The sequence below is a fragment of the Coregonus lavaretus genome, assembly GCF_964263955.1.
Source record: "Coregonus lavaretus genome assembly, chromosome: 36".
Classification (NCBI taxonomy): domain Eukaryota; kingdom Metazoa; phylum Chordata; class Actinopteri; order Salmoniformes; family Salmonidae; genus Coregonus; species Coregonus lavaretus.
The window spans coordinates 23,119,521-23,263,699 of NC_140023.1; the positions used below are offsets into that span (position 1 = coordinate 23,119,521).

Below are 144,179 nucleotides of genomic sequence, written 5' to 3' on the forward strand. Positions count from 1 at the left end.
GTTCCAGACATTCGAGGTGAAGCTGGTTGAGAGAATGCCAAGAGTGTGTAAAGCTGTCATCAAGGCAAAGGGTGGCTATTTGAAGAATCTCAAATATAATATATATGTTTATTTGTTTAACACTTTTTTGGTTCCTACATGATTCCATATGTGTTATTTCATGGTTTTGATGTCTTCACTATTATTCTACAATGTAGAAAATAGTAAAAATAAAGAAAAACCCTTGAATGAGTAGTGTATATATTTTATAATATAACATATGAACTATTTTTATTAAATCACAGTATTGTCAATATAGTTATTAGCAGCCCTATTTAGCGGATTCTTCAACAAGGAAATGAGCAAAATTGAATTATTGACAATGAAAAAGGTGGGACTGTTGTTCCCTTTGTCATATAATTGGTACATAATAACCAATATAGCATTAAAAAAAGTTTTCCAGATTGCATTTTGTCAAGAACAAAAGATTGCGACATGAATATTGGATCAATTTGGGTCCCGAGGCAAAGCCAGTTGAGAACCACAGGTTTATTCTACAGTATTCACACACCCATTTACACTAAAGTATGTGGACACCTGCTCGTTGAACATCTCATTCCAAAATCATGGGCATTATATAACAGCGTCCACTCTTCTGGGAAGGCTTTCCACTAGATTTTGAAACAGTGCTTCAGGGACTTGCTTCCATTCAGCCACAAAAGCATTAGTGAGGTCGGGCACTGATGTTGGGCAATTAGGCCTGGCTCGTAGTCGGCGTTCCAATTCATCCCAAAGGTGTTCGATGGGGTTGAGGTCATGGCTCTTTGCAGGCCAGTCAAGTTCTTCCACACCGATCTCGACAAATCATTTCTCTATGGACCTCGCTTTGTGCATGGGGGCATTGTCATGCTGAAACAGGAAAGGGCCTTCCTCAAACTGTTGACACAAAGTTGGAAGCACAGAATTATCTAGAATGTCATTGTATGCTGTAATGTTAAGATTTCCCTTCACTGGAACTAAGGGGCCTAGCTCGAACCATGAAAAACAGCCCCAGACCATTATTCCTCCTCCACCAAACTTTACAGTTAGCACTACGCATTGGGGCAGGTAGTGTTCTCCTGGCATCCGCCAAACCCAGATTTGTCCGTTGGACTGCCTGATGGTGAAGTGTGATTCATCACTCCAGAGAACGTGTTTCCACTGCTCCAGAGTTTAATGGCGGCGAGCTTTACACCACTCCAGCCAACGCTTGGCATAACGCGTGGTGATCTTAGGCTTGTATGCGGCTGCTCGGCCATGGAAACCCATTTCACGAAGCTCCCGACAAACAGTTATTGTGCTGATGTTGCTTCCAGATGCAGTTTGGAACTCGGTAGTGAGTGTTGCAACCGAGGACAAACGATTTTTAGGCGCTATGCGTTCCAGCACTCGGCAGTCCCGTTCTGGGAGCTTGTGTGGCCTAACTCTAGCAGGGCAGAAATCTGACGAACTGACTTGTTGGAAAGGTGGAATCCTATGACCGTGCCACGTTGAAAGTCACTGAGCTCTTCAGTACATACTACGGTCAATGTTTGTCCATGGAGATTTGATGGCTATGTCCTCGATTTTATATACCTGTCAGCAACGGGTGTGGCTGAAATAGCTGAATCCACTCATTTGAAGGGGTGTCTACATACATTTGTACATATAGTGTATGTCAGTCAGCTACCATTTGACTACTTTGTTAGTCAGTCAGCTACAGTCCATATGTAAAGATCCCTTATAAAATGCCTGGTCATCCATGACTCAGTTTCCATCTGTCTTATTATAAACAGATCATGTCTGGAAGTCCCATTATGGGTTTATTACAGTGTAAACTATCACAACCTCATAAGCTGACTGTTCATAGAATGTGCCATGACCCGGGCAGGAAGGGAAACGCTAGATGGGATTCTCCCACAGGACAGATCAAAAGGACATCTAAACCTCTCCCATGTGGTTTGGATTTGTCCCGGGCTGGGGGTTGGGGTGTGGTGCTATGGGTGCTGGTCTAGTCCCCTAAACCTGTCCTGTCCCAGGCCCAGGAGTAAATCAGTGGGGCAGACACATCCGACCTGCTCCATCTGGGCCTGGTTATCTGGAACTCTGGAGCCAAGAGATGCTGTCAGTCAACACCGTCACCACTGACACAAAGAAAGGGATCTCAGGAAATGCATTTCATACAGAGAGTTTCATTTCAAGACTGTGAGAATGTGTGTGTGTGTGTTAAGGGGGGTGAGACTTTTAAATCAAATCATAATCAAATCTCAATTGGCACATGCTTTGTAAACAACAGGTGTAGACTAACAGTGAAACGCTTACTTAAAGGCCCTTCCCAACAATGAAGAGAGAAAAATAGAAAAATAATAGAAAAATAAATACATAATGAACAACGATAACTTGGCTATATACACAGGGTACCAGTGACTGTGGGTGTGTGTATGTATGTGTATGTGTGTTTAAAAGTGTGTACATGCTGTAGATGCATGCCTGTATATCTTGTGTGCCTATGTATGTGCGCCATTGGAAGTCTGGAGTTTATCTGAGTGAAGCAAAAAAATTCACTCCACTGTTCTCTCCGTTCTTTTCAGAACCTTACAACACATTTAACTCACTCAGGAATGCTTAAGTGTTATAAAATGTTCACTCAGCTCGACTTCAAACAATACTGCTCTATGCAAAGTTCAAGCACTTTGAAATCTTCTCTCTTTGCCTGATTGTGAATTGATATGTTCCATTTGGTTTTATTCAATGAGCCACTTCCATGTTTAAACAAAAGGAATGCTTTACATTTCTTTGAAATGATGTGGCTCTCTGCTCTGTTCTTCCTGAAGGCTTATTAGTCAGAGAAATAGGCTTAAATCCCTTGGTGATTGTGTTATCAGGAACATTAAGGTCCATGAAATGTCTTTGTCATATTGTTAATCATGTTGCCATTTATGGATGAACACTGAGAAATGTTCATATGGTATTCGTCTTCCCTCAGGTAATGAACGCTACATCTACCCTGCTGCCCATTTCCCCCCCTATACCCACAAGTCACAAAGACACAATACTTATAATTCACCATGATCCTGTCATTACATTTTCTTTGTGTTCTCTCCTCCCCAGTTCTTTATCTGTGTGGAGCAAGTGCAGCTGGACTTGGAGAGAGAGGAAGAGACAGAAATAGTGGAGGGTGTGTAGGCAGGGCCCTGACCACTGGCATGCATGAGGAAGCAGCAGCCTCCATTCCGCTGGCCAGAGTATGGTTGAGAAACACTAAAGAGAACCCAGTCAGTGGCCCACATGCAAGTATACAGCCCTTCCCCACCCTCTGCTATTCCGGGCCTCGCTGCCTCTGTGGTAGTTCTACTCAGAAACCACAGAAAGAGAGAGAGTGAGAGGAAAACATTGAGAGGGAAGAGGGTTGTAGAACTGTACTGTATTTATTGCTTGTGTATTTATTGCTCATTCTTCTCAGTGAAATAACTAGTTGTAACAGTATTACTATAAATAATTTCAAGAAAGAACATTATTTTCACAATTTACATGGGCACACTAAATACACAATAAACTTAAATTCTGTGTGAAGGCATTGGGACAATTTTAGCTGTTGATACTGAAAAAACTGCTATTTGGAGGATGTTTTGCTTAGTGTCAAAGACAATTAGCTAAAGACATTTCAACATTTTGATATGTCTTCACAATGCTACGTGGAGTAGTTTGGGTTGCGGGTAGACATGACTTCACCTCGGACTGCAGGTGTTCCACAGCAGTTAACGAGTTATGCTGACAAAAAGCTGCCCCAAAGCTGCCATAGTGTTTATGACAGCCCCTTCTCCTTTAGTCAGGCAAGGCTTTGTCTGGGTCGTATTCATTAGGGCACACCATAGCAAAATGTTTCAAAGTGTTGTGCAACGGAAAACGGAAAAGGAGCATTTGTAATTGGACAGGTTTAGGTAGTCCCTCCCTGTTTCAATTAGTTTTCTTCTATTTGTTGCCAAATGAATATGACCCTGGTGTTTTGTAATGTCTAATTAAGTCCTAGATACCTGATGAGTGGAGACATAACAACCCTGTGAGATCAGATGACTCAGGCCTTCTTAACCCACACAGACAGACAGATATTGCTCATTTTGGACCAAAATGAGACACAATACTGAGATGCCAAGAAAGATGGGCAACTTGTTAGGTTGCTGCATATCTGCTTTGTGTGTAATATCAGATTACCATAATTGTTGTCTTACCTTGCACCCAGACATAGTGTAACGGTGTCAAATTAGGGGCTGATCTGAGAAATGGTGATAACAAAATGATGATATTTTGAAAGACATGCACATTACAAAAGGGGGGAAAAAAAGACAGAAACCCCCAAAATTGTAACATCCCTCTTTAAATTGTTTATTCCTCTAAGGTGTGCTCTGCACTAGAAGTCAGTTCTGTAGGCGCCACCTGGTGGTAAAGTGTGGACTACAACGAAAAGCACCCCTTGTCAACTTGACTTCTCTCTTATGTTTCATGAGTGTACAAAGTAGCTAAAAAAAAGTTGGCTAAAACAATGTAGACTATTCATATTTCTGACAAATTGTGAGTAGATTATTCCAACAGAAATTATTTTAGAAATCAGAAAGACCAACATATTTGGTAGTCATGGTTTATAAGATTATGCAATTTAAAGATGTATTGTTTAGCAAAATGCTGAAATTAATGACAGAGCCTTCTCTGGCTGGTCCAAAAGCCACACACACATTTCAGTTATATGGCTAGGAATGTGTATGGCTAGCAATGTGTTAGCATGGAAGATTATGTTAGAGAAAATCTCTACTTGTGTTTAAAATCTCTTAAAAAACAATGCAAACATACACAAATTACCACAAACAAATGCTGCTGCTTATCTCTCTTTGTCTCTTTGTGTGTGTATATGCATGTTTGTGTGATTTACACACAGACAGACAGACAGACAGAGCGAGAGAGAGAATCATGGGGAGCTCACAAAATGAGCAAAAGCGTGGCATTCGTAATTGATGTTTACTGCCGCAGGAGAAATGGAGGCCACTGCCTTGAGTCATGTACCGTCCCAGACCCATTGGAGCAAAGGGAAATAAAATACTCCTCATTCCCCTAAAGCCCTGCTGCCAACAGGATTCAGTCCCTTGTCTATGTCTAGTGATGTCAGCATAAGACCACTAGCAGGTAAAAGTCACGGTGAGGACTCTGATGCAATCTGGCTGCCCTACTATTACCACCATTCATTCTAAACTTAAATTAAAAGTATTGCTACTAATACCAAAAGATGACAAACGTGTGCCCAGTGGAGTTAAAATAACTAACTAAGCAACTGCCGCTGAAATAGTCACCTCAGTGAATCATAATGACATTGTCTGAGGTTACCTACAGTGCCTTGCAAAGGTATTCATCCCCCTTGGTGTTTTTCCTATTTTGTTGCATTACAACATGTTATTTAAATGGATTTTTATTTGGATTTCATGTAATGGACATACACAAAATAGTCCAAATTGGTGAAGTGAAATGAAAAAAATAACTTTCTATTCTAATTCTAAAAAATAAACAACTGAAAAGTGGTGCGTGCATATGTATTCACCCCCTTTGCTACGCAGTCCCTAAATAAGATCTGGTGCAACCAATTACCTTCAGAAGTCACATAATTAGTTAAATAAAGTCCACCTGTGTGCAATCTAAGTATCACATGAGCTCAGTATATATACAGTGGGGAGAACAAGTATTTGATACACTGCCGATTTTGCAGGTGTTCCTACTTACAAAGCATGTAGAGGTCTGTAATTTTTATTACAAAAATCCAGAAAATCACATTGTATGATTTTTAAGTAATTATTTTGCATTTTATTGCATGACATAAGTATTTGATACATCAGAAAAGCAGAACTTAATATTTGGTACAGAAACCTTTGTTTGCAATTACAGAGATCATACGTTTCCTGTAGGTCTTGACCAGGTTTGCACACACTGCAGCAGGGATTTTGGCCCACTCCTCCATACAGACCTTCTCCAGATCCTTCAGGATTACTTTATCCTATCCCAGGTATTCCTTAAAGAGGTGGGGTTTCAAATGTCTCCGGAAGGTGGTGAGTGACTCCGCTGTCCTGGCGTCGTGAGGGAGCTTGTTCCACCATTGGGGTGCCAGAGCAGCGAACAGTTTTGACTGGGCTGAGCGGGAACTATGCTTCCGCAGAGGAAGGGGAGCCAGCAGGCCAGAGGTGGATGAACGCAATGCCCTCGTTTGGGTGTAGGGACTGATCAGAGCCCGAAGGTACAGAGGTGCCGTTCCCCTCACTGCTCCATAGGCAAGCACCATGGTCTTGTAGCGGATGCGAGCTTCAACTGGAAGCCAGTGGAGTGTGCGGAGGAGGGGGGTGACGTGAGAGAACTTGGGAAGGTTGAACACCAGACGGGCTGCGGCATTCTGGATGAGTTGTAGGGGTTTAATGGCACAGGCAGGGAGGCCAGCCAACAGCGAGTTGCAGTAGTCCAGACGGGAGATGACAAGTGCCTGGATTAGGACCTGTGCCGCTTCCTGTGTAAGGCAGGGTCGTACTCTCCGAATGTTGTAGAGCATGAACCTGCAGGAGCGGGTCACCGCCTTGATGTTGGCGGAGAACGACAGGGTGTTGTCCAGGGTCACGCCTAGGCTCTTCGCACTCTGGGAGGAGGACACAGTGGAGTTGTCAACCGTGATGGCGAGATCATGGAACGGGCAGTCCTTCCCCGGGAGGAAGAGCAGCTCCGTCTTGCCAGGGTTCAGCTTGAGGTGGTGATCCGTCATCCATACTGATATGTCTGCCAGACATGCAGAGATGCGATTCGCCACCTGGTTATCAGAAGGGGGAAAGGAGAAGATTAGTTGTGTATCGTCAGCGTAGCAATGATAGGAGAGGCCATGTGAGGATATGACAGAGCCAAGTGACTTGGTGTATAGGGAGAAAAGGAGAGGGCCTAGAACTGAGCCCTGGGGGACACCAGTGTTGAGAGCACGTGGTGCGGAGACAGCTTCTCGCCACGCCACTTGGTAGGAGCGACCGGTCAGGTAGGACGCAATCCAGGAGTGAGCCGCGCCGGAGATGCCCAGCTCGGAGAGGGTGGAGAGGAGGATCTGATGGTTCACAGTATCAAAGGCAGCAGACAGGTCTAGAAGGACAAGAGCAGAGGAGAGAGAGTTAGCTTTAGCAGTGCGGAGAGCCTCCGTGACACAGAGAAGAGCAGTCTCAGTTGAATGACCAGTCCTGAAACCTGACTGGTTTGGATCAAGAAGGTCATTCTGAGAGAGATAGCAAGAGAGTTGGCTAAAGACGGCACGCTCAATAGTTTTGGAAAGAAAAGAAAGAAGGGATACTGGTCTGTAGTTGTTGACATCAGTGGGATCGAGTGTTGGTTTCTTGAGAAGGGGAGCAACTCTCGCTCTCTTGAAGACGGAAGGGACATGGCCAGCGGTCAAGGATGAGTTGATCAGCGAGGTGAGGTAGGGGAGAAGGTCACCGGAGATGGTCTGGAGAAGAGGGGAGGGGATGGGGTCAAGCGGGCAGGTTGTTGGGCGGCCTGCAGTCACAAGTCGCAGGATTTTATCTGGAGAGAGAGGGGAGAAAGAAGTCAAAGCATAGGGTAGGGCAGTGTGAGTAGGACCAGCAGTGTCATTAGACTTAACAAACGAGGATCGAATGTCGTCAACCTTCTTTTCAAAGTGGTTGACGAAGTCATCCACAGAGAGAGAGGAGGGGGGGGCGGGGGGGGGGAGGATTCAGGAGGGAGGAAAATGTGGCAAAGAGCTTCCTAGGGTTAGAGGCAGATGCTTGGAATTTAGAGTGGTAGAAAGTGGCCTTAGCAGCAGAAACAGATGAAGAAAATGTAGAGAGGAGGGAGTGAAAAGATGCCACTTTCAGCTCCCTCCAAAGATTTTCTATTGGGTTCAGGTCTGGAGACTGGCTAGGCCACTCCAGGACCTTGAGATGCTTCTTACGGAGCCACTCCTTAGTTGCCCTGGCTGTGTGTTTCAGGTCGTTGTCATGCTGGAAGACCCAGCCACGACCCATCTTCAATGCTCTTACTGAGGGAAGGAGGTTGTTGGCCAAGATCTCGCGATACATGGCCCCATCCATCCTCCCCTCAATACGGTGCAGTCGTCCTGTCCCCTTTGCAGAAAAGCATCCCCAAAGAATGATGTTTCCACCTCCATGCTTCACGGTTGGGATGGTGTTCTTGGGGTTGTACTCATCTTTCTTCTTCCTCCAAACACGGCGAGTGGAGTTTAGACCAAAAAGCTCTATTTTTGTCTCATCAGACCACATGACCTTCTCCCATTCCTCCTCTGGATCATCCAGATGGTCATTGGCAAACTTCAGACGGGCCTGGACATGCGCTGGCTTGAGCAGGGGCATGCGTGCGCTGCAGGATTTTAATCCATGACGGCATAGTGTGTTACTAATGGTGTTCTTTGAGACTGTGGTCCCAGCTCTTTTCAGGTCATTGACCTGGTTGGTAGGTGATCATATACTTATGTCATGCAATAAAATGCAAATGAATTACTTAAAAATCATACAATGTGATTTTCTGGATTTTTGTTTTAGATTCTGTCTCTCACAGTTGAAGTGTACCTATGATAAAAATTACAGACATCTACATGCTTTGTAAGTAGGAAAACCTGCAAAATCGGCAGTGTATTAAATACTTGTTCTCCCCACTGTATACACACCTGTTCTGAAAGGCCCCAGAGTCTGCAACACCACTAAGCGGCACCATGAAGACCAAGGAGCACTCCAAACAGGTCAGGGACAAAGTTGTGGAGAAGTACAGATCAGGGTTGGGTTATAAAAAAATATCAGAGACTTTGAACATCCCACGGTGCACCATTAAATCCATTATTAAAACATTTAAAGAATATGGCACCACAACAAACCTGCCAAGAGAGGGCCGCCCACCAAAACTCACAGACCAGGTAAGGAGGGCATTATTCAGAGAGGCAACAAAGAGACCAAAGATAACCCTGAAGGAGCTGCAAAGCTCCACAGTGGAGATTGGAGTATCTGTATCCAATTGAGAATATGTGGTATGACTTAAAGATTGCTGTACACCAGTGGAACCCATCCAACTTGAAGGAGCTGGAGCAGTTTTTCCTTGAAGAATGGGCAAAAATCCCAGTGGCTAGATGTGCCAAGCTTATAGAGACATACCCCAAGAGACTTGCAGCTGTAATTGCTGCAAAAGGTGGCTCTACAAAGTATTGACTTTGGGGGGGGTGAATAGTTATGCATGCTCAAGTTTTTAGTTTTTTTGTGTTATTTCTTGTTTCACAATAAAACATAGTTTGCATCTTCAAAGTGGTAGGCATGTTGTGTAAATCAAATGATACAAACCCACCAAAAAATCAAATTTAATTCCAGGTTGTAAGGCAAAAAAATAGGAAAAGTGCCAAGGGGGTGAATACTTTCGCAAGCCACTGTCTATGAACACTTGTTTGCATGTAGTGTGATAAGAGTAGATAGTGTATAACTCTACTTCTCAGGCAGCCTCTCCATCTGCATGATAACAAATTAGTTTTCCTTTCCGTTGCATTGCCGCATGTCACGTGTTAACAGTAACTGTCTGGCAAGAGAAAGCAGGAGATTGGAACTGGCAGGAGTTTAAGGTAGTGTAAAAATAAAGCTTTGTGTGTACATGTATCTGTGTGTTTGTGAGACAAATAAATAATTGCAATGCCACCTGCAGCCATAAACACTGAGGGGCAGTGTTGTCTTTAGGCACAGCATTGAATTTGCTTTCTCAGGACACTCCAGAGATACAGTATCAGTCAAACACTTGTCAGGAGCTGCCAGAAGAATTTACTGCCAAACATACTATTTTAACATGCTATTTCTGCTTGATCATGTTGGACCTATGCTTTTGACACAGCTTGATGGTCTATAGTTTGATTGACATGTAGTTGTGACATACACACTAATATGTAATAATATTTTCATATAGAATCTAACAGTGTTCCATAGGTTGATGCTTGAGTAATACAGCATGCAGCCCTGTGACACTCGGGGGCTGAAAAAGCCTGACGAAGCACATGTCATAACATAGGCAGGCGTGGCATGGGGCGACCTGCCATGCCAAGCTGTGCAGTGGGCGAGAGGGTCGGGATTACACGCATGATGTGCCCCAGTAATGGAGAGATGGCTAATAAACACACTATTAATTTGGTCATGTGACACACAGAGTCAGGGCCCCTAATTTATACAGTCATTGGTCAGGGGCAATGTATTTTGCCATAGGTAAGATCTAACAATCAAAGAAACGACAGTAATTTCATGTGTATCTTGGTCATGATTAACAATTATAACAAATATACAAAAGGACACATCAACATCTGGAGAAAGTTGGGATAACTGATTGAGGGGCCCTGGCTGGACTGGCATTTGGCATAGGGCAGGATTGGAAGATACAGAGACAGTAGCATAGTAACCCACTGTGCCCATTGATATTTGTTTGACATCACAGAGTGGTTGGTAACTTTTTACGTTCATAATTATGTTCAACTACACTACATGACCAGAAGTACATGGACACGTGCTCATCGAACATCTCATTCCAAAATCAGGGGCATTAATATGGAGTTGGTCCCTCCTTTGCTACTACAACAGCCTCCACTCTTCTGGGAAGGTTTCCACTAGATGTTGAAACATTGCTGCGGGGACTTGCTTCCATTCAGTCACAAGATCATTAATGAGGTCGGCACTGATGTTGGTCGATTTGGCCTGGCTAGCAGTCGGTGTTCCAATTCATCCCAAAGGAAAAGGCCTTCCTCAAACTGTTGCCACAAAGAAGCACAGAATCGTCTAGAATGTCATCGTATGCTGTAGCGTTAAGATTTCCCTTCACTGGAACTAAGGTGCCTAGCCCAAACCATGAGAAACAGCCCCAGATCATTATTCCTCATCCACCAAACTTTACAGTTGGCACTATGCATTGGGGCTGGTAGCATTCTCCTGGCAGCCGCCAAACCCAGATTAGTTTCATGAAGCTCCTGACAAACAGTTATTGTGTTGACTTTGCTTCCAGAGGCAGTTTGGAACTTGGTAGTGAGTGTTGCAACAGAGGACAGACAATTTTTATGTGCTACGCGCTTCAGCACTTGGCGGCCCCGTTCTGTGAGCTTGTGTAGCCTACCACTTCGCGGCTGAGCCGTTGTTGCTCCTAGACGTTTCCACTTCACAATAACAGCACTTACAGTTGACCGGGGCAGCTCTAGCAGGGTGTAAATTTGATGAACTGACTTGTTGGAAAGGTGGCATCCTATGACTGTGCCACGTTGAAAGTCACTGAGATCTTCAGGAAGGCCATTCTATAGCCAATTATTGTATATGGACATTGAATGGCTGTGTGCTCGATTTTATACACCTGTCAGCAATGGGTGTGGCTGAAATAGCCGAATTCACTAATTTGAAGGCGTGTCCACATACTTTTGCACTTATAGTGTATGTTCTCGGTGCACTTACAAATGTACAGTAGGATCTTAATTTGAGCCAGTTTGCTACAGCAGGAAAATAATCCTGCAGCAACCGGAAATTTGAATTATTATGTGGATTATAATTAATGGACATCTTTTGTAGGGGTTGATACATTTTTCATTAGGGCAAATCAAGTCTGTCATTTTAAAGTGGAAATTACAAACTTTAGAAGCCTTTTAAAACCTTGAATACGCTACAAGTTTGCATTTCCTGCTGTGCAGGACAATTCTCAGCAACAAAAGAGTGATCAAATGAATATCCTACATCTGTAAAAGGAAATCACAGATCCATCAATCAAGAGACCATCAAATGTCAAAGTAATGCTAAAACGATCACCTCCTCTGCCTTGGCGCTAAAGTTAATGTTTCTGCTGCTTAGATACATATTGTATATGAAATTTACAATCAAGTTTTTTTTTTGCTGACTTTTGTTTTGGTAATGGTTGATCTAGCAACTGTTCCCAACAAGCAGCTTGAAAGTAAGGCTAAGATCATCGAGTTTGTTGCGGAACCTACAAGGTAAGGTTAAGATACATATCAATGGAATGACTGTGAGCATGCTTTCTCCCAAACACAGAGAGGGGGGAAATATAGATAATAAAATGCCTGTAGTTATACAACACCGGCCTGGCACATCCTTATGGCTAAATGAATACCTCCATTACATGGCAGGCAAGTGATGCTGAAGCGATTGGTCAACTGAGGAAACCCCATTCAACCTAAAAGTTTGTGGTCTCTCACCAGTCGACTGATGGTAATGGCTGAATTCATCCTCTCACTTGTATATCGTTTGACAACAGTTATGAGCCTATTTCTGTGCATGAGGCGAATCAGACTGCTTTCTCTCCCCCTCAGTGACATGAGGCCTTGGGCAGCTGCCTGCCGTGGGTGGATACTAGATGTCTGTTGACGATGGCCCCTTATCTGCAGACTTTGACCCGATGGGAGCGAGGCCAAGGCTGGATGCACCTCTTCTTATCGGTCCATCTGCGTCTGTGGGGCAAGTCCAAGACCTTTTTCTTTTTACGCCATGCCTCTGAGTTTCAGGTGGGGGTTTTGTTCCCTAGTGCTGGGAGAATGCAGGCTGTGGGCCTGGAACAATACTCTAGTGCATCAAAGAAATTGCACGTAGCAATCATCAAGAAAGCCATCCCCTGTCGGAACCCCTGGCCTGAACCCCACCCATAGAAATAGAATGACTGGAATGGGAATGTCCGTTCCAGTCATTTTATTTATTAACATTTACCACTCCCATCCATGACTGGGCCAAGTCTACCAGTGTAAAAGGTTAGACTTTTCACCCACTGCCTGGTCAAATAAACCCCCATATGGATCATTCTACAGAAGTGGTGCAAATTGGGGGTAAAAAAGTTTTCCAAAACTTTTATGTGTGTATTGTTTTGTAATGCTACGTATTACTGCACTGTTGGAACTACAAACAAAAGCATTTAGCTGTACCTGCGATAACATATGCCAATCTGTGTACGTGACCAATAAACTTGGATTTGATTCCTATGGGTTGGGAGTGATCAGCCAATGATCAGAGAGCATTATCTTCTTCAAATTGGGTTGCTTATGGTTTGTAAACAAAATATTAAGGTAATATCCAGGAGCCAAGACCAAGATTTATACCAGGAAATTGGTCTCAAGATCCAGACCCAGTGAGTTGAGACCATGACAAGTTAAAGACCGAATTTATGTGGTCTTGAGTGGTCTCAAGACCAAGACCACTAGATCAAGAGACCATTAACCTTTCTTCAATTGTAAGAGTCCAGTAGCATAGGGTACAGTACAGTATAGTACTGTACAGTACAGTATAGTTCAGTAGCGCACAGTACAGTACATTACAGTATAGCACATTATACACTTCTATGTTATGGCCAAATAGATTGGGCTCTTGGAGGGTTATTGCCCCCCTACTGGCTATGCATCTCAATATCTACACTTTTTCCTGAAGTGTGCACTTGTCCACTACCCACATGATAAGCTCAGTTGGTAGAGCAAGGCGCATGCAACTTTAAAATGGAGATGGCCTCAATGGCCCTGCCTGTGCTGTCACAAACGCCATAATGGCACAGATACAAAGATGAGACCTCTATATACAGTTGAAGTCGGACGTTTACATACACTTAGGTTGGAGTCATTAAAACTTGTTTTTAAACCACCCCACAAATCTCCTGTTAACAAACTATAGTTTTGGCAAGTCGGTTAGGACATCTACTTTGTGCATGACACAAGTAATTTTTCCAACGATTGTTTACAGACAGATTATTTCACTTATAATTCACTGTATCACAATTCCAGTGGGTCAGAAGTTTACATACACTAAGATGACTGTGCCTTTAAACAGCTTGGAAAATTCCAGAAAATGATGTCATGGCTTTACAATCTTCTGATAGGCTAATTGACATCATTTGAGTCAATTGGAGGTGTACCTGTGGATGTATTTCAAGACCTACCTTCAAACTCAGTTCCTTTTTGCTTGACATCATGGGAAAATCAAAAGAAATCAGCCAAGACCTCAGAAAATAATGGTAGACCTCCACAAGTCTGGTACATCCTTGGGAGCAATTTCCAAACGCCTGAAGGTACCACATTAATCTGTACAAACAATAGTACGCAAGTATAAACACTATGGGACCACGCAGCCATCATACCGCTCAGGAAGGAGACGCGTTCTGTCTCCTAGAGATGAATGTACTTTGGTGCGAAAAGTGCAAATCAATCCCAGAACAACAGCAAAGGACCTTGTGAAGATGCTGGAGGAAACAGGTACAAAAGTATCTATATCCACAGTAAACGAGTCCTATATCGACATAACCTGAAAGGCCGCTCAGCAAGGAAGAAGCCACTGCTCCAAAACCGCCATAAAAAAGCCAGACTACGGTTTGCAACTGCACATGAGGATAAAGATCGTACTTTTTGGAGAAATGTCCTCTGGTCTGATGAAACAAAAATAGAACTGTTTGGCCATAATGACCATTGTTATGTTTGGAGAAAAAAGGGGGTTGCTTGCAAGCCGACGAACACCACCCCAACCGTGAAGCACGGGGGTGGCAGCATCATGCTGTGGGGGTGCTTTGCTGCAGGAGGGACTGGTGCACTTCACAAAATAGATGCCATCATGAGGAAGGAAAATTATGTGGATATATTGAAGCAACATCTCAAGACATCAGTCAGGAAGTTAAAGCTTGGTCGCAAATGGGTCTTCCAAATGGACAATGACCCCAAGCATACTTCCAAAGTTGTGGCAAAATGGCTTAAGGTCAACAAAGTCAAGATATTGGAGTGGCCATCACAAAGCCCTGACCTCAATCCTATAGAAGATTTGTGGTCAGAACTGAAAAAGTGTGTGCGAGCAAGGAGGCCTGCAAACCTGACTCAGTTACACCAGCTCTGTCAGGAGGAATGGGCCAAAATTCACCCAACTTATTGTGGGAAGCTTGTGGAAGGCTAGCTGAAACGTTTGACCGAAGTGAAACAATTTAAAGGCAATGCTACCAAATCCTAATTGAGTGTATGTAAACTTCTGACCCACTGGGAATGTGATGAAATAAATAAAAGCTGAAATAAATAATTCTCTCTACTATTATTCTGACATTTCACATTTTTAAAATAAAGTGGTGATCCTAACTGACCTAAGACAGGGAATTGTTACTACGATTAAATGTCACAGGAATTGTGAAAATCTGAGTTTAAATGTATTTGGCTAAGGTGTACGTAAACTTCCGACTTCAACTGTATCTCTATGCTGTCAATTGTTTCGGTTGTGACCGTTTTGGTTTGGACAATTGTGACTCTTTTTACTTTAAAGAATCCTCATAGCTAACACATGGCTGGATATATTTCATTTTGACAAATGTACATCCCAGCAAACATCTATTTTAGTCCTGACAACGTACTTTACATATTTCTTGATATATTAAATGTTCTGTAGTGACACTTCTTCAAAATACATGAAGATTTACCAACTTGCTCACTCATTTTCTACAAAATGTTTGCAGACAGACTACTAACCATGTGGCCATGCTGGAGAGGGGTGCAATCATATTACCTGGTGACATTTGTAGGGGTGTGGCTTAAGGCACATTCATTCTAAAGTCTTTTAATGTGTATGTTTCGGTAGTGACATCAAAAGGTGGGACAGCATTTTTTTAAAGAAAGATGTTTGAAAGACAAACAAAACTACTAAATAGATCAGAATCTTTGAATGTAATAATAGAACAACTCAAGATGTTCTATTGAAATAATATTGTAAAAAAAATAAAAAAATAAAAAAAATTGCTTTAATTTCAAAAAAGGAAGTTTAGTAGTCAGGGTTTGGGACAGCCAACTCTCAATAGAAATAGATGTATAAACAATGGCTTTGTAGTATATTAATTTAACAATATATTTGTTATTGCCTTGGATTGAATTAGAACCTAGCATGTAAATACATGACCTAAGTTTGGAGACTTAACTGTTTTTTAAAAATGGGCATATATCTGGGGAAGGGTATAACAAAGTTTTTGTTGGGGTGGGACTGCAATTTGCACCACTTCTGTAGAATCACACATAACCTCCAAAATAATTTTTGTTTGGTTAAATAAAGCACATTATTCTTCAAGGTTATGTTTATGAAATCCATGTTATTCAAATTATTTAAAAATGTTACATCATCACATTGAGACACAGGACATTGTGAGACACTGAGTGTATCTGTATGTATTTTGCAAATATAATTTTAAAGGGGCTTGATTGAAATCTTCCAATGAGGACTTTGAGGCCCCTGTAGGAGCATTAAAGTAGTGCAGGTGAGCTGTAAATATGGTGGGCAGATTGTCCAGGAGATAATTAAACAGAAGTGATGTTGTGACAGACGAAGCATAATCGTGTGGGCTATTTTGCAGACAAATAAAACAAACAAAAAAACGTATACACTTTTAAAAATCTGATCCTACCACTCTGTTGTTTCTGAGGTTTGATAGACTATGGTAGCCTACTGTACAGAATCTGTTTGAAATATCAACATTTCAATTTTGCCGCCATACCACTGCATTCCCTTTTATAACCCTGAAATGAAAAGCTAACGAGGACAGTTCCCCTTGAACTGACTGCAGGTTCAAAGTTGATCAGATTAAGTGTATTTGTGATCCTCCCTCGTACACACTCTGCCTGGGCACAGTGTGAGAACAGCTCCCACAGAGAGACAAAAATACCTTTTGGAGGTGAGTTGCCATTATTTTTTGCAATTTATTAATCTTCTTATTCAGTTTAAATGAATAAGGGGTGTTTTCCAAGTTGATCAATAACATAAAAAAAGCATGGCCTAAGTTCTTCGTGATTATGGAAATTCAGCTGTAGGCTTCCTTGAACCTATATTCTGAATGAACTTTATCCTGTAAAAATCCTATTCTCATTAAGATAATATTAAACTGATTTGTCAATGGATTCAGAGACTGATCTCATTGACTGTTCTCAGGGTTCAGTATGGTATTAAACCTAGTTAACACAGAGGTACATGGGGGTTGTTGTTGTTGGAGTGTACTTTGGCCGTTCAGTTGAGCCGCTGTATTAGTCTATTGCTCAAATCTATTATATGACAGTCTCTGTTTTCCAGCAGATCTTTAAGTTGACAAAATGTGGTCCTCTGTAGCTCAGCTGGTAGAGCACGGCGCTTGTAACGCCAAGATAGTGGGTTCGATCCCCGGGACCACCCATACAGAAAAATGTATGCACGCATGACTGTAAGTCGCTTTGGATAAAAGCGTCTGCTAAATGGCATATTATTATTATTATTATTATTATAAAATACAAGCTCTCCGAAGGACACATTCAACCTCTGAAATCTTTTGGAAACGCAGTAGTCCACCATTGTAGGATCAAAGACCACAATATTATTGTTAGTTTAAACAACACATGGACCCTTCCCACTGAGCAAAAACAGGTTGAATCAACGTTGTTTCCACGTCATTTCAACAAAAATAATGAAACGTGATGATGTTCTCAACGTGGAAAACTGATTGGATTTTCAAAAAGACATCAATGTTCTAACCAAATTCCAATCAGATGGGGAAATGTTTGGTTGATTTTAAGTTGAATTCACGTTAGTTGGTAACTCAACCAAATGTCAATTAAAACTAGACCTTGAACTGGTGTCTGTGCCCACTGCCCAGTGGGTTGAATGACATGATACAATAATTATTTGAAATATCTGGGGTTAATAATATCCAGCAAATGCATATAGCAGACAGCTAAATATAAACACATTCAATATCAGAGAGATAGCTTACTCCCAATGACTACCCAATCAAAGTTTTTTTTTTACAGAATTGGCGCATGCTGTGGCTCCTCGCTTCTATCTGAGTTGTAGAGGTACACATGTAGTAGGGTTTTCAGGTAGTTACTCTGTTCCAATGCAAATGCCATAATCATCCAAAGGAATCACCTACATGACAGGTTTGATGCGTTAAAAAGTAGCACCATATCACCCTACCTGGATCGGTAACGTTTACACATAGTCACTGCGGTTGAGGACGGAACGTTTCGATGGTGTCTCAACCTCTCTTGATAAGACGGAATATTTGGTTGTTGCACATAAATAATCCTCAAACGACAGGTGTACTGAGACTGCTCGCTTCTCCGCAGTAAGGTCACTGACAGCCACAATTTCTACCTTTTTTGGGGGAGATAAGGGTTTAATTTATTTTATTGAACGTTAATTAAAGTATTTCACATTTAACTGTAGTCAAGTCCACAACTATGCGATAGCATAAGGGAGCCACACCCAAAATACACTGCTTTATGTTTAGCTAAAGCTACTTTAGCTAGCTATCTAGTTTCTCTGTGTGGTTATAGTAAACAACACAGTGAACACCAATGCCTGGCATTAGTTAGCAAGCTAGGTCCATGTCATTGCATGCCCTTTCTTTGACATTATTCTGTCTCGCGAACTGACTAGCTAGATTGTTAGCTGAACCAGTAGGCTTGAGGAGACGAGATCCAGGATCCTTAAATTCAGCTCTGCAAACGTTGTAACGTGAAAATACGATTGGTACTGACCAAAATATAGACTTTTGCAGAGCATCTATCGTCATTAATGCATTTACGGACGGTATGTACTTCCAAAAACGGTCTAAATTAAAATAATCTATTGTTTCTTTTCAAGTGCGCATGCGGCAAATCCAATATAATCGCTCATTACTGACAATCACAGGTCGGTTGATACAGCAGCATTACAGTATCACGAAAGGTACATTTATTTAGACCTTTGTTGGAAGTACATGGCGTGCAGAACGGCAGTAATGACGATAGTTGCTCTGCAAAACTCCATATTTTGGTGAGCACCGAATGTATTTTGACATAACGTTTGCAGAGCTGGTTAATGGGACTTTGAAGTGAAGGATCCCTAGGCATCAGAGGAGATATTGTCTCCTCAAGCCCAGGTACTGGTTCAAGTGCTAGCTAGCTAGCTAATCTTGTTAACGTTAGTCCTTCGTGCAAACGTAACTAGCTAGTCTAACATTGAGGTGAATGGGAGGACCCTACAAAAAGTGACTAATCCCTCCCCAGGAGGTTGCCAGCTTTAGCCTAGCAACTAGGTTCACTTTCTCAAACTGTCACTGGCTGGTGGGTTGCAGAAGTTAAGTGGCTTTTTACTTTGCTACATTTCTATACCCCAAACTAGTTTTCTTGATTTTTCATGTGAGGCTCTCCACATTTGACAGCTAACCCAATCAATCATCTTACTATACTGTCCCAAACAATGACCTGATTTGTCTGTTGATTAAGTGTCCTTAATTGGCTTGAGGGCCTCTTATCTGTAGGTCTTATCCGCAGGTCTTTGCCCAGTGTTTGTGGAAACAGTTAAGAGCTTAGTCAAATGGCCTAAATGGTATTAGTTAACAGGCACAGAGAATTTACCTGCTCGTGTGATAGGAACTATCAAATCAGTTGGCTTATGGACTGTAAGGAAATGGACATTGGACGTGTTAATTATTAGAATGGAGGTGCGGATTGGGTTAAGATCAGAGGTCAAGCACTAGAAGTAACAAGAGCTAAGGTCTGGCCAACTTTTCTCAGTCAACTCGGATTAACTTTTTGCTACGATACTTTGCTGATGTACAGTACCAGTCAAAAGTTTGGACACACTTACTCATTCCAGGGTTTGTCTTTATTTGTACTATTTCTACATTGTAGAATAATAGTGAAGACATCAAAACTATTAAATAACACATACAGAATCATGTAGTAACCAGAAAAGTGTAAAACAAATCAAAATATATTTTATATTTGAGATTCTTCAAAGTAGCCACCCTTTGCCCTGATGACAGCTTTGCACACTCTTGGCATTCTCTCAACCAGCTTCATGGCAGTCACCTGGAATACATTTCAATTAACAGCTGTGCCTTGTTAAAATGTCATTTGTGGATTTGTTTTTCTTCTTAATGCGTTTGAGCCAATCAGTTGTGTTGTGACAAGGTAGGGTTGGCATACAGAGGACCAAGTCCATATTATGGCAAGAACAGCTCAAATAATCAAAGAGAAATGACAGTCCATCATTACTTTAAGACATGAAGGTCAGTCAATCCGGAAGATTGAAAGAACTTTGAAAGTTTCTTCAAGTGTAGTCGCAAAAACCATCAAGCGCTATGATGAAACTGTCTCTCATGAGGACCGCCACAGGAAAGGAAGACCCAGAGTTACCTCTGCTGCAGAGGATAAGTTCATTAGAGTTACCAGCCTCAGAAATTGCAGCCCAAACAAATGCTTCACAGAGTTCAAGTAACAGAGACATCTCAACATCCACTGTTCAGAGGAGACTTCGTGAATTAGATCTTCATGGTCAAATTTCTGCAAAGAAACCACTACTAAAGGACACCAATAATAAGAAGAGACTTGCTTGGGCCAAGAAACACGATCAATGGACATTAGACTGGTGGAAATCTGTCCTTTAGTCTGATGAGTCTAAATTTGAAATTTTTGGTTCCAACCACCGTGTCTTTGTGAGATGCAGAGTAGGTGAGCGGATGATCTCCGCATATGTGGTTCCCACCGCGAAGCGTGGAGGAGGAGGAGGTGTGGGGGTGCTTTGCTGGTGACACTGTCAGTGATTTATTTAGAATTCAAGGCACACTTAACCGGCATGGCTACCACAGCATTCTGCAGTGATACGCCATCCCATCTGGTTTGGGCTTAGTGGGACTATTATTTGTTTTTCAACAGGTCAATGACCCAACACACCTCCAGGCTGTGTAAGGGCTATTTGACCAAGAAGGAGAGTGATGGAGTGCTGCATCAGATGACCTGGCCTCCACAATCACCCGACCTCAACCAAATTGAGATGGTTTGGGATGAGTTTGACCGCAGTGAAGAAAAAGAAGCCAACAAGTGCTCATTATATGTGGGAACTCCTTCAAGACTGTTGGAAAAGCATTCCAGGTGAAGCTGGTTGAGAGAATGCCAAGAGTGTGCAAAGCTGTCATCAAGGCAAAGGGTGGCTACTTTGAAGAACTCAAATATAAAATATATTTTGATTTGTTTAACACTTTTTTGGTTACTACATGATTCCATATGTGTTATTTCATAGTTAGATGTCTTCACTATTATTCTACAATGTAGAAAATAGTAAAAATAAAGACAAACCCTAGAATGAGTAGGTGTGTTTAAACTTTTGACTGGTAATGTATGTTTATGATTCTTTCTCTGCTGTGGGATACTCCAGTAAACAATTCCTAAGATCAGAAGTTGTCCCTGCACAACAGAAGAAATTCATTATTCATATACGTAATTCTCATTCCTGCTCTTTCTCTCCAGGTCGGCATGATGGCCCAGTCAGCAGACAAGGCTCTGGTCCTGGGTGTGTTGGCTGGAGCGGCTGGCCTCAGCCTGGGCGCCGTGGTGTTATACAACAGCCAGAGGGCCATGCCACAGAGTGGACACAGTGAGCAGTACCTCAGCAGTAATGACCAGCGGGCGGCCGGAGCCAGTATGGTGGTGGGTGGAATGCTGGGTCAGGCTGAGGTTCTAGATCGTCTTGGAGCCCTGATCCAGTGTGTGTCAGAACTGAAAGATGAGGTGCGGGCGCTAAAGAGTGCCATCCCAAAGCTGCAGGACCACGTGAGGGATGAGCTGAGAGGACGCAGCGGTGGGGCTCAGGGTGGCGTGGCTCGCATCAGGGCAGGCCCGCCAAACCGAACTACACCCACACGCAGGAGGAGAGTAGCAGGGGGAGTAGCCAGAGCTGAAGGCCAAAGCTCAGAGGAGGGGGCTGAGAGCGAAGGAGGGTGAGTCCCATCTTTCTCTCTGGCATAGTCAGATGTTGGTTGTTTCAGATACAGGGGGGAAATCCTCACATCATAATGATTTCATAGAAAAAAATAAGGAAATGTTCATAGTATTTGAAATGCCTTTATTTCTATGTTCAATGGAACAGCTCAAAAACTCTGACTTGTTTTGGCATGTGATTTCATTTAAAATGTCCTATAACGATACACTAATATTCACTCATAGTGATTGTAGTAGGCTACATAATCTCCTCTGTCCAAGCATCCATCACACCCTTTGGCATTTTATACTCAAATTCTGGTTTCCTCTTTGCCAGCTGCACCACCTTAACTATCCCACCTGTACTTGATCAATATCTTAATAAGCCAAAGTCACAAGCTCACCCTGCATCACCATACTTTTTGACTTTCTCAATCATTATGTGGTAAAAGAAGAAGTACTGTATGTGAATGTGCCTGGGGTGTCAGAGAGTGGAATCTAGTGCCACACGCCCAGTCATCCTCCATCTGCAGCCAAATACCTTGATCACACGTCAGGCTTGAATAACATAAACAACAGATGTCTGCTTTTAAATGCACACTTAAAATGATTCTTTATGAAAACAATATATTAACAGGTAAGTAGTGACTATTAAAATAAGGCACTTGTGTTGTTAAGTCAGGCCTAACTTGCAAAGCTTTTCATGGACATGAATGCGTTCAGAATGTCTTCTTGTCTCAAAGCTTTGTGGGAAATGTCCGGCCTATTGCTTGATATTCATATTATCTGAAAGACGGCACCTTACACAGAGCAATGACCCCAATCACTGCCCTGGGGTATTGGGATATATTTTTTTAGACCAGAGGAAAGAGTGCCTCCTTCTGGCCCTCCAAGACCACATCCAGCAGCATCTAGTCTCCCATCCGTTGGGTATGAGGATTACTCTGACGGTGTGACAAGAATGTCCTAACGGACGTCCAAGTTATGGCTTTCCCTTTTTCATGTTCAATAAACATACATGATTTTGGAACCACAAGCCACCACCAGATGGTTTTTATTACCATAATTGCAGCCTTCCACTATGTCCCATTTCATACACAAAAGAGAAGTGAAAATATGAGACTTTGAGGCTGTTCTGTTACGCCTGTACACAGAATGGTCTTGATCTCTGAAAAAAACATATTAAAGCGTGTTTGATGTTTTCTAGTGGTGAATATAAATGGAGTAAAGAGAATGATGTTCTGAGACTTCCTTGAAACAAGAATGCTGTGGATGAATAACTTGTTATAGCGTTACGGGACATCACCTGGATTGACCTTTCCAGTACTTTCACTAAGCATGCATAAAATAGAGTGCCAAGAAAAAGAAGCATCCTACCTGGTCTGGCTTGGCATCCAAACCCAGCAATGTGGGTGGGGCAGAGGAGTGTAATGGGCTGCAGATCAGAGCTGGATCATGGCACCTCCCCCCAGTTAGGTTAGCTCCAGATTTATATCCTGGCAGAAATCTGGCAGCAGTCGCCTTGGAGCAATTCTGGTTGTAACAACATAACAAGCAGGCCAACAGCCAGCCAGAGCACTTTGGGTAGTTAATTACTGTTTTGTGTTTTGGTGTCTTACTTCAGTGTATCTGTCTCTTTGGCTCTTCTATCTTTGTAGTGAAAAAGCTCATAGACTGGAAGTTATGTTTCATAAGGTATACATTACTGTATCACATGATGAGGACTAGGTCATATCAGTCAGCTAACAGTCAGCATCTGGATAACATGTGTGAAATGCTTGATAACAAATGTGATATCAATAGAGAGGTATACTTTCTGGGTGATTTTAAATATTGACTGGCTTTCATCAAGCTGCCCACTCAAGAGAAAGCTTCAAACTGTAACTAGTGCCTGCAACCTGGTTCAGGTTATCAATCAACCTATCAGGGTAGTTACAAACAGTACAGGAATGAAATCATCAACATGTATTGATTATATCTTTACTAATGCTGCAGAAATTTGTTTGAAAGCAGTATCCAAAGCCATCGGATGTAGTGTTCACAATATAGTAGCCATATCTAGGAACACCAAAGTTCCAACGGCTGGGCCTAATATTATGTATGAGGTCATACAAGAAGTTCTGTAGTGATTCCTATGTTGCTGATGTGAATAATATTTGTTGGTCTATAGTGTGTAATGACGAGCAACCAGACGCTGCATTGACACATTTATGAAATTGCTTATCCCAGTTACTAATAAGCATGCACCCACTAAGAAAATGCCTGTAAAAACGGTTAAATCCACGTGGATTGATGAGGAATTGAAAATGTTTATGGTTGAGAGGGATGAGGCAAAAGAGATGGCAAATGGGTCTGTCTGTACAACCGATTGGCACTGCAAATTGAGAAATCATTTGACTAAACTGAATAAAAAGAAGAAGAAACTACACTATGAAACAAAGATAAATGACATAAAGAATGATAGTAAAAAGCTTTTGATCACCTTAAATGAAATTTTGGGCAAAAAGGCAAACTCTGCTCCATCATTCATTGAATCAGATGGCTCATTCATCACAAAACCCACTGATATTGCCAACTACTTTAATTTTTTTTTTTCATTGGCAAGATTAACTTTGGCATGACATGCCAGCAACAAACGTCGACACTACACATCCAAGTATGTCTGACCAAATTATGAAAGACAAGCGTTGGAATTTTTAATTCCGTAAAGTAAGTGTGGAAGAGGTGAAAAAAGTATTATTGTCGATCAACAATGACAAGCCACCGGGGTCTGACAACCTTGACTGATGATTGGCAGAGAGATATTGATGATAAGATGATTGGGGTGGCTGTTTTGTTTGACTTCAGTGCGGCTTTTGACATTATCGATTTTGATATTATTGATCATAGTCTGTTGCTGGAAAAACATATGTGTTATGGCTTTACACCCCCTGCTATATTGTGGATAAAGAGTTGCCTGTCTAACTGAACACAGAGGGTGTTCTTTAATGGAAGCCTCTCCAACAATCGTGCAGTCAGGTGCCACAAAGAGGGACTTAGGAAAATTGCAATTGACTCAGAAAAGGGCAGCACTGCTGGCACTTGGATGTACACAGAGAGCTAACATTAATAATAGGCATGTCAATATCTCCTGGCTCAAAGTGGAGGAGAGATTGACTTCATCACTACTTGTATTTGTGAGAGGTATTGACATGTTGAATGAACCGAGCTGTCTGTTTGGACTACTGGCACACAGCTCGGACACCCATGCATACCCCACGAGACATGCCACAAGTTGTCTCTTCACAGTCCCCAAGTTAGGAACAGACTATGGGAGGCGCACAGTACTACATAGAGCCATGACTACATGGACCTCTATTCCACATCAAATAACTCATGCCAGCTGTAAAATTAGATTTTAAAAAACGGATACAAATACACCTTATGGAACAGAGGGGACTATGAAGCAACACAAACATAGACACATACATAGAAACACATGATAAAATACGCACTATACACACATGGATTTAGTGTTATAGATATGTGGTAGTAGAGTAGAGGCCTGAGGGCACACACTTAATATATTGTGAAATCTGTTATGAATGTATTGTAATGTTTTTAAAATGTATAACTGCCTTAATTTTGCTGGACCCCAGGAAGAGTGGCTGCTGCCTTGGCAGCAGCTAATGGGGATCCATAATAAATACAAATATCAGGTCATCGGTTCTCCCACCTCTGTAATCAATGTAGTTTTGTTTATCCTCCTCCCTGTTGGAGAAAGAGTTGCATACCGAAGTATGGTGCCTCAGCCTGCCCTCCAGCAGATCCAGCAACTTGCTTTGAGTGGCAGCTGTCGGCCCCATCAAATGTTCAAAATTACATCCCGGGTTGTTATGGTTTGAAAGAAATCAAATCACGCACACACACCTACCATAATTAAAGCGCCTTTCCCTCTCCCCTGTGATTTGTTAGAGCGGGAAGGGGGAGAAGGTGCAATGGAGAAATTCCAGCCCTTAGGGAATGCTTGGCACTCACCCAGAGGTGCCTGCTACACCCCTAATCCTGACATCACATACATTTTAAAGGGCTTTGGTTGTCTGTTGCACCGTGGCTTGGAACTGTAGGAAATAACAGCACTAGATTATATCCTTCACTGCTGAGATATCTTTATTAGAAAACCATGCTATGGTGGGTGGGGCAGGCTTCATGCTTTTTAGTTTAGAATGCAATTATTTATGTAGTTTAGAGGCATGTCCTACAGCAGGAGGCCCAAAAGTTTCTATATATAAAATAAATAAAAACATTTTTAATTTTTGGTCAACAAAGTCTCTAAAATCACCAGGAATTCAGCTAGAAATGTGTTTTAATTTAGGAACTCTGTTCCGAAGTCTTCCCACAATAAGAAAAGAGACATCAGGGTTTGACATTCAGGTTTTCCAGTGGCACACCGGGCCAGTACCAAGTGCAAACTACTGGCCCGGCCCAAGATCACAGTAAAAAGGACGTTATGCACGCAGATTTCAATCATGAGTGATTTCATGTTTCATTTGCAGTCTGGGCAAGTACCTTATAGCCTATAGAGGGCTTGCAGTTGCGTCACAAATCACCTAGCAACCACACACCAGGCGCCATGATGGAAGACCACAGTCTATATAAAATTAATATAGGCCTACCATTTATGCACTCCAATGGCCATGATGCGCTTCCCGGCGGCAGGTAGCCTAGCAGTTAAGAGCGTTGGGCCAGTAACCGAAAGGTTGCTGGTTCAAATCCCAGGGCCGTGTCGTGGAAATTCGAATCAAAAGGAAGAGAGACTGCAGATTCTTCAAACAATCATACTTTAAGATGGATAATTAATATAGATAATTAATTATTGCAATAATGGAGCTGGTCAACGAACCACCCGTAGGTGATTCATTGAGAGACCAACATTACAAAAAATGCAGAGATCTTATATAGTAGACCTAAAAATGCTTGTCCTGGCTGGTTCCACCCCTCCCCAGCAGATCGGGCCATCATGAGCTACAGTTGAAGTCGGAAGTTTACATACACTTAGGTTGGAGTCATTAAAACTCATTTTTCAACCACTCCACAAATTTCTTGTTAACAAACTATAGTTTTGGCAAGTCGGTTAGGACATCTACTTTGTGCATGACACAAGTAATTTTTCCAACAATTGTTTACAGACAGATTATTTCACTTATAATTCACTATCACAATTCCAGTGGGTCAGAAGTTTACATACACAAAGTTGACTGTGCCTTTAAACAACTTGGAAAATTCCAGAAAATGATGTCATGGCTTTAGAAGCTTCTGATAGACTAATTGACATCATTTGAGTCAATTGGAGGTGTACCTGTGGATGTATTTCAAGGCCTACCTTCAAACTCAGTGGATCTTTGCTTGACATCAAGGGAAAATCTAATGAAATCAGCCAAGACCTCAGAAAAACTATTGTAGACCTCTATAAGTCTGGTTCATCCTTGGGAGCAATTATCAAACACCTGAAGGTACCGCGTCCATCTGTGCAAACAATAGTACGCAAGTATAAACACCATGGGACCACGCAGCCGTCATACCGCTCAGGAAGGATACGTGTTCTGTCTCCTAGAGATTAACGTACTTTGGTGCGAAAAATGGAAATAAATCCCAGAACAACAGCAAAGGACCTTGTGAAGATGCTGGAGGAAACCGGTACAAAAGTATCTATATCCACAGTAAAACGAGTCCTATATCGACATAACCTGAAGGACCGCTCAGCAAGGAAGAAGCCACTGCTCCAAAACCGTCATAAAAAAGCCAGACTACGGTTTGCAACTGCACATGGGGACAAAGATCTTACTTTTTGGAGAAATGTCCTCTGGTCTGAGAACTGTTTGGCCATAATCACCATCGTTATGTTTGGAGGAAAAAGGGGGTTGCTTGCAAGCTGAAGAACACCATCCCAACCGTGAAGCACGGTAGTGGCAGCATCATGCTGTGGGGGTGCTTTGCTGCAGGAGGGACTTGTGCATTTCACAAAATAGATGGCATCATGAGGAAGGACAATTATGTGGATATATTGAAGCAACATCTCAAGACATCATTCAGGAAGTTAAAGCTTGGTCGCAAATGGGTCTTCGAAATGGACATTGACCCCAAGCATACTTCCAAAGTTGTGGCAAAATGGCTTAAGGACAACAAAGTCAAGATATTGGAGTGGCCATCACAAAGCCCTGACCTCAATCCTATAGAAAATCTGTGGGCAGAACTGAAAAAGCGTGTGCGAGCAAGGAGGCCTACCAACCTGACTCAGTTACACCAGCTCTGTCAGGAGGAATGGGCCAAAATTAACCCAATTTATTGTGGGAAGCTTGTGGAAGGCTACCCTAAACGTTTGACCCAAGTTAAACAATTTAAAGGCAATTCTACCAAATACTAATTGAGTGTATGTAAACTTCTGACCCACTGGGAATGTGATGAAAGAAATACAAGCTTAAATAAATAATTCTCTACTATTATTCTGACATTTCACATTCTTAAAATAAAGGGGTGATCCTAACTGACCTAAGACAGGGAATTTTTACTAGGATTAAATGTCAGGAATTGTGAAAAACTGAGTTTAAATGTATTTGGCTAAGGTGTATGTAAACTTCCGACTTCAACTGTATACTTATTACGGACACAGTATGCTTTACATTAGTTCTCTTGTTGTTATTAGTTGTTGTTAGTTGTTATTAGTCCCGTCCTTCAGCTCCATTCAACACCTCCCATCTATCTCTTAACACTTCTATTTGCCATATATTTTTCAACTGTGATGTTTCACAAATGTTCTGAACCCTTCTATTCTAATTTTTTGTACAGATTGTAAATTGAAAATAAACATTTTTGCTAAAAGTATTGTTATATTATTTATCGATTGACTATGACTTTTCAGATCACCCAGTAGTGCTATCTGCAGGGTTAGCTTCAGGTAAATATTGCAATCCTTCAGCCATTCCTGGACCTGTGACCAAAAACAAGCTACAAATGGACAGTACCAAAACAAATGATATAATGATTCTGTCTCTTCGCAGCAAAATCTGCAGAGCTGGGAAGATTTGTATTCCCCATATAAATAACATTATATTGGTAGCAAGAATTATGTATAATAATTTAAACTGAAAAATTCTACGTTTTGAATCCGGCGTCGTTTTGCGTATCAGTCCATAAACCATTTGCCATGGATCGGTACGTCATAAATCTCTTCCCAACTATTTTCCAATCTATATGGACAGCTGTCAATCCTTTGGTCCTTAAATGAAACTGGTATACTTTTTTATTTATCACAATTTTCTTTAACCAATTATGGTCTTTAATGCAGGGCCAACAGACAAGTTCCTTACTTTTTCCCCCTTCCACTTTCCTCTTCCATTTTTGCGGTAAGGCTGCAATTATTTGGTTGTAATTTTGGGTAGAGCAGACATTTCCATATATTTGTGTTAGCTGCATGTGCGACAACTCCACCAGTCCTACCTATATCATTTACAAAGATAATACCTTTTTATTTTTATTTTTTATTATGGTTTTTTATCTTTCCCCTTTCTTTCTCTCTATCTCAGATTACATATTAAGGACATTTCAAACATTTCGTGTACCAGGATTACAGTTTAGTTTTTTCAGTACATTTCTTATCAAAATAATTCATGTGTTCAATCCAAAACTCAGAAAATAAAAACTTCAGAAAATGTAATTTGTGTGCCCTTTTATGGTACATTCTCTCTAACCTGTGAAAACCCACTAAAACCACATTAAAAGACCCCACCCAATAGATCAAACATGGTATTAACCCACTAACAAATATTCATAACAGGTGTGTTGTGTGTGGGTGCTTGCAAACCATAGAGTAAACCTAAAACCCATCAGATGATACAGTGTCCCTTTGAGCAGATCAAACACATTCTAAAGTAAACAATCCCAGAGCCCCTTTCCGGTAATCTTATCATTTTAACCTGTTGCATTGATTTAGTCAAATATAAAACCTGTTGTTTAACAAATCTAGGACCTTCAAAAAATTGGTGCTGTCTTATCAGCTTAATATTCGGTACTAAAACTTTTACTTGGATCTACTTTAAATTTAAACACTGTTCCACGTAATGGAAACAGATTACCGTTATAGATTACATTACCTCCTTGCTTAAATCACTGGTCTTACCCAAACTATAGAATTGAGTAATAATAGGAAATTGTCAACTAACGTCTCTTACAGCCAGCTCTAGCCCAGCGGGCATCACACGCTTTCACCCGCGGCTTATCTATTTGTCAGTCTCAAGGCTCAATCCCTCTATTCATTATTTAACCTTGTATTGAAACCTCAGCTTCTTCAATTTACTAAAATATGGCATTATTAGAGTGCTATCCAAAAAACACTAATAACATATTACCATTCACGTACTGTCAACACTCGTTACAGTTTACGTCAACCCTCCTTTTCAATGTCTTTGTCACTGTCACTTATCATAAGGTTTAGAAAACAAAACAAACCAAACATGATAATTCTGTCCTTATTAGAAGGCATTGTTTTCATTGTAGTCTATCCTAACAATGTTACTCTATATTTTATTATCAACCTATGTTGGAGATTCACTTTCTGCTTATAACTTCAATTTAATGTTGTTGTAGTCTTGTTTTATTATGCAATTATTAATGGCCATGTTTAGTTAATTCAATTGAAAGTTGTCAAATGTGATCATGGTCACAGCTCTATCGCAATTTCCGATCAGCTGTTATTAGAATGCATTAGATTTAGGTAACAGTCCATCCGATTAGACTACAGGTAATTAAACAAACACCGGCTGTTGTTGACAAGCATATATTCAGTTCATATCCATATTATCAATTATTTGATTCAGTGATTGAAATTACCACCCCATTCTCAGTAGCCTGTTCCAGCAGGCTATGGGGCAGATGTTGCTGGGCCAGTGGGCAGCCCTGAATGTCAAGCCCTGGACATATGTGATCATTGCTCAGTGTAATCAATGTATGAAGTTATTGTTATTTTCAAATACAATCTCTTTTTGGGCTTAGTTGTGGTCAATTTGCAGTGTAAATGATTATGTTCCGACCATCCACTCCGACAAAAATCATCCCACGTCTGAATCTAGTTGCCTACCCCTGTCCTAAGGCATGGGTGCACAACGTGTCTTTTTATGCTTGTACAGTAGCAGAAGGCTAGTAGTGTACAAGGGTTCTAGTAAAAACAATGTCCTTGGTTGTCATCCTTGATCTTAAAGAAATGCATTGCCGGAGTATCACCCAAGTAAAGCACATGAGTGCAGTGTAACCTGTATTTTCTCTTTTGAACTTCCTCAACATGTGCAGTAATTAGAAATACATTGCTACTGGGAAAATGGCCATCCCTCTATTTGAGGCTGTTGGCCTTCTTGAAGTTCCTCGTTTTTTAAGCCCTTTTTCAGGCCTGTGTGTCAAAACTCAATAGGGATTGAGTAGCATCTGCAGATAATTACATGTTGATTCATAAAATGGCAAAAAAAAAGTCAGTCATAATTTTTCATCTGGTGTGTTTTCAAAGATATTCAGACCATGACCAGCGGTGACATATTTGCAGATTGTGCTGGGTCTTGCTGAAACACGAAGCGGCTATAGCAGGGTACAGACAGTACTCCGTACCGCACTGACGTGTGACAATATATACAGCACTGGAAAAAATTAAGAGACCACTGCACATTTTTCTTAAATCAGCATCTCTACATGTATGCCAGCCATTCCATTCCAGTGTCTGTTGAATTCCAACACAGGCACACCTCATTCTACTGAATTAGGTACTGATTAGGTGATCACATGAACCAAATCTTATTTAAAGAGAAAGTATAAAAACCACTGCTGTGGTCATCACTATCCTCTTGCAATAGGACCAGCTGGATGGCAAAAACAGTGCTAATAGTACCTCAAAAGAAATATTAATCAAAACATAACTATTGACCATGCCAAAAGAGTTGAAAAGGAAAGTTTTGAGTGAGTAAAAGAAGGGTTCAATTCTGACTTTACTGGCAAAGGGATACAGTGAGCGTCAGGTTGCTTCCATCCTTAAAATTTCAAAGACGGCGGTTCATAAGAACAAGGTCAAGCAGCAGACATTGGGGACAACAAAGCGACAGACCGGCAGAGGGCGAAAACGACTCTCTACTGACCGGGATGACCGCCAACTCATTCAAATGTCACTCAACAACTGTAGGATGACATCAAATTTGTCTTTTTGTGAAGGACGCATGAATCAAGCCACGTACAAGGTTGTCCTGGAAGAAAACTTGTTTCCTTTTGCTCTGACATTGTTCCCCAACTCTGAGGATTGGTTTTTCCAGCAGGACAATGCGCCATGCCACACAGCCAGGTCAATCAAGTTGTGATCAAGACCCTGTCATGGCTAGCCCAATCTCCAGACCTGAACCCCATTGAAAACTTCTGGAATGTGATCAAGAGGAAGATGGATGGTCACACGCCATCAAACAAAGCTGAGCTGCTTGAATTTTTGCGACCATAGTGGCATAAAGTCACCCAACATCAATGTGAAAGACTGGTGGAGCGCATGCCAAGACACATGAAAGCTGTGATTGAAAATCAGGGTTATTCCACCAAATATTTATTTCTAAACTCTTCCTAAGTATTGTGTTGTTTAAAAATGAACATGAACTTATTTTCATTGCATTATTTGAGGTCTGACAATATTGCAACTTTTTTGTTATTTTGACCAGTTGTCATTTTCTGCAAATAAATGCTCTAAATGACAATATTTTTATTTGGAATTTGGGAGAAATGTTGTCAGTAGTTTATAGAATAAAACAAAAATGTTATTTTTACCCAAACACATACCTATAAATAGTAAAACCAGAGAAACTGATAATTTTGCAGTGGTCTCCTTAATTTTTTCCAGAGCTGTATATGCCATTTAGCAGACACTTTTATCCAAAGCGTCTTACAGTCATGCGTGTATAAATTTTACGTATGGATGGTCCTGGGAATCGAACCCACTACCCTGGCATTACAAGCACCATGCTCTACCAACTGAGCTACAATTATGGAGCAGGTCAAAGTTGATAAGGAGTGTGTTTGCTCAGTTTAGCAACACAAACTCGCAAGGTGGAAAGCTCAAACAGTTTGCACCGATCACTTTTCATTTGTCAAAACAGCTTCCTCAAACTTACTTCCTCAACCGAGCAGGCCCATCAATCTCCCAGTCTGTAAGCCAAGCTTTCAAAGGTCTCATTGTCGGAACTTGTAATTCCTCAAACAGTTCCGACTGCCGTTTATCCACGTCACACTGCTCGCCCGTGGCTAGAGGACATTATAACTTTTGTGTTTAAAATAATAGTGTTTGATGATTTAAGGAGAATACTTTGGTTTATTTAGTAACGGGCATGTCTGATCACACCCGGTGAGAGGTTTATAAACTGAAAAATGACCTTGTCTGTCTTTGTAATTAAAAGCTTAGAATGTAAAAAATGATGTCATGATTAGTGATGAAGTGTCCAGGCCAGTCACATTTTGTCTCTCTCCGTCTCTCGCATTCTGAACTTCATGGAAGGCACTGATATACCGGAGATACAGTATTTCTCCCTAGAAAGTAGGCCTACATGTTAAACACATCTTGCACCCAAATCACTGTTGACTTTGATACATTTCCCCCATTCTCTACCATTCCTATGAATTTCCGCCAGTTGACCTTTTACCTACAGTACAGCAGGGCATGGTAGACCCCTCCTCTACTCTCCACCTTCGTATTGTATCACTGGGACTGTGACCACCCACTACTCCCCCTCCCCTATTGTCACAGTTTCCTTTCAGTTCTCTTTTAGCGTAACACTTACGTGCTTGGCTCCAGGCTTCCGTATTATGCTCCATTAGTATCACATTTTATTCGTCACATGCTTCGTGAACAACCGGTGTGGACTAACTGTGAAGCGCTTACTTACGGGCCCTTCCCAACAATGCAGATAGAAAGAAAATAGAGAGATATTAGAAAAGTAAAATACGTAATAATAGATACACAATGAGTAACGATAACTTGGCTATATACAAGGGGGGGGGGGGGGCAGTACCGAGTCGATGTGCAGGGGTTCAAGGTAATTGAGGCAGATACAGTGCATTCAGAAAGTATTCAGACCCCTTCTCTTTTTCCACATTTTGTTACGTTACAGCCTTATTCTAAAAATGGATTTTAAAAAAAGAGTCCTCATCAATGTCTTGCTGACATTAAGGGAGAGGTTGTTGTCCTGGCACCACAGTGCCAGGTCTCTGACCTCCTCCCTATAGGCTGTCTCATCGTTGTCGGTGATCAGGCCTACCACCGTCATGTCGTCGGCAAACTAAATGATGGTGTTGGAGTCGTGCGTGGCCACGCTGTTGTGGGTGAACAGGGAGTACAGGAGGAGACTAAGCACGCACCCCTGAGGGGCCCCCGTGTTGAAGGTCAGCGTGGCGGATGTGTTGTTGCCTACCCTCGACACCTGGGGGCATCCCGTCAGGAAGTCCAGGATCCAGTTACAGAGGGAGGTGTTCAATCACAGGGTCCTTAACTTAGTGATGAGCTTGGAGGGCACTATGGTGTTGAACGCTGAGCTGTAGTCAATGAACAGAATTCTGTGAAAGGGCAGTGTGGAGTGCAATAGAGATTGCGTAATCTGTGGATCTGTTGGGGCGGTATGCGAATTGGAGTGGGTCCAAGGTGTCCGGGATGATGGTGTGGATGTCAGCCATGACCAGCCTTTCAAAGCATTTCATGGCTACAGATGTATTTTGGTATTTGGTATTTTATTAGGATCCCCATTAGCTGTTGCAAAAGCAGCAGCTACTCTTCCTTGAGTCCACACAAAACATGAAACATTACATAATACAGAACATTAATAGACAAGAACAGCTCAAGAACTGAACTACATACTTTTTTTAAATCAATACATACACACATGCAAAACAGCCCCCCAAAAAATGAAAAATGAAAATATTTTCTGCCCCACCTGCCCTGAATGGCAGGTCGCCACTGGCCAGACAGCATTTACTTCGACGCAGCCTCCACAGAAGTCAGGCATTTGGAAATTATTGTCTTCGGTGTCATGGCGTTTTGTTTGTGCATGCTGCCACCTACTCTGCAGTGGAGGGTGTTTTCAATCACGTTACATGTGACACACAAAAAAATTGAACATTTCACCACCAACCCTACACCTATATCTCATAAAATATATGAGATCCCCCGCCGATCCTGCACGCCCGCCCACCGACAAAGAAATGACCAGTCCACAACTTCAATGGTGGGCCTACCTGAACAGCGAGAGACATAACAACAAAAAAATCCAGAAAAACACACTCCAAAAATGCCACAAATTGATCCGCACTTCAATGTTACTATTTTCTACATTGTAGAATAATAGTGAAGACATCACAACTATGAAAAGACACATTTGGAATCATGTAGTAACCAAAAAAGTGTTAAACAAATCAAAATGTATTTCATATTTGAGGTTCTTCAAAGGAGCCACCCTTTGCCTTGATGACAGCTTTGCACACACTTGGCATTCTCTTAACCAGCTTCATGATACCTGGCGCCGACGAGGATGGCGGCCTCGCGACTAGTTCTTAGAAAACTTTGCAGTATTTTATTTTTTTATGTATTATTTTTGACATTATTAGCTCTAAGTGTTTTGTATCATTACATACAGCCGGGAAAAACTATTGGATATCAGAGCGGCGGTAACTCACCAGCATTACGACCAGGAATATGACTTTACCGAAGCAGATCCTTTGTTGCTCTCCCCAGGGCAATTGAACTGATTCCAGCGGCTGACCCAAAACATCGCCGGCGGAGGAGAGGCACTCGAAGCGGCCTGCTGGTTCGACTTAGGAGGCACGCACACCACCCACCACTTCCAAGTATACTACTCGCTAATGTTCAGTCTCTGGTTAACAAGCTCGACGAGCTCCGGGCAAGGATTCCTTTCCAGAGAGACATCAAGGCTTGTAACATACTTTGTTTCACGGAAACATGGCTCTCTGGGGATATTCTGTTGAAATCGGTCCAGCCAGATGGGTTCTCAGTTCATTGCGCAGACAGGAATAAATATCTCTCTGGGAAGCAGAAGGGCGGAGGTGTGTGTTTCATGATTAACGACTCATGGTGTAATTGTAGTAGCATACAGGAACTCAAGTCCTTCTGTTCACCCAACCTAGAATACCTCACAATCAAATACCGACCGTATTATCTCCCAAGATAATGTTCTTCGGTTATAGTCACGGCCGTGTATATCCCCCCTGAAGCCGATACCACGACGGCCCTCAAAGAACTTCACTGGACTTTATGCAAACTCGAAACCACATATCCTGAGGCTGCATTTATTGTAGCCGGGGATTTTAACAAAGCAAATTTGAGGATTAGGCTGCTGAAGTTCTATCAACATATCGACTGTTGTACTCGCGCTGCTAAAATCCTCAACCATTGCTATTCGAACTTCCGGGATGGTTATAAGGCCCTCCCCTGCCCTCCTTTCGGCAAATCTGACCACGTCTCCATTTTGCTCCTCCCTTCCTATAGGCAGAACCTCAAACAGGAAGTACCCGTGCTAAGGACTATTCACTGCTGGTCTGACAAATCGGAATCCACACTTCAAGATTGTTTTGATCACGCGGACCGGGATATGTTCCGGGTAGCATGCGAAAATAATTTAGACGAATACACTGAAACTGTGACTGAGTTTATCAGGAAGTGTATAGGTGATGTTGTGCCAACTGTGACTATTAAAACCTACCCTAACCAGAAACCATGGATAGATGGCAGCATTCGCGCAAAACACAAGACTTATGTGGCAGGGTCTACAAACAATCACGGACTACAAAAGGAAAACCAGCCATGTCATTGACACCGACGTCTCGCTTCCAGACAAGCTAAACACCTTTGCCTGCTTTGAGGATAACACAGTGCCACCGACGAGGCCCAATACCAAGGACTGTAGCCTCTCATTCTCCGTGGCCGACGTGAGTAAGACATTTAAGCATGTTAACCCCCGCAAGGCTACCGGCCCAGACGGCATCCCTAGCCGTGTCCTCAGAGCATGCGCAGACCAGCTGGCTGGTGTGTTTATGGACATATTTCATCTCTCCCTTTCCCAGTCTGCTGTTCCCACATAGTTCAAGATGGCCACCATTGTTCCTGTACCCAAGAAAGCAAAGGTAACTGAACTAAATGACTATCGCCCCGTAGCACTCACCTCTGTCATCATGAAGTGCTTTGAGAGACTAGTCAAGGATCATATCACCTCTACCTTACCAGTCACCCTAGACCAACTTCAATTTGCTTACCGCCCCAATAGATCCACAGACGATGCAATCGCCATCACACTGGCCTATCCCATCTGGACAAGAGGAATACCTATGTAAGAATGCCTTTCATTGACTATAGCTCAGCATTCAACACCATAGTACCCTCCAAGCTCATCATTAAGCTCGAGGCCCTGGGTCTGAACCCCACCCTGTGCAACTGTGTCCTGGACTTCCTGGCGGGCCGCCCCCCAGGTGGTGAAGGTAGGAAACAACATCTGCACTTCGCTGATCCTCAACACTGGGGCCCCACAAGGGTGCGTGCTTAGCCCCCTCCTGTACTCCCTGTTCACCCATGACTGCGTGGCCAAGCACGCCTACAACTCAATCATCAAGTTTGCAAACGACACAACAGTAGTAGGCTTGATTACCAACAATGACGAGACCGCCTACAGGGAGGAGGTGAGTGCTCTGGGAGTGTGGTGCCAGGAAAATAACCTCTCACTCAATGTCAACAAAACAAAGGAGATGATTGTGGACTTCAGGATACAGCAGAGGATGCACCCCCCTATCCACATCGACAGGACCGCAGTGGAGAAAGTGGAAAGCTTCAAGTTCCTTGGCGTACACATCACTGACAAACTGAAATGGTCTACCCACACAGACATTGTGGCGAAGAAGGCGCAACAGAGCCTCTTCAACCTCAGGAGGCTGAAGAAATTTGGCTTGGCACCTAAAACCCTAACAAACTTTTACAGATGCACAATTGAGAGCATCCTGTCGGGCTGTATCACCGCCTGGTACAGCAACTGCACCGCCCAAAAAGATCATCAAGGACATCAACCACCTGAGCCGCTGCCTGTTCACCCCGCTATCATCCAGAAGGCGAGGTCAGTACAGGTGCATCAAAGCTGGGACCGAGAGAAGGAAAAACAGCCTCTATCTCAAGGCCATCAGACTATTAAATAGCCATCACTAGCACATTAGAGGCTGCTGCTGCCTATTGAAATCGCTGGCCACTTTAAGAAATGGAACACTAGTCACTTTAATAATGTTTACATATCTTGCACTACTCATCTTATATGTATATACTGTATTCTATTCTATAATATTCTACTGTATCTTAGTCCATGCCACTCTGTCATTGCTTGTCCATATATGTACAGTGGGGAAAAAAAGTATTTAGCCAGCCACCAATTGTGCAAGTTCTCCCACTTAAAAAGATGAGAGAGGCCTGTAATTTTCATCATAGGTACACGTCAACTATGACAGACAAATTGAGAAAAAATTATCCAGAAAATCACATTGTAGGATTTTTAATGAATTTATTTGCAAATTATGGTGGAAAATAAGTATTTGGTCACCTACAAACAAGCAAGATTTCTGGCTCTCACAGACCTGTAACGTCTTCTTTAAGAGGCTCCTCTGTCCTCCACTCGTTACCTGTATTAATGGCACCTGTTTGAAGTTGTTATCAGTATAAAAGACACCTGTCCACAACCTCAAACAGTCACACTCCAAATTCCACTATGGCCAAGACCAAAGAGCTGTCAAAGGACACCAGAAACAAAATTGTAGACCTGCACCAGGCTGGGAAGACTGAATCTGCAACAGGTAAGCAGCTTGGTTTAAAGAAATCAACTGTGGGAGCAATTATTAGGAAATGGAAGACATACAAGACCACTGATAATCTCCCTCGATCTGGGGCTCCACGCAAAATCTCACCCCGTGGGGTCAAAATGATCACAAGAACAGTGAGCAAAAATCCCAGAACCACACAGGGGGACCTAGTGAATGACCTGCAGAGAGCTGGGACCAAAGTAACAAAGCCTACCATCAGTAACACACTACGCCGCCAGGGACTCAAATCCTGCAGTGCAAGACGTGTCCCCCTGCTTAAGCCAGAACATGTCCAGGCCCGTCTGAAGTTGCTAGAGTGCATTTGGATGATCCAGAAGAGGATTGGGAGAATGTCATATGGTCAGATGAAACCAAAATAGAACTTTTTGGTAAAAACTCAACTCGTCGTGTTTGGAGGACAAAGAATGCTGAGTTGCATCCAAAGAACACCATACCTACTGTGAAGCATGGGGGTGGAAACATCATGCTTTGGGGCTGTTTTTCTGCAAAGGGACCAGGACGACTGATCCGTGTAAAGGAAAGAATGAATGGGGCCATGTATCGTGAGATTTTGAGTGAAAACCTCCTTCCATCAGCAAGGGCATTGAAGATGAAACGTGACTGGGTCTTTCAGCATGACAATGATCCCAAACACACCGCCCGGGCAACGAAGGAGTGGCTTCGTAAGAAGCATTTCAAGGTCCTGGAGTGGCCTAGCCAGTCTCCAGATCTCAACCCCATAGAAAATATTTGGAGGGAGTTGAAAGTCCGTGTTGCCCAGCGACAGCCCCAAAACATCACTGCTCTAGAGGAGATCTGCATGGAGGAATGGGCCAAAATACCAGCAACAGTGTGTGAAAACCTTGTGAAGACTTACAGAAAACGTTTGACCTGTGTCATTGCCAACAAAGGGTACATAACAAAGTATTGAGAAACTTTTGTTATTGACCAAATACTTATTTTCCACCATAATTTGCAAATAAATTCATAAAAAATCCTACAATGTGATTTTCTGGATATTTTTTTTCTAATTTTGTCTGTCATAGTTGACGTGTACCTATGATGAAAATTACAGGCCTCTCTCATATTTTTAAGTGGGAGAACTTGCACAATTGGTGGCTGACTAAATACTTTTTTCCCCCACTGTATATATTCTTAAATTCCATTCCTTACTAGATTTGTGTGTATTGGGTAAATGTTGTGAAATTGTTAGATATTACTTGTTAGATATTACTGCACTGTCGGAGCTAGAAGCACAAGCATTTCGCTACACCCGCAATAACATCTGCTAAACACATGTATGTGAAAAATATATTTTGATTTGATGAGGTAATGCATTTCAATTAACAGGTATGCCTTGTTAATTTGTGGAATGTATTTATTTATAACTCAAATAAGCAACGAGAAACGACAGTCCATCATTACTTTAAGACATGAAGGTCAGTCAATACGGAAAACTGAAAGAACTTTGAAAGTTTCTTCAAGTGCAGTCGCAAAAACCATCAAGCGCTATGATGATACTGGCACTCATGAGGACCGCCACAGGAATGGAAGACCCAGAGTTACCTCTGCTGCAGAGGATTAGTTCATTAGAGTTACCAGCCTCAGAAATTGCAGCCCAAATAAATGCTTCACAGAGTTCAATTAACAGACACATCTCAACATCAACTTTTCAGAGGGGACTGTGTGAATCAGGCCTTCATGGTCGAATTGCTGCAAAGAAACCACTACTAAAGTACACCAATAAGAAGAAGAGACCTGCTTGGGCCAAGAAACACGATCAATGGACATTAGACTGGTGGAAATCTGTCCTCTGGTCTGGAGTCCAAATTGGAGATTTCTGGTTCCAACCGCTGTGTAGGTGAACGGATGCTCGCCGTGTGTGTAGTTCCCACCGTGAAGCATGGAGGAGGAGGTGTGGGGGTGCTTTGCTGGTGACATTGTCTGTTATTTATTTAGAATTCAAGGCAGACTTAACCAGCATGGCTACCACAGCATTCTGCAGCGATATGCCATCCCATCTGAATGGGGTTAGTGGGACTATCATTTGTTTTTCAACAGGACAATGACCCAACACACCTCCAGGCTGTGTAAGGACTATTTTACCAAGAAGGGGAGTGATGGAGTGCTGCATCAGATGACCTGGCCTCCACGATCACCCAACCTCTAACCAATTGAGATGGTTTGGGATGAGTTGGACCGCAGAATGAAGGAAAAGCAGCCAACAAGTGCTCAGCATATGTGGGAACTCCTTCAAGACTGTTGGAAAAGCATTCCAGGTGAAGCTGGTTGAGAGAATGCCAAGAGTGTGCAAAGCTGTCATCAAGGCAAAGGGTGGCTACTTTGAAGAATCTAAAATCTATTTTGATTTGTTTAACACTTTTTTGGTTTCTACACGATTCCATATGTGTTATTTCATAGTTTTGATATCTTCACTATTATTATACAATGTAGAAAATAGTAAAAACAAAGAAAAACCCTTGAATGAGAAGGTGTGTCCGGATACAACAGCCTTCTTTGTGTTCTCTTTTCGATTCCCTCTGCATAAAAAAAGCTGCGTTAGAAAGGATTACCTACACATACTGACCAGCTCATATTATAGACAGAAGCAAGCGCGCTACATGGCAGATCAATTCGAACTCATCTCTCGGCATGTCCAGCACATTCATTATCTCAGCCAATCATGGCTAGCGGGAAGGTTGCTCTCTTTTTCCTTGGCTAAACCAACTAGGCTCGTAATTTAACAATTGTATTCATATTTACAGATGGCGTACAAGTTTGTTATTAAGGCACATGAAAGTTAACATGTTCCAGAAGGCATTTCTTCCAAAAAAAGCATAATAAAAAAAATCATCAAATGGCGCTCCTGTGAAGTAGTGACGCGCGACATACGCCTAGTTTCCTGAAATGAGTCATACAGTGAGGGAAAAAAGTATTTGATCCCCTGCTGATTTTGTAAGTTTGCCCACTGACAAAGACATGATCAGTCTATAATTTTAATGGTAGGTTTATTTGAACAGTGAGGGACAGAATAACAACAACAAAATCCAGAAAAACGCATGTCAGAAATGTTATAAATTGATTTGCATTTTAATGAGGGAAATAAGTATTTGACCCCTCTGCAAAACATGACTTAGTACTTTGGGCAAAACCCTTGTTGGCAATCACAGAGGTCAGACGTTTCTTGTAGTTGGCCACCAGGTTTGCACACATCTCAGGAGGGATTTTGTCCCACTCCTCTTTGCAGATCTTCTCCAAGTCATTATAGTTTTGAGGCTGACGTTTGGCAACTCGAACCTTCAGCTCCTTCCACAGATTTTCTATGGGATTAAAATGTCTTTGTCAGTGGGAAAACGTACAAAATCAGCAGGGGATCAAATATTTTTTTCCCTCACTGTATATCCATAGTAAAACGAGTCCTATATCGACATAACCTGAAAGGCCACTCAGCAAGGAAGAAGCCACTGCTCCAAAACCGCCATAAAAAAGCCAGCCTACGGTTTGCAACTGCACATGGGGACAAAGATCGTACTTTCTGGAGAAACAACTGAGGAAACGAAAATAGAACTGCTTGGCCATAATGACCATCGTTATGTTTGGAGGAAAAAGGGGGTGCCTTGCAAGCCGAAGCATCATGCTGTGGGGGTGCTTTGCTGTAGGAGGGACTGGTGCACTTCACAAAATAGATAGCATCATGAGGAAGGAAAATGATGTGGATATATTGAAGCAACATCTCAAGACATCAGTCAGGAAGTTAAAGCTTGGTCGCAAATGGGTCTTCCAAATGGACAATGACCCCAAGCATACTTCCAAAGTTGTGGCAAAATGGCTTAAGGTCAACAAAGTCAAGGTGTTGGAGTGGCCATCACAAAGCCCTGACCTCAATCCTATAGAAAATCTGTGGGCAGAACTGAAAAAGCGTGTGTGAGCAAGGATGCCTACAAACCTGACTCAGTTTCACCAGCTCTGTCAGGAGGAATGGGCCAAAATTCACCCAACTTATTGTGGGAAGCTTGTGGAAGGCTACCCTAAACGTTTGACCCAAGTTAAACAATTTAAAGGCAATGCTACCAAATACTACTTGAGTGTATGTAAACTTCTGACCCACTAGGAATGTGATGAAAGAAATAAAAGCTGAAATAAATCATTCTCTCTACTATTATTCTGACATTTCACATTCTTAAAATAAAGTGGTGATCCTAACTGACCTAAAACAGGAAATGTTTACTAGGATTAAATGTCAGGGATTGTGAAAAACTGAGTTTAAATGTATTTTGCTAAGGTGTATGTAAACTTCCGACATCTTCAACTGTATGTACACTACCAGTTAAAAGTTTGGACACACCTACTCATTCAAGGGTTTTTCTTTATTTTTACTATTTTTTACATTGTAGAATAATAGTGAAGACATCAAAACTATGAAATAACACATATGGAATCATGTAGTAACCAAAAAAGTGTTAAACAAATCAAAATATATTTCATATTAGAGGTTTTTCAAATAGCCACCCTTTGCCTTGATGACAGCTTTGCACACTCTTGGCAACTTTTGACTGGTACTGTATGTATGTATGTATGTGTATGGAGCATAATGTATCTACAGTTTTATTCACATGTTTTCAAGTACTGGTGACAAATAATGCATTCTGATTATTGCATAGATTGTAATGGACACCTATGATGTGTGCAAAATACTTTTTTGGTATTTTGTTGTACATATTATGATGAGCTAATGCTACGCTATTTGCCAGTTATGTGTGGCACCATGTTTGTTGACATTATACAATGCATTCTGGGTGTCAAGTAAACGTCTGTCAGACCAAAGATAATAATAATAATAATAATATGCCATTTAGCAGACGCTTTTATCCAAAGCGACTTACAGTCATGCGTGCATACATTTTTGTGTATGGGTGGTCCTGGGGATCGAACCCACTACCTTGGCGTTACAAGCGCCGTGCTCTACCAGCTGAGCTACATAGGACCACGATGTTATAATGAGGTGAAGGAATGGTTCACTTATCTTTCGAGTAAACTTCCGGAAGTGAATGATCGTAGACGACACACCCCCTTCAACAGACCAAACTCATCTTGTCTCTATTATCTTTGGTTGATGCAAAAAAAATAACATGGTGGCGCGATCAAACTACCCGTCGTCGGATTACTTTTGATTTCTAGAAAGTGTTTTACTCAATTATTTCTTTCAATGTTGAGCTCAACCGTGAAATAGTAATTGCTATTAGCTAATTCATATTGTGGTTTATGTCAACCGAGAGTTCTCTATATATGACCGCTTGTGTTACGTCAATCTTTCCTCAGTTAGCTCTAGGACTAATGTAGCCTACATTTCCGATTTGGATGATTTTGTATGATGTTGCTACTTCTGTGCATGTCTGAGCATTGCATCCGAAAATAAATAAACTGGTCACATTCAGGACATAACTTTGTAAGGACTGTGTTTGTGCAAAATGTTTCTGTGAAAGAAAAACAATGTGGCTAGCTCAAATGTTGACTGTTGCGTCAATCGAAACTGGATGTTCTAAGTAAGCGTTCTAATCAAACCGGTTTGATCATATGTTGCAGGGACCACTGTAGAATGATCATACCCGGTTTGTTGGTACGTGTGAAAAGGTTAAGATCAGCGGAAAATTGCACACAATAGTTATACTTACCTGCACCATTCTTCCTAGTAGGCCCGCTGTTGCCCGTCACTGAGAGTACACCTGTACAAGGAAACTGTAGATAATAAATCAGATTAAATTGTATTTGTCACATGTGCTGAATACAACAGGTGTAGATCTTACCGTGAAATGCTTACTTACAAGCTCTTAACCAACAATGCAGTTCAATAAATAGTTTATTTAGTAAATATTTTCTTAACTGTAAGGTATTTATTTTTTAAAGTAACACAATAAAATAACATTAACGAGGCTATATACCGGGGGTACCGGTACCGAGTCAATGTGCAGGGGTACAGGTTAGTTGAGGTAATTTGTACATGTAGGTAGGGGTAAAGTGACTATGCATAGATAATAAACAGCGAGAAGCAGCAGTGTAAAAACAAAGGGGAGGTGGGTCAATGTAAATAGTCCGGTTGGCCATTTGATTCATTGTTCAGCAGTCTTATGGCTTGGGGGTAGAAGCTCTTTAGGAGCCTTTTGGACCTAGACTTGGCGCGCTGGTACCGCTTGCCACGCGGCAGCAGAAAGAACAGTCTATGACTTTGGTGACTGGAGTCTTTGACCATTTTTTTGGGCCTTCCTCTGACACTGCCTAGTGTATAGGTCCTGGATGGCAGGAAGCTTGGCCCCAGTGGTGTACTACCCTCTGTAGCGCCTTACGGTCGGATGCCGAGCAGTTGCCATACTAGGCGACCAGCCCCTGTTCGGCCCTCCTTTTCCTGTAGTCCACGATAAGCTCCTTTGTCTTGTCTAGATTAGTAAAGCTCAGCAAAGTCAAAGGTTCCACTTGTAACATCTACTGTACTGAGTACTGATCGTGTTTGCACCTTCACAAAACAATGTCTGACAATCATTTTGTGCGTAGCCTATGTCCTATGGCTTCCATTCCTGTTTGTGAATGGAAGAAAAGCAAGTTGCTGCTATCGCTTTAATTGGCATAGTTCGATTGTACTCTCACGTAGCCCGGCAAAGCAATGGCATTGCTTAGAGGGAAAAGCCTTTGTTAGTTGTTTCACTTTGTCATTTCAATTTTTTGCAATCATTGCAGGTGCAATTATGAAGTTTTATTTTACTCCACCCTCTTTGTTTGTGTATTGTTGGAAAGACGCACTTGCCTAGTGGCCTTTTGGGAAGCTTCTTTATGAGAGTGATGCTTCCTTTTAATACAAATAAGTTATTTTTGTAGAGGTGATCTAAGGTTAAGAGCCTCAACCTGTGAAGTCATTGACTTGCCTCCCTCTGCTATTTTAGTCTAAAGGGTGACAAATCATTTATCAATTCAACAATCCTAGAATAATAATTATTTGGTGGGTGCTTATATTTGGCCTATTTCACACTTGTATATCCCCACAGTTGGGGTCAGAGCCAGGGGCAGCCACTATTAACGTCGTCCTTGGAGCAAAATCGGCTAAGTGCCTTGCTCAAGGGCACAGTGGCCGATTTTTCACCTTGTCGGCTCTGGGAATCGAACCAGCAACCTTTTGGTTACTGGCCAAACGTTCTAACCTTGAGGAATACCTGGCAACCGTATGCGAAAACTACCTGTAGTTGCAATTGAAAGCCTGAAGGGACAAATTACTTATCAATTCACAAGCCTGCTGGAGCTCCATTAAAGAAAACAGCCTTTAGTTGTGATTCTCAATATAGCCTAGTATTAACATAAAAGAGAAAGAAAAGGCACAGCATTATTTATGGCTTACATAGCCTGCACATAACGTCACAGTCCACCGGTAACAATTTCACTTAGTTGTTACTGTTATGCTGTCATGCGTTTGTTATATTGGGCAGGTTCTGCGCCACAGCAAACAGCAAGAGGGCATGAGTTGGCATCTCTTGGCCTGATCACAGGAAAGTGGCATCACTTGAGAGAGAGTTGAGAGTAGTAGAGGCGTGGGAAGCATGGGAATAGAGATGTCTTTGAGAGGCCTGTACCCCAGCAAGGCTCTGTCTGGAGGCCACGAGAATCTATACTCTCTTTATTCAGTCTTAAGTATATGGCATTTACAAGTACATTAATTTGGTGCCAAGGTTAAAGTAGCATTACATCAAAGTACAGGTCAACTTTTGCATCATGTTTAGGCCTGTATTACACTAATTAGTGTGTGCTCTACACATACAGTGTGATTAAAAACATTGGACGCAGAGGATCGGTGATGATTGGTGGCCATATTTTTATTGATTTATTTTATTTAACCTTTATTTAACTAGACAAGTCAGTTAAGAACAAATTCTTATTTACAATGACGGCCTACACCGGCCAAACCCGGACGACGCTGGGCCAATTGTGCGCCGCCCTATGTGACTCCCAATCACGGCCGGTTGTGATACAGCCTGGAATCGAACCGGGGGTCTGTAGTGACACCTCAAGCACTGAGATGGAGTGCCTTAGACCGCTGCGCCACTCGGGAGCACTAAAAGTATTAAGTACTGTCACTGTGTCATCAAAGCAGTTAGAGCAAATGTCTTTCATCCTTCATCTCATTTAAGCTTTTGCAAATATGCTCCACAACCACTGTGATAGCATGACAACATTACTGGAATGTTGTATGTATTCAGGGAGGGTATCAATCAACGGAGCCAGTGCTGAAAATGTCCCATTGGCCCCTTGAAGATTTAAGCGGTCACATGTTTTTTGTATTACACTATGCTTACCCAAATCTGAGCCTTGAAGACGAGTAGAATGGTCTATCTCAAAATGTTCATCCATCATCCTTCTCAACTTTTTAAGTTACCAGCCGCCACTGTAGTAGGCCTCCTCTTGTCTTACCCTTTCCCCTCGTCCCCTAACTAGACCTGGATCAAACTGGCACGGCACACAGTCAAGTTGGAGACGGCCCTGTGTGTGTGTGTGTGTGTGTGTGTGTGTGTGTGTTTTTCTTTACACAGTGTTGAAATAGCACCACAGGCCCTGTGATGTTTTTTTTTCTATCTGTAAATGGAGGGAGGATAATGATGGTATCTAAACACACACACACATAAATGCATCCTGTTTTTTTTCTGTCTCAACTCCAGTGATTCATGGGCCATGGAATGGCGTGACAGTAATGCGCTGATCACTCAGTACTACGTGTTGCTGCCTCTCTCACCACTTTTCATTGAGTAAACAAGCGCAGGGAGGGAAAGCGAGGGAGAGGGCTGAATGAATCAAAGGGCAAACGGATGAATGACAGGACAAGTGAATGAATCGGTATACGAACAAATGAATGAATGAACGCATCAGGGGGTTCTCTCCCCTAAGGATCTAGATAAATGTTGAGAATCACTCAATGTCCTACAGGGTTCTACACTAACTTTTTAAGTTGGTGGCACCAGCACATGATTTTGGTTGCACCAATTATTTTTATAAAATAATTTATAATGACGTGGCCTGTGTCCCATAATGTGCCTGTGGGGAAAAAAAGTATTTAGTCAGCCACCAATTGTGCAAGTTCTCCCACTTAAAAAGATGAGAGAGGCCTGTAATTTTTATCATAGGTACACGTCAACTATGACAGACAAATTGAGAAATTTCTTTCCAGAAAATCACATTGTAGGATTTTTAATGAATTTATTTGCAAATTATGGTGGAAAATAAGTATTTGGTCACCTACAAACAAGCAAGATTTCTGGCTCTCACAGACCTGTAACTTCTTCTTTAAGAGGCTCCTCTGTCCTCCACTCGTTACCTGTATTAATGGCACCTGTTTGAAGTTGTTATCAGTATAAAAGACACCTGTCCACAACCTCAAACAGTCACACTCCAAACTCCACTATGGCCAAGACCAAAGAGCTGTCAAAGGACACCAGAAACAAAATTGTAGACCTGCACCAGGCTGGGAAGACTGAATCTGCAATAGGTAAGCAGCTTGGTTTGAAGAAATCAACTGTGGGAGCAATTATTAGGAAATGGAAGACATACACTGATAATCTCCCTCGATCTGGGGCTCCACGCAAGATCTCACCCCGTGGGGTCAAAATGATCACAAGAACGGTGAGCAAAAATCCCAGAACCACACGGGGGGACCTAGTGAATGACCTGCAGAGAGCTGGGACCAAAGTAACAAAGCCTACCATCAGTAACACACTACGCCGCCAGGGACTCAAATCCTGCAGTGCCAGACGTGTCCCCCTGCTTAAGCCAGTACATGTCCAGGCCCGTCTGAAGTTTGCTAGAGTGCATTTGGATGATCCAGAAGAGGATTGGGAGAATGTCATATGGTCAGATGAAACCAAAATAGAACTTTTTGGTAAAAACTCAACTCGTCGTGTTTGGAGGACAAAGAATGCTGAGTTGCATCCAAAGAACACCATACCTACTGTGAAGCATGGGGGTGGAAACATCATGCTTTGGGGCTGTTTTTCTGCAAAGGGACCAGGACGACTGATCCGTGTAAAGGAAAGAATGAATGGGGCCATATATCGTGAGATTTTGAGTGAAAACCTCCTTCCATCAGCAAGGGCATTGAAGATGAAACGTGGCTGGGTCTTTCAGCATGACAATGATCCCAAACACACCGCCCGGGCAACGAAGGAGTGGCTTCGTAAGAAGCATTTCAAGGTCCTGGAGTGGCCTAGCCAGTCTCCATATCTCAACCCCATAGAACATTTTTGGAGGGAGTTGAAAGTCCGTGTTGCCCAGCGACAGCCCCAAAACATCACTGCTCTAGAGGGGATCTGCATGGAGGAATGGGCCAAAATACCAGCAACAGTGTGTGAAAACCTTGTGAAGACTTACAGAAAACGTTTGACTGTGTCATTGCCAACAAAGGGTATATAACAAAATATTGAGAAACTTTTGTTATTGACCAAATACTTATTTTCCACCATAATTTGCAAATAAATTCATAAAAAATCCTACAATGTGATTTTCAGGATTTTTTTCCCTCATTTTGTCTGTCATAGTTGACGTGTATTGGTGGCTGACTAAATACTTTTTCCCCCCACTGTATATAGAACTAAGCTAATAATGGCTAGCCATATTTTAAATTAGCATGCTCTTGTCTTCTTACATTGATTTGGATACTGTAACAGCAAAGAAAATAGACTTAAATAAAGTGCTAAATGTATTTATAGCAGATTTCAAAGTGCCATGTGTTCTTTTCTGCAGAATTGGAAAAAACAATACTTTATACCAAAATGATACACGGCAAAAAAATTGTTACACGCCGTGAAACTCTGAAATCCTGCAGCGCCCGCAAGGTCCCCCTGCTCAAAAAAGCACATATACAGGGCCGTCTGAAGTTTGCCAATGAACATCTGAATGATTCAGAGGAGAACTGGGTGAAAGTGTTGTGGTCAGATGAGACCAAAATCGAGCTCTTTGGCATCAACTCAATTCGCTCTGTTTGGAGGAGGAGGAATGCTGCATATGACACCAAGAACACCATCCCCACCGTCAAACATGGAGGTGGAAACATTATGCTTTGGGGGTGTTTTTCTGCTAAGGGGACAGGACAACTTCACCGCATCAAAGGGACGATGGACGGGGCCATGTACATGTACAGATCTTGGGTGAGAACCTCCTTTCCTCAGCCAGGGCATTGAAAATGTGTCGTGGATGGGTATTCCAGCATGACAATGACCCAAAACACATGGCCAAGGCAGCAAAGGAGTGGCTCAAGAAGAAGCACATTAAGGTCCTGGAGTGGCCTAGCCAGTCTCCAGACCTTAACCTCATAGATAATTTGTGGAGGGAGCTGAAGGTGTGAGTTGCCAAACGTCAGCCTCGAAACCTTAATGACTTGGAGAAGATTGAGTGGGACAAAATCCCTACTGAGATGTGTGCAAACCTGGTGGCCAACTACAAGAAACGTCTGACCTCTGTGATTGCCAACAAGGGTTTTGCCACCAAGTACTAAGTCATGTTTTGCAAAGGGGTCAAATACTTATTTCCCTCATTAAAATGCAAATCAATTTATAACATTTTTGACATGCGTTTTTCTGGATTTTGTTGTTGTTATTCTGTCTCTCACTGTTCAAATAAACCTACAATTAAAATTATAGACTGATCATTTCTTTGTCAGTGGGCAAACGTACAAAATCAGCAGAGGATCAAATACTTTTTTCCCTCACTGTATGCATTAACACTTTACATTTAAAAAAATCAGAATTGCCTCCTGAGTGGCGCAGCGGTCTAAGGCACTGCATCGATGCAGTTCTTGAGGCGTCACTACAGGCCCGGGTTCGATCCCAGGCTGTCTTTCAACTGGCCGTGACCGGAAGTCCCATAGGGCGGCGCACAATTGGTTCAGCATAGTCCGGGTTAGGAGAGGGTTTGGCCGGGGGGGGGCTTTACTTGGCTCATCGTGCTCTAGCCTCTCCTTGTGGCGGGCCGGGCGCCTGCAGGCTGACTTCGGTCGTCAGTTGAACAGTGTTTCCTCCGACACATTGGTGCGGCTGGCTTCCGGGTTATGCGGGCGGGTGTTTGTCGGGTCATGTTTCGGAGGACGCATGACTCGACCTTCGCCTCTCCCGAGCCCGTTTGGGAGTTGCAGCGATGAGACAAGATCGTAATTGAAATTGGGAGAAAAAGGGGGTAAAATACCCAAAAAATGAATGACAGAATAATGGCATTACCTGACTAAATAGACAACATGCTCCCAACACAAACACACTAATGAAGTTTGTCCATGTGGTAGCTAGTCAGTCTTGCCATTTTAGATGTTGAAGAGTTATTGAGGGGTTACTGTATCATGTTTTAAAATGAGAAAGTGACCAAAAACCGGGTTCAATATGTAATGGAATGCTTTAAATGCAAAACCAAGTTGAAGCCAACATTCGATGTTGTCTTGTTCATAATATCCGCACATAGTTTTACACAACAAGCGCAATAGACTACCGCAACAGATGCAACGGAAAACAAACCAAAGCGAATATGTCTCATAAAAACTGATTAGAAATGAAATCACAGAGAAGTATATTGGAGTAGTAGAACTTATAAATAAGCTACAATGCCTTTTTAAGGACCAACGAGCCTAGAGGAAATGTATGATTATCAAGGTAGGCTATTCCATGATGACTGAATTGTGCATCGCAAATATTCAACTAAGACTTTGAACTTTTTAAATACCTGGTTTGCGTACCCATTCTTAACTTAGCATTTACTGGTAGATATAACTTTGAACATATTTCTTACTGCTTTCCTACCTCTACCGCTGTCGGTCTTTGCTCCACGCAACAACCAGCTGTTTGATAGCTGCACGCTCTCTCTGCCAGACTCTCTGTCTGTAGGCTATATACGTGCATCGCGCATGTAATAATAAATAATCAACATAAAGAACAGACACCTGTATTTGAGGAGTTTCTCCCATTCTTCTCTGCAGGTCCTCTCAAGCTCTGTCAGGTTGAATGGGGAGTGTGGCTGCACAGCTATTTTCAGGTCTCTCCAGAGATGTTCGATCGGGTTCAAGTCCGGGCTCTGGCTGGGCCACTCAAGAACATTCAGAGACTTGTCCCGAAGCCACTCCTGCGTTGTCTTGGCTGTGTGCTTAGGGTCGTTGTCCTGTTGGTGCGTCCAGACGTGACTCTTGGCATTCAGGCCAAAGAGTTCAATCTTGGTTTCATCAGACCAGAGAATCTTGTTTCTCATGGTCTGAGAGTCCTTTAGGTGCCTTTTGGCAAACTCCAAGCGGGTTATCGTGCCTTTTACTGAGGAGTTGTTTCCATCTGGCCACTCTACCATAAAGGCCTGATTGGTGGTGCTGCAGAGATGGTTGTCCTTCTGGAAGGTTCTCCCATCTCCACACAGAGGAACTCTGGAGCTCTGTCAGAGTGACCATCGGGTTCTTGGTCACCTCCCTGACCAAGGCGCTTCTCCCCTGATTGCTCAGTTTGGCCGGGCAGCCAGCTCTAGGAAGAGTCTTGGTGGTTCCAAACTTCTTCCATTTAAGAATGATGGAGGCCACTTTGTTCTTGGGTACCCTTCCCCAGATCTGTGCATCGACACAATCCTGTCTCGATGCTCTATGGACAATTCCTTCGACCTCATGGCATGTTTTTTTCTCTGACATGCACTGGCAACTGTGGGACCTTATATAGACAGGTGTGTGCCTTTCCAAATCATGTCCAATCAATTGAATTTACCACAGGTGGACTCCAATCAAGTTGTAGAAACATCTCAAGGATGATCAATGGAAACAGAATGAACCTGAGCTCAATTTCGAGTCTCATAGCAAAGGGTCTGAATACTTATGTAAATAACATTTTTTATTTTTTATTAATTTGCTAAAATTTCTAAAAACCTGTTCACTTCGTCATTATGGGGTATTGTGTGTAGATTGAGACATCTTAATCCATTTTAGAATAAGGCTGTAACGTAACAAAATGTGGAAAAAGTCAAGGGGTCTGAATACTTTCCGAATGCACTGTAAATGGGTTCAGCAGCAGCCTTTAGGTTTGGAGCTTACTCTGAGGTCACTGTGCAGAGACGGGATTAGGAACCTGGGTTTGTAAACAAGGCAACAGCTCCAGATCTCAGGAACACCAATGGCCAGTGACCTGTACCCTCTTTGTTTGTTGCCCCCCCATTTTTGTTTGACATTTTTTAATTAAATGATTAACATGTTGTGTTACCCAAATTGGGTAAGACTTGTTAAATACAAGATTATTTCTTTTAGAATTAATGTCATGTAGTGAAACACTGTCGGGCTTTTCACTGTGTGTTGTATGAGTAAGTGAATGGGCCAGATTCTTGGCTAGGGCCGCAGTTTGTTTGCTTTCTTATGCTGAGTGGTGTGTGTGGACAGATTAAGAGCTGTGTTCTCGAGCAAATGGAGGCATTAAAGCAACAAGCAGGGGGAGTCTGAGCTAACATGCTGGGCTCGTTGGCCACACAAATGGCAGAGGAGAGATTGACAGCAGCATAATCCCTACATAAAGCATGACTGGGTGCGTTTCCATTTTTACTGAGTGGTCCAATTAGATTGGAAAATGGGGAAAATAGGCCAATAGGCCTACAGCCATGATATTCTTGCTTTGCATAGACTTTTGGTTGTCTATTTCAAGACAACTAGTGACACACTATCCCTGAAGTTTTAGATGTTGGATTTTCTTCTGAACTTTTCTTAGGCATTGGGTAGGCGGTCTCTGACAAGGTTGGTATAGGCAGCCTAAGTAGGAGACCGAAGCATTCCATCATTGCTTAGTTATGATGTTACAATGTCATTGGATTTTACTGCCTGCCCTTTGGAGAAGCAGTGTTGCTGTTTTCCTGCAAACACATACTGTACTTTTGGCTCATCTGGCACAGACTTAAAGCTGCAATATGTACCAAATTCACATAGAAATGTGAGTTAAAGATCTGTCATTCTCAATGAAAGCAATTCTAAGAAGCCGTAGATATGCTCTATGTGCACTTTCTATGCTTCCCGTTATTAAGTTTTGTTTTTTACTTTCGGTTTATACACCAGCTTCAAACAGCTGAAATTACAATATTTTTGGGTAAGGGAAATATTTTTCACACCGGTTTAGACGGTACAATGATTCTCTACACTATGCTTGCTTGTTTTGTCACATAAACTGAAATTAGGCAAACTAACTAAAAATTGCAACCAGGAAATGTCGGAGTGATTTCTGTATAGTGCATCTTAAAGAATCAGCTATTCGGGCCTGAGGTAAGTTGTGTGGGGTGGGAGGGATCTAAGATGGGGCCTCCAGCACCTGTTGTGAGCCCACGATGTGCCGGTCAGCGGCCTGCTCCAACACACCTCCCCCAAGCCCAGAACCATTGCTCGCAGATTCAAACGTTTCCTTAACCACAGATGACGCAGATGTAGCTGTTGCCTGCACTTAATGGAGGCCTTTAATGTTGTAACATTTTCACTTTCAGTCCTCCATTTCTTTTCATTTCTACCTGACTATGTCATTAATACACAGCTTTTTCATCTCCTCTACTCAAGTGTTAGCTGAGGGTGTTAGTATGTACTTACAGTAATTGAAAGGGAACTTTTTTGAAAGCGGTAAACCGGGGATTATTCAGGCACATTATGTGCCACGTCATGACCGAGACAAACAAGTCTCTCTGTGTTTGGTACCGGAAACCCTTCAGGTATCCGTGGTATGACGTCAAGACTTCTTAACTGCTAGCCAGCGTTTATACACAATTAAGTAACCCACTTGTGTAAACAAACGTGTTGCTGTTTGCGTGTAAACCAGCAGTTAATGTTAATCTGTTATTGACAGCATCTGGCAGAGAGGGGGTAATTAAAGGCACTTATTAACTAAGACTCACACTCTGAGTCATTACCAGAGGGATTCCTCTCCGTTTTAACCATCCACACTTTCAGTTTATCTTCCTCCCACTTAAGTTAACTATGAAAACACATGCCTAGGAAACTGAGAATATAGGCTGTGGTGCTAATGAATGCTTCCCCATGTGTTTCAGGTACATTACGGCTCTGACAGACTCTGAGGAAGAAGAGAAGAGTGAGGTTGATGAGAGTCAGGAGGAAGTGACAGTGATCGAGCCTCTGGACGAGTTCTCAGCCCTCCTGGAGAGGGTGGACGCTCTACACAATGGCACGGATGGAGACAAGAGGGAGTGCCTCCGCACCATGCTGGATAAGAGAACAGAGGTGGGCCACTTCAACCAACAGTCATAGTCTTTGGTTTGGATGTCCTAGGCCTAGAAGCAATGTCCAGGACTGCCGCGCAGAAGAAATGCCAGCCCGCGCAGCCAGAGACGCACAATATTTAAACTTTACTGAATATTTAAATGTAACAACCAAAACAAATCTTACTTTGCAAGATTGAGTTGGGTGACTTTGCTGTAGGCAACAGAGTAAAATTATATTGATAGGTAGCCTACGAGCCATCTTTCCATCACCCGAGGTTGCGAGTGGATGCGCTTTTCAGGTCAAAATGCAGAGCCACATGCACATTTGTTGTTATTCTTTGCTAGTTAGCAAGTTATTTGCCCAGGTAGGCTATAGCAAATTATTGGTCAGCAATGGGGGAGTGACTGCTTCCTACAAGAGCACACCACTTGTACATTTCTAGCTGTCTTTGAAAAGCAAGTCAGGTAAATAGCTTTTATATGTCTTAAAGGGGCTGTGTTGTGTTGTGGTACAGGCTTGAAAATGCAAAGAAGCAAATAGGCAGAGGGTAGCCTACATTCTTCTCTGATTCTCTGTATGGTAATAATATTGACTTTTATTTTGTAAAGTGGTTTCTTGCATCATACAACACAACACAATACAATACAATACATTCTCCAGTCACCTATTTGGCCCATGTTGTTACAGACCAAGTAGAAAATCTCTCCTACTTGTCAAAGGACAAGTGGCTAAAAAGGTTAAGATCAAGGCTATATCATAGAAATCAAAAGCTATTTCCATGTGGAAATGTTATTGGATTCATTTGCTCCATTGATTTTGTTGGAAGGCCACTCTGATAGATCTAAATTATGCTCAAATAGCCACCTTAGCTTATTGGCCACTGCCTGAAACTGTAACTTAAAGGGGTACAGCCTCAGTGTTCACAGTAAACGCGTGGTGGACGTTGCACAGAATTCTCACAACGTTCAACTTTCCGCTCACAAGACCTGAAATTTGCTCAATGCAGACAATAGTTAGAGGGAATATTGCATAGAAGAAATCTATATTTTTTTGCAATGCAACCAATGGAATAGTTCCAAAAGAGACAAAACGAATACTATTTGAATCCAAGTCTGAGCACTAGAGCTCCTCGGTGAAGCTTGCCTCCAAATGAAGGTCAATATGTGAAGTTTATTGACACAGACACTTCTCTTTTCTTCACAGTTTGGACAGAACACTACGTTCTTATGGCGACTAGTTCGGGCCTACGTGGATGTCCACGACATCACTACCAACCTAGAGCAGAAGAAGACCCATGCAGAGACTGGTAATAAACCACATACTGACCCCTTGATCCCCAGTATTCACACCATGTACCAAAGATTAGGGTTATACAATTCCAAACATTTCCCAAAATGCCAACGTTTCTATTTCCCAAAATTGCCTGTTTTTTCAGTGTCTGGAAATGTACAACCATAACAGTGATCCTAGCAGTTTCTGGTATTGGAGACATGTAAGTTCATTTCTGGTTCTGCAGGCCACCCACTTGTTGGCAGTGTCCATGTCTATGAGTGACCTGGAAGTAGTCCTGGTGTAAGTCAGCAGCTGAATGACACCTGGAAACCAACCAGTTGGCATGAACCTCTTGTTTTGATAATATGACCTCAGTCAGCCAATTTGAGATCTGGCCACAAAGAGAACTGGCAGGATCTGTGGTGAGCTTTGGCAAAGTTTGTGAGCACAGCTGTCTTCTGTCATCTGTGGGCTTACAATGAAGTACTCTACTTACAGCTATATGTGCATCAGCGATAATGCACAATGAACCATTGACTGGGTATATTGCTACATATTACGTTTTCAAAAGGAATAAGACACGGTTGTGCATGGACTTATTTCCCACATGCAATCTAGCACTTTGGCCAATTTGGCCAAAAGAACACTACGTATAGCCATTAACTTTTCACGCTCTTCACGTGTAGTATGACGTAATGCTGTTGGCAAGAAAAAACAAAAGGCGACCGACCTGCATGACTACAGACCTGTAGCGCCCACCTCGTCATCATGAAAAGCTTTGAACACCTGGTTCTGTCCCATCTCAAAACCTTCCCATGGTAGTAGGACTTTTCGTCGTCGTTGGCCTACAGAGCCAATAGATCTGTGGACGATGGCATCAACATGGGCCTTCACTACATCCTTCAATCACTCTGTCTTTCAAAGACTACACTCTGGCAGACGGTTTAGGTCCGCCACCTGAACATTTTCTTCCCCCATGCTGTGGCCCTCGTCAACCGGCCATCAAGCTCATAGGGCTTAAGTGACTTTGCATTGGACTGATTACTGCACCTTGTCATCAATGACCTGAAATACTAATCTGCACTATACTGCATTTGCCCATAATGTTTGTACTATACAGCTGTGGTGGCACATAGGGCTGTGGCGGTCATGAAATTTTGTCAGCCGGTGATTGTCAATCAAATAACTGCCGGTCTCACGATAATTGACCGGTAAACACATTTAGCATCTCCTGGCTTCCATGCATAGCCTACAAGGCACTGACGCAGACCTTTGGAGCATCTACATTATAGTAGTATATAATAAATCCATGTAATATAGCCTACACCATCACAATAAATCCATTACTTATTTTAGACAGGTCTAAAGAAACATGATATGAAGAAAATGTAGTTTATTTCAGAAGAACCGAATAGCATACTCTGAGTTGTCCTTATGTTAGGTCCTGATCTGGCTATGCCATATGGCCATATGGCTGTGGGCTACACTAGTATGCACTCACTTAACTGTAAGTCGCTCTGGATAAGAGCGTCTGCTAAATGACTAAAATGTAAATGTAATTTAGCAGACAAGATTTGCTTAGAATTCATGAGTCATGAGCTCTGCTTTGTTTTTTGCGCAGGCTGTACACACTTCATCAGTCTCTCATTCACAATTTGACAAGAACTTGATAATGCCCTCTAAAAACCTCCATGACTTTTGTGGCCATTGTGCCCTTAGGCTGAATATAATAATTATAATTCCTTTCTCCCGGCTGCATGCTCCAAAGCACATCTCACTCAAATGGCTCTCCGTCACGTGATCGGGTCTTTCGCACAGGCTACAAGTGAAGACGGACACATCCGGGACGCAACTGTGCACGGCCGTATCCAATTCCAAGACTCAAATTGAAGATATTGGAAGAACTGTGCACATTTACTTTTCGTCAGCCAACAAGATGAGTAGGTCTAACGAACAGAAAAAGCACTAGCCTATGTCAATCTACTATCCTCCATAGTACAAAAGTTGACCTATTCTGTGCGAGAAAGAAATATTCCAAACATAGTCTGGGACAGTTGTGGGATGGGATGGATCCCAAATTAATCCAACAACTAGCATGAAAAAAGCTATTTTATGCAATGTGGCTGACACAACAGATCAGAACATTTAGCTTAAAATGTTGATAAATGATTAGGCTATTTCTCCACAATATATAAGCGCAGCAAATACGCATATGGCAGTAGGCTATAAGCGCAAATATTACATTAGCAGGAAAACACCATTCTCAAATGTGACCGCAAATGCAATTATGCAGGTAATGCTTTTTTACGGTGAAAATGATATTCTGCAAACTTGAAACTCACGTGCTGCGTATGTATGCCATTTAGGCTCTATACCCGTTGTAAAGCATATTAATGTGCTTAAGTTCTTTTTAAAATTATTTGGCCACTTTAGTTGTGATACAAACCGTATCAAAACATATAGGTCTATAGGCTAGGCTACATGAGGTGTGCGACCAATATGATTTAAAAAAATCCCAAGCTAACTTGGCTAGCTTGCTAGCTACTTCCAGACACAAATGAGAGAACAGCTCACTCTGACCATTTTACTCGCCCTAGAAGGGCTTGTTAGGCTGTTTTTATGTTATCCAGAGCATTGGTGACAGAACCTGTGCTGCTGGCAACAATTTAATTACGCTTTTTTGCCAACGTTTACTGACACCGGCCATATTCAACGGGTGTTGAACGTTTGTGAATTTGGCAGTTATTCTGCACTCTGGCACACTCAGACGAGAGTGCTCTGAAATCGGAGTAGATAGCCAGAGCGTATTTACCAGCTACGTCTATCGACAGTTGTCGCAGTGACATCATAAACATTCTATTGAAATAGTTACTTGCATAGTGGAGTCTTTTGTTTAGACATGTAGCTAGCTAGCTAAACAATGAACCATAATCCCAACTCATAACGTTACTATCCTGCATGAATCTGCAGGTAGCTAACCATCCAGGTTCAATGTTAGCTAGCTAACATTAGGCTATAACTAGCAATGCAAATGGCTCTGAGATACGAATAATATTACTACACAGATCATACACGTAACGTTAGCTAGTTCTTTGTTTCTGGCCATTTTGAGCCTGTAATCGAACCCAAAATTGCTGATGCTCCAGATACTCAACTAGTCTCAAGAAGGCCAGTTTTATTGCTTCTTTAATCAGCACAACAGTTTTCAGCTGTGCTAACATAATTGCAAAAGGGTTTTCTAATGATCAATTAGCCTTTTAAAATGATAAACTTGGATTAGCAAACACAATGTGCCATTGGAACACAGGACTGATGGTTGCTGATAATGGGCCTCTGTCAGCCTATGTAGATATTCCGTAAGAAATCAGCCGTTTCCATCTACAATAGCCATTTACAACATTAACAATGTCTAACAATGACTCATGGGCGGCGCACAATTGGCCTAGCGTTGTCCAGGGTAGGGGAGGGAATGGCCGGCAGGGATGTAGCTCAGTTGATAGAGCATGGCGTTTGCAACGCCAGGGTTGTGGGTTCGATTCCCACGGGGGACCAGTTTGAAAAAAAAAATACAAAATACAAAAAAATATATATGTATTCACTTAACTGTAAGTCGCTCTGGATAAGAGCGTCTGCTGAATGACTAAAATGTAAATGTAAATGTCTACACTGTATTTCTGATCAATTTGATGTTATTTTAATGGAGAAAAACATTGCTTTTCTTTCGAAAACAAGGACATTTCTAAGTGACACAAACTTTTGAACGGTAGTGTATATATATATATATATATATATAAATACATACATATGCACAGACATACATACATATAAATAAAGTTGAAGTCGGAAGTTTACATACACTTAGGTTGGAGTCATTAAAACTCATTTTTCAACCACTCCACACATTTCTTATTAACAAATCTACTTTGTGCATGACAAAAGTAATTTTCCGAACAATTGTTTACAGACAGATTATGTCACTTATAATTCACTGTATCACATACATTAAGATGACTGTGCTTTTAAACAGCTTGGAAAATTCCGGAAAATGATGTCAGGGATTTAGAAGCTTCTGGTAGGCTAATTGACATCATTTGAGTCAATTGGAGGTGTACCTGTGGATGTATTTCAAGGCCTACCTTCAAACTCAGTGCCTCTTTGCTTGACATCATGGGAAAATCTAAGAAATCAGCCAAGACCTCAGGAAAAAAAACTGTAGACCTCCACAAGTCTGGTTCATCCTTGGGAGCAATTTCCAAACACCTGAAGGTACCACGTTCATCTGTACAAACAATAGTACGCAAGTATAAACACCTTGGGACCATGCAGCCGTCATACTGCTCAGGAAGGAGACGTGTTCTGTCTCCTAGAGATGAACGTACTTTGGTGCGAAAAGTGCAAATCAATCCCAGAACAACAGCAAAGGACCTTGTGAAGATGCTGGAGGAAACAGGTACAAAAGTATCTATATCCACAGTAAAACGAGTCCTATATCAACATAACCTGAAAGGCCACTCAGCAAGGAAGAAGCCACTGCTCCAAAACCGCCATTAAAAAGCCTGACTACGGTTTGCAACTGCACATGGGGACAAAGATCGTACTTTTTGGAGAAATGTCCTCTGGTCTGATGAAACAAAAATAGAACTGTTTGGCCATAATGACCATCGTTATGTTTGGAGGAAAAAGGGGGGGGGCGCTTGCAAGCTGAAGAACACCATCCCAACCGTGAAGCACGGGGGTGGCAGCATCATGCTGTGGGGGTGCTTTGCTGCACGAGAGACTGGTGCACTTCAAAAAATAGATGGCATCTTGAGGAAGGAAAATTATGTGGATATATTGAAGCAACATCTCAAGACATCAGTCAGGAAGTTAACGCTTCGTCGCAAATGGGTCTTCCAAATGGACAATGATCCCAAGCATACTTCCAAAGTTGTGGCAAAATGGCTTAAGGACAGCAAAGTCAAGGTATTGGAGTGGCCATCACAAAGCCCTGACCTCAATTGTGAAAAACTGAGTTTAAATGTATTTGGCTAAGGTGTCAATGAACTTCCAACTTCAACTGTACATAAACAGTTGAAGTCGGAAGTTTACATACACCTTAGCCAAATACATTTAAACTCAGTTTTTCAGAATTCCTGACATTTAATCCTAGTAAAAATTCCCTGTCTTAGGTCAGTTAGGATCACCACTTTATTTTAAGAATGTGAAATGTCAGAATAATAGTAGAGAGATTTATTTCAGCTTTTATTGCTTTCATCACATTCCCAGCGGGTCAGAAGTTTACATACACTCAATTAGTATTTGGTAGCATTGCCTTTAAATTGTTTAACTTGGGTCAAACGTTTCGGGTAGCCTTCCACAAGCTTCCCACAATAAGTTGGGTGAATTTTGGTCCATTCCTCCTGACAGAGCTGGTGTAACTGAGTCAGGTTTGTAGGCCTCCTTGCTCGCACACGCTTTTTGAGTTCTGCCCACAAATGCAGGATTCAAATGTTCTATAGGATTGAGGTCCTCTGCAAAGAGGAGTGGGAAAAAATCCCTCCTGAGATGTGTGCAAACCTGGTGGCCAACTACAAGAAACGTTTGACCTCTGTGATTGCCAACATGGGTTTTGCCACCAAGTACTAAGTCATGTTTTGCAGAGGGGTCAAATACTTATTTCCCTCATTAAAATGCAAATCAATTTATAATATTTTTGACATGCGTTTTTCTGGATTTTTTTGTTGTTATTCTGTCTCCTACTGTTCAAATAAACCTACCATTAAAATTATAGACTGATCATTTCTTTGTCAGTGGGCAAACGTACACAATCAGCAGGGGATCAAATACTTTTTTCCCTCACTGTAGGTGTTCACTCAAATCAATCGTTTTTTTTAAACATTCAGCTTGCATGTTTTTATTTTCTCCCAGCCTTTTTCAAATACTCCATCCCCTGCAGTGCTTGTAAGCAGAGTTACAATAACTCACAACGCTCTTTGCATGTCTTGTGTAACTGTAACAATATGTTGGCCATGAGCCTCTGCATATTAAGTGCAACGCTATAACATCTCCAGTCTTTATTTTTTCTCAACAGAGACTGTTGTGTGATTGTGCTGTACAGTACAGACTGGCTTGACCTGTTTCTTTCATACAGTAATCCTTCCTCATTAATGGGCCTCTAATCAAGGCTGGCCAGGTGCTTTCCGCAAAAGGCACCATTGTCAAGTGGTTTGGAAACAGAAGAAAACAGAGTGATGCAGTGTTTGCTATTTAAAGCAACAAAGACATCACATTTATGGCCCTGCTATCTTTCTGGATTATCTTTCATATTACTGTTGATTTTATTGGTTTATTATCTCATGCCCAGTCTCTTCTCTCATTTTGTGTGGTGTCTTTGTTTTTGTGTGATGCGTGATGCGTGTTATTGAATGATGTCCCTGTCATCTGTGTGGTTCTGTTGAATCTCCACATCTATCAAATGTAGCTACATATTCCTATATGTTTGTATATACTGTATGACGTGAACAAACGTGCTGCCGGTATTGTGTATACTGAGCTTGTTGCATTGCAGTAGCTCTATTCATGTCCTCCCTCTTTTCTCCCCTCAGGGAAGAAAGTTGGAGAGGAAGCCGTGAAGCTGAACCCTATGTGTGCTGAAAGTCATCAGTGGTGAGTCTTTTTTGCTAATAGCCATGCATTACACATACATCCTCTTAAACCTATGTTCCAGTCCTAGCTGGGAAACTCAATTAGTTTGTATCCATTAGGTTAAGTAATTTATGGCTAGGTACCATGTCCGTCTATCCACTTAAATGCCAGAATGAACGTTATTACCTCTCCTTGGATGTCCACTCCACTGACTTCATGCATATATTGTTGCCTTAATGTTGTGTCAGCATGAGTACATAGACTGCCAGGCACACATTGGCTGTGTAGAGTGTACGGTGCACACACCCACACTTTCAGCCATGTGAAAGCACAAGGACATTGAAATGAGATGGGTAAACAGAGGCTAGTGTTACAATCTACTTGAAGCATGGCCCATGAAGTAGCCTAAGTGTGTGTCTTCCTTCTCCCTTTAAGAACTGTGTGTCCCTGGAACTTTATCCAAATAAAATAAAATGTTAATTGTCACAGGCTTCTTAAACAACAGGTGTAGACATTCTTCCCAGCCGAAACAGTTCGGTAGAGTTCGTGCATATATTATGACGACGTTTTGTGACGTTTTTATTCGTTTTGGACTTCGGTGAGGATTTTTTCAGCTGTTCAGGCACACAAAAAAAAAATTCTGGAGGCAAGCCGAAGTTCAGAGCCAAAGTCTACGTCACTTCGTCGGTGATTGGCCAACAGTAGGGATTCTTCAATAAAGTCTTTGTTGTTTATTCAACGAGAGACGACTCGTTTTCATGCACATTTTCCCATTGACAAATACTGGACCAAATATCTTATAGTAGTTAGAGATGGTGGTTGACTACAGGAAATGCCCCCCAGTGATGTACTAGGCCATACGCAGTACCCTCTTTAGGGGCTTAGCGGTCGGATGCCAAGCAGTTGCCATACCAAGCGGTGATGCAGCCAGTCTGAAAAACAGCTTCTATCTCAAGACAATCAGACTGTTAAATAGGCATCACTAGCCGGCTACCACCCGGTTACTCAACCCTGCACCTTAGAGGCTGCTGCCCTATGTACATAGACATGGAATCACTGGTCACTTTAATAATGGAACACCAGTCACTTTAATAATGTTTACATACTGTTTTACTCATTTCATATGTACAGTGCCTTTGGAAAGTATTCAGAACCTTTGACGTTTTCCACATTTTGTTACGTTACAGCCTTATTCTAAAATGGATTAAATAAATAAAAAATCCTCAGCAATCTACACATAATACCCCATAATGACAAAGCAAAAACTGGTTTCTAGAAATTGTTGCAAATGTATAAAATAAAATAAAAGATATACCTTATTTATATAAGTATTCAGACCCTTTGCTATGAGACTCGAAATTGAGCTCTGGAGCATCCTGTTTCCATTGATCATTCTTGAGATGTTTCTACAACTTGGTTGGAGTCCACCTGTGGTGAATTCAATTGATTGGACATGATTTGGAAAGGCACACACCTGTCTATATAAAGTCCCACAGTTGACAGTGCATGTCAGAGCAAAAACCATGAGGTCGAAGGAATTATCCGTAGAGCTCCGAGACAGGATTGTGTCGAGACACAGATCTGGGGAAGGCTACCAAAAAATGTCTGCAGCATTGAAGGTCCCCAAGAACACAGTGGCCTCCATCATTCTTAAATGGAAGTTGTTTGGAACCAACAAGACTCTTCCTAGAGCTGGCCGCCCGGCCTAACTGAGCAATCAGAGGAGAAGGGCCTTTGCCAGGGAGGTGACCAAGAACCTTATGGTCACTATGACAGAGCTCCAAAGTTCCTCTGTGGAGATGGGAGAACCTTCCAGAAGGACAACCATCTCTGCAGCACTCCACTAATCAGGCCTTTATGGTAGAGTGGCCAGACGGAAGCCACTCCTCAGTAAAAGGCACATGACAGCCCGCTTGGAGTTTGCCAAAAGGCACCTAAAGACTCTCAGACCATGAGAAACAAGATTCTCTGGTCTGATGAAACCAAGATTGAACTCTTTAGCCTGAATACCAAGCGTCACGTCTGGAGGAAACCTGGAACCATCCCTACGGTGAAGCATGGTGGTGGCAGCATCATGCTGTGGGGATGTTTTTCAGCGGCAGGAACTGGGAGACTAGTCAAGATCGAGGCAAAGATGAACGGAGCAAAGTACAGAGAGATCCTTAAAGAAAACCTGCTCCAGAGCGCTCAGGACCTCAGACTGGGGCAAAGGTTCACCTTCAAACAGGACAACGACCCTAAGCACACAGCCTAGACAATGCAGGAGTGTCTTCGGGACAAGTCTCTGAATGTCCTTGAGTGGCCCAGCCAGAGCTTGGACTTGAACCTAATCGAACATTTCTGAAGAGACCTGAAAATAGCTGTGCAGCGACGCTCCCCATCCAACCTGACAGAGCTTGAGAGGATCTGCAGAGAAGAATGGGAGAAACTCCCCAAATACAGGTGTGCTAAGCTTGTAGCGTCATACCGATGAAGAATCAATGCTGTAATCACAGCAAATGGTGCTTCAACAAAGTACTGAGTAAAGGGTCTGAATACTTATGTAAATGCTATATATATATATATATGTTTTTTAAATATAAATTAGCAAACATTTCTATAAACCTGTTTTTTCTTTGTCATTATGGGGTATTGAGTGTAGCTTGATTAGGGGGACAAAAAAACAATTTAAACAATTTTAGAGTAAGGCTGTAATGTAACAAAATGTGGATAAAGTCAAGGGGTCTGAATACTTTCCGAAGGCACTGTATATACTGTATTCTACTGTATTTTAGTAAATGCCACTCCGACATTGCTCGTCCTAATATTTCTTAATTCCATTCTTTTACTTTTGGATTTGTGTGTTGTGCATTTTTAGATACTACTGCACTGTTGGAGCTAGGAACACATGCATTTCGCTACACCTGCAATAACATCTGCTAAATATGTGTATGTGACCTATAAAATGTGATTTGATTTATAACACATGTTTTCCTTGTAACTGTGAATCAAACATAGTGATCATCAACGTTGATACTGTAAATGACATGAGTTTTCAAATATGGAAATATGAAATGCACATTTGGACTCATGGGTGTGGGGTTTGCTTGTATGACATCAAAGCGGTATTTTTTTATAATTCTCAACAGCTCATCTTTCAAAACCCATTGACTCCTCTAAATTTACAGCATTTCCCACTCAGACAACAACAAATGTGCAAAAGTAAGTAGCCCAATTAGTGGGAGTGATGGGGGGGCATTTTGTCATGTGCGGTGCTCAAGTTTATAACGTCTGTCAATCAAAAACCATATTGCGCTGTGAAGCGGAGAACCTGAGCTCTGTAATCTTGTATAGCATGTTACTGTACAGCCACTGCGTTCCAATTCAGGTGCTTATCAATGACAAAATATGCAATTTTCAACCCGTATACGGGATGACGGGCTGTGAGTGTAAAACCCTATGTTAATAAAGGGCCTGGGACAGAGTGAAAACATGCAGCAGGAGTTGCCTAAGGACAGAAGTTCAGAAACCTATGGTTTTGGGTGAGTGACGGAGTAGTCCTGCAGTCCCTAGAATAGTGACTCAGGGCTTTTTGGGCTGCAATGTGTGTCAGGAATCTTGTCCTTACAAGCATCTGGTGTTATAGTGCATTGCAATCCCTGCCAGGTAAAATAGGACAAGGCCAAATCACTCCACAGATTCAAAAGGAACCGCTCAGGAAAACATTCCCCAGACAGATTGATTTAAGACTTTGTGTGTGCGTGCGTGAGGGTTCTCGTTATGCTGCCAAGGCCATGGCAGGAGATTGTCTGACTTGTATGAGCTAATCTTGATGATAACCTAATTGATGTTGAGTTAACCCCATGCTAGTGAAACTGGAGCGCTCTGTGTAGTGTTTAATAAAGACTTTAAAATGATATCTTGCAAATGACGGCCAATTTTGATACAGCTGACTGTTACAAGAATACATTTTCATATGTCATGTTTTGCCACGATGATGATATAGTCATGTGTTTATCTCAAGATAACATGCAGTCCATTGGGAAAGTATTCAGACCACTTCCCTTTTCCACATTTTGTTACATTTTTTTCCTCATGAATCTACAGACAATACCCCACAATGACAAAGCGAAAAACAGAAATACCTTATTTACATAAGTATTCAGGCCATTTGCTATGAGACTGGAAATTGAGCTCAGGTGCATCCTGTTTCCAGTGATCATCCTTGAGATGTTTCTACAACTTTATTGGAGTCCACCTGTGGTAAATTCAATTGATTGGACATGATTTGGAAAGGCACACACTGGTCTATATAAGGTCCCACAGTTGACAGTGCATGTCAGAGCAAAAACCAAGGCATGAGGAAAGGAATTGTCCGTAGAGCTCAGAGACAAGATTGTGTTGAGGCACAGATCTGGGGAAGGGTACAAAAACATTTCTGCAGCATTGAAGGCCCCAAGAACACAGTGGCCTCCATCATTCTTAAATGGAAGAAGTTTAGAACCACCAAGACTCTTCCAAGAGCTGGCTGCTCGGTCAAACTGAGCAATCGGGGGGGAAGGGCCTTGGTCAGGGAGGTGACCAAGAATCCGATGGTCACTATGACAGAGCTCCACAGTTCATCTGTGGAGATGGGAGAACCTTCCCTGCAGCACTCCACCAATCAGGACTTTATGGTAGAGTGGCCAGACGGAAGCCACTCCTCAGTAAAAGGCACATGACAGCCCGCTTGGAGTTTGCCAAAAGGCACCTAAAGGACTCTCAGACCATGAGAAACAAGATTATCTGGTCTGATGAAACCAAGATTGAACTATTTTACCTGAATGCTAAGCGTCACGTCTGGAGGAAACCAAGCTCCGCTCATCACCTGGCCAATACCATCCCTACGGTGAAGCATATGATGGTGGCAGCATCATGCTGTGGGATGTTTTTCAGCGGCAGGGACTGGGAGACTAGTCAGGATCGAGGGATAGATGAACGGAGCAAAGTACAGAGAGATCCTTGATGAAAACCTGCTCCAGAGTGCTCAGGACCTCAGACTGGGGCGAAGGTTCACCTACCAACAGGACAACGATCCTAAGCACACAGCCAAGACAACGCAGGAGTGACTTCGGGACAAGTCTCTGAATGTCCTTGAGTGGCCCAGCCAGAGCCCGGACTTGAACCTGATCGAACATCTCTGGAGAGAATTGAAACTAGCTGTGCAGCGACACTCCCCATCCAACCTGACAGAGCTTGAGAGGATCTGCAGAGAAGAATGGGAGAAACTCCCCAAATACAGGTGTGCCAAGCTTGTAGCGTCATACCCAAGAAGACTCGAGGCTGTAATCGCTGACAAAGGTGCTTCAACAAAGTACTGAGTAAAGGGTCTGAATACTTATGTAAATGTGGTATTTCAGTTTTTTATTAAATTTGCAAACATTTATAAAAACCTGTTTTTTCTTCATCATTATGGGGTATTGTGTGTAGATTGAGGGGGGGGGGGGGACAATTTAATCCATTTTAGAATAAGGCTGTAACGTAACAAAATGTGAAAAAAGTCAAGGGGTCTGAATACTTTCCGAATATATTGTAAAAGTCAACATTTTATAACATCTAACATGTTGCATATCGTTTTCGGTCTCTGATGGTTAATGTTGCGGTCTCCTTTTGCACCAGTTTCTTCTCTATATCCTGAAAACATAGGACATCATATATCAGCACTTAAGTATTGTGATTATATTGTATCATGAGGTGCCTGGGAATTCAAAGCCCTAATAGGTATGCATCTTCCAGTGGTGCGCGGATCAGCTGTTTGTTCACCCGCCCGCAATTGCTAATAACCCAATCGCAACCGCCTGACTATATGTGACCAACCGCCTCGATTCGGTCTTATGTAGCAAAATTTGAAATTGTGTTTTTTACATCGGATAAAAGTAGAGACTCGGAGCTATAAAATGGTATATCATACACTGCAGTTGGGGAACAATGGGAAAGTAGTTCTGCTTTGAAAGTTGATAAACTTGTAACCCCACTTTTGGGAAAATGGCCCTTGAATGTTTTGGTACATCTACTGGAGAGCTCTTCTTTGTCTACACCCATTCAGCATCGTTCACACCCTCTTAAGCCTTAGCCACACTCATCTCTTTAAGGATTCACATGTGAGGCCATGTGGTAAACACACACTATATCAAATAAAATCTATGTTTTTATTTGTCACATGCAAAGGATACAGAAGGTGTAAACGGTAAAGTGAAGTGTTTAGTTGCATAGTAGCAATATCAAAAAGAGAAAGTTTGCAGATATCAATATTTTATCATTGTCTGTGATGGGTCATGTGAAGGAAATGCTATAACCACCCTCAAGTCATATCTAGCTAAGTGGATGGGTCACTATTATATAGACATGTACACATGTTCATGAAATACAATAGATGGCCGTAATCACCCCCAGACACACCTGGCTAATTTGATGGGTCATGTAATAATCCGGCCGAAGTGGAGTTAACAATGAACCGGCATAATCCCAACTCATACTACTACCAATACAAACATTGTCATAGCTGTAGTATGAATCTGCAGGTAGCTAATGCTAACACACTAGGTTCAATGTTATTTAGTTAACATTAGGCTATAACTAGCAATGCAAATGGATTTCGGTTTTGAATAATATTACTACACAGGTCATACACGTAACGTTAGCTAGCGAGCCAACAAGCTAACGTTTGCTAGCTAACTAACAGTACGCTTTAGCTTGCAATAAAAACGACTTTCTGACCAAATTTGAAACTTATATCTGAAAATCTAGCTAGACTCCTACCTGTATACACGGATGAATGCTTCACGGCAGACTGGAACCATTTAACTCCGTTTTGTTTGTAGCTTCATCTTGTTTGGCCAGCGTTGTCAAGTCACTCCAGTTCACACTGACCGTGGCGTGTACAGAAAGTAGCCCATCACAACTTTTCCCAACTGATCTGTCGATAGCGCCTGCAAAATTCAGGGCATCAATGTTGTTGAGAAAAGTAGCAAAACTTTTGTAGTTCTCGATGGCTAACGTTATCTTTCAAAAACGGCGCGGTAGAAAGGACTGTCAACACATACTGAACAGCTCACGTTATAGACAGAAGCATGCTACATGGCAGACCAATCCAAACTCATCTCCTGGCATGTCCAGCCTAACCATTATCTCAGCCAATCATGGCTAGCGGGAAGGTTCCTGTCTTTTTCCGTGGCTAAACCAACTAGGCTCGTAATTTAACAATTTTATTCGTATTTATGGATGGAATAGAAGTTTGTTATTAAGGCACTTGAAAGTTCACATGTTCCAGGAGGCATTTCTGCCCAAAAACGCATTTTAATAAAAAAATTAAATGTTTACGTTCAAATGCTGCGCCTGTGAAGTAGTGACGTGTGACATATGCCTAGTTTCCTGAAACTAGTCACGTGATAAATTGAAAATCTGCGGCCCGCACCCGACCCTAACCCGCAAATATAATAAATGTGCTGTAGGCTACAATCAGAGACGGCGGAACAATCTTTTGACGGCGGTTGCAGGATTTTTTGTTATTGTCAAATTTAGATATGTTTCTGCTTATAATTATCAACATTTTAGTAGGCTATTTGTAAGTCAACTTGCCTATATATAGATGCATGCAGCTTCTCTTCTGTCATTTTATGTTGCCCTAGAAGACTAAATAAACTATTGCTCACCAGAATAATGTCATAGATTATGGAATGAATGCTCAATCTAGTTGACGTCGGTAAAGTTTTCTGTCATCTCTGCTTCTTTAGCGGAGCAAAGACGTTTAGGGACCGGAGAGAAAATGCATTAACTCAACAAACAAAATTTTAAGGATTTTCTGTGCAAAATTTCAAAATGACATTAGTTAGACCGGTTGTAAGGAAATAGAAAGCTGTGGAAACGACCCAACATGTTTCTGCTAAGATTTCAGTTCGTCTTGGATGCATATATTATATGGTTGAAATACTATCAGCTTTTATGATGCTGATAAAGATAGCACCTCTACAGATGGTATCTAACGGCGCAGTCGCATTATCTCAAGATGCTGAAGAAAAAAAATCTTATTTCTCCACTCCTGTTTCCGAAGTCAAAATGTACATTTGGTGTATCATTTTACTGCAAGAAATGCTTTGTTCTGCAGGAGTTAATATTAAGACTATGTGAGCGGTTATAGACCTAAAGTCAGTTTCAAGATTTCAGTTTCCATTTAACCCATCTGAATAGTAGTGTACAGTTCCCTTGACGTGCCATAGGCTTGTTTGAAGTCCCCGTCTTGTGACTGTCGAATTTGTATAGCGCCTTACAATCATCACACGTAACATAGCCGGCACTGCTATCATCCTCTTTTACCACTTCGCCAAATCTTTCCCAAACATTACTTTTCTGGCCTACCTTCTCTTTTTAATTCAACTCTCCATTTCACAGCTTTACTCTTATTGAATTAAACTCTGGCTCTAACTGCTTGGAATGGCAATAGCACCACCCTCGATCGCATGGCGCTACAGAGGGTTGTGCGGACAGCCCAGTACATCACTGGGGCCGAGCTCCCTGCCATCCAGGACCTCTATATCAGGCGGTCTGAAGAGAAGGCCCCAACCACCCAAGCCATAGACTATTTTCTCTGCTGCCGTACAGAAAGAGGTACCGGTGCATCAGGTCTGACACCAACAGGCTCTTGAACAGCTTCTATCCCCAAGCAATACGACTGATAAATAGCTAACAAAATAGCTACACGGACTGAGTTTACCTTGTATATTTATTAACCTTTTATTTCAATATTTTTACTGTCTCTATGCACACTCACAGGGCCCAACACACACACACAAACACTCTCACATAAATGCACATACATTTATACTGACTCTACACACCCACCTACCCACTCACATGCAAGCTGCTGCTACTCTGTTTTCTTATATCCTTATATTGCCTAGTCCCCTTACCCTTATACATATCTACCTCCATCACTCCAGTATCCCTGCACATGTAAATATGGTATTGGAACTGACTTTTTAAATATTTTTCGTATATAGTATGCTTGCTTGCTTACTTACTTTATTGTGTATTTCATATTTCTTATTTCTCGTGTGTTCTTTTTCTAGTAATACATTGTTATTGATTATTGCATTGTTGGGTTTTGAGTTTGCAAGAAAGGCATTTCACTGTACTTGTGCATGTGACATTAAAACTTGACATTGTCCTTTTTGCCTCAGTGGATGATAACTCTTTCTTCTCTTTCCCAAAAAGCATTTGGCGATTAGCGTGTTGGCTATTTGGCGGACCTAAAGCTTAGGATTACTCACTAGCCAGATAGCCTAAAAATAATGAAAGGAAAACCTCAATGTCCTCCCGAGTGGCGCAAGGCACTGCATCGCAGTGCTAGCTGTGCCACTAGAGATCCTGGTTCGAATCCAGGCTCTGTCGTAGCCAGCCGCGACCGGGAGACCCATGGGGCGGCGCATAATTGGCCCAGCGTCGTCCAGGGTAGGGGAGGGAATGGCCGGCGGGGATGTAGCTTAGTTGGTAGAGCATGGCGTTTGCAACGCCAGGGTTGTGGGTTCGCTTCCCACGGGGGGTATGAAAAAAATAAAATAATGTATGCACTAACTGTAAGTTGCTCTGGATAAGAGCGTCTGCTAAATGACTAAAATGTAAAATGTAAATGTAGCCTATAGATATAAATTGCACAATAATTATACATTTATGGATTTTTTTATGTATTGTTTTCTCTTTGTTCAACCCGACCATTACTAGCATGTACACGTTAAAAAACAATAAGCTTAGGTATTGAAGCTTATAATATGAACACAGACATAAAAAAATGCCCACTGAAATGCAGACACATAAATGATGCCCACCCAAAAGAAGACATACTTTTACACTTGCCTTATAGCATCACATCCACTACACAGGGATGTAAACAGGACCTGGTGTCATACGGACAGCCTGGCATTGTACGGTGCCTTCAGAAAGTATTCACACCCCTTTACTTTTTACACATTTTGTGTAACTGCCTGAATTTAAAATTGATTAAATATATTATTTTTTTGTCACTGGCCTACACACTGTACCCCGTAATGTCAAAGTGGAATTGTTTATTTTAACAAATTAATTAAAAATGGAAAGCTGAAATGTCTTAAGTCAATATGTATTCAACCCCTTTGTTATGGCAAGTCTAAATAAGTTCAGGAGTAAAACATTTGCTTAACGAGTCACATAATACAGTGCATTCAGAAAGTATTCAGACCCCTTGCTTTGAGAATCGAAATTGAGCTCAGGTGCATCCTGTTTCCATTGATCATCCTTGAGATGGTTCTACAACTTGATTGGAGTCCACCTGAAGTAAATTCAATTGTAAATTTGTAAAGTAAATTTTTCAATTTAAATTATTATACAACATTCTTGCTACAAATAGAATGTTATTTATATAGGGGATACAATCTTCCCAGCTCTGTAGATTTTGCTGCGAAGAGACAGAATCATTAGATCATTTGTTTTGGTACTGTCCATTTGTAGCTTGTTTCTGGACACAGGTCCAGGAATGGCTGAAGGATTGCAATATTTACCTGGAGCTAACCCTGCAGATAGCACTACTGGATGATCTGAAAAGTCATAGTCAATCGATCAATAATATAATAATACTTTTAGCAAAAATGTTTATTTTCATTTTACAATCTGTAGAAACAATGAGAATAGAAGGGTTCAGAACTTTTGTGAAACATCACAGTACAGTTGAAAAATATATGGCAAATAGAAATCCAATATGGATGGTGTTAAGAGATAGATGGGTGGTGTTGAATGGAGCTGAAGGATGGGACTAATAACAACGAACAACAACTAATAACAACAAGATAACTAATGTAAAGCATACTGTGTCCATAATAAGTATACAGGTTACAGGTTACAGGTTATAGGTTGAGAGCTTTTGTGAAAGAGCACAGTTAGAAAGATATGGCAGTAGTAAAAACAAACAAAATAGAATTATTGTAAAATTGACTGTGTCCATAAAATGTATATAGTTTGTAAAAGCTGGAAGTAGAGGCCCAAGCGTTGTTGTTCACTAGTTTACTCCAATTAGGGAAGGGGTGGTGGGGTTGGAAAGTAATAAAGGGAAATATATTTTTTAAAAGGTTATGTATGTACAGTGAGGGAAAAAAGTATTTGATCCCCTGCTGATTTTGAACGTTTGCCCACTGACAAAGACATGATCAGTCTAATTTTAATGGTAGGTTTATTTGAACAGTGAGAGACAGAATAACAACAAAAATATACAGAAAAACGCATGTCAAAAATGTTATATATTGATTTGCATTTTAATGAGGGAAATAAGTATTTGACCCCCTCTCAAGCAGAAAGATTTCTGGCTCCCAGGTGTCTTTTATACAGGTAACGAGCTGAGATTAGGAGCACACTGTTAAACGGAGTGCTCCTAATCTCAGTTTGTTACCTGTATAAAAGACACCTGTCCATAGAAGCAATCAATCAATCAGATTCCAAACTCTCCACCATGGCCAAGACCAAAGAGCTCTCCAAGGATGTCAGGGACAAGATTGTAGACCTACACAAGGCTGGAATGGGCTACAAGACCATCGCCAAGCAGCTTGGTGAGAAGGTGACAACAGTTGGTGCGATTATTCGCAAATGGAAGAAACACAAAAGAACTGTCAATCTCCCTCGGCCTGGCGCTCCATGCAAGATCTCACCTCGTGGAGTTGCAATGATCATGAGAACGGTAAGGAATCAGCCCAGAACTACACGGGAGGATCTTGTCAATGATCTCAAGGCAGCTGGGACCATAGTCACCAAGAAAACAATTGGTAACACACTATGCCGTGAAGGACTGAAATCCTGCAGCGCCCGCAAGGTCCCCCTGCTCAAGAATGCACATATACAGGGCCATCTGAAGTTTGCCAATGAACATCTGAATGATTCAGAGGAGAACTGGGTGAAAGTGTTGTGGTCAGGTGAGACCAAAATCGAGCTCTTTTGGCATCAACTCAACTCGCCAAGTTTGGAGGAGGAGGAATGCTGCCTATGACCCCAAGAACACCATCCCCACCTTTAAACATGGAGGTGGAAACATTATGCTTTGGGGGTGTTTTTCTGCTAAGGGGACAGGACAACTTCACCGCATCAAAGGGACGATGGACGGGGCCATGTACCATCAAATCTTGGGTGAGAACCTCCTTCCCTCAGCCAGGGCATTGAAAATTGGTCGTGGATGGGTATTCCAGTATGACAATGACCCAAAACCCACGGCCAAGGCAACAAAGGAGTGGCTCAAGAAGAAGCACATTAAGGTCCTGGAGTGGCCTAGCCAGTCTCCAGACCTTAATCCCATAGAAAATCTGTGGAGGGAGCTAAAGGTTCGAGTTGCCAAACGTAAGCCTTGAAACCTTAATGACTTGGAGAAGATCTGCAAATAGGAGTGGAACAAAATCCCTACTGAGATGTATGCAAACCTGGTGGCCAACTACAAGAAACGTCTGACCTCTGTGATTGCCAACAAGGGTTTTGCCACCAAGTACTAAGTAATGTTTTGCAGAGGGGTCAAATACCTTTTTCCCTCATTAAAATGCAAATCAATTTATAACATTTTTGACATGTGTTTTTCTGGATTTCTTTGTTGTTATTCTGTCTCTCACTGTTCAAATAAACCTACCATTTAAAATTATAGACTGATCATGTCTTTGTCAGTGGGCAAACGTACAAAATCAGCAAGGGATCAAATACTTTTTTCCCTCACTGTATTTGCGAGAGAAAAAAACGAGGGGGATTGGAAGTGATGCAGACAATTACATTGGAAGTTACAATCTATCTGCAATATTAAAGCTGATCTACCCCAAAAAATATATAAAATATATTAATATATCAAAAAACTATTAAAAAAACAAACAAAAAAACACAAGGGGGTTTTACAATGCCTCGCAAAGAAGGGGACCTATTGGTAGATGACATTGAATATCCCTTTGAGCATGGCAAAGTTATTAGTTACACTTTGGATGGTGTATCAATACACCCAGTCATGACCAAGATACAGGTGTCCTTCCTAATTCAGTTGCTGGAGAGGAAGGACACCGCTCAGGGATTTCACCATGAAACCAATGGTGACTTTAAATCAGTTACAGAGTTTAATGGCTGTGATAGGAGAAAACTGATGTTGAATCAACAACATTGTAGTTTCTCCACAGTACTAACCTAATTGACAGAGTGAAAAGAAGGAAGCCTGTACAGAATAAAAAATATTCCAAAACATGCATCCTATTTGCAATAAAGTAATGCTGCAACAAGTATGGCAAAGCAATTCACTTTTTGTCCTGAATACAAAGTGTTATGTTTGGGGCAAATCCAATACAACACATTACTGAGTACCACACTCCATATTTTCAAACATAGTGGTGGCTGCATCATGTTATGGCAGGGTTCGTACGGTCATGAAAATCCTGGAAATGTTACGGAATTTGAAGATCTTGTTTTGCCAGGCCTTGATACTTTTTGGAAAAAAAATAATAAAATCCCAAAAGTTTTGGAAAAGTGATGGACATTTGTTTAATAATTTATGTTCATGTAGTTCATTTAAGGCACACTTTAAATATTTTATCAATAAAGTAAAAATGTAACCGACAGGCTCGATTCGGTCTTATGTAGCAAAATTAGAAATGGTGTTTTTTACATTGGGTAAAGGTAGAGACTCAGAGCTAGAAAATGGTAGATCATACACTACAGTTGAGGAACAATGGGAAAGTAACCTCACTTTTGAGAAAACGGCCCCTTAATGTTTTCGTTTACCTACTGGAGATCTCTTCTTTGTTTACACCCATTCAGCATAGTTCACACCATCTTAAGCTTTAGCTCCACCCATCTCTTTAAGGATTCATATGTGAGACCATGTACTAAACAACCAAAGATTTCAGTACTAAAGGCTGGTTTATACTATGGGTGTGTTCGTAAATTTAATCTGGAGTGCGAGAGTGTACTCTGGGCGTTCGTAAACTCAGAGCGCTGTCAGATTGTCCGTTAGTAAATTCGGAGTGTTTCGCTCTTGGAGCGTTCAGAACGCACACTGGATGCTCTGGCCGAGGATTAGGGGTGATCCGAGCGTTCTGAACTAACAACCGCAGTCAATCACCCAAGCTAACTGGCTAACGTTGGCTAGCTTGCTAGCTACTTCCAGACACAAATGAGGGAACAGCTCACTCTGACCATTTTACTCGCCCTAGCAGAGCTGTTTTTATGTTATCCAGAGCGTTGGTGACTGCAACTGTGCTGCTGGCAACAATTGAATTGCGCTTTTTTGCTAACGTTTACTGACACCGGCCATATTCAACGGGTGTTGAGCATTCGTAAATTCATAAATTATTCTGCGCTCTGGCACACTCAGACGAGAGTGCTCTGAAATCGGAGTAGATAGCCAGAGCGAATTTACCAGCTACATCTATCAACAGTTGTCGCAGTGACATCATGAACATTCTATTGAAATGGTTACTTGCATAGTGGAGTCTTCTGTTTAGACATGTAGCTAGCTAGCTAAACAATGAACCATTGAACCATAATCCCAACACATAATGTTACTACCCTGCATGAATCTGCAGGTAGCTAACCAACTAGATTCAATGTTAGCTAGCTGACATTAGGCTATAACTAGCAATGCAAATGAGTCTGAGATACAAATAATATTACTACACCGATCGTACACGTAACGTTAGCTAACGAGCCAGCCAGCTAACGTTAGCAAGCTAGCTCGCTAACAGTACACTTTAACTTGAAATTAACATGACTTTCTGACAAAATTAGAAACGTGATATCTGAAAATGTAGCTAGCTAGACTATCTTACCCTTATACATGGATGGATGCATTTCCCCCCTCTCACGCTCGTGTATGTTGGGCTAGCTGGCCTCTGTAGTTAGCTGGCTATCTTCTAGCTTGCTAACAAACCAACTAGCTAGCCATGCCAGGTAAATGTTCCTTCAACAATGCTTGGCTACACATGCCAAAATATGAGTTGTGGCTGGCGAAAGTTCAAAACCCAGGACGTGCAAAATGCAACATACAGTAAAGCTTTTCACGTTTCGAACATGGGGGAGGCAGCGCTAACTAGCCACATGAAAGGGAAAAAAACACCTCAGTGCTGTTGTGCGCGAGACCTCGACACTGACCCCCATCACTAGCTTCTTCAACCCGGGGTTAGCAGCAGCATCAGCCGCCGTACCCTCCACCACCTCTGCTACCATGCAAATATCCATCGTGGTAAACAAGAATGAAGTGCTAGCAGCCAAAATATTGTGGGCTCTGAAAGTGGCGAATTCCCACTATTCTTATAAGTCATGTGAAGACACAATCCTCATTTTCCCAACCATGTTCCATATGGGATGGCGGAGAGGTGAAAACTAAATACATTGGCTCTGAGTTTATGGGATGTTCCTCTGCTGTTGATATACTTAGCAAAATGAATGACATCCTATCCTAGATCGGAACTAAGAACCTACTGCAACTTTCAATGGACGTTCCCAATGTCAACTCCAGAAGGACCTGTTGAGAGATGTCAACAAATCGCGGATCAACTTTGGGTCCTGTGGATTGCACATCCTGCATAACGCATTCCGGGATGGATGCAAAGCCGCTGACTGGGATGTAGAACACACACTCAAGTCTTTACTGGCTTTTTCATGATTTCCCTGCACGTAAAGAAGACTTTGTAGAAGCCACATGTTGTAGCACTAGCATTCTTCGGTTCTGCAAGCACTGGATAGAAATGTAAATGTTTCGGACTGCTGCTCTGGCCGCACATGAAACAGTGGAGATGGTGAGTAAAGGAGAACTACCCAATCCAAAGTGCAAGTCTTTTGACGTAGTGAATGACAGCTGTGTGGACCCCCTCGTCCCTGTGAAAGTGGGAATCTTCAATGGCGTAGCCAGACAAATCACCCCCTTCCTGACCATGTACCAAACGGACAAACCCATGATACCCTTCCTGAGTGAGGACATGTTAAAAATGATGAAAGGTAAAGAAGATAATTATTGATAATTTTACCACATTTTGTATTTGTATGATGATATGATTGATATAGTATTTACAGTGCTTTCAGTCTTCAAAATACATGGAACAGGAAGCATCATTCCTAGTGCTGTTTAAATATGTTATTTTAATCAAACAATCATCATATTGTTATTATTTGGACTGTTTTATGTGTACATTAACATTAATGGAATGAATATTAACAATTTAGAATCAAAGTTTCCTCTCAGAGCTTAAACTAAAGAACATGATTAATTAGTTTACAGCTCATGGAACGGTTTGTGAAGGAAAACACCCTGAAAGAAGCCACCTCAACACTGAAGCTCCTCTAAGTTCCATTTAAGGACAGCAGTTAGCGCAAGGACAGTTCAATGATTGACATTGGATTTGCACCAGAAGCAACCCTCAATCAACTCAAATCTTCCGGAAAGATTTCAGAGAGGCATGTGCTGGAGATCAAGATGGACTGCAAGAGACTGGTGATCACACTGCTGGAGAAGGTAATGAAGAAGGCTCCAGTGCACCACCATATGGTGCATACAGTGCTTTGAGCCAAGACGGATGGCAATATCCAAACAGCTGTGCGTACCACAGATTAAGAGAATACTGCTTACACTCGTTACTGCCAACCATGTGGAGGAGTCCGTGTGTGACGATGTTCTGAGAGAGTTCAAAGAGTTTTGTGATGCTGCTGCGTGCTCCAAGACAACTTCAGAGAGTTTGACCCGAAGACAGACCGGGTGGACACACTGCTGCAGGAGACCATGGGGTCAAAACCTGCCTTCTCCAGGGTGTTGGACATTCAGATGCTGCTTGTCCTGTCTCATGGACAGGCTAGTGTGGTGAGGGGATCCTCAATCAATAAGGCGGTTGTGGTAGAGAATCAGAAGGAGAACACACTGGTGGCTCTGAGGCTCATTGTTGATCACGTCAGAGACGTTGGGCGTAACCAAGGTACAGGGAAGCTGTCGTTTTCATGAATTGTTTGTATGTCTGTTTCAAATGTTTGTGCCATGTCTCTCTTTTGATGTGGACATTTTTTTATCTATAGTATTTTCCGTACACAGAGTACATTTCTGTAAACAGACAAAGTAATCTACAGATCACCAAAGAGCTGTTGATGTCAGCTGCAGGAGCAAAGCTGAGGTACCATGGGTACTTGGACGAGCAGAAAAGACTGAAGGAGAGACAAGTCATCGACCTGAAGAGAAAGGGTCTCATGGATGAGCTGGACGACTTGAAGAAGAAGAGTGCCAGGTTGGGAGCTGATATCAATGCACTTGAAAAATCAGCTGAGGAATATGCAGAGAAAGCAGATGCTACAAGCAAACTAACTTGCATCGCAAAATCCAACAGTTTCTGACGCACTGCAAAAGAGAAGAAGGTATCTCCGGCGGAGATTGAAAAACAGATTGAAGAGAAACTTGTAGCAATGAAAAACTAAGCTGGCAAAATACTGTTCAGTTTAGCTCTTGTGGACAGTCAAGAAGAAAAAAGCACTTATGGAAAGTGTGTTCAGTTTATCAGACTGATAAAGTTGTGTATGTGTGTTCCAGGGGCATGAGGGTTGTCCTAACCCTACTCCTGCTGTGTCCTCAGCATCGTGTGTGTGTGTTCAATCTTAGCTCCTGCACTGTCCAGGACCAGTCAGAAATGTGAATAGGGAGTTACGTTTCAATGTCAAACAAAAACAACTTGTTCAGGGTTGTGTTCAGGGTTTTATGTGTTTTCCAGGACTGAGGGTTGTCCTAACCCTACCCCCTGCTGTGTCCTCAGCATCATCAGTGTGTGTGAGAGAGAGAGAGAGAGCAAGAGGTTGAGTGAGTGTCCACTAATTTGAAGGGGTGTCCATGTATTTTTGTATATACTGCATATTTTTCTTAAATCAGCATCTCTACATGTATGACAGCCATTCCATTCCAGTGTCTGTTGAATTCCAACGCAGGCACACTTCATTCTACTGAATTAGGTACTGATTAGGTGATCACCTGAACCAAATCTTATTTAATGAGGAAAAGTATAAAAACCACTGCTGTGGTCATCACTATCCTCTTGCAATAGGACCAGCTGGATGGCAAAAACAGTGTTAATAGTACCTCAAAAGTAATATTAATCCAAAAATAACTATGGACCATGCCAAAAGAGTTGAAAAGGAAAGTTTTGAGTGAGGAAAAGAAGGGTTCAATTCTGGCTTTACTGGCAGAGGGATACAGTGAGCGTCAGGTTGCTTCCGTCCTTAAAATGTCAAAGACGGTGGTTCATAAGAACAAAGTCAAGCAGCAGACATTGGGGACAACAAAGCTACAGACCGGCAGAGGGCAAAAACAACTCTCTACTGACCGGGATGACCGCCAACTCATTCGAATGTCACTCAACAACAGTAATGATGACATCAAGTGACCTACAAAAATGATGGCAAACGGCAGCTTGGGTGAAGTGCACGGCGAGGACGGTTCGAAACAGGCTCCTAGGGGCAGGGCTGAAGTCGTGCAAAGCTAGAAAAAAGCCCTTCATCAATGAGAAGCAAAGAAGAGCCAGGCTGAGGTTTGCAAAAGACCATAAGGATTGGACCGTAGAGGACTGGAGTAAGGTCATCTTCTCTGATGAGTCCAATTTTCAGCTTTGCCCAACACCTGGTCGTCTAATGGTTAGACGGAGACCTGGAGAGGCCTACAAGCCACAGTGTCTCGCACTCATTGTGAAATTTGGTGGAGGATTGGTGATGATCTGGGGGTGCTTCAGCAAGGCTGGAATCGGGGAGATTTGTCTTTTGTGAAGAACGCATGAATCAAGCCACTTACAAGGTTGTCCTGGAAGAAAACTTGCTTCCTTTTGGTCTGACATTGTTCCCCAACTCTGAGGATTGGTTTTTCCAGCAGGACAATGCGCCATGCCACACAGCCAGGTCAACCAAGGTGTGGATGGAGGACCACCAGATCAAGACCCTGTCATGGCCAGCCCAATCTCCAGACCTGAACCCCATTGAAAACTTCTGGAATGTGATCAAGAGGAAGATTGATGGTCACAAGCCATCAAACAAAGCTGAGCTGCTTGAATTTTTGCACCAGGAGTGGCATAAAGTCACCCAACATCAATGTGAAAGACTGGTGGAGCGCATGAAAGCTGTGATTGAAAATCAGGGTTATTCCACCAAATATTGATTTCTGAAGTCAAATATCTCAGTCAAATAGTCAAATATCTCTTCCTAAGTCAAAACATTTAGTATTGTGTTGTTTAAAAATGAACATGAACTTATTTTACCCAAACACATACCTATAAATAGTAAAACCAGAGAAACTGATAATTTTGCAGTGGTCTCTTAATTTCTTCCAGAGCTGTATAGTGTACTTCTGTATTTCAATTTCAATTTCAATACATTTCTAAAAACATGTTTTCATTTTGTCATTATGGGGTATTGTGTATAGATGGGTGAGTAAAAACATATATTTAATCCATTTTGAATTCAGGCTGTATTGTGGAATAAGTCAAGAGGTATGAGCAGTTTCTGAAGGCATTGGCTAAATAACACGCGTGATTAATTGTGTGTGGTTATACTTGTTGTTTTGGTGATAGTATTGGTTCATGTTAATAAGCCTTATAGTGACTCCCATGTCATCTACCTTATTCTCAACGAGACTCCTCCTCAAGCAAAGTTTGTTTAAAAAGTGTACCACCTTGGTTGCTTGGTGACGAGAAAAATCCCCTTGCTTTTAATTAGTTCTCTGGAGTATAAAGTAACCGCATGGATCCTGTTTGTATTTGTGGAGGCCCCAATGCTGCATTCTTCATCTGAAACACTGGATCCTGTCTGGACTTGATTGCTCATCATACACCAATGAATGGAATACAGCTGAAGTAGATTGTACTAGATTAAGCCCTCTGATTCGCCTGATATTGTAAAGTTTTTTTTCCCATAATGCAATACTGAAATATACAAATTGGCACCAATATAAATGGTGTGTGTTAAGAAATGTTTGTTATACAATAATATAGATTTTGTTGACCAAAATATTGCTTGTTATTAATCTCCCTCACAGATGGCATAAGGAACCGATCAAATCTGCTATACAGTCCTCATCATAAGTTTTAATGTCATGACCCAAAACAAATGGCAAATGCACTCAAGGAGTTTGTAGAGTTGCAAGCTTGATGTAGTCATTGTGTGCATGGGATATGAGACCAAATACTCACATTTTGACTACTTTAATACACTACTAGGGAATTTTTCCAAATACTTATGATTTCGTCAAACAGGGGGAGTAGATACTGTGGTATCCCGGGAGGTCTACCCCGGGGGTTGGTGATAGATGAGAGGTACGTGCCGCAATGTTGGCTCCCTCTGCTGGGAGTACCCGGGCTGGGCATACTGACGCTAATGGCACCTATTAGGGGCTATTAGGGGAGCGTGCCAACCAGCCGTGCAGGCCACATAAATGGAGCACCGTGGTACACCGCGGTAGAGAAAAGGCACAGAACCGAATACGAGGAGGCAACCCAGAAGAATGACCGAACCAACCCTACGTTTATTTTGTTGTTACGTTTATTTTATGTTGCCCAGTAAAGGTGTGTTTTTTGACTATAACCTCCTTGTCTCTGTGTCCATCTCTGTGTGCTCAAACCCAACACCCCACGGTTTACCACATATGGTGGAGAATGCAGGCAACTCAGTAACTTTGGGTGCCGTGGGGTCGAGCGTGCAGACATTGCCATGGAGGAGCTGGTGGCTCAGTTTATCCTCAGCCAGCAACAGACTCTCCAGGAGCAAGCACTAGAGGGGCAGCACCAACAAAACCTCCGATTGGTAGCGGAGGTAGCCCAGCTGAAAGGTGGTATGGCCCAGGAGTCTAGCCCGAATCAGTTCCTGGTCAAGTTAACAGAGGAAGATGACGTGGAGATGTATTTGTGCACCTTCGAGAGGACGGCGCAGTGGGAAGGGTGGCCCAAGCACAAGTTGGCCAGCCTTTTGGTACCCTACCTCTCCGGGAAGGCCCAGAAGGCCTACTTCGACTTGAACGCCGACCAGGCAGCGAATTATGAGGGACTCAAACGCTAGATCCTGTGCCGTTTTGGATTCAGCCTCGCACGCCGTGAACAACTGGTCCACGACTGGGTCTTTGACTCCACCATCTCTCCCTGCGCCCAGATGAGCGACCTAAACAAGGGCTGGCTACTGACTGACATGCCGTCCCTCCCAATAATTGATAAGGTCGTCCTGGATCGGTACATTCGGGCCCTCCCCTACAAGTATGCAGAACTCCCAAAGCCTGGAGGATTTGCTGACCGCGGTGGAAACCCACCAGAACACCCAGGACCTGCTGAAAGGGGCCCGGGCGGAGAGAGCAGACGCGGGGAGGGGAAAGAAAAGTACAGAGAGAGACGAGGGGCTGAATGGGGCCAGAACGGAACCAGCCGTGGAGCGTGAGGGCGACCCAAACCGACGACGACGACATTGTTGCTAGAACCAGATCTGCTGGACTCCGGCAGCATAATGACCCTGGACCAACCGCAGTGGCTCACACGAGAGGGGAAAGACGAACCGGGGAACAAGGAGATGACGGTGTCCTGCGTACACGGGGATACGAAGAGGTACCCAACCATGCCGGTGCGGATAACCACCCCAAGGGGGGAATGCCAGATGCACGTGGGAGCCATTCCTAACCTGCCCGTTCTCGTCGGTAGAGATTTCCCTCTCTTCCAGGCGCTGTGGAGGAGGGACCTGGGGGAGGCGATCACGTGATGTAGGAAGGAGAGGAAAAAGGACGGTCGCCTGCGCAACCCCCGCCACAAGAGGTGTCCAGTGGGCCCGAGTCGAACCAGCAGGAGTGAAACGAGCCATCATCCGAGGAGGACCTCAGGCTCCCCTTTATGGAGATGGGCCAGGTGATCGCTGTGGATGGCGCTTTTCCCGGGGTAAGTGAGTGGCGCTACCCACACTTCGCCATAAAGTGTAATTTATTATATTAGGTAGTAAAGCGCTCCCTGGTTACTCCTACCCACCCAGTATGTTAGTACTGTCTTGCAGCTCGCCCACACCCACCTGCTCTGGGCACACCTGGGGATGGAGAAAACCAGGGAGCAGATTGGGAAATGGTTCCACTGGCCCAGTGTGAAGTGCGCCATGGAGGACTACTGCCGTACCTGCCCTGAGTGCCAGATCACAGCCCCAAGGGCACATTATAGAAACCCTTTGGTTCCCCGTTTGAGCGGGTGGCAATGGATCTAGTGCGTCCATTGGTGAAGACCACGAGGGGACACCAATGCATCCTGATAATCATAGATTATGCCACCCGGTATCCGGAGGCGATCCCGTTACGCACTGGCAGCGAAAGGTATCGCACAGGAGGGTGGGTATCCCGCTGAAAATCCTGACGGACCAGGGCACTGCATTCATGTCTTGTGTAATGAAAGATGTCTGCAATCTTTTACGAATCAAACAGGTGAGGAACAGTGTGTACCATCCACAAACGGGACGGGCTAGTCAAACGCTTCAATAAGACCCTAAAGCAGATACTGAAGAAGGTCATCAAGAGAAATGGGAGGGACTGGGACCAGCTGCTGCCCCACCTTATGTTCTTGGTGCGCGAGTTGCCCCAAGCGTCCACTGGGTTCTCCCCCTTCGAGCGCCTGTATGGTCGTAGGCCCCACGGACTGCTGGACCTAGCCAAGGAGGTCTATGAGGACCAACCAACCCCCTGCGCAGTGTGGTGGAACACGTGGAGGAGATGATGAAGGCGTGTATACAACCGGGGGGCCCAACCACGAGAGTTCCACCCAGGTGAGAAAGTTTTGGTGCTGATCCCCACAACTGAGAGCAAATTCCTGGCATCGTCGAGCGGGTAGGCGACGTCAATTATAAGACGACAATGCTAAAGATGAGGGTACTGGAGGAGTCCCACAGTGAGTGGTCTAGCCCTATAGTGCTGGTACCGAAACCGTCCGCTTCTGCAACAACTTCCTGGGCCTCAACGAGGTCAGTAAATTCGACACCTACCCCATGCCCTGGGAGGACAAACTGATGCGCTAAGGGATGCGGGGCTGACCGCGAACCGCCACAAGTGCAAGCTGGAGTACCTGGGTTATAGAATCGGGCGGGGAAACGTGAAGCCCCAAGAAAAAAAATGTCTGCCATTTAGGGAATGGTCAGCCCCTCGAACCAAGAGGCAGGTGAAGTCGTTCCTGGGGTTAGCAGGGTACTACAGTTGATTTGTACCTAACTTTGCCGCAATAGCTTCTCCCCTCACAGACCTAACAAAGGCACGCCTACCCCAGACGGTGCGATGGACAGAGGACACCGACGTGGCGTTCAAGGCCCTCAAGGACGTGCTATGTGCGCACCCGGTACTCGTCACCCCGGACTTCTCAAAAAACCTCCTGGTTAAAACAGACGCGTATGACACAGGGTGGGGGCCGTCTTGTCCCAAGAGCAGGAAGGCGAGGAGCACCCCATCATGTGCTCGATTGTCGAGAAGGAGTGCCTCGCGGTGAAGTGGGCGCTGGACACCCTCCTTGGGAGGAAGTTCACCCTGATCTCCGACCATGCCCCCCTTGTGTGGATGGCAAGAGGTAAGGACACGAATGACCGCGTTACCCGCTGGTTCCCGTCCTTACAGCGGTTCTGTAAGGACAATAAGTTATTTTGTTGTTACGTTTATTTGATGTTGCCCAGTAAAGGAGTGTTTTCTGACTAGAACCTCCCAGTCTCTGTGTCCATCTCTGTGCGCTCAAACCCAACACCCCACGGTTTACCACAATACATAAAGTGCTTTGTCTAAAGAAGATATGTATGAAAATACTTTATTATTCCCTTGTTAATCGTTCGATCTCAAATCAAAAATGCTTGAGCAGAGACAAAATAAAAATGTTAGCTTCACTGTCCAAATACATTTGGTGAGGACTGTAACTTGCAGTAGGTTATGTGTACTTGCACACACATTGTTTTACAAAGCCTAATCTTTTCCCCAGTGCATGCATTTGCTAGCATTTACCAGTGAAATTGTCATTTGTAAACCATACCTATCTGCGGTGAATGTTATTGGCCTCTTTAAATTGATGTGTGTATTTTCCCATGGAAAAGTGTCGCAGGGTGCTTCGTGCCTGCTCTGTGAGCCAACAGTCCTGTTTGCCTTGCTCGTTAGGAAATAATTAGCATTAGCTTATTCACACATACCGCAGCACACTGGTGTCAAGTAAAAGAGAGACATTTCCATGTTTGTTTAGTTAATTAAGAATAACAGCTTAATGCTTAATCCTATATCCACTATGGGAGTTTGTAAGAAACTTAAAGCTGTTTGAGTCTGTGCCTCGGTTTAATAGACAGATGGGAAATTAGATAAAGCTCCCAGTTTGAGGTTGGTAGTGGAGTGTGTGTGTGTGTGCGAACACGTGGGGGCGGGGGGACACTTAGGGCCAAACCGTTCCGGTGTTGCAAAATAAATCTGGGTTAACACTGTTTATTCTACTTACCATTTCCGTAGACTTCTCAAACTTTCCCCTTTGCAGGTGTTGGTTTATGCTTGTAAATTATGATTTACAGTTCGTCACACTGTGTAAAACGACTGTCAGGGTGTCCCCAAAAAAACTTGACACTAACACTATCCAGTTGTTCCATTGCTGTTTTCTAAGAACATTAGCTCATAACTCCCACACACTCAAACAGGTTGCCCAGGATTCAGAGTTCCTCCACCTCTGTGCTGTTTAGGTTTAGCCTGGGGTGCTGTCTGCCTGCTGATCCTCTCTCTTTCAATGAGTTCTCTATGTTTGGATCTGAGGGCTGAAATTAATATGCTGCTTCCACCAAGCAGTTGACACTTGCCCCCCTTTGTCTTTGGCCAGTGGAGTGGGGGATTTCAAGGAAGAAGTGGATTGTAATAACCTTGCGCAATGTCCTGGCGATGACAGTGCTCCTCGCTGTTTCCTGTGACTCTCTCTCTTGATCTCTCCCTCCCTCACTTCTTTTCTGTAGAAAGTTATGGGAGATATTGTTTCAACGCAGGGGGAAAAAACAAAAAACAACGAGGCACACCCCTTCTCACCCTCTATCTCCTTTCCCCCCTCTGCCTCTGGAGACAAGGTGCTGTTTCACACATCACAAATGTAAACTTTAAGCATAAGCATTGGTTTATATTCCTACTTGAGAAATTGGCTTAAGCTAGAGCCACTGTCAGACTTACATAAAAATCAAAATAAATCTCAAATGGCAGGTGCAAATACCTTTCTTTGATGCATTCTAACCTACATCCTAGAGACCTTTATCAGTAATATCCAGAAAGACTCACTGTAAAGTGTCTTGATGAAGTGTAGGTAGGGGTATGTAGGGATCGGACCTTCAATTTAGTTGGCGTAACAGTCTTTCCCTAGTGGTGGCAATTGACCCGTGTTGCATATAGCCCCGGTCTCCCTTATGCACTCACTGTGAATTGTGGAGTGCTAAATGCATTTAAAACAACGCAAATCGCTCATTATTAGGACTTGAGAAATAAATGGAGTAGTAATGGAAAGCTGGGACACCCTCTATTTAACAAAGACCATAACTGCTTTCAGAAGTGTTTTTCCCACGATTGCATTAGGAAATGATCTGCCTTTGCTGCTTATCAGAATGCATGTTTCTGTCCCTGTGACACTCGCAACTTGAATGTGCCTTGAGGAATATTAATTGATCTAGGTGAACTATTTTACTATGGGGTTTTCAGATGTTGCTGTTCATTGCTCGACTTGCTGGCAGAGGAAAAATAAATGTGGGCTGTTCCATATTCTTTGGGTTTTGCGGCAACAATTTGGCAGATGCGGTGCACCGCTGCTAAATGAATACAGGGAAAAACACTGCGTAAGTAGCAACATGCTCTGAGTTTAACAAACATGTTCAATATGAGCTGTTCATTAGCAGGTAGTGTACAGTGAGGGGAAAAAAAGTATTTAATCCCCTGCTGATTTTGTACGTTTGCCCGCTGACAAAGAAATGATCAGTCTATCATTTTAATGGCAGGTTTATTTGAACAGTGAGAGACAGAATAACAACAAAAAAATCCAGAAAAACGCATGTCAAAAATGTTATATATTGATTTGCATTTTAATGAGGGAAATAAGTATTTGACCCCCTCTCAATCAGAAAGATTTCTGCCTCCCAGGTGTCTTTTATACAGGTAACGAGCTGAGATTAGGAGCACACTCTTAAAGGGAGTGCTCCTAATCTCAGCTTGTTACCTGTATAAAAAACACCTGTCCACAGAAGCAATCAATCAATCAGATTCCAAACTCTCCACCATGGCCAAGACCAAAGAGCTCTCCAAGGATGTCAGAGACAAGATTGTAGACCTACACAAGGCTGAAATGGGCTACAAGACCATCGCCAAGCAGCTTGGTGAGAAGGTGACAACAGTTGGTGCGATTATTCACAAATGGAAGAAACACAAAATAACTGTCAATCTCCCTCAGCCTGGGGCTCCATGCGAGATCTCACCTCGTGGAGTTGCAATGATCATGAGAACGGTGAGGAATCAGCCCAGAACTACACGGGATGATCTTGTCAATGATCTCAAGGCAGCTGGGACCACAGTCACCAAAAAAACAATTGGTAACACTACGCCGTGAAGGACTGAAATCCTGCAGCGCCCGCAAGGTCCCCCTGCTCAAGAAAGCACATATACAGGCCCGTCTGAAGTTTGCCAATGAACATCTGAATGATTCAGAGGAGAACTGGGTGAAAGTGTTGTGGTCAGATGAGACCAAAATCGAGCTCTTTGGCATCAACTCAACTCGCCGTGTTTGGAGGAGGAGGAATGCTGCCTATGACCCCAGGAACACCATCCCCACCGTCAAACATGGAGGTGGAAACATTATGCTTTGGGGGTGTTTTTCTGCTAAGGGGGCAAGACAACTTCACCGCATCAAAGGGAGGATGGACGGGGCCATGTACCGTCAAATCTTGGGTGAGAACCTCCTTCCCTCTGCCAGGGAGGATGGGTATTCCAGCATGACAATGACCCAAAACACACGGCCAAGGCAACAAAGGAGTGGCTCAAGAAGAAGCACATTAAGGTCCTGGAGTGGCCTAGCCAGTCTCCAGACCTTAATCCCATAGAAAATCTGTGGAGGGAGCTGAAGGTTCGAGTTGCCAAACGTCAGCCTCGAAACCTTAATGACTTGGAGAAGATCTGCAAAGAGGAGTGGGATGTGTGCAAAGCTGGTGGCCAACTACAAGAAACTTCTGACCTCTGTGATTGCCAACAAGGGTTTTGCCACCAAGCACTAAGTCATGTTTTGCAGAGGGGTCAAATACTTATTTCCCACATTAAAATGCAAATCAATTAATAACATTTTTGACATGCGTTTTTCTGGATTTTTTTGTTGTTATTCTGTCTCTCACTGTTCAAATAAACCTACCATTAAAATTATAGACTGATCATGTCTTTGTCAGTGGGCAAACGTACAAAATCAGCAGGGGATCAAATACTTTTTTCCCTCACTGTAGGTGAAGTATATTGTGGTCAGATATTGAGATCTGAGATATAAAAGTAGGATTAGAAGTGTTTAGGTTACTGCTCTAGACAAGGATGGACCTTTAGCCTGTGCTACATGGATGAATTGATTTGCAAAAATAAACAGACCATGATATTTTGCAATTGCTGTGTCGCCCCACCATTCCGGATCACTCCCATCCTAAATGAAAATTCCCCATAGATTTCCTCCACAGGGGGAACTCCACAGTAAGGAGGTGAGCCAACACCATTATGTGCTCGGTCGATCACCGTTTGCACTGGCACCTCCAGATCCACGTATTTCTCGATTTACGATGGTGCTGAAATCAGTAGTTTTTGATAACTTCATTTTATGTGACGTCAGAGCTCCAGTCTTCCCACACTAGTCGCAGCTCAACTCCATCGTAAATCATGGAGTTGAGTTTAGTCGGCTATGCCAGAACATACTGAATAATAATAATACTTAACTAGACCTAACCACTGAGAGACAGGAAAAATGTCCTGCGGTTAATATTGAGAAATCCATCCTGCTCCTTTGCAGCCATCACCTGTGAGATATTCGATATGAACTGTGATTAGTACGCACCTCTGTTATGCTACTCCTGTTTTTCTCCTCTCCACTCCACTTACTTCACTTTAGATTTATAGCTGTTAATCATATTATATTGAATAGGACTACATGAAAACAAATTGAAGAGTTGTTGTTTTTCCCTACAATGTTTGCACTCCTGACAATCGCTTATGTTCCTCGACTAAAGCTATAATTTTCTCTGTACAGTTTATTCTAGGCAGTTAGACACTGCTCCTTACAGGCTTGTTATTCACTGTCACTACATCAAATTGTGGTTATCTACATAAACAGTTATGAAATGCTAAATGTATTGCTTATGAATGTTTTATTAATGGGTTAAATAGGGTTATAGGGTTTTGGGTCATGTTGGCTCTGAAAGGTGTTACGCAGGTGGCTCCCTAGATACTAACTATTGGGACAACTGTGGGAAGCATTGGAGTCAACATGGGCCATGTAGAGTGTAGAGTCCATGCCCTGACAAATTGAGTCTGTTCTGAGGGCAAAAGAGGAGGGTGCAACTCAATATTAGGAAGGTGTTCCTAATGTTTGGTATACTCAGTGTACAGTGCCTTGCAAAAGTATTCAACCCCTTGGCGTTTTTTCCTGTTTTGTTGCATTACAACCTGTAATTTAAATTGATTTTTATTTGGATTTCATGTAATGGACATACACAAAATAGTCTAAATTGGTGAAGTGAAATGAAAAAAATAACTTGTTTCAAAAAATTATACAAAATAAATAACGGAAAAGTGGTGCGTGCATATGTATTCACCCCCTTTGCTATAAATCCCTAAATAAGATCTGGTGCAACCAATTACAGTGAGGGAAAAAAGTTTTTGATCCCCTGCTGATTTTGTACGTTTGCCCACTGACAAAGACATGATCAGTCTATAATTTTAATGGTAAGTTTATTTGAACAGTGAGAGACAGAATAACAACAAAAAAATCCAGAAAAACTCATGTCAAAAACGTTATAAATTGATTTGCATTTTAATGAGGGAAATAAGTATTTGACCCCTCTGCAAAACATGACTTAGTACTTGGTGGCAAAACCCATGTTGGCAATCACAGAGGTCACAAGTTTTCTTGTAGTTGGCCACCAGGTTTGCACACATCTCAGGAGGGATTTTGTCCCACTCCTCTTTGCAGATCTTCTCCAAGTCATTAAGGTTTCGAGGCTGACGTTTGGCAACTCGAACCTTCAGCTCCCTCCACAGATTTTCTATGGGATTAAGGTCTGGAGACTGGCTAGGCCACTCCAGGACCTTAATGTGCTTCTTCTTGAGCCACTCCTTTGTGGCCTTGGCCATGTGTTTTGGGTCATTGTCATGCTGGAATACCCATCCACGACCCATTTTCAATGCCCTGGCAGAGGGAAGGAGGTTCTCACCCAACATTTGACGGTACATGGCCCCGTCCATTGTCCCTTTGATGCGGTGAAGTTGTCTTGTCCCCTTAGCAGAAAACCCCCCCCAAAGCATAATGTTTCCACCTCCATGTTTGACGGTGGGGATGGTCTTCTTGGGGTCATAGGCAGCATTTTGGTCTCATCTGAACACAACACTTTCACCCAGTTCTCCTTATTTCCCTCATTAAAATGCAAATCAATGTACCTTCAGAAGTCACATAATTAGTTAAATAAAGTTCACGTGTGTGCAATCTAAGTGTCACTTTAACTCTACCCACATGTACATACAGTGGGGAGAACAAGTATTTGATACACTGCCGATTTTGCAGGTTTTCCTACTTACAAAGCATGTAGAGGTCTGTAATTTTTATCATAGGTACACTTCAACTGTGAGAAAAATCCAGAAAATCACATTGTATGATTTTTAAGTAATTAATTTGCATTTTATTGCATTACATAAGTATTTGATACATCAGAAAAGCAGAACTTAATATTTGGTACAGAAACCTTTGTTTGCAATTACAGAGATCATACGTTTCCTGTAGGTCTTGACCAGGTTTGCACACACTGCAGCAGGGATTTTGGCCCACTCCTCCATACAGACCTTCTCCAGATCCTTCAGGTTTCGGGGCTGTCGCTGGGCAATACGGACTTTCAGCTCCCTCCAAAGATGTTCTATTGGGTTCAGGTCTGGAGACTGGTTAGGCCACTCCAGGACCTTGAGATGCTTCTTACGGAGCCACTCCTTAGTTGCCCTGGCTGTGTGTTTCGGGTCGTTGTCATGCTGGAAGACCCAGCCACAACCCATCTTCAATGCTCTTACTGAGGGAAGGAGGTTGTTGGCCAAGATCTTGCGATACATGGCCCCATCCATCCTCCCCTCAGTACGGTGCAGTCGTCCTGTCCCCTTTGCAGAAGAGCATCCCCAAAGAATGATGTTTCCACCTCCATGCTTCACGGTTGGGGTAGTGTTCTTGGGATTGTACTCATCCTTCTTCTTCCTCCAAACACAGCGAGTGGAGTTTAGACCAAAAAGCTCTATTTTTGTCTCATCAGACCACATGACCTTCTCCCATTCCTACTCTGGATCATCCAGATGGTCATTGGCAAACTTCAGACGGGCCTGGACATGTGCTGGCTTGAGCAGGGGGACCTTGCGTGCGTTGCAGGAAATTAATCCATGACGGCGTAGTGTGTTACTAATGGTTTTCTTTGAGACTGTGGTCCCAGCTCTATTCAGGTCATTGACCAGGTCCTGCCGTGTAGTTCTGGGCTGATCCCTCACCTTCCTCATGATCATTGATGCCCCATGAGGTGAGATCTTGCATGGAGCCCCAGACCGAGGGTGATTGACAGTCTTCTTGAACTTCTTCCATTTTCTAATAATTGCGCCAACAGTTGTTGCCTTCTCACCAAGCTGCTTGCCTATTGTCCTGTAGCCCATCCCAGCCTTGTGCAGGTCTACAATTTTATCCCTGATGTCCTTACACAGCTTTCTGGTCTTGGCTATTGTGGAGAGGTTGGAGTCTGTTTGATTGAGAGTGTGGACAGGTGTCTTGTATACAGGTAACGAGTTCAAACAGGTGCAGTTAATACAGGTAATGAGTGGAGAATAGGAGGGCTTCTTAGAGAAAAACGAACAGGTCTGTGAGAGCCGGAATTCTTACTGGTTGGTAGGTGATCAAATACTTATGTCATGCAATAAAATGCAAATTAATTACTTAAAAATCATACAATGTGATTTTCTGGATTTTTGTTTTAGATTCAGTCTCTCACAGTTGAAGTGTACCTATGATAAAAACTACAGACCTCTACATGCTTTGTAAGTAGGAAAACCTGCAAAATCGGCAGTGTATCAAATACTTGTTCTCCCCACTGTATGACCTCAATTACCTCGACTAGCCGGTTCCCCCGCACATTGACTCTGTACCGGTACCCCCCTGTATATAGCCTCCCTACTGTTATTTTATTTTACTGCTGCTCTTTAGCTATTTGCTTTTATTTTCTATTTTTCTTTAATTAATATATATATATATATATATTTTTTTTTTTTAACTGCATTGTTAGTTAAAGGCTTGTAAGTAAGCATTTCACTGTAATGTCTACACCTGCTGTATTCGGCACATGTGGCAAATACATTTTGATTTGATTTGATTTGACATGTGTGACATGATCTCAGTATATACAGTTGTAGTCGGAAGTTTACATACACTTAGGTACACAAGTTATTAACACTCGTTTTTCAACCACTCCACAAATTTCTTGTTAACAAACTATAGTTCTGGCAAGTCGGTTAGGACATCTACTTTGTGCATGACACATAATTTTTTCCCACAATTGTTTACAGACAGATTATTTCACTTATAATTCACTGTATCATAATTCCAGTGGGTCAGAAGTTTACATACACTAAGTTGACTGTGCCTTTAAACATCTTGGAAAATTCCAGAAAATGATGTCATGGCTTTAGAAGCTTCTGATAGGCTAATTGACATTGTTTGAGTCAATTGGAGGTGTACCTGTGGATGTATTTCAAGGCCTACCTTCAAACTCAGTGCCTCTTTGCTTGACATCATGGGAAAATCAAAAGAAATCAGCCAAGACCTCAGAAAGAAAATTGTAGACCTCCACAAGTTTGGTTCATCCTTGGGAGCAATTCCAAAGGCCTGAAGGTACCACGTTCATCTGTACAAACAATAGTATGCAAGTATAAACATCATGGGACCACGCAGCCGTCATACCGCTCAGGAAGGAGACGCATTCTGTCTCCTAGAGATGAACGCACTTTGGTGCGAAAAGTGCAAATCAATCCCAGAACAACAGCAAAGGACCTTGTGAAGATGCTGGAGAAAAACGGTACAAAGGTATCTATATCCACAGTAAAACGAGTCCTATATCGACATAACCCGATAGGCCGCTCAGCAAGGAAGAAGCAACTGCTCCAAACTCCTACTATTATTCTGACATTTCACATTCTTAAAATAAAGTGGTGATCCTAACTGACCTAAAACAGGGAATCTTTACTTGGACTAAATGTCAGGAATTGTGAAAAACTGAGTTTAAATGTATTTGGCTAAGGTGTATGTAAACTTCCGACTTCAACTGTATACACCTGTTCTGAAAGGCCCCAGAGTCTGCAACACCACTAAGCTAGGGTCACCACCAAGCAAGCGGCACCATGAAGACCAGGCTCTGTCGTAGCCGGCCGCGACCGGGAGACCCATGGGGCGACGTGCAATTGGCCCAGCGTCGTCCAGGGTAGGGGAGGGAATGGCCGGCAGGGTGTAGCTCCGTTGATAGAGCATGACGTTTGCAGCGGCAGGTTTGTGGGTTCGATTCCCACAGGGGGTATGAAAAATAATTATGTATGCACTAACTGTATGTCGCTCTGGATAAGAGCGTCTGCTAAATGACTAAAATGTAAAATGTAAATGAGATCTCCAAACAAGTCAGGGACAAAGTTGTGGAGAAGTACAGATCAGGGTTGGGTTAAAAAAAAAATATCAAACTTTGAACATCCCACGGAGCACCATGAAATCCATAATAAAAAAATTGAAAGAATATGGCACCACAACAAACCTGCCAAGAGAGGGCCGCCAACCAAAACTCACGGACCAGGCAAGGAGGGCATTAATCAGAGGCAACAAAGAGACCAAAGATAACCCTGAAGGAGCTGCATAGCTCAACAGCGGAGATTGGAGTATCTGTCTATAGGACCACTTTAAGCCGTACACTACACAGAGCTGGGCTTTACGGAAGAGTGGCCAGAAAAAAGCCATTGCTTAAAGACAAAAATAAGTAAACACGTTTGGTGTTCGCCAAAAGGCATGTGGGAGACTCCCCAAACATATGGAAGAAGGTACACATCAAGAAGGTACACATCATGCTGTGGGGATGTTCACAGAGCTGTGAGGGGAACGGCACCTCCTTACCTTCAGGCTCTGATCAGTCCCTACACCCAAATGAGGGCGTTGCGTTCTTCCACCTCTGGCCTGCTGGTCCCCCTACCTCTGCAGAAGCACTGTTCCCGCTCAGCACAGTCAAAACTGTTCGCTGCTCTGGCACCCCAATGGTGGAACAAGCTCCCTCACGACGCCAGGACAGCAGAGTCACTGACCACCTTCCGGAGACACTTGAAACCCTACCTCTTTAAGGAATACCTGGGATAGTATAAAAGTAATCCTTCTACCCACCCCACCCCCACAAAAATAAAAAATAAAATACAATAACAAAACAAAAACAAAATAATAGGAAAAACAAAAACAAAAAAACTATATCAATATAAAACAAATGAAAATTTAAAATATACTCTAAAAAGAAGAAAGAAAAAAATTTGAAAAGAAAAAAGAAAAAGAAAATAAAAAAGAGATAAAAAAAATGATAAAAAAATTAATAGAAAAATAAAGAAAAAATAAATTGTAAAGTGGGTTGTCCCACTAGCTATCATAAGGTGAATGCACCAATTTGTAAGTCGCTCTGGATAAGAGCGTCTGCTAAATGACGTGAATGTAAAAAAAAAAAAAATTCATCGGCAAAAACTGAGAAACTGGTCAGAATTGAAGGAATGATGGATGGCGCTAAATACAGGGAAATTCTTGAGGGAAATCTGTTTCAGTCTTCCAGAGAATAGAGACTGGGACGGAGGTTCACCTTCCAGCAGGACAATGACCCTAAGCATACTGATAAAGCAACACTTGAGTGGTTTAAGGGGAATCATTTAAATGTCTTGGAATGGCCTAGTCAAAGCCCAGACCTCAATCCAATTGAGAATCTGTGGTATGACTTAAAGATTGCTGTACACCAGCGGAACCCATCCAACTTGAAGGAGCTGGAGCAGTTTTGCCTTGAAGAATGGGCAAAAATCCCAGTGGCTAGATGTGCCAAGCTTATAGAGACATGCCCCAAGAGACTTGCAGCTGTAATTGCTGCAAAAGATGGCTCTACAAAGTATTGACTTTGGGGGGGGGGGGTGAATTGTTATGTACGCTCAAGTTTTCTGTTTTTTTGTCTTATTTCTTGTTTGAAGATGCAAAATCTTTTTTATTGTGAAACAAAGTGGTAGGCATGTTGTGTAAATCAAATGATACAACCTTCCGAAAAAAATATATTTTAATTCCAGGTTGTGAGGCAATAAAATAGGAAAAATGCCAAGGGGGGTGAATACTATCGCATGCCGCTATACATATGCCTAAGAGTTATTTATGTCAGATAGGGAACAAACAAACCAGTCATAATCCATCCACCGGCCGTATTTCTTCATTAACAGGTAGCTAGCCGGTCAGTGGTGCAGGACTTGCTAAAACATATCATCACACACCAGAATGTTTTCATTGGAAGCCAGACGGCTAAAAGCTGCAGATAGCATCTCTGCTCCCCACTCATCGATCGCCAACCAGCGGTGGTGTAGCCACACCTCGCACTGCCATAAGAAAATAAACAAGCACCTTTTTGTTACAGTTATATACAACTCCCCACCAATGCTTTGGCAGATAATAGATAAAGGTGCTCTTGAGTGTGGTGTGGGTGGCACTTGATTTCTCGTTTTCTTATTTTGCAACACCCACTGTATAGGTGGCATACATTTTAAAAGCACATGTATGAATCACATGGAGCATATGAAAATTGGTACACAGATCACACACACAATCCTAATACTTTCCTGCTAATCAGGCAACAGAATTTGAACATTGGCGGTTGGCACAACACACTAAATAACCCAGTGAGTTTTCTTTTTGAGCTGCAATCCGGTTAAGTAGTACGCTATGCTTGCCTCATTTCATCTGATCAAAACCCGACGAGAGAGCGAGAGTATATTTTATGGCCTGCCAAAAAAGACATTCACAGCATACAGTACTAGACACCTCTCACCAACACACACACACATACACACACTTCCCAATCTACCATCAGTACCAACACCACCACCACCCTCTTCACTGTCAGATGATCTTATCTCTCCTTCTCAAGTTGTTTAATGAGGAGCTTGTCTGGGAGGTTTCACTACACCCGCAATAACATTGCTAAATATGTGTATGTGACCAATAAAATGGGATTTGATTTGTTGTTTTCCCAGCCACTCCTGGGTAGAGTGGTGGCTAGTGATCCAGGGAATGGGTGGTGTGAGTCAGGGGCGGCAGGTAACCTCGAGTTTAGAGTGTAGGGCCAGTAACCGAAAGGTTGCTGGTTCAAATACCAGAGCCAACAAGGTGGGGGAAAAATCTGTTGCTGTGCCCTTGAGCAAGGCACTTAACCCTAATTGCTCTAGGGGCACTGTAAAGTGGCGACCGTGGCTGTGATCCCACTCCCTACAGGTGTCTCTGGGCAAATTGATATGCAAAAAACACATTTCAGTTGCACACTTGTGTGTAACAGGACAAATATAAGCACCCCCCAAATTGTTATTATACCCTCCCTCTCCAGCATGCCTGACTCCTGTAGGAGAGATGACAGAAGCAATAGGCATCACAAAACAAATATGCTTGGAAATCTATGGCAAGACATGAAAATGGTTGTCTAGCAATGATCAACAACCAATTTGACAGAGCTTGAAGAAATTTGAGGGGGGGGTGGAAAGGGATGTTGCACAATCCAGGTGTGGAAAGCTCTTAGAGACTTACCCAGAAAGACACAGCTGTAATCTCTGCCAAAGTTGCTTCTTCTACAAAGTATTGAATTAAGTGTGTGAATGCTTATTTAAATGCGATTATTTCTGAATTTCATTTTCAAAGAATTAGCAACGATTTTGAAAAACACGTTTTCACTTTATCATTATGGGGTATTGTGTGTAGATGGGTGCGGGGAAAAAACTGTTTAATCCATTTTGAATTCAGGTTATACAGTGGGGGAAAAAAGTATTTAGTCAGCCACCAATTGTGCAAGTTCTCCCACTTAAAAAGATGAGAGAGGCCTGTAATTTTCATCATAGGTACACGTCAACTATGACAGACAAAATGAGAATCTTTTTTCCAGAAAATCACATTGTAGGATTTTTAATGAATTTATTTGCAAATTATGGTGGAAAATAAGTATTTGGTCAATAACAAAAGTTTCTCAATACTTTGTTATATACCCTTTGTTGGCAATGACACAGGTCAAACATTTTCTGTAAGTCTTCACAAGGTTTTCACACACTGTTGCTGGTATTTTGGCCCATTCCTCCATGCAGATCTCCTCTAGAGCAGTGATGTTTTGTGGCTGTCGCTGGGCAACACGGACTTTCAACTCCCTCCAAAGATTTACTATAGGGTTGAGATCTGGAGACTGTCTAGGCCACTCCAGGACCTTGAAATGCTTCTTACGAAGCCACTCCTTCGTTGCCCGGGTGGTGTGTTTGGGATCATTGTCATGCTGAAAGACCCAGCCACGTTTCATCTTCAATGCCCTTGCTGATGGAAGGAGGTTTTCACTCAAAATCTCACGATACATGGCCCCATTCATTCTTTCCTTTACACGGATCAGTCGTCCTGGTCCCTTTGCAGAAAAACAGCCCCAAAGCATGATGTTTCCACCCCCATGCTTCACAGTAGGTATGGTGTTCTTTGGTTGCAACTCAGCATTCTTTGTCCTCCTAACACAACGAGTTGAGTTTTTACCAAAAAGTTATATTTTGGTTTCATCTGACCATATGACATTCTCCCAATCCTCTTCTGGATCATCCAAATGCACTCTAGCAAACTTCAGACGGGCCTGGACATGTACTGGCTTAAGCAGGGGGACACGTCTCGCACTGCAGGATTTGAGTCCCTGGCGGCGTAGTGTGTTGCTGATTGTAGGCTTTGTTACTTTGGTCCCAGCTCTCTGCAGGTCATTCACTAGGTCCCCCCGTGTGGTTCTGGGATTTTTGCTCACCGTTCTTGTGATCATTATGACCCCACGGGGTGAGATCTTGCGTGGAGCCCCAGATCGAGGGAGATTGTCAGTGGTCTTGTATGTCTTCCATTTCCTAATAATTGCTCCCACAGTTGATTTCTTCAAACCAAACTGCTTACCTATTGCAGATTCAGTCTTCCCAGCCTGGTGCAGGTCTACAATTTTGTTTCTGGTGTCCTTTGACAGCTCTTTGGTCTTGGCCATAGTAGAGTTTGGAGTGTGACTGTTTGAGGTTGTGGACAGGTGTCTTTTATACTGATAACAAGTTCAAACAGGTGCCATTAATACAGGTAACGAGTGGAGGACAGAGGAGCCTCTTAAAGAAGAAGTTACAGGTCTGTGAGAGCCAGAAATCTTGCTTGTTTGTAGGTGACCAAATACTTATTTTCCACCATAATTTGCAAATAAATTCATAAAAAATCCTACAATGTGATTTTCTGATTTTTTTTCCCTCAATTTGTCTGTCATAGTTGACGTGTACCTATGATGAAAATTACAGGCCTCTCTCATCTTTTTAAGTGGGAGAACTTGCACAATTGGTGGCTGACTAAATACTTTTTTTCCCCACTGTAACACAACTAAATGTAGAATAAGTCAAGGGGTATGAATACTTTCTGAAGGCACTGTATCTGTCTCTCACTTTCAAAAGGCTTTATTGGCATGACAAAATTACACATTCATATTGCCAAAGCAACATTGTCGAGCAATTTTCAAAATGTTCTGTCTCTGTTTCTCTAGGTACGCCATAATGTGTGGAATCATGACAGAGTATGAGACTGTGCAGAACAGGATAAAGAATGGCTACGTCTTCAAAGTAAGTGATTTTTTGACAGACCATCTACACACAAAGCTATATCTTCATGTGTTCACTGATTCAAGTGTTTGTTTTGTGTATACTTGAAGCATGTCAGACCTTACCTACATTAGCAGCACCTGAGGTGATGGCAGGCACACAGATGGAATGGTGGAATTTAGTAATAATAAGAGAGGGTAACTGAGGTGAGAACAGGGCGTGTGCTTTTCCAGAACGTCCCCTGTGGTCTGTTGCTCAGTCAGTGTTGATTCCCAGCTGTGTCGAGAGGGTCCTCCCCTGTCATACAACCACAAGTTGACAGCCAAAGAATCACCCTCGGTTTTATTTAGGTCAGTTATCCCTCAAATGAAATGTAAAAAGTGTTCCTATACATGCGGTTATTGTCGGTGCTTATATACACTGACTGCTATACAGGTGTTAACCTTATTGACTGTGGGCTGTATTCAGATCACTGTCCAGCAGCATACCACCCTGCATCCCACTGCTGGCTTGCCTCTGAAGCTAAGCAGGCTTGGTCCTGGTTGGTACCTGGATGGGAGACCAGATGCTGCTGGAAGTCCAAAAAAAATATCCCAGTGCCCCAAAGCAGTGATTGGGGACATTCCCCTGTGTAGGGTGTTGTCTTTTGGATGGGATGTTAAACGGGTGTCCTGACTCTCTGTGGTCACTAAAGATCCCATGGCACTTATAGTAAGAGAAGGGGTGTGAACCCCGGTGTCCTGGCTAAATTCCCAATCTGGCCCTCATACCATCATGGCCACCTAATCATCCCCAGCTTAAAATTGGCTGTTTTCTCTCCCCTGTAACTATTCCCCAGGTCGTTGCTGCTAAAATAAGGGTTAAATAAATAAAACACCCAGATGAATGGGTTGCATAATGGAGGCGACTGGGGCAACCGCACGTAGCATTTATGTTACCTGTCAGCTGCTTCACAAACTCTGTTTAACTGCAAAGCCCAGAGAGAGAGAGAGATTTTGCGATTGAGTGGAAAAGAACAGGGGGAGGGAAAAAGGAGAGGGTTGCATGACAAATAGGAGCTTGTGATACATGTGTGTAAGTGCGTGTGTGAGAGATGTTTGTGCAATAGTTGTGGGTAGCTGGTTACGTGGAGCAGGACAGATCAGGTCAGAGGAAAATGTGTGGTGTCATGAATCAACACTTAATGCTGTCTGTCCTCTTCTGTTTTCGCCCTCTTTGCATACAGGATCATCTGGATAAGGCCATCGAGCTGAAACCACAGGATCCTATGTCTTACTACCTGCTGGGCCGCTGGTGCTATGCTGTATGTAACCATACAGTGAGGAATACACTCCCTGAAAAGTGATCTATGTAGAAGCTTTGAAAAAGAGTCATTAGCCAATGGAACAATGGTGGTGGTCAACACACAGACACACTCATTGACACACATACACACACGCACCCTCCACATTCCCTCCCAAGCGTAGCTAGCTGCAGTCAAAGATGAGTGGCTATTTCTCAGAAGGAGGAAAAAACCTCTGATGTTTTGTGAGAGTGAATTTAAAGGGCTCTGTGTTCATGTTTAAACATTGATCCACTGTTTACATTCAGGCAGAGGCCCCTCTTTGAAAGGGCCCATGTGACGGCAAGGCAATACTACACCTGCAATTGCACATTTCTAAGATGAATGGGGCGAGGAAGGAACAGTGCATGCATTTGACCTAGCAAGTCCCTCCCATTAGGCCCATTATCTTATTCCTGTAATCAAGTTTTATGGAAAAGGAGGACTGTGTGACTTTATCATGATAGGTTGGTTTGTGTTAGGATTAGAAACTGCTTCCATTGCAGATTATATTGTCTCCGCATCCTGAATGACAGGGCTTTAGCAACATTGGTTAGTATTTTGGAAGTGTCTTTCTATAGTGGAAAATACAAGATATTTTCAGATCCTTTACTCCCGTGACTCCCCTTGTTTAAATGCTACTTGCACTGTTTACACACTGTAGGTAGTGTGAGAGTCATTTTCACACCATATTGTTTAAACGTTTATCTGATTTGCCATGTTCTGAAAGGGCTCTATACATTGGTTCTGTTCAGGTGGCTCAACTGTCCTGGATTGAGAGGAAAATTGCTGCTACGTTGTTTGGCGAGCCTCCAAGTGCCACGGTCCAAGATGCGCTGAAGAACTTCCTCAAGGTATTGGTATTCTCCTTGCTACCATAGATTGTGGTGCAGAGCACAAGTGTTTGGCAGTACGTGTTAGTGGAGTAAAGCATGTCAGGCCTTGCAAATGTACTTTACCAGTACATTTCTCATTTGCCCAACAGCTAGTTTTGAATATGGACAGGTACACTGTTTATGTTGCTTTCATTGTTCTGCATTGTATACTTTAGCCTGTTGGAATCATACAGTCCTTCCAAGTTCTCTCTCTTTAACTCATCTTTCCTGATCGCTGTATATTACATCTCCGAGAACACTTCCCTGTGTTCTGCACACTTACTATTAGATCCTTTACTCTCTTTCATGATCTCTCTCTAACCAATTGAAACATGTAGCGCACAGCAGCCTATTTGTTTTGTGTTGAGTCGGGATTTGCCCAGAGGTCGCTTCTGCACCCAGATTTAAAGACCAAACCCCAAATATTTAGAGGCTTAATCTGTGTTCCCACATTTCACATGTTTATATAGAGAGACATGAAATTGCTCCTGGCCAAGATTCTCTTGCGTCATGTCTCTTCCTCACATCGTGTGTATCTCGCCAATCAATTTTAGTTAAGTGGTCTCTGTCGTAACTTGTTTCTCCTGCCCGTAAGGACTCTGGTAGAGGCTGTTTAGCTTCAACAAACACATCCTGCTGTTATACAACTTGTCACTATAACCAAGTACACAAACAGTAACTACACACTACGTAATACCAAGGTGTTGTCCTAGTACTCTTCTCACTGTACTATTAATGCTAAGGCTATATAGGGTCAGAATTTAAGGTAGAGTCAAGTGAAATATAATTATCCACGGCTAGAGGCAGAATAATGCTATGGTTAGTCCTTTCTGTATTTGTCTGTGCTGAGCAGGTTCTATTTTCAATTTCAGTCATTTGCCCAAATCCTGTATCAACCCCATACCTGTCCTGGACTGATCTTATGCAATTAGAACATAAACTGTTAGGCAGTGTTTTTGTCAGTGGTTATGTTTTTGGTGCAGGTCCAATGGAAGAATACAACCATGTTCTTGTGCTTTATACAGAGGAGGCTGGTGGGATGAGCTATAGGAGGACAGGCTCATTGTATAGGCTGGAATGGAATTAATGGAACGGTATCAAACATATGGAAACCACGTTTAACTCAGTTCCATTTATTCCATTCCAGGCATTACAATGAGCCTAATCCTCCTATAGCTCCACCCACCAGCCTCCTCTGGATTTATGGTAACACTTAACACAGACATTCTCAAGGTCTGAGGGCGACATTTGTGCTTACAATACAGGGCTACCTTTTCACAAGCGTGTGATTCTTAATCAGAATACAGAGATTCTGGACAAGGAGAAGCCATTTTGTCCCAGCCTCAGGAAGCTGAACTCCAGAAAGAGTTGATTATCAGCAAGTGCAGTGTTCTCGTGTTTTTATAATATTTTCATTATTTCACAGGTGGAGGAGATCCGTCCCAAGTACTCCAAATTAAACTATGTGTTTTTAGCCAAGGTAAGACGGACTGCCCATGTTGTAATGTTTGCATCTTGGATTCATCTACAGTATATCCAATAATCAAAGGACTATATATGTGCACCGATGATGATAATGATGAGGACGAATGTGTTTTTGATTGGTCAGTGTTACAGAGACCTGGGGCAGAAAGGTCAGGCCAGGAAGATGGGGGATGCTGCTGCCTCAATGGAAACCGTTTCCAAAGAGGTGGGTCCTGACTGTATTGTCACTGACTTATTCTTGTGCTCTAAACTCTTAGTTTTCTCCCATTTGTCATTGTTGTGGTTTAAAAAAAGAGTATCTTTCTTTCTCTCTCTCCAAGGATGAGGAGGCACAGAAGGAGCTTGACTACCTTCTCCCTGCGCTAGGTGTTTATTGAGGACGTTTTGAAATGGCTACGTCCTCTTGCTAGGGAGAAACCCAGGATCCTCCTCACTGGAAGCCACACTATGAAGGGAATCCAAATCCATGTCTTCCTTGATTACTGTTGGGACAGTACCTTCAATGGGGGCATCGACATTCTGAAATACCTGACTCTTGCTAATACTCTCTGGGATTGGAGATGACTGGATCAGCTGTGCATACTAGGGAACAGTGTTCTGGAGAACATACTTATCACAGACACATCTTGATGTCTTATGAAAGCAGATATCAAAATGCTTTGATATCTGTTTGCTAAAGAGAGTGTGGTAAAAGGGACAGTTTGACCTATCAGCAAGCAGTTACACACCCAGAATCCAATTTCATTGGTTGTTCCTATCTTTGATGCAAGTGAATCAATGGTGTTGGTCCCAATGGGATATATATTATCTACCACCTCACCTTGAAGCAATCTGCAGTCAAGTGTGGAGGACCAGGCAATACTGTAGCGAGAAAATACAGTCTATGAAGATTTGAATAATTATACCAACCCTGATGTTGGTTTCAAAAATGAGAATGATCCCCTGTAAACTGCATACATATCAATAATTATTCTTGATTTATTTCTTTTTGCACTGAAATAGCCTAGCCTAAGAACTGCTTTTATTTTTTACTTTTTTTTATTCGATGCCTGTTTTTTAGTTTTTACCCATCTACCAATAGGTGCATTGGAAAACCTCACTGGTCTTTGTGGTTGAATCTGTGTTTGGAATTCACTGTACGACTGAGGGACCTTACAGATAATTGTATGTGTGGGGTACAGAGATGAGGTAGGTATTCAAAAATCATGTTAAACACTATTATTGCACACAGAGTGAGTCTTATGTGACTTGTTAAGCAAATTTTTACTCCTGAACTTATTTATTAGCCTTGCCATAACAAAAGGGTTGAATAGTTATTGATTCAAGACATTTCAGCTTTTCATTTTTTATTAATTTGTAAAAGAAAAACAACAAAAACAACATAATTCCCACTTTGACATTAGGGAGTATTGTGTGTAGACCAGTGACACAAAATATCAAAATAATAACTTTTAAATTCAGGCTATAACATGACAAAATTTTGAAAAGTCAAGGGGTTTAAATACTTTCTGAAGGCACTGTAACTATATGGCACCCTATTTCCTATAAAGTACACTACATTTTGACCAGGGCTATAGTACACTAAATATGGAACAGGGGCTCTGGTCAGATGTAGTGCACTAAATAGGGAATATGGTGCCATTTCAGACGCAGACTTGACAGGGAAGGAAACGTGACTCCTAGGGAGAATCTCAATTTCATACTCCTCGCGTCCTCTTTCCTCGCCTCCTTCTCAAAACCCATTGGAGGAGGTCAGAGGGACGGGACCTCTGAGAGGACGCGAGGAGTATGAAATTGAGATTCTCCCTAGGAGTCACGGTTCCTTCCCTATCAAGTCTTCAAGAGACCTTTAACTGGTGCATACTTTATCCGAGAGGTGAAATACAAGAATGGTATAAAAATGTTTTGTATGCTTTCGTTTTATCTAGGGTTGAACACATTGCATCCACTGGGCACACACTGGTTGAATCAACGTTGTTTCCACGTCATTTCAATGAAATTACATTGAACCAACTTAAAATAGACGTTGAATTGATGTCTGTGCCCAGTGGGCAGTGAAGTAAATTATCTTGTAAATGAAATACAGTACAAAAAATATTATATAGACACTATGTGATGTATTTAGAAATGAAAATGCATACCTCTGGACACTACTATTCTATAGACACTACTAATCAATGGTATTTGAATCTGCCATTTTTCAATAAATATGTGGAATTGTGTGTGTGAGAGAGAGATGTTGCTGCAGTACATGCACACACAGCTATTTTTGTACGCAACACATTATTAAAATCTAATAGGGACATATTCATTCTATTATCAACCAAATATTTACCCTGGTCTCGGTCCAAATGTAATGAAATAGCAAGGTATGAAAGCAAGTTCTTGCTTGACTATCAAAGGTCTAGTGTGGCGTTTTATTTGTAAGCCCCACTACCGTTCCCCTTTTTGTGCAGACTTTATAGTTTGTTCCAGAGCCAATTGAAATTTGTCACTGGATCAAATTCAGTCCAACTTCCCTCCAGTCTGGTCATGTTTCAGGTTATTGTCATGGCATAGACTCATTCGGTTACCTCCTAAAGGAGCACAGGTGTTTGTTCAGTATTAAAATAACTCAGAATAAATCCTGGGAAAGTTGGTTTAGCCTTATCATTTGTACCAAATTAATGGAACTTGCCTCAACACAGCAATGATCTACACTACAGTATTCCATGTCAGTGAAATTAATCCTGTTGCAATTTCTTACCAAATGCCTCTTAATTTTCCAAAGCAGACTGAATAGTTAATGTTAATGTCTTAATCACAGTGTTGCATTCTGTGGCCATAAGAAGATGTGGGTTAGAGAAGTTGCTATGATGCGATCTTTGACCCTGATGCCTTTGCATTATTGTCTTGAAGAAAAGACTGCAGATAGAATAACAGACTGGGGAATTTACAAGAGTTCTCCAAATCTCTGCTTGTCTCTTCCTGAAGCCACTGACATCTGGAACACTGAGAAATTGCAGAGCTCACTGCCCTGACAAGGAGGTGCCGTTGGCATGGAACCTGACTGGTTTGTTGGGAAAGTGACTGACCTTCCTTTGGTGCACCCACCCTTTCCCTAAGAGCCTTGGGGACAAAGGTCACTAACAACATCAGTGGCTGCATACCACATTGGGGTGAATTCCATTTAAATTCTGGAAGTTTACAGAACCTCAAATAGTCATCAATGATTTTCTAAGAGGGAAATATGGAATTGTAATTTCTGTTTACTTTCTGAATTGACAGAATTTAAATGAATTTGACCCCAACCCTGCTGCGTACCACAATCACTAACTCCCTAATGTACTGTACTTGTCTCATGATCCTCAAAGGCCAAACGGATATACCAGTCACTCCAGTGGCTCAGGGACATCATTAAGGGGGACATTAATGATTTAACATCTGATCTGAACAACATAGGGTAGCTACAAGTAACATAATTGGGAAATGATCTAATTTCCCTTCTCATAATGTCCTAACTGGAAATGTTGTTTACGGTAGTTAATCATCTTGAAAGTAAGGTTTCCTGGAAGAATTCTGCTAATGTGCACATTGCTTGTCTGTGGGAGGTTAGTCAACTGTATCCTACTTTTGAGGAACTGTCATGGATTTATGATTGGCCATCACAGACATGACTGGGAAATTGTGATGTAATGAGTCACAAAACCAAACTGTCATCAGTCATGCTATCAAGGATTAGGTCATCTTCCTCACCACATACACTCAAAAGAATGCTGAGTTAAAATCAACCCAATTTGGGATATTTGGTAACCCAGCGCTGGATAAATATTGGACAGAACACGTTTGGTTATTTTGATCCAGCCAATGTTGCGTGAATAAACCAACGTATTGTGTTGGGATAACCCAAACATGGGTTAATTTAACCGTCAATTGGTTTAAATTCACTTTCATGCTGAGTTGACCCAGCAGCTATGTCTTTTTTCATGGAATCCATAGGTTATGTTCAGGAGGTGTGGCTTTCAGATAGTACATTTTTGCCACCCGACAGTAAATGTAATTCTTGTTCATCATATTAAGTTGGTACCCTGAAAATTAACATTTTCATGAAAACATTTTTCCACATTACATATTCTAATGTATTATTAATAACATAATTGTTTACATATTGTTACAAAGTGGTAACTCTCCCAACATTGGGATTTGCATGAGCTTTCAAGGAACTCTTACATTTTTGTAAGCTTCGTTAAAGCTACAAAACTGTCTGTCCAACCTTAACCTATGTTAACAATATAATAGAACAGATGAACCGGAATTACATTTACTCTCACGGATGGCCAAAAATAACTATCTGAATGTAAGCCATGATTCCAGTTTTCTTTTTCTTTTTTTGTGACCAACTTTCTATTATTATTATTTTTTGGGTGACGGTGTTCAGGACACAAACAGTGAATGATTTTCAAAAAGTACATAAATCCACCCTCCCGCCGACCAGAGAAAACCCTTCCCATACCACCCCTTCCCTGTGGGCCTGAAAGTAAAAAATATGAAAATAGTTCCTTCAGAAAGTATTCACACCCCTTGACTTGTTACAGCCTGAATTTAAAATGGATTCAATTGAGATTTTATTTCACTGGCCTACACACAATACCCCATAATGTCAAAGTGGGAATTATGTTTTTAGATTTATTTTAACTTCTTTTTTTTTTCTTCTTTTTTTATGCTGAAATGTCTTGAGTCAATAAGTGTTCAGCCCCTTTGTTATGGCAAGGCTAAATAAGTTCAGGAGTAAACATTTGCTTAACAAGTCACATAAGACTCTAATAGTGTTTAACATGATTTTTGAATGACTACCTCATCTCTGTACCCCACACATACAATTATCTGTAAGGTCCCTCAGTCGAACAGTGAATTTCAAACACAGATTCAACCACAAAGAACAGGGAGGTTTTCCAATGCCTCGCAAGGAAGGGCACCTATTGGTATATGGTTATAAATAAGCAGATATTGAATATCCCTATGAGCATGGTGAAGTTACGAATTACACTTTGGATGGTGTATCAATACACCCAGTCACTACAAAGAAACAGGCGGAGAGGAAGGAAACCGCACAGGGATTTCACCATGAGGCCAATGGGGACTTTAAAACAGTTACAGAGTTGAATGGTTGTGATAGGAGAAAACTGAGGATGGATCAACAACATTGTAGTTACTCCACAATACTAACCTAAATGGCAGAGTGAAAAGAAGGAAGCCTGTACAGAATAAAAATATTACAAAACATGCATCCTGTATGCAACAAGGCACTAAAGTCATACTGCAAAAAATGTGGCAAAGTAATTAACTTTCTGTCCTGAATACAACATGTTATGTTTGGGGCAAATCCAATACAACACATTACTGAGTATCACTCACCATATTTTCAAGCAAAGTGGTGACTGCTTCGTGTTATGGTTATGCATGTAATCGTTAAGAACTGGGGAGTTTTTTAGGAGAACAAAGAAACAGAATGGAGCTAAGCACAGGCAAAATCCTAGAGGAAAACCTGGTTCAGTCTGCTTTCCACCAGACACTGGGAGATGAATTCACCTTTCAGCAGGACAATAACCTAAAACACAAGGCCAAATCTACACTGGAGTTGCTTACCAAGAAGACCGTGAATGTTCCTGAGTGGCCAAGTTACAGTTTTGGCTTAAATCTGTTTGAAAATCTATGGCAAGACTTGAAAATGGTTGTCTTGCAATGATCAACAACCAATTTTACAGAGCTTGAAGAATTTTGAAAAGAATAATGGGCAAATATTGTACAATCCAGGTGTGCAAACCTCTTCGAGACTTACCCAGAAAGACTCACAGCTGTAATCGCTGCCAAAGGTGATTCTAACATGTATTGACTCAGGGGTGTGAATACTTATGGAAATGAGATAATTCTGTATTGAATTTTAAATAAATTAGCAAAAAATTCTAAAAACATGTTTTCACTTTGTCATTATGGGGTATTGTGTGTAGATGGGTGAGAGAAACAATTAATGTAATCAATTTTGAATTCAAGCTGTAACAAAACTAAATGTGGAATAAGTCAAGGGGTATGAATACTTTCTGAAGGCACTGAACCAAAATATAAACGCAACATGCAACAATTTCAGCTATTTTAATGAGTTACAGTTTATATAAAGAAATCAGTCAATTTAAATAAATAAATTAGGCCCTAATATATGGGCATATGCCCACCCACTGGGGAGCCAAGCCCAGCCAATCAGGATGAGTTTTTCCCCACAAAAGGGATTTATTATAGACAGAAATACTCCTCAGTTTCATCAGCTATCTGGGTGGCTGGTCTCAGAGGATCCCACAGGTGAAGAAGCCGGATGTGGAGGTCCTGGGCTGGCGTGGTTACACATGGTCTGCGGTTGTGAGGCCGCTTGGACGTACTGCCAAATTCTCTATAACGACGTTGGAGTCGGCTTATGGTAGAGAAATTAACATGCAAAAGCTCTGGTGGACATTCCTGCAGTCAGCATGCCAATTGCACGCTCCCTCAAAATTTGAGACATCTGTGGCATTGTGTTTTGTGACAAAACAGCACATTTTAGAGTGGCCCTTTATTGTCCCCAGCACAAGGTGCACCTGTGTAATGAACAATACTGTTTAATCAGCTTCTTGATATGCCACACCTGTCAGGTGGATGGATTATCTTGCCAAATTAGAAATATTCTCTAATAGGGATTTTTTTTAAATTGTGCACAAATTGGCATTCTCTCAACCAGCTTCATGAGGTAGTCACCTGGAATGCATTTCAATTAACAGGTCCGCCTTCTTAAAAGTTAATTTGTGGAATTTCTTTCCTTCTTAATGCGTTTGAGCCAATCAGTTGTGTTGTGACAAGGTAGGGGGTATACAGAAGATAGCCCTATTTGGTAAAGGACCAAGTCCATATTATGGCAAGAACAGCTCAAATAAGCAAAGAGAAATTACAGTCCATCATTACTTTAAGACATGAAGGTCAGTCAATACGGAAAATGTCAAGAACTTTGAAAGTTTCTTCAAGTGCAGTCGCAAAAACCATCAAGCGCTATGATGAAACTGGCTCTCATGAGGACCGCCACAGGAAAGGAAGACCCAGAGTTACCTCTGCTGCAGAGGATAAGTTCATTAGAGTTACCAGCCTCAGAAATTGCAGCCCAAATAAATGCTTCACAGAGTTCAAGTAACAGACACATCTCAACATCAGCTGTTCAGAGGAGACTGCGTGAATCAGGCCTTCATGGTCGAATTGCTGCAAATACACATTACCAGGGAACTCCTTTTTTCTATATTTACAACTTAGATCAGGTATTCTGGCCTATGGAGTCCCTTGAAAAACTCAACTACCGAACCATCCAATTATGGGATTTATAAATCAATTATCTGGGCTCCCGAAAGGACTGACCTCTATAATACATAAACATCTTTTGGAAAGCTCATATTCTGAGCTAGCCATTAGAAAAGTATGGTCCACAGATCTAAGTGAATCTCAACAACTCTTTAACTGGAACATAATATGGAAAATTATGACCTTGACATCCCGTAATCCAAACCATCAATTTATACATTAAAAGTTTGTTCATAAACTAAACATTTTCCTTCCTGTAACACCAAGGAAAAGTTTTACGATAAAATTGGCCCAACTCCCAACTGTTCACTGTCTCCCCTAAATCAGGTAGGCTGATGCTTCTGGGACAAAGTTACAAAAATCATGAATGTAAAATGCAACGCGTTGAATCTCCTATGTTACTTAACAATGATAGCTCCTTGAATCTCTCAATCAATCTGAGACGAATACTACTGGCAGGCAGCACTGCCGCAAAAAAGATGTTGGCTCTTAGATGGCAATCACCCCACTCTCTCCCAATTTGCCAGTGGATGCAGTTACTATTAGAATTTATAACATTAGAATTTTTGACAGAATGAATGATACTCGTCAAGGAACAATTGAGGCCTGGACAAATATACTTGACTCTGTAAAGACTAATCTCAGCTAAAGCCAAACACACACAAATAAACAATCTATGAAGCCCAACACATATATATATATATATATATATATATATATATATATATATATATATATATATATATATATATATATATATATATACACACTATCGTTCAAAAGTTTGGGGTCACTTAGAAATTTCCTTGTTTTCGAAATAAATTCAATTTTTTTTGTAGACATTAATAATGTTGTACATGGCTATTGTAGCTGGAAACGGCAGATTGTTAATGGAATATCTAGATAGGCGTACAGAGGCCCATTATCAGCAACCATATTATGTTAGCACAGCTGAAAACTGTTGTGCTGATTAAAGAAGCAATAAAACTGCCCTTCTTGAGACTAGTTGAGTATCTGGAGCATCAGCAATTGTGGGTTCGATTACAGGCTCAAAATGGCCAGAAACAAATATCTTTCTTCTGAAACTCGTCAGTCTATTCTTGTTCTGAGAAATGAAGGCTATTCCATGTGAGAAATTGCCAATAAACTGGAGATCTCGTACAACGCTGTCTACTACTCCCTTCACAGAACAGCGCAAACTGGCTCTAACCAGAATGGAAAGAGGAGTGGGAGGCCCCGGTGCATAACTGAGCAAGAGGACAAATACATTAGAGTGTCTAGTTTGAGAAACAGATGCCTCACAGGTCCTCAACTGGCAGCTTCATTAAATAGTACCCGCAAAACACCAGTCTCAACGTCAACAGTGAAGAGGCGACTCCGGGATGCTGACCTTCTAGGCAGAGTTGCAAAGAAAAAGCCATTGCTCAGACTGGCCAATAAAAAGAAAATATTAAGATGAGCAGTCTGAGATATGGCTTTTTCTTTGCAACTCTGCCTAGAAGGTCAGCATTTGAACACAGGACTGATGGTTGCTGATAATGGGCCTCTGTACGCCTATGTAGATATTCTATAAAAAATCAGCCGTTTCCAGCTACAATAGCCATTTACAACATTAGCAATGTCTACACTGTATTTCAGATCAATTTGATGTTATTTTAATGGACAAAACAATCGATTTCTTTCGAAAACAAGGAAATTTCTAAGTGACCCCAAACTTTTGAATGGTAGTATGTATATTTACATTTTAGTCATTTAGCAGACGCTCTTATCCAGAGCGACTTACAGGAGCAATTAGGGTTAAGTGCCTTGCTCAAGGGCACATCGACAGATTTTTCACCTAGTCGGCTTGGGGATTAGAACCAGCGACCTTTCGGTTACTGGCACAACGCTCTTAACCACTAAGCTACCTGCCGCCCCATGTATATATATATATATACACTGCTCAAAAAAATAAAGGGAACACTAAAATAACACATCCTAGATCTGAATGAATGAAATAATCTTATTAAATACTTTTTTCTTTACATAGTTGAATGTGCTGACAACAAAATCACACAAAAATTATCAATGGAAATCAAATTTATCAACCCATGGAGGTCTGGATTTGGAGTCACCCTCAAAATTAAAGTGGAAAACCACACTACAGGCTGATCCAACTTTGATGTAATGTCCTTAAAACAAGTCAAAATGAGGCTCAGTAGTGTGTGTGGCCTCCACGTGCCTGTATGACCTCCCTACAACGCCTGGGCATGCTCCTGATGAGGTGGCGGATGCTCTCCTGAGGGATCTCCTCCCAGACCTGGACTAAAGCATCCGCCAACTCCTGGACAGTCTGTGGTGCAACGTGGCGTTGGTGGATGGAGCGAGACATGATGTCCCAGATGTGCTCAATTGGATTCAGGTCTGGGGAACGGGCGGGCCAGTCCATAGCATCAATGCCTTCCTCTTGCAGGAACTGCTGACACACTCCAGCCACATGAGGTCTAGCATTGTCTTGCATTAGGAGGAACCCAGGGCCAACCGCACCAGCATATGGTCTCACAAGGGGTCTGAGGATCTCATCTCGGTACCTAATGGCAGTCAGGCTACCTCTGGCGAGCACATGGAGGGCTGTGCGGCCCCCCAAAGAAATGCCACCCCACACCATGACTGACCCACAGCCAAACCGGTCATGCTGGAGGATGTTGCAGGCAGCAGAACGTTCTCCACGGCGTCTCCAGACTCTGTCACGTCTGTCACTTGTGCTCAGTGTGAACCTGCTTTCATCTGTGAAGAGCACAGGGCGCCAGTAGCGAATTTGCCAATCTTGGTGTTCTCTGGCAAATGCCAAACGTCCTGCACGCTGTTGGGCCCTCATACCACCCTCATGGAGTCTGTTTCTGACCGTTTGAGCAGACACATGCACATTTGTGGCCTGCTGGAAGTCATTTTGCAGGGCTCTGGCAGTACTCCTCCTGCTCCTCCTTGCACAAAGGCGGAGGTAGCAGTCCTGCTGCTGGGTTGTTGCCCTCCTACGGCCTCCTCCACGTCTCCTGATGTACTGGCCTGTCTCCTGGTAGCGCCTCCATGCTCTGGACACTACGCTGACAGACACAGCAAACCTTCTTGCCACAGCTCGCATTGATGTGCCATCCTGGATGAGCTGCACTACTTGAGCCACTTGTGTGGGTTGTAGACTCCGTCTCATGCTACCACTAGAGTGAAAGCACCGCCAGCAATCAAAAGTGACCAAAACATCAGCCAGGAAGCATAGGAACTGAGAAGTGGTCTGTGGTCACCACCTGCAAAACCAGTCCTTTATTGGGGGTGTCTTGCTAATTGCCTATAATTTCCACCTGTTGTCTATTCCATTTGCACAACAGCATGTGAAATGTATTGTCAATCAGTGTTGCTTCCTAAGTGGACAGTTTGATTTCACAGAAGTGTGATTGACTTGGAGTTACATTGTGTTGTTTAAGTGTTCCCTTTATTTATTTTTGCAGTGTATATATACAGTGAGGGAAAAAAGTATTTGATCCCCTGCTGATTTTGTACATTTGCCCACTGACAAAGACATGATCAGTCTATAATTTTAATGGTAGGTTTATTTGAACAGTGAGAGACAGAATAACAACAAAAAAATCCAGAAAAACGCATGTCAAAAATGTTATAAATTGATTTGCATTTTAATGAGGGAAATAAGTATTTGACCCCTCTGCAAAACATGACTTAGTACTTGGTGGCAAAACCCTTGTTGGCAATCACAGAGGTCAGACGTTTCTTGTAGTTGGCCACCAGGTTTGCATACATCTCAGGAGGGATTTTGTCCCACTCCTCTTTGCAGATCTTCTCCAAGTCATTAAGGTTTCGAGGCTGACGTTTGGCAACTCAAACCTTCAGCTCCCTCCACGGATTTTCTATGGGATTAAGGTCTGGAGACTGCCTAGGCCACTCCAGGACCTTAATGTGCTTCTTCTTGAGCCACTCCTTTGTTGCCTTGGCCGTGTGTTTTGGGTCATTGTCATGCTGGAATACCCATCCACGACCCATTTTCAATGCCCTGGCTGAGGGAAGGAGGTTCTCACCCAAGATTTGACGGTACATGGCCCCGTCCATCGTCCCTTTGATGTGGTGAAGTTGTCCTGTCCCCTTAGCAGAAAAACACCCCCAAAGCATAATGTTTCCACCTCCATGTTTGATGGTGGGGATGGTGTTCTTGGGGTCATAGGCAGCATTCCTCCTCCTCCAAACACGGCGAGTTGAGTTGATGCCAAAGAGCTTGATTTTGGTCTCATCTAACCACAACACTTTCACCCAGTTCTCCTCTGAATCATTCAGATGTTCATTGGCAAACTTCAGACGGGCCTGTATATGTGCTTTCTTGAGCAGGGGGACCTTGCGGGCGCTGCAGATTTTCAGTCCTTCATGGCGTAGTGTGTTACCAATTGTTTTCTTGGTGACTATGGTCCCAGCTGCCTTGAGATCATTGACAAGATCCTCCCGTGTAGTTCTGGGCTGATTCCTCACCGTTCTCATGATCATTGCAACTCCACGAGGTGAGATCTTGCATGGAGCCCCAGGCCGAGGGAGATTGACAGTTCTTTTGTGTTTCTTCCATTTCCGAATAATCACACCAACTGTTGTCACCTTCTCACCAAGCTGCTTGGCGATGGTCTTGTAGCCCAGTCCAGCCTTGTGTAGGTCTACAATCTTGTCCCTGACATACTTGGAGAGCTCTTTGGTCTTGGCCATGGTGGAGAGTTTGGAATCTGATTGATTGATTGCTTCTATGGACAGGTGTGTTTTATACAGGTAACAAACTGAGATTAGGAGCACTACCTTTAAGAGTGTGCTCCTCATCTCAGCTCGTTACCTGTATAAAAGACAGCTGATTGAGAGGGGGTCAAATACTTATTTCCCTCATTAAAATGCAAATCAATTCATAACATTTTTGACATGTGTTTTTCTGGATTTTTTTGTTGTTATTCTGTCTCTCACTGTTCAAATAATCCTACCATTAAAATTATAGACTGATCATTTGTTTGTCAGTGGGCAAACGTACAAAATCAGCAGGGGATCAAATACTTTTTTCCCTCACTATACAGTGGGGAGAACAAGTATTTGATACACTGTCGATTTTGCAGGTTTTCCTACTTACAAAGCATGTAGAGGTCTGTCATTTTTATCATGTGTACACTTCAACTTTGAGAGACGGAATCTAAAACAAAAATCCAGAAAATCACATTGTATGATTTTTAAGTAATTAATTTGCATTTTATTGCATGACATAAGTATTTGATCACCTACCAACCAATAAGAATTCCGGCTCTCACAGACCTGTTAGTTTTTCTTTAAGAAGCCCTCCTGTTCTCCACTCATTACCTGTATTAACTGCACCTGTTTGACCTCGTTACCTGTATAAAAGACACCTGTCCACACACTCAATCAAATAGACTCCAACCTCTCCACAATGGCCAAGACCAGAGAGCTGTGTAAGGACATCAGGGATAAAATTGTAGACCTGCACAAGGCTGGGATGGGCTACAGGACAATAGGCAAGCAGCTTGGTGAGAAGGCAACAACTGTTGGCGCAATTATTAGAAAATGGAAGAAGTTCAAGATGATGGTCAATCACCCTCGGTCTGGGGCTCCATGCAAGATCTCACCTCGTGGGGCATCAATGATCATGAGGAAGGTGAGGGATCAGCCCAGAACTACACAGCAGGACCTGGTCAATGACCTGAAGAGAGCTGGGACCACAGTCTCAAAGAAAATCATTAGTAACACACTATGCCGTCATGGATTAAAATCCTGCAGCGCACGCAAGGTCCCCCTGCTCAAGCCAGCGCATGTCCAGGCCCGTCTGAAGTTTGCCAATGGCCATCTGGATGATCCAGAGGAGGAATGGGAGAAGGTCATGTGGTCTGATGAAACAAAAATAGAGCTTTTTGGTCTAAACTCCACTCGCCGTGTTTGGAGGAAGAAGAAGGATGAGTACAACCCCAAGAACACCATCCCAACCGTGCAGCATGGAGGTGGAAACATCATTCTTTGGGGATGCTTTTCTGCAAAGGGGACAGGACGACTGCACCGTATTGAGGGGAGGATGGATGGGGCCATGTATCCCGAGATCTTGGCCAACAACCTCCTTCCCTCAGTAAGAGCATTGAAGATGCGTCGTGGCTGGGTCTTCCAGCATGACAACGACCCGAAACACACAGCCAGGACAACTAAGGAGTGGCTCCGTAAGAAGCATCTCAAGGTCCTGGAGTGGCCTAGCCAGTCTCCAGACCTGAACCCAATAGAAAATCTTTGGAGGGAGCTGAAAGTCCGTATTGCCCAGCGACAGCCCCGAAACCTGAAGGATCTGGAGAAGGTCTGTATGGAGGAGTGGGCCAAAATCCCTGCTGCAGTGTGTGCAAACCTGGTCAAGACCTACAGGAAATGTATGATCTCTGTAATTGCAAACAAAGGTTTCTGTACCAAATATTAAGTTCTGCTTTTCTGATGTATCAAATACTTATGTCATGCAATAAAATGCAAATTAATTACTTAAAAATCATACAATGTGATTTTCTGGATTTTTTAACCTCCTGAGTGGCGCAGTGGTCTAAGGCACTGCATCGCAGTGCTAACTGTGCCACTAGAGATCCTGGTTCGAATCCAGGCTCTGTCGCAGCCGGCCGCGACCGGGAGACTCATGGGCGGCGCACAATTGGCCCACCGTCGTCCAGGGTAGGGGAGGGAATGGCCGGCAGGGATGTAGCTCAGTTGATAGAGCATGGCGTTTGCAACGCCAGGGTTGTGGGTTCGATTCCCACGGGGGGCCAGTATTTAAAAAAATAGATGTATTCTCTAACTGTAAGTCACTCTGGATAAGAGCGTCTACTAAAAGGTAAATGTAAAATGTTAATACAGTGCATTTGGAAAGTATTCAGACCTCTTGACTTTTTCCACATTTTGTTACGTTACAGCCTTATTCTAAAATGGATTAAATACAAATAATTCCTCACCAATCTACACACAATGCCCCATAATGACAAAGCGAAAACAGGTTTTAATTTATTTTTGCACATTTATTAAAAATTAAAAACAGAAATACCTTATTTGCATAAGTATTCAGACCCTCTGCTATGAGACTCGAAATTAAGGTCATTGATCATCCTTGAGATGTTTCTACAACTTGATTGGAGTCCACCTGTGGTAAATTCAATTGATTGGACATGATTTGGAAAAGCACACACCTGTCTATATAAGGTCCCACAGTTGGCAGTGCATGTCAGTGCAAAAACCAAGCCATGAGGTCAAAGGAATTGTCCGTGGTGCTCGGAGACAGGATTGTGTCGAGGCACAGATCTGGGGAAGGGTAGGAAAACATTTCTGCAGCATTGAAACTGTATTTATTTTAATTCAATAATTTTGAGTTTGTATTAAGACATCGAATTTGAATTCAATATTTTTGCATTTGTAATCCACAAATTGAATAACTGCATTCATAAATAGAACTTGTATTTCATGATTTCAAATTGAATTGAATGAATATTGCATTCAGTTTAAAAATTCAATTTCAAGGTATTTAAATATACAAATTCAATATTTATATATTCCGTTTCAATATGGTAGATATTGCATTCATTGTCTGTGTGTCAAATTCCAAAAATATAATTTCAAGTTTACCAAAGTTTCATATATTCAACTTCTCAGACGCATTCTGATTCAGTTTTCAAATTAAGTTATCTAAATTCCGATTCAAAACCCAAAGACAACATCCAGGTACTTTGCCAGCCAGGAAAGATAGAGAACAAATAGAATAAAACGCTCTCTGTGGTAAACTGATGATAGCGGTACCAACATAATGGTTTCTGAATATATACACTGAGTGTACAAAACATTAAGAATACTTTCCTAATATTGAGTTGCACCCCCTCTTTTGCACTCAGAACAGCCTCAATTTGTCAGGGCATGGACACCTACAAAGTGATGCAAATAGTCCAGGTAGCCATGATTAGCTGTTCAGGATTCTTATGTCTTGGGGGTAGAAGCTGTTAAGAAGCCTTTTGGACCTAGACTTGGCGCTCCGGTACTGCTTGCCGTGCGGTAGCAGAAAGAACAGTCTATGACTAGGGTGGCTGGAGTCTTTGACAATTTGTAGGGCCTTCCTCTGACACCGCCTGGTATAGAGGTCCTGGATGGCAGGAAGCTTGGCTCCAGTGATGTACTGGGCCGTACGCACTACCCTCTGTAGTGCCTTGCGGTCAGAGGCCGAGCAGTTGCCATACCAGGTAGTGATACAACCAGTCGATGGTGCAGCTGTAGACCTTTTTGAGGATCTGAGGACCCATGCCAAATCTTTTCAGTCTCCTGAGGGGGAATAGGCTTTGTCGTACCCTCTTCACAACTGTCTTGGTGTGTTTGGACCATGATAGTTTGTTGGTGATGTGGACACCAAGGAACATCAAGCTCTCAACCTGCTCCACTACAGCCCCGTCGATGAGAATGGGGGCGTGCTCGGTCCTCTTTTTCCTGTAATCCACAATCATCTCCTTTGTCTTGATCACGTTGAGGGAGAGGTTGTTATCCTGGCACCACACGGCCAGGTCTCTGACCTCCTCCCATTAGGCTGTCTCATCGTTGTCTGTGATCAGGCCTATCACTGCTGTGTCGTCGGCAAACTTAATGATGGTGTTGGAGTCATGCCTGGCCATGCAGTCATGGGTGAACAGGGAGTACAGGAGGGGACTGAGCATGCACCCCTGAGGAGCCCCCGTGTTAAGGATCAGCATTGCAGATCTGTTGTTAACTACCCTTACTACCTGGGGGCGGCCCGTCAGGAAGTCCAGGATCCAGTTGCAGAGGGAGGTCTTTAGTCCCAGGGTCCTTAGCTTAGTGATGAGCTTTGGGGCACTATGGTGTTGAACGCTGAGCAGTAGTCAATTAATAGCATTCTCACGTACTGTAGGTGTTCCTTTTGTCCAGGTGGGATAGTGTGGAGATAGAGATTGCATCATCTGTGGATCGGTTGGGGCGGTATGCAAATTACAGTGGGTCTAGGGTTTCTGGTATAATTGTGTTTATGTGAGCCATGACCAGCCTTTCAAAGCACTTCATGGCTACATATGTGAGTGCTATGGGTCAGTAGTCTTTTAGGTAGGTTACCTTCTTGTTCTTGGGCACAAGGACTATGGTGGTCTGCTTGAAACATGATGGTATTACAGACTCAGTCCGGTACAGGTTGAAAATGTCAGTGAAGACACTTGCCAGTTGGTCAGCCCATGCTCCTAGTTCACGACCTGGTAATCCGTCTGGCCCTGCGGCCTTGTGAATGTTGACCTGTTTAAAGGTCTTACTCACATCGGTTACGGAGATCGTGATCACACAGTCGTCCGGAACAGCTGATGCTCTCATGCATGCTTCAGTGTTGCTTGATTCGAAGCGAGCATAGAAGTAATTTAGCTCGTCTGGTAGGCTCGTGTCACTGGGCAGCTCGCGGCTGTGCTTCCCTTTGTAGTCTGTAATAGTTTGCAAGCCCTGCCACATCCGACTAGTGTCAGAGCCGGTGTAGTATGATTCAATCTTAGTCCTGTATTGAGGCTTTGCCTGTTTGATGGTTCGTCGGAGGGCATAGCGGGATTTCTTATCAAATCATATTTTATTTGTCACATACACGTGTTTAGCAGATGTTATTGTGGGTGTAGCGAAATGTTTGTGCTTCTAGCTCCGACAGTGTTGTAATATCTAACAAGTAATATCTAACAATTTCACAACATATACCCAATACACACAAATATTGTAAGGAATGGAATTTAAGAATATATACGGAATATATATGGACAAGCAATGACAGAGCAGCATGGACTAAGATACAGTAGAATATTATAGAATACAGTATATACATATGAGATGAGTAGTGCAAGATATGTAAACATTCTTAAAGTGAATAGTGTTCCTTTTCTTAAAGTGGCCAGTGATTTCAATAGGCAACAGCAGCCTCTAGTGTGCTAGTGATGGCTATTTAACAGTCTGATGGCCTTGAGATAGAAGCTGTATTTCATTCTCTCGGTCCCCAGCTTTGATGCACCTGTACTGACCTCGCCTTCTGGATGATAGCGGGGTGAACAGGCAGCGGCTCGGGTGGTTGATATCCTTGATGATCTTTTTGGCCTTCCTGTGACATCGAAGCTGTAGGTGTCTTGGAGGGCAGGTAGTTTGCCCCCGGTAATGCGTTTGACAGACCGCACCACCTTCTGGAGAGCCCTGCGGTTGCGGGCGGTGCAGTTGCCGTACCAGGCGGTGATACAGCCCCACAGGATGCTCTCAATTGTGCATCTGTAAAAGTTTGTTAGGGTTTTAGGTGCCAAGCCAAATTTCTTCAGCCATGGGTGAACAGGGAGTACAGGAGGGGGCTGAGCACGCACCCTTGTGGGGCCACAGTGTTGAGTGAGGATCAGCGAATTGGAGATGTTGTTTCCTACCTTCACCACCTGGGGGCGGCCCATCAGGAAGTCCAGGACCCAGTTGCACAGGGCGGGGTTCAGACCCAGGACCTTAAGCTTAATGATGAGCTTGGAGGGTACTATGGTGTTGAATGCTGAGCTATGGTCAATGAACAGCATTCTTACATAGGTATTCCTCTTGTCCAGATGGGATAGGCCAGTGTGATGGCGATTGTATCATCTGTGGATCTATTGGGGCGGTAAGCAAATTGAAGTTGGTCTAGGGTGACCGGTAAGGTAGAGGTGATATGATCCTTGACTAGTCTCTCAAAGCACTTCATGATGACAGAGGTGAGTGCTACGGGGCGATAGTCATTTAGTTCAGTTACCTTTGCTTTCTTGGGTACAGGAACAGTGGTGGCCATCTTGAAGCATGTGGGAACAGCAGCCTGGGAAAGGGAGAGATTGAGTATGTCCGTAAACACACCAGCCAGCTGGTCTGTGCATGCTCTGAGGACGCGGCTAGGGATGCCGTCTGGGCCGGCAGCCTTGCGGGGGTTAACATGCTTAAACGTATTACTCACGTCGGCCACGGAGAAGGAGATGCCACAGTCCTTGGTAGTGGGCCTTGTCGGTGGCACTGTGTTATCCTCAAAGCGGGCGAAGAAGGTGTTTAGCTTGTCTGGAAGCGAGACGTCGGTGTCGGCGATGTGTCTGGTTTTCCTTTTGTAGTCCATGATTGTCTGTAGACCCTGCCACATACGTCTCGTGTCTGAGACGTTGAATTGCGACTCCACTTTGTCTCTATGCTGATGTTTTGCCAGTTTAATTGCCTTGCGGAGTGAGTAGCTACACTGTTTATATTCTGCCATATTCCCAGTCACCTTGCCATGGTTAAATGCAGTGGTTTGCGCTTTCAGTTTTGCGCGAATGCTGCCATCTATCCACGGTTTCTGGTTAGTGTAGGTTTTAATAGTCACAGTGGGCACAACATCACCTATACACTTCCTGATAAACTTAGTCACCGTTTCAGTGTATTCGTCTAAATTATTTTCGCAAGCTACCCGGAACATATCCCAGTCCGCGTGATCAAAACAATCTTGAAGCGTGGATTCCGATTGGGCAGACCAGCGTTGAATAGTCCTTAGAACAGGTACTTCCTGTTTGAGTTTCTGCCTATAGGAAGGGAGAAGCAAAATGGAGTCGTGGTCAGATTTGCCGAAAGGAGGGCGGTGGAGGGCCTTATAACCATCCCGGAAGTTCGAATAGCAATGGTCAAGGGTTTTAGAAGCGCGAGTACAACAGTCGATATGTTGATATAACTTCGGCAGCCTAGTCCTCAAATTTGCTTTGTTAAATTCCCCGGCTACAATAAATGCAGCCTCAGGATATGTGAAGTCCAGTGAAGTTCTATGAGGGCCATCGTGGTATCGGCTTGAGGGGGGATATACATGGCCGTGACTATAACCAAATAAAATTATCTTGGGAGATAATACGGTCGGCATTTGATTGTGAAGTATTCTAGGTCGGGTGAACAAAAGGACTTGAGTTCCTGTATGTTACTACAATTACACCATGAGTCGTTAATCATGAAACACACACCTCCGCCCTTCTGCTTCCCGGAGAGATATTTATTCCTGTCTGCGCAATGAACTGAGAACCCATTTGGCTGGACCAATTATGACAGAATATCCCAAAGAGCCATGTTTCTGTGAAACAAAGTATGTTACAGGCCTTGATGTCTCTCTGGAAAGGAATCCTTGCCCGTGGCTTGTCGAGCTTGTTAACCAGTGTCACGCCCTGATCGAGAGAACTCTCGTTGGTTGGGTCAGGGTGTGAGTTTTCTGTTGAGATCTATGTTAGTGTATTTCTATGTGGTAGATCTAGGTTGTATTTCTATGTTTGGCCGGGTGTGATTCCCAATCAGAGACAGCTGTCGCTCGTTGTCTCTGATTGGGGATCATACTTACGTAGCTTGGTTGCCTACCTTAGTTGTGGGATCTTGTTCCGTTTAGGCTTGTATGTGTATAGCCTGAGGACTTCACGTATTTTTTTATTGAGTTAATAAACATGTACGCTTTTCACGCTGCACCTTGGTCCGACCCGTCTCTCAACGAGCGTGACAGAAGATCCCACCACAAAAGGACCAAGCACACCTTTTTCACAGGTGGGCAAATGGTGGTCATGGGAGGAGATATTCGCTGGTAAAGGACCCTGGGCGAAGGTACAGGCCTTGGCAAGAGAGGATCAACAACAACGCCAACGGGACCAACCGCTGAGGAAGCCCGAGAGGCAACCCCAATAAAAATTTTTTGGGGGGGGCTAGAGGGGTGGTCGGGAATCGAGAGAGAAGAGACCCGACCACTGCACCCGGTGGGGTTCCAGTTGGAGTCCCTACGACCATGGGAACAGGAATGGGAACAGTTTTACACAGAGGAGTCGAAGGATGACGACGACGATGAGGTTCTGTTCCCTAACTCGTAGGGGCTCCCGGAGGAGTCCTCACTGGGGGAGAATTGACGAGAGAGAGAGAAGGACTGGAGCAGTCTGAGAGAGGAGGACACCACGTTACGGGGGCTGTTAGCTCAGAGGGAGCAGGAGTTATCCGTTCAGAGGGAGGCGCTACAGGAGGTTAAGGGAGAAGGAAGTAGTGGAGGCACGGAGAGAGGAGCTGGTCAGGCAACAGGGAGGGAGCGTGTGTTCATTGTGTAACCTAGGCATGCGGAGATACGCACTGAGTTGCCAGTGCGCATTCACAGCCCAGTGCGTCCTGTGCCAGCACCCCACACGTGTCGCGCGAAAGTGGGCATCCAACCAGGACGGGTTGTGCCGGCTCAACGCTCCTGGTCTCCAGTGCGCCTCCACAGTCCAGTATATCCTGTGCCAGTCCTACGCACTGTGTCACCAGTGCGCGTTCACAGCCCAGTGTGTCCTGTGCCAGCGGCCCGGACCTGCTCCCCGCACCAAACCAGTGGTGCGTGTCGCCAGCCCGGTACGCCCCGTACCTGCTCCCCACACCAAACCAGTGGTGCGTGTCTCCAGCCTGGTACGGCCCGTACCTGCTCCCCGCACCAAACCAGTGATGCGTGTCGCCAGCCCGGTAAGCCCCGTACCTGCTCCTCGCACCAGACCTGTGGTGCGCGTATCCAGTCCAGTACGACCCGTACCTGCTCCTCGCACCAAACCAGTGGTGCGTGTCTCCAGTCCGGCACGGCCCATACCTGTTCCCCGCACCAAACCAGTGGTGCGTGTTCCCAGTCCGGTACGGCCCGTACCTGCTCCTCACACCAAACCAGTGGTGCGTGTCTCCAGTCCGGTACGCTCCGTACCTGCTCCCCGTACTAAGCCAGTGGTGCGTGTTCCCAGTCCGGTACGGCCCGTACCTGCTACTTGCACCAAACCAGTGGTGCGTGTCGCCAGCCCGGTACACCCCGTACCTGCTCCTCGCACCAGACCTGTGGTGCGTGTCTCCAGTCCGGCCCGGCCCGTTCCTGCTCCTCGCACCAGACCAGTGGTGCGTGTCCCCAGTCCGGCACAGCCCGTGCCCGTTCCACTGGTGCCTAGTCCAGCTCCGGTCAGCGGATCCACTCCGGAGCACACCGCTCCACCGGTGCCCAGTCCAGCTCCAGTCAGCAGATCCACTCCGGAGCGAGAGCAGTCCGCTCCACCGGTACCTATTCCAGCTCCGGTCAGCGGCTCCACTCCGGAGCCAGAGCAGTCCGCTCCACTGGTGCCCAGTCCAGCTGCGGTCAGCGGCTCCACTCCAGAGCCAGAGCGGTCCGCTCCACCGGGGTCCAGTTCAGCTCCAGACAGCGGCTCTACTCCAGGCCCAGACGTCAGCCCCTCTCCAGGGTCGGGGCCTCCCACACCAGGGTCCAGACAGGGCTTGGTGCATCGTGGGAGGATTGTCGATCCAGGCCCAGACGTCAGCCCCTCTCCAGGTTCGGGGTCTCCCACACCAGGGTCCAGACAGGGCTTGGTGCATCATGAGAGGACTGAGAGGGGAAGCATCGCGCCGAGGTCCAGACCAGACCAGGGGCGCAACGGAGAGGCAGAGAGGGAGAGGTCGTCACACCCGGAGCCGGATCCGCCTCAGAGGACGAAGGACAACCCGGACCCTCCCCTAATGAGTCAGGTTGGTGCGGCCGGAGTACGCACCTTTGGGGGGGGGGGGGGGGGGGTACTGTCATGCCCTGATCGAGAGAACTCTCGTTGGTTGGGTCAGGGTGTGAGTTTTCTGTTGAGATCTATGTTAGTATATTTATATGTGGTAAATCTAGGTTGTATTTCTATGTTTGGCCAGGTGTGATTCCCAATCAGAGACAGCTGATTGGGGATCATACTTAGTAGCCTGGTTGCCTACCTTAGTTGTGGGATCTTGTTCCGTTTAGGCTTGTATGTGTATAGCCTGAGGACGTCACGTTACGTTGTTTCTTGTTTTGTTTTATGTTTATTGAGTTAATAAACATGTACGCATTTCACGCTGCACCTTGGTCCGACCCGTCTCTCAACAAGCGTGACAACCAGAGACTGAACATTAGCGAGTAGTATACTTGAAAGCGGTGGGTGGTGTGCGTGCCTCCTAAGTCGAACCAGCACGCCGCTCCGAGTGCTTCTCCTCCGCAGCCGATGTTTTGGGTCAGCCGCTGGAATCAGTTCAATTGCCCTGGGGAGAGCAAACAAAGGATCTGCTTCCGGAAAGTCGTATTCCTGGTGAGCTACCGCCGCTCTGATATCCAATAGATTTTCCCGGGTGTATGTAATGATGCAAAACACTTTCTGAGCTAATAATGTAAAAAAATAATACGTAAAAAAACAAAATACTGCAAAGTTTCCTAAGAGCTAGTCGCAAGGCCGCCATCTTCTTCGGCACCAGTTCAGCACACAAGCGTTCGGGTTAGAGTCCCACACCTTGAAAGCGGCAGCCTTTAGCTCAGTGAGGATGTTGCCTGTAATCCATGGCTTCTGGTTGGGGTATGTACGTACGGTCACTGTGGGGACAACGTCATCGATGCACTTATTGATGAAGCCAGTGACTGATGTGGTGTACTCCTCAATGCCATCGGAAGAATCCCGGAACATATTCCAGTCTGTGCTTGCAAAACAGTCCTGTAGCTTAGCATCTGCGTCATCCGACCACTTCTTTATTGACCGAGTCACTTGTGCTTCCTGCTTTAGTTTGTGCTTGTAAGCAGGAAACAGGAGGATATAGTTATGGTCAGATTTGCCAAATGGAGGGTGAGCTTTGTACGCGTCTCTGTGTGTGGAGTAAAGATGGTCTAGAGTTTTTTTCCCTCTGGTTGCACATTTAACATGCTGGTAGAAATGAGGTAAAACGGATGACAGTTTCCCTGCATTAAAATTCCCGGCCACTAGGAGCGCCGCCTCTGGATGAGCGTTTTCTTGTTTGCTTATGGCCTTATACAGCTCATTGAGTGCAGTCTTAGTGCCAGCATCAGTTTGTGGTGGTAAATAGACACCTACGAAAAATATAGATGAAAACTCTCTTGGTAAATCGTGTGGTCTACAGCTTATCATGAGATACTCTACCTCAGGCGAGCAAAACCTAGAGACTTTCTTAATATAGATTTTCAGAGGTGTAAGGCTTCTTCTTTCATTTGCCAGGTCAACACTCGTTACTCTCTCCTGGCTTGTGTGGGGAATAAAGTAGTAGTAGAGTGCTGCCTTAGAGTCCTTACTGTAACCCAAGAGGGGAGGTTTAGCAAGGGCTGTATTGTGGTCTAGTAATAACCCTGAAGCTGACGTTATCAAGGATAACGCTCAATGCCAAATATGATGTTTAAGGTGCATTCAACATGTCCGCCACCATCCATAGGGTCATGTGTGTAGGATGAGGACTGAAGAGCGCTTTGGACCCTGAATGCAGAGTTCTGCCTTTATGTTGGAATATGGTTTGTTTGTTTTTTTGAAAAATCCTTTACCAAAAATCAAACCCTCACAACCCCGCAATTATTTGACATGTGCCGAATTTCCGAGTCTTGTCTATCTATGCTTTTCCTTCACGCTGAGATCTGAGGCAAATCTTTTTTTTTGACTCTCCTCCTTTTCTATTCTGTAAAAGGGAGAGCATAAGGGAGTGGCATATCAGTAATCGTCTGGCTTTATCTGAATTTGTCACGCACTCCAAGCTGGCTGTCTGGCTGCAAGCATCTCGCTGATCAAGTACAGGATGTTCTGGGTGAGCGAGATAAAATGTACCGCAGGGAAAGGGCTCTCCTAAACACTTCCCTTTTGTTCCAACATGAGATGGCTATGTGCCCATAATACAATAAATTTGCTTGCTGAAATAAGACGGTAATGAAATCTACTGTAGCAAACTATGAGACAGTGTATTTATAATAATAATTCTGCCATTTCAGAAAATACACCAGTAAAGGTTGTTCTATTTTCTGAAACAATTGAACCGGTCATTTAAAAATAGGAATTCTCAGCCATAGTGAGTTTGAAAGATGGAAGTGTTGAGTGACTTTTTAAATAACCTTTGTGTATTCCTAAACACTGCAGTATCAGCATTCTATTTTTATTCTACCTGCCCACACTGTACTTTTTATTTTGGTAAGAATGAGCCCGTACCTACTCAAAAGCTGGTTAGATATACCTCCTATTCTGAGGCATGTGTTAAAATAAAAACAAAACGCAATCTCTTGTTACTCCAACTCATATCAGTATAATAAATACACTAGTTACAAATCAAGGAAGAATAAAATGTCCTTTAATTTAGTATGAAGTGTACAATATCACACATATTATCTGTACTCATCAACCCAATGTCATCAGTTCAAATAGATATCATAAAATCCTCTCACAAGAGCAACATCACAGTTGCAGTAATGTTATGATTATGTTCTGTATTTAATACAACATGGAGAATAAATCATTCGATAACTGGCATCTTAAATAAAGAATCTAAATGATATGGTGTATCTATAAAGAACTTTTGCAGAGCATCCTTTTGGACGTTCAAGCTTATGAAGACATAGCACTCGAAGAGAACAAGAAACAATAAAAAAGAGAGCACTTTTTGCGGCAGATGATTATATTCAAAATAACACTAACCCAATATAGATAAAACATTTGTATTTCAATTGAACAAATGTATGTTACAGCAGTTCACAGACACAGGCTACATTCGTAAACAATGTACCCTTAGTGTACCCCAGGCTTGTCTATTGGAACAGGCTATAAGTTAATCAACAATCAGAAGCACTTAGGCAAAACATAACAATACTTATGGCCTTATTCCAGTGTAAATTAGATGGAATTCAGTTAAAATATGTATTTAAGTACAGGTTTGTAAGTAGCCTACTTACTATTGACAATTCTGTTTTTCAAGAGTATACAGTATAAAGTAGTACTGCATAACTGCATGGAACTGCTAGTACTTACTAGCCTGTAACAAGTGACATTAGTTATTAAACCAGTAGTGGCCTATGCAATGTTACATCTGACCACTTATTTGGTCCAACCAATCAGTTTAGTTATGGCACAGTTGAGGAACGGGATTGAACTCTCATTCTTCGGACCAAATCACATATTTTTGCTAATATTGCTACAAAGGTTATTACTACCACAATTTTGTTTAATACCATATTGTTTAATAAATCAAGCCAAACAGCTGCAACATGATTTCTAGTTTACTCAACTTTGGAGCAGGAAAGTTCTGCATATTTACATTCCAGAGTCGTCTCAACACATTTGTCAAAGTTGAGTAAACTACATAATGTTTGTATTTAATAGTAATAAGGTCGGTATTACTATCTACCTACTTAGCTATATTTACTATAATAAGTATATCAATATTCTCTCTGTATCATATTGACCTTGTTGGGAGATACATTTGGGACATAAAAGGTACACACAGTACTCTCTGAGATGGTGGGAAAAGTAAAATGACTGAATCAACTCCAATTGGTCAGTATTCCAGTAAATACAGTAAATGAAGTATCAAACAGGTGTAAAAGAACAGGCCACCGCCCACAGATGCCCACTGTAAGCTATTGTATGTTCTGGCGTGTTCCAGTGAAATATATGCAAACATCAGTGCAATAACTTATTTAAGAAATCTTTAAAAGTTGCATTTTTGTAATCCATAGTCATTTGAGTGATTACCTGTAAAACAAAGAAAATATACACTACCGTTCAAAAGTTTGGGGTCACTTAGAAATGTCCTTGTTTTCCATGAAAACATACATGAAATGAGTTTGAATAGGAAATATAGCAAAATGAATAGGAAATGTAGTCATTGTCAAGGTTAGAAATAATGATTTTTAATTGAAATAATAATTGTGTCCTTCAAACTTTGCTTTCGTCAAAGAATCCTCCATTTGCAGCAATTACAGCCTTGTAGACCTTTAGCATTCTAGTTGTCAATTTGTTGAGGTAATCTGAAAAGATTTCCCACAAGTTGGATTGGCTTGATGGGCACTTCTTACGTACCACACGGTCAAGCTGCTCCCACAACAGCTCAATAGGGTTGAGATCCGGTGACTGTGCTGGCCCCTCCATTATAGACAGAATACCAGCTGACTGCTTCTTCCCTAAATAGTTATTGCATAGTTTGGAGCTGTGCTTTGGGTCATTGTCCTGTTGTAGGAGGAAATTGGCTCCAATCAAGCGCCGTCCACAGGGTATGTTTATGGCGTTGCAAAATGACCTTCTTTCTTCAAGATCCCTTTTACCCTGTACAAATCTCCCACTTTACCACCACCAAAGCACCCCCAGACCATCACATTGCCTCCACCATGCTTGACAGATGGCATCAAGCACTCCTCCAGCATCTTTTAATTTGGTCTACGTCTCACAAATGTTCTTCTTTGTGATCCGCACCTCAAACTTCAGAACAAGAATAGACTGACGAGTTTCAGAAGAAGGTTCTTTGTTTCTGGCCATTTTGAGCCTGTAATCGAACCCACAATTGCTGATGCTCCAGATACTCAACTAGTCTCAAGAAGGGCAGTTTTATTGCTTCTTTAATCAGCACAACAGTTTTCAGCTGTGCTAACATAATTGCAAAAGGGTTTTCTAATGATCAATTAGCCTTTTAAAATTATAAACTTGGATTAGCAAACACAACGTGCCATTGGAACACAGGACTGATGGTTGCTGATAATGGGCCTCTGTACGCCTATGTAGATATTCCATAAAGACTCTGCCATGTCCAGCTACAATAGCCATTTACAACATTAACAATGTCTACACTTTATTTCTGATCAATTTGATATTATTTTAATGGACAAAAAAAATGCTTTTCTTTTGAAAACAAGGAAATGTCTAAGTGACCCCAAACTTTTGAACGGTAGTGTAGATTTATATGAAGGGTGTTTTGCCTGAGTGTTCAGTTCATAAATATATTTATAACTATATAGTAGCTGATACCTGATGGCACATGAGGATGAATTGCAGTTCATGAATCTACTTCAGTGTTTTTTTTCTTTCAAGCTTCATTTACCATTTTTTAAATGCTTTTAGCAACTCTATTCTCAGTCTGATCTGGAGTCACCTGTTTCCTCCTGGGTCTCCCCATAGAGGGGCTTTTGGCTAGCCTCCTCCAAGACTTCCATGCTGTCCCGTAGATTTACTGCTATGGAGAAGTTATTGGGCTTCAGGGTCAGCCCGTAGGTGTAGTCAATGGTCGGCGGCTTGTCCGGGTCGGGACTAAAGTGGGCCTGGTGTGCCAGCAATGCTGTAAATAGGAACAACTGCATCTTGGACAACTCCTCTCCGATGCACCGCCTCTTTCCCAAGGAGAAGATGAGCACGCTGCTGGCCAGGTCCTTGTTCAAAGAGCTGTCCTGGTCCAGGAAGCGCAGGGGGTCAAAGGTCTCCGGGTGTGTCCACCTGGTGGGGTCGTGGTTGCTGGACCACTGGTTGATGAAGATCACTGTGTCCTTAAGGATGGTGTAGCCCATGATGGTAGTGTCGGTGATGGTGCTGTGGGGAATGGTGAGCGGCACAAAGCTGGTGAAGCGCATCACCTCGTAGATAAAGGCCATCACGTAAGGCAACTGCGACTGGTCCTCGATGGTGGGCAGACGGCTCCGGTAGACCACTTTGTCCACTTCCTCTTGGAGACGCAGCTGGATTTGAGGAAACCTATATAGGAAACGGTCTAAAGTGAACACTCAGAACACAGGTATCTTTGTTCATTGAGATGTAGGCTAAATAATTTCCTATTGGGAAGCTAACCTCTATTTCAACACTGGGGGCATACTCAATACATTAATCATTTTTGGTGGGTAACTATGGGCAACAGGTTGATATAGGCTACAAGTAAGTACCAAATACTGGACAAAATAAACATTTCATTAATTACTATCTAAACAGTTTTCTTTTTCCCGGCGCAAACTGGCAACTCACATCATGATGTTCTACGGTTCAGATTACTTTATTTTTCTCAAGCGAGATTTCAGTACAGCGGAGCCCTCATGTTAGGCTTCCAATACCTGCCTGGGCTCTTCTGCTATTTAAGACTATTACGTAACATCCTAGTTCTGCTACTGACGTGCCGAACACAAGAGCAGGTACAGTAGTAGTCTGCCAGCAATGAAAGAGCAGAGCATAGTAGGCCTACTCTTTCGATGTTTTATGTTGATTGTGAGATAGTGGCATACTAGTATATTAGGTAGGATCATTTTCCCAAGACAAAATTGCTTTTTCTGTTTTACGCATAGGTTTTCTCAACTTAAAGCATATAGGCTATTGTGAATTGATGAATGCACTAACTGTAAATTGCTCTGGATAAGAGCGTCTGCTTAATGACTAAAATATAAAATGCATTGTTAATAGAACATATTATAGCCTATGGTAAAAAGAGTACTTTCATTTCACTTAAACTGATTCCAAATTAATATGTAGACTATTTACCTCACAAGTATCAGAATGATCCATTGGAGTGCAGTAGACAGTGTGTCTTGGCTTGCTCCAAAAATATCACCAATAGTGGGTGGCACATAATCTTTGCCTGGTGAGACCCCGGGCGAGCTGTCCTGAGAATGGTCCAATGCCATGATGAAAGCATCTGTCATGTCCCGGATTGTGCTTGACTGAATGGTCTGTCGATGCTCGACAACCTTAGTAACGATAAATTTACTAAACTCCTGGTTGAGCTCTTTAAAATTTTCAAAAATTGTTTTTATTGGGTTGGGAAAATACTGGAGCCAAGGCATCACATCAACGATGCTCCCAGCCCCCACTGTTTGGGAGAATTGGTCATTTCGTCCCACCACTTGCGCAAACTCTGCGTCGTCGTAGGAATACCTCTTTCCAAAGCACACCGCGGTCATTATGTTAGCTGTTGATACCACCAAGTATGTCATCGGCTGGAAATATTTGTGCTCTTTCGTTTTTCCCAGGAAAAGACGGAGCAGCTCCCTAACTTCGCAGACAACGTGGTTTTCGAAGGCCTTTTTGGTGTCCGTGTTGCCGGTGGAAAACATCCGAACAGTAGATTGGGCTACTTTTCGGTGCACTTTCCACCATTCGCTGAATGTTCCAAAAGCAATGCCATCGCCATTGGAAATGTATTGAAAAGAGGTAAAGTCCGGTCTGCCTGCGAAATCAAATCCCTTTTTGATGAGCGCCTGCCTGATTGCGTCGCCATTCAGCACCACAACGTCCCGGCAGCCAAGTTTGATTCGAAAGACATCCCCATATTTCCGTGCCATGCGAGAGAAATAGAGGTGAGGAGTTTTCCCAACCTCTATTGCGTTCCCAATGACCGGCCAAGCGAACGGTCCAGGCGGGCTGTGTACTTCCCAGTTCCGCCTAATCCTGCGCCACAGGTGCATGGCAAAGAGAAATGTCAAAGACCCCAATAATATACTCCGTGGCGATGGCCAGGTCATCTCCTCGAAAATAACTTGCATGTCCATTATGAAGCCTATAATATATTGAGGGAAAGCAAGAAGTTATTTCTGGGAAAAAATATTAACTGGTTCTAGGGGGAACACACAAGTAAAATCAAGAATATAGTGGAAATATTATTACAGCACAAAATATGGCACAACATATCCTATATTTAAAGGGTCAAATACTGGGAATGAATATGGACCTCCTTGCAGTCAATTCGTTTGCAGTCAATTCGTTTGCAGTCAATTCGTTGCTTCTTCCAAGTAAATAACAGCTTTATGTTAATTGTAGTCTGTCGGTTACTAATAGATGTTTTGATGAATAAGCTCCTGTCCTTTGTCCCGTCGATGCCGATGGTAAGACTACATTTTAATGTAAACGCAAGAAGCGCGCTAATTATAGGTCACCTCTTTATATAGCGGATCCAGTGATTGAAAGTTATTGGAGAATAAAATCCTCAAAACCTGCACAATAGAAAATAAAGTAATTCAGTATACGTCCAGTAACTTAATTTGTCATTTGGTGCAGTTCTAGACCTTCCACTCTCCACATGTGAATAGCCTTCTGCTGTCCCGAGTTAAATGATTTATCATAAACAGAAGTGTCAAATAGCATTATAGCTCGTCAGCATCTGCTCTCTCTCTCTCTCTCTCTCTCTCTCTCTCTCTCTCTCTCTCTCTCTCTCTCTCTCTCTCTCTCTCTCTCTCTCTCTCTCTCTCTCCCTCCCTCCCTCATCCACACACAGCGCGCCTACTCCTTGTTATCAAAATGTTTGTGTTGTCCCTTCTCTCGTTGCAATTGGAGGCAGAATGCAATCACCACTAGCCACTAGGAACTCAATACTTTGCTGGATAGGTTGTCAAAGGATTATGGATGTCCAATCAAATCAACGTATTCATTTGTTTTATTTAATTGGTTACAATTCACCAAATATGCCTGTATTAGGCCTAGGCTATAGCCTCATATGTAGATGGTTAGATTTGATGGTAATAGCCTAACTACAACCATAATGAATTATCAACAATACTGAAAGGTCATATGATTTTAGCAGCCTAATACTAGAAAACAGAACTACCATACTACTATTAATGTAATATTATTATTCGTTTTTTAGTATTTATTATTTGTTTTACCTATTATTATTATTGGAATTATCATTAGAAATTGTATAATAATATACTATTATATTATTATCGGTTATACCTTGAAACTACAAGATATAGTATTGTAGTGAATTTATTTTATAAATGATGATTAGTGTCTGCTGAAATGTAGACCTATTGTTTATTCCAATTCAATATAGTGGGTCTTATCATGCAGCAAATGAGAGAGGCCTTGTTTCATTTGATTCGATTTACATTTACGTCATTTAGCAGACGCTCTTATCCAGAGCGACTTACAAATTATGTTCCTTTTACGCAAATAAATCGTGTGTTTACTCATTCATACTGTCAAATTATTTGATATTGCAATTTATGAAGGATTTATGCGAATTTGTGTGTAGCGGACACGTTTTTCAGAATTAACTGGTGCTATGCTATATTTCGTGAATTATTCCCCAAATGGATCTAACAACATGTATTTTTTATGTCCTTTAATGTGTTTACAAAAGTCTAATGCGGATCATGCACATTAATGCACGAGTGTTTCTGGTATAGTTTTCTTTCTTATTATACAGGATACAGTTTCCAACAAGTAAAATGTGTCCGTTTTAATTTATAATTATAATGAATTATTAATTATGAGAGGTCTATAAAATATGAATTAGACTATTATTATGACTCATTATTAGCTGATAACCAGTTGTTTTATTCCGTTATCGAGGCCTGATGCATGACAGGAGCTGGGTTTCAAGCATACCTGCAATAACTGTTGATTAACTATATTTGATCTTAAAACAGAGGTGCTTCATTTACATGTAATGTATTGTCATTTAGGCCATTGCACAGATCTACATGAATTTTGGCAGGACACACAGTAAACTGTGTATAAATATCAAGTTGTTCCATAGCATTTTTGTTTTCCCACATTTCTAGCCTCCATTTCATCTAAGAAACATTTCAAATTTGATATATTGAATATTTGTCAATGGGTTATTGGTCATGTTTTGTCAAAGCATATGAAATTATGATAGGCCTGTTATACTTTGTTCATTGGACAAATGGATTAGGCTGCTTGTCCAATGTATACCGACAGGAGGAGACTGTCCCCATGTTTTTTTTTCGTAAAAAAAAAAAAAAACTAATTACAAGACCATTATATTACAATTTTATTCAATCTATTTCACTAAGCATGTATTTGAACAGTTATCTTGGAATACAAGCTATTGGAATAATAGTTTACAAGTTGGTCGACACAAAAATCGAAATAAGCATGATTGAGATAAAGGCATGGAGGCTACATACTATTGTTTATAAAAATAAATAAAAAATAAACACCTTGAGTGCATGACACAGATAACTATATTTCTGTGCATTTATGTCCATTCCACTTGTTGAGCATCTCATCTCACAGCACCATTCACAAATCACACAGCACAATAATGTGGAGAGTGTTAGTCAGAGCGAGGAGATGTTTCACTCATTGTCCTATCTGTTTGTTTATGTGTTTGCTTGTTAGTTTTATTTATTTGTTTGTTTGTTTATATTGGAGCAAAACATGTTGTTGACATGAAGTTGCTGGCATTGTCTGTTGTTTCTTGCTGTCTGAATCGATGCGTGACGTGTGGGACCTTTGGCTATTGTTTTAAGACTTCAGTACCACGGACAAGATAACTCTGTTTATTTGCGAAAGCTAATATTTAAATGATATAGCCTAATGCTTTTGAGTTTGTAATCGCAAACTGAAATGGCTAGTTTCATTTCATTCTCATAACTGTTAATGAGCACTCACTTGAAATACAATGCAAAAGCATGCATTCACTATTCAATATACACTACATGACCAAAAATATGTGGACACCCATTCAAATGAGTGGATTCGGCTATTTAAGCCACACACGTTGCGGACAGGGGTATAAAATCGAGCACACGGCCATGCAATCTCCATAGACAAACACTGGCAGTAGAATGGCCCCTACTGAAGAGCTCAGTGACTTTCAACGTGGCACTGTCATAGGATGTGTGTAAAAATGGTCTGTCCTTGGTTGCAACACTCACTACGGAGTTCCAAACTGCCTCTGGAAGCAACGTCAGCACAAGAACTGTTCGTCGGGAGCTTCATGAAATGGGTTTCCATGGCCGAGCAGCCGATCAGCCACACACAAGCCTAAGATCACCATGCACAATGCCAAGCGTCGGCTGGAGTGGTGTAAAGCTCACCGCCATTGGACTCTGGAGCAGTGGAAACGCGTTCTCTGGAGTGATGAATCATGCTTCACAATCTGGCAGTCCGATGTACGAATCTGGGTTTGGTTGATGCCATGAGAACGCTACCTGCCCTAATGCATAGTGGCAACTGTAAAGTTTGATAGAGGAAGAATAATGGTCTGGGGCTGTTTTTCATGGTTCTGGCTAGGCCCCATAGTTCTAGTGAAGGTAAATCTTAACGCTACAGCATACAATGACATTCTAGACGATTCTGTGCTTCCAACTTTGTGGCAACAGTTTGGGGAAGGCCCTTTCCTGTTTCAGCAAGACAATGCCCCCATGCACAAAGCGAGGTCCATACAGAAATGGTTTGTCGAGATTGGTGTGGAAGAACTTGACTGGCCTGCACAGAGCCCTGACCTCAACCCCATCAAACAACTTTGGGATGAATTGGAATGCCGACTGCGAGCCAGTTCTAATCGCCCAACATCATTGTCCGACCTCACTAATACTCTTGTGGCTGAATGGAAGCAAGTCCCCGCAGCACTGTTCCAACATATAGTGGAAAGCCTTCCCAGAAGAGTGGATGCTGTTATAGCAGCAAAGGGGGGGGGCAACTCCATATTAATGCACATTATTTTGGCCATGTACTGTATATCCTTCTAGAAAATATCTTTATATTTTTATTTTAACATGCCTACATCATTTTACTCTAAAAATTGGCTCCTTACCCAAATGCCAACACTTGTTATTAAATGCTGATTTAAAAAGAAAACTTAAACATATTAAATATTCAATGGTCAGTACATTTTCAATCAATTTATATTAAACAGTTTGTAATAGTAACTACCAAGGCACAGGCCAGTACTGAAAGGATAGATGACTAAATACATGAGAGCTCTGTTGATTTAGTATGAAACCCTGAGTGGACAAGAATTCATGAACACTTACTTAAGTTATGACCCTAATTGATGTCACCTGTTAAATCCACTTCAAATCAGTGTAGATGAAGAGTAGGAGACACACCTAGAGTCGATGTCCGCGCCCCCACTGAAGTCTAATTAGCATAATAAAAAATTCCCTGTAAAAATCTGTCAGTTTAAAGGGGAATTTCACTCTGGCTCTGCCACGGCATATAGTCATTACTATATTAACAACATTACGTTTTTATCATAAACATCACAATTATCCAAACCACAAGCTAGAACTAGCACAACCTTGGGCACCTCCTCACTCACAGTCTGGACTAATCATTATCCTATTGGTGTCACTTGTGTCTACCTGTTCACCTGGGTATTTATGCCCTCACTTCTCTGCGTTCCCTTGCTCTGTTTAATCGGCTAGTTTCTCGATGCCAAACAGTACTAATCAGTGTCTGATCGCGAGACATATGTACAGGTACTTGAGAAGTGTTCTGCCTGTTTCATTGTTGTTTTCAGTCTTAGTTAGTATTTTGTATGTTTGCTGTCAGCCTGTTTTTGGAGACCAATTTGCTCCTCCTTTATTTTATCGTGACAAGTCCGTTATTTTGTATCCTGGTTTTGGGACCACCAGTAAAGATCCTTGTTTCACCATCTCTGCCTACTGCCTACTGTCTATCCTGCACCGCACCTGGGTCACACCTCACACCAACCCTTACAGAAAAACGAGCCAGTATTGACCCAGAGGAGGCAGCACAGTATCATAGCGCATTTGCAATGCAGGCAGCTATGCTGAACCAGCCTGCAGCAGATCACCGAGAATCTCTGCCAGCTGACGATCGCCGTGCAGAGCCGGCAGAGCGGAAGCCGCGGCAGCGGCATCTCCAGTCTCGCCTGTGACATCGCGGGAACCCCGCCTACCACCTCCGGAGAGGTACGACGGACATCCAGAGGGCTGCAGGGAATTCCTCCCCCAGTGTTCCCTGGTATTCAGCCTACAACCCTCCTCCTTCCCGACAGAGCAGGGCTGGGTGGCCTACATAATCACTCTGTTGACAGGTCGGGCCCTTTCCTGGGCTACCGCGGAGTGGGAGAGCCAAACTCCGGCGTGCTCCGACTCCTACCAATTCATCCGGGAGCTATGTAAGGTGTTCGACACCTCTCAGGTGGTGTCGGGGCATGAGGCCGGGAGGAGGCTCACGGCCTGTCAGCAGGGTGACCGTTCGGTGGCGGACTACTCCGTGGAGTTCCAAACCCGGGCTCGAGAGGCAGGATGGGAGGAGGCCGCCCTGGTCGTCCTTTACGCACAGGGGCTATCGGAGGGGATGAAGGATGAACTCTCCATCAGGGAGACGGGAAACGGGAGGACTCGCTAATATCGGGAGGGGTGCTAGCTAGCCGGAACCGAAACCCCAACCCCAGAGACTCCCGGACTTTTCTCCCCGTGAAGGGTTCACTGTGCTCGCGCTGCGCGTCGGTCGCATGCACTGGTGGGTTTAAGGAGTGGTTCTAAAAGATATTCATGGGGGTGTCCATTGAAAGTTGCATAGCAACAACAACTGGGACCTAAAAGACACTCACAATGAGCGCCCACTACATTTGTCCACTAAGAGGCAAAATAAAAAATAAAAAAATAGGGAAGATCAGATAAAGGATTGTCATTCCAGAAATCAAATCGGGAGAGACAATTAAAGGTGTTGACCCTCCACTCTCAAGACAACTGGAGCACTGGGCAAGCCACTCTTAAATAGCACCTGGGCCAGCAAAGGTGAAACACCTTCCCACTAACGAGATGGCACCAGCACAGGTGTAACACATACTGACTAATGAGGTGACACCAATCGGTGTACCCTACATGCTAAAGTGCAACCTCAAAATATAAATGGAAAAACCAAAACCTGTAACACCATGATCGAATATTCTCTGTGCTACACCAAACAGTACCTATCATATAACTCCCAGTAATAGATACCAAAAAATCTTTGGTTAAATCACATTACCTGGTATAACAATCTGTAGCTTAGAGAACTGGTGATAAGCAGATGATGGGAGAGGTGGTCATGATGAAATTGCCATTCCAAAGACACTGACAGTAAGTTCAGGGAATACTTGTAAAGCTGAGGGAGGAGTGTTATGATCATACTGCCATTCACTTCCTCATTAGTCATCTGCTTGAAATCGAGCATAATGTCTAATCCCTCGAGAGGGATAGAGTTCATGGGATACAGTTCTGCTACAATTACACACGCAGGCAAAGGAATTCAGTTTCTGTATCTAGAATCCACTCCAGGAAGATGCCCAGGCACCACACAGTATTGTCTGTAAGACAAAAAACAAACAACATTATATTCTATTGTACAGTTTGAACAACAGTTGAACCGTGCCAGCATAACATCAACATTAGGGTAGACGAGTTGAACATGCATCATGTGCACAGGCACAGAGATTACATTTACAACAATATCTAGCCTAATAGAAAGAAATAGGGCATAACCCTCAACCTTTGCACAGTGACCAGACTGTACAAATTAGCCTAGGTAGGTAAGCAGACAGTATCTACCTACAGCCATGAATATCAGGCATGCTTAGGCAAATATTTTTTGAGTAAAACCAGTATAGTATTGTTTCTCCTCACTGTTTGCTAATAAACTTATCTAGCTAGCTTGCTGGATATGCAATACTTGTTATTCACATCTGTTTGGAATCCTATCTTGCGTCCTGCCTATGATTTTGTGATGGAAATGCATCCAAGGTCATAATCATAACTAATGTCAACCCTCGTCAATTATGTTACAGAGCTAGCTAGTAAATTATTTACATTTGTTGATGCGACACGTTTGCTAACAAGTTACAAATGCGAGGCGTGGCGCATAACAAGTTAGCATGTGCCAGGCTAACTAGCTAGCCAACTCCAGTCACGTGCTAACGTTTGCTGGTAAACCTAGCTTTAGGTGGCTGGTTGTAACATTGTAGCTTGCTGTTTAGTAGCTAGCCATATCTACGACTAAAAAGAGAAGAGGTTTAACAATTGAGATACTAAATATTATTTTTGTATCATAGATATGGCTACCGGGAGTTGTGTAGCTAGCATTGTTTCGAATCCTCTTCGCTATATTCCGGTTGAAACATGAATTGAATTTCACCATGTAGCTAATAGATCCTCCATCATCTAATTCATGATGATGAGCAGAATCGCTTGAAGTTCTTTCAGTTTTGCCCAAAGGATTGTTGTTAGTGTCCGCCACATAGTCTTTCAGAGAGTGGAGAAAATAAATCTGCTTGTATATTTAGCATAATTTTTCATCAAATATTTTTTTTTAGATATTTTTTGATACTTCAAGGGGATTTTCAATTCAAAATCAAATATCTAAATGATCCTTGGTATGATCTTCTTAAAACAATTCTGCATAGCTTAGTAGAAGTCAACAAAGGCCAGTTCCCTGTCGAATGCTTTTGACACCTTGTTAAGTCCATGCCCCGACGAATTGAGGCTGTTCTGAGGGCAAAAGGGGGTGCAACTCAATATTAGGAAGTTGTTCCTAATGTTTTTTCCACTCAGTGTATAGCATGTACTAGTACCTTTTTCTTATTCTCACTAAGATCAATGGTGCATGAAGATCCCCACAGGGTTGAATTTTACAGATCAAATCGTGTAGTTGAGGGTCATAGCTAACTCTTTTGTAACTCATTAACAGCCCTCCTCCACATCACAATTAAGTTGGTCATACTGGTCTATATCGCACACATGAAGGGTCTATGTATGAATTCTATGCAGTCAAAGTAAAGTCAAATCGATTTTCCCATTCATAAAGAATTTATAGCTAAGCACTTCATGGTAATTAACTGTGCAGTTTGCCACTCTGATCTATAACACCAACATAAAAGGTCTATGTATGAATTCTATGCAGTCAATGTACTGTCATTTTGGTCCCGCTATAAATTACGTTCAGCTTATAAAGGCTTCATAAAGCCTTCATAATGCCTTCCTAAGCACTACAAAAATGTGTTACAAAGCAGCTATAACCATATGTCATGATTTATAAAGGGTTCATAAATGTGGCATAACTGTGTGACATAATCACCAATGTCAAATGTGACATAACCCACTATGATATAAACATGTACTTTATAAAGGGTGACATGCAGCCGTCTTCATCGACCTGGCCAAGGCTTTCGACTCTGTCAACCACCGCATTCTTATTGGCAGACTAAATAGCCTTGGTTTCTCAAATGACTGCCTCGCCTGGTTCACCAACTACTTCTCAGATAGAGTTCAATGTGTCAAATCGGAGGGCCTGTTGTCTGAACCTATGGCAGTCTCTATCGGGGTGCCACAGGGTTCAATTCTTGGGCCGACTCTTTTCTCTGTGTATATCAATGATGTCGCTCTTGCTGCTGGTGATTCTCAGATCCACCTCTACGCAGACGACAGCATTTTGTATACATCTGGCCCTTCATTGGACACTGTGTTAACAAACCTCCAAACGAGCTTCAATGCCATCCAACACTCCTTCCGTAGCCTCCAACTGCTCTTAAACACAAATAAAACTAAATGCATGCTCTTCAATGGAATACTGCTGGCACCCGCCCACCCGACTAGAATCACTACTCTCGACGGGTCTGACCTAGGGTATGTGGACAACTACACATACCTAGGTGTCTGGTTAGACTGTAAACTCTCCTTCCAGACTCACATTAAGCATCTCCAATCCAAAGTTAAATCCAGAATCGGCTTCCTATTTCGCAACAAAGCCTCCTTCACTCATGCTGCCAAACATGCCCTCGTAAAACTGACTATCCTACCGATCCTTGACTTCGGCGATGTCATTTACAAAATAGCCTCCAACACTCTACTCAGCAAATTGGATGTAGTCTATCACAGTGCCATCCGTTTTGTCACCAAAGCCCCATATACTACCCACCACTGTGACCTGTACGTTCTTGTTGGCTGGTCCTCACTACATATTCGTCGCCAAACCCACTGGCTCCAGGCCATCTATAAATCACTGCTAGGCAAATCCCCGTCTTATCTTAGCTCATTGGTCACCATAGCAACACCCACCCGTAGTATGCGCTCCAGAAGGTATATCTCACTGGTCATCCCCAAAGCCAACACCTCCTTTGGCCGCCATTCCTTCCAGTTCTCTGCTGCCAATGACTGGAACGAACTGCAAAAATCTCTGAAACTGGAGACTCTTATCTCCCTCACTAACTTTAAGCATCAGTTGTCAGAGCACCTTACCGATCACTACACCTGTACACAGCCCATCTGAAATTAGCCGACCCAACTACCTCATCCCCATATTGTTATTTATTTTGCTAATTTGCACCCCAGTATCTCTATTTGCACATCATCTCTTGCACATCTATCATTCCAGTGTTAATACGAATTGTAATTATTTTGCACTATGGCCTATTTATTAACTTACCTCCATAACTTGCTACATTTGCACACACAGTGGGGGAAAAAAGTATTTTGTCAGCCACCAATTGTGCAAGTTCTCCCACTTAAAAAGATGAGAAAGGCCTGTAATTTTCATCATAGGTACACGTCAACTATGACAGACAAAATGAGAAAAAATAATCCAGAAAATCACATTGTAGGATTTTTAATGAATTATTTTGCAAATTATGGTGGAAAATAAGTATTTGGTCAATAACAAAAGTTTCTCAATACTTTGTTATATACCCTTTGTTGGCAATGACACAGGTCAAACGTTTCTGTAAGTCTTCACAAGGTTTTCACACACTGTTGCTGGTATTTTGGCCCATTCCTCCATGCAGATCTCCTCTAG

At 42.6% G+C, this 144,179-nt stretch overlaps 2 protein-coding genes across 3 annotated transcripts; one reads left to right on the forward strand and one right to left on the reverse strand.

The window, feature by feature from the left end:
• Positions 1–16,637: 16,637 nt before the first annotated feature.
• LOC311110574 (regulator of microtubule dynamics protein 2-like) lies at positions 16,638–106,748 on the forward strand. 2 transcript variants are annotated; one of them, XM_084153084.1, is made up of 11 exons: positions 16,638–16,704; positions 21,293–21,762; positions 54,665–54,854; positions 56,040–56,142; positions 62,693–62,753; positions 100,791–100,866; positions 102,071–102,148; positions 102,922–103,020; positions 104,468–104,521; positions 104,651–104,731; positions 104,847–106,748. In XM_084153084.1, the coding sequence occupies exons 2-11, from the start codon at positions 21,299–21,301 to the stop codon at positions 104,901–104,903; spliced, it is 1,263 nt and encodes a 420-aa protein (XP_084009210.1). In that variant the 5' UTR covers positions 16,638–16,704; positions 21,293–21,298; the 3' UTR covers positions 104,904–106,748. The 2 variants fall into 2 exon arrangements, with proteins under 2 accessions (XP_084009210.1, XP_084009211.1); XM_084153085.1 differs by lacking the exon at positions 16,638–16,704 and adding an exon at positions 18,067–18,128.
• A 24,610-nt stretch (positions 106,749–131,358) lies between these two features.
• On the reverse strand, positions 131,359–134,227 carry LOC311110599 (cytochrome P450 1B1-like). Its single transcript, XM_084153118.1, has 2 exons — positions 133,173–134,227; positions 131,359–132,401 (listed from the first exon to the last, which is right to left on the reverse strand). The coding sequence occupies exons 1-2, from the start codon at positions 134,177–134,179 to the stop codon at positions 131,789–131,791; spliced, it is 1,620 nt and encodes a 539-aa protein (XP_084009244.1). The 5' UTR covers positions 134,180–134,227; the 3' UTR covers positions 131,359–131,788.
• Positions 134,228–144,179: the final 9,952 nt, after the last annotated feature.

What these genes read in the sequence shown, in the direction of transcription:
- LOC311110574 (XM_084153084.1), top strand. Translation starts at nt 21,299, where the DNA reads ATGATGGCCCAGTCAGCAGACAAGGCTCTGGTCCTGGGTGTGTTGGCT. An exon ending in TGTGCTGAAAGTCATCAGTG is followed by an intron (nt 62,754 to 100,790) that starts GTGAGTCTTTTT and finishes CTGTTTCTCTAG; the next exon opens with GTACGCCATAATGTGTGGAA. An exon ending in ACTATGTGTTTTTAGCCAAG is followed by an intron (nt 104,522 to 104,650) that starts GTAAGACGGACT and finishes TTGATTGGTCAG; the next exon opens with TGTTACAGAGACCTGGGGCA.
- LOC311110599 (XM_084153118.1), bottom strand. Translation starts at nt 134,179, where the DNA reads ATGGACATGCAAGTTATTTTCGAGGAGATGACCTGGCCATCGCCACGG. An exon ending in ATCATTCTGATACTTGTGAG is followed by an intron (nt 132,402 to 133,172) that starts GTAAATAGTCTA and finishes TTTCCTATATAG; the next exon opens with GTTTCCTCAAATCCAGCTGC.